The sequence below is a fragment of the Falco cherrug genome, chromosome 14 (assembly GCF_023634085.1).
Source record: "Falco cherrug isolate bFalChe1 chromosome 14, bFalChe1.pri, whole genome shotgun sequence".
In the NCBI taxonomy this organism is placed as follows: domain Eukaryota; kingdom Metazoa; phylum Chordata; class Aves; order Falconiformes; family Falconidae; genus Falco; species Falco cherrug.
In genome coordinates, this window is record NC_073710.1 from 17,465,496 (window position 1) to 17,576,371 (window position 110,876).

The window sequence follows — 110,876 nt, forward strand, 5'->3', positions numbered from 1 at the left end:
TATATGACACATATTATTTCAAAACATAAAACATCTTAGCAAAATAAATAAATATCCTTTTAAAATTTAGCTCCCGTGCTCCTAAAGAAAACCCTTGTAAACACATACATCTTTAAAAAAGGGTGCCATTAGTAACTCTAGCTAACTCAGCACAGAAGGAATTTCTGAATGCCCACCAGAAAAAATTCATGCTGCTTCTCCCTGAACTAAAACTGGCTTTTCCCATTATGTCAAGATCTAAAAGCTCTTTGTTTTAAACTTCTGGGCAAAAAGTAGCTAATCCTTTACTAGTTCATAATAATATTTTGAGCTGTGTTATGATACTGAAACACAATATACATGCATTTTTTTTGAGTGAAATCTAACATAATTTGCCAGGGACCAAGAATCTTGTAACTGCAAAAGGAAGTCTCTCCTTAAAGAAGGTAATCAGAAAAAATGCCACAGGTAATCCAATTAATCGCTGGAGCCAGGGCCTGAGAGTTGCAGTATGGATTTCATACCTAACTCTGCAATTTGTCATGACCTTTAGAATCATCAAGTCGTAATATAGTTCAGTTTTCAGATCACCATGTTCAAGATACTAATAAATTTCTAGAAAGTATTTTGAAAATCTCATAAAAAATAAACTGATCAAATTTAGCTTTATGAAATTAATTTAAATATCCATTTAAACATAAACAAAAGGGTTTTTGCTGTAAGGGTGGTTGACCACTGGAACAGGTTGGAGAGGTTGTGGAATCTCCATCTTTGGAGATATTCAAAACCCAACTGGAGATGGCCAGGAGCAAATGCGCTCTAGATGGCAATGCTTTGAGCTGCAGGGTTGGACTAGATGATCTGCAGAGGTCTTCTCCAGACACCACCCTTCTGAGCTTTTCTAATAATTGTATGTTTTTAAAACACTTTCAGTGTATTCCAGGGTTTTAGCTTGTAAGCCCAGAAAAATAGACTTGGAGGCACTTTCCGGCTTCAGGCTCCCCATCCTCGCAAGTATTGACATTGTGTAATCCCTTCCACAGATGGATCAGGCTCCATATCACCTCTTACTAGTAAGGAATAATTCTTTTCGTTTTCTGAAACATTATGTGTCCTTGTGTAGTTTTGCAGTCATTGTTATAATCATGCAGTGGTGTTCCATTTCATCATGCAAACCTCGTGAGCAGCCTAGCTTTACAGAAGTGGTTTGTGAGCAGCAAATAGAGACATACAAGCTGAGTCCTTCATTAAAAGCCACAAAACATTAACATATAAAATTATACACCTAGGTGTTAAGACCCTGCATATTTGTGTACTTGTAGATATTGCTAGTTCGGTGCATTTTTACAGAGCACAGTTTCAGGGAAAAAAATCCATTAGCTTACTAATGTGCTGCAATATACTGTGATCACTCTGAATATTACATACACTCTTATGCGTAAACTCTACTGAATTAATCAGATGTCTTCCCTTAAGGTAATCTTTCAGTCAGCTAAATCTAACAGTGTTTTCTATCGTCTTGCTATTTATGGATTCTTCATAATGACTCTAATACATCTTGTCCAGATAGTACTAATAAAACGTATCCTGACTTCCTTTAATTGGCACTTTCAAGTTGGCAAGTTTCAAATCCCATGTTGCATTACAACTTGTATCGTTCTTAGGTGTTCACACACCGTCATTTGCTGCTTAACAGAAGAAACCACTTGAGCTATCCACTTCACACTTCTATTTCTACCCACATAAAAATAAGGCCACAAACCAGTCTCTTAATACTGGACTCTTACCTGATGTTCAAGATATACAGGAATATAAGACAATAATGTGTGCAATTTGCTCCTGCCTGATGTACATCATGATTTCCTAAATCTGTTGAAAATTCAGCTGTTGAGCCATCAATTTTGAAAGCTCTGTATACACAAGAGTTCCCATATGAAATTGACTTCTACATGATCTACGTTTTCCCGTTGTTTTTTTTTTTTTTTGCCTTAGTCAGAAAGTTCGCAAATCTTTCAGCAGGAATGTTTTGGCACCTTCCTATTATCTATGACAACATGTCAGGTGGAAAAATGGCATTTGCAAACAAGAGGGAGCAGAATATGGAAAGATGTTATTTTTGGTGTCATTGGGAGGTACTGTCAAAAGAATAAATGTGCTCAGTCAAAGACAAAGCTATCTTAATTTTCAACATAAGAAAAGACATAACGAAGATTAGCTTCAATCCCTGTTGCCAGACACAGTTCTAGTTTCATAAAATAAGATGGTGAATGATACAACTGTATAGCAAGAGGCAAAAGGAACCAGAAAAAGGAGAGATGAACAGGTGTGGAAGGCACCTAAATTCACAGAAGTTAAAAGAATACTTCCAATCATTGCCATGTTTTTTGAGTGAGGCCCTACATATATCATTTATGTTCCAGAACAAGTATGTGTCCTGGTAAAGCATTTTCTATAATGGCTGCTATGTGGCTGTGGTAATAATCCACAGAAAACATACCTTTGCTGACTCACACCAGAAACCAATTCTGAGCCACTTCTGTCTGATGCAAAGTCTTAGTCACTACCAGGTTTTCTTCAGTGACTGCTCTTTGGGAACACTGCTTGTACAATTTTAGGGAAACATTTTTTTGACAGTGAAGCCTCCTCTTGCAGGTTAACTTCTGTACTGGCCTTTTCTGCTTGTGGTGGTGTACACAATCTCTGTTTCCTTCTGTGACACACCATTCTGTGCTTTAATTTTTAAGGCAGATTTTCCTCCATCTCTCTTTCTCATGTGATCTCAGTCTGTTAAAATGACTGCAGTAAGTTGATCTTCATACTTGCATGGAGACCTGTTAAAAACAATAGATCACATGAATCAACTCACAAAATCACACCACACATTACACTTAATATGAAATATTTCCCATGGAAAGTAACTGACCAGCGAATATGTGCTAAGCAATGGGACTTCCTTATTTTCTAAGTCTAGATGAATAATGACAAGTATATACAACTACATCATATGGATTCCCATATGAAGTATTAACATACTGATGTCTTCCTCCATATATCTTAGTTGTCATCCATTTCTTCATGCATCCTTGGTCAAAGTTTCATTTTCCCCCTTCCCGAAATAAGGCAAAACTATATTTGCCATACTTAATAGAACAGAACAGAATCATGAAGTTGTAAGAAGTACAGATGATTTTCAGAACAGCTGCCACTTTCAACCCTAGAAAAGTTCTGTTCCATGGCATACGCTGGACACCAACAAACAAACATTTCTTTGTTTTTTATATATTATTGTTTCATTATACTGTGGTATTTCAGTTTCTATTTCAAAAGCTTCCTCTTGATGATAAGTAATTGCATGTTTTAAGATCCAAAGAAGGGTTTGGAGGAAGACATTAATTTAGCATCAGAATCAAGCAATCACAACTACTTGTTTGCTTTCAAAGACAGCGTGGCACAGAGTAAAGCATATTGGGCTTTTCCCAAGTCTACTTCTTCTTGCCACAAAACAATGTAAATTAATTCTTTTTAAAAAATGGCACCTTCCTATTTTCCTTTCATGTTCATTTATTCTCTAATTTTTAGATACTATATGTATGCTAAGGACATCCTCATCTTGTTTTGCAACTCCTAGTTGACTTACATCTTGGATAATTTCTCCGACAAGTTTCCTGGGGTATTTCAGTGCTCTCTGAGACCTAACAGGTGAGTATACAGACATCACAGCACCAAGCCCTAGGAAATCCATTATCCTGCCTATCACCCCGCCAGAACAGTGGCGTCATTAGTGACTCTCCTCTTCCTGCTGCAGCTCCGCACCATTTCCTGTCAACTCTCTCTTTATGAACACACTAAACCACTTTCTTTCATTTTTACCCTCACTGACTTTTTCCACGTTCTGGTCATCCTCCCTTCTTTGGTAAGGGATAGACATCTTGTTATTTTGTTCCCTGCTTTCACTTCCAGTTGCTGCTGCTGCTAAAATACTCTCTTTTGCCACTCATTTCACAGAGCCAAGGCTTTGCACAGCTTTCCCCTTGCATTCACCTTTAGTTCCTTGTCCTTCTCTCCTTCCTCTTACTCGTGCCTCATTTTCACCCTTTTCGCATTTAATTTTCATACCTTAGTAAAGGAATTCTCTCAATTTCTCCATCTACCAATTTACTCTCACCCGTCATTTAGCTTCCTCTTCAAGAGACAATGCAGTCTTTTACAGTGACTTTTCATAGAGCTTGCTGCCAAAATGCACTACTCAACTGTACACTCCTTGGGGGAACTGTATTATTGACTGTACAGTACCTACAGTAGTTGCATAGCACTGGACAGACTGACTAAACAATCAATAACAAATCAATGGTACAGCTATGACAACAGTATTTTAGCTCTCCGAAATATAATCGTTTCAATTTTAAGTTTCTTCAGTCTGAGAGATAATTCCTGTAATTAAAGTAGTGGAAACCAGAGCATCCACCAGACCAAAAGAAGTGTTCAAATGTGACGTATCACACTTGGAATGCCTCCCTTGCTTGCATTGCTCTCTTGGGATGGGAAATAGGAGAAGGCGGCAAAACAATAAGAGTAATGAATAATCACATATTTAGCAAAAACATTCAGTTTAGAGTTTGTAATTTGTACAAAAACTGGATTTTGCAGCAATTTCATTTCAAAGTGAAGATATTTCCATTTTCAAGGCAATTGCAATTGGAAAAATATGTATTTCCAGAAAATCTGTTATTGGAAACTTAAAAAAAAATGGTAGTAAGTTTAAATATTTCTATTTTTTCCAAAAGATTGAAAGGTATATCGCATGAATTTGTGAGTTACAACAGAGACCTGCTGGGCAAATGAAGGTCACTTCGATTTTTTAAAACATAAAACCTTGTTTTCTGCTAAATGACAGTGAAACACACAGAAACCACAATCAACTTTTCCTCGGTTTGACAATCACAAAAGTCCTCTTTCTGCTCCTCACTATTGACTCACACACCACTGCATCCCAAGAGACTGTGTACTCTAAAACAAGGAATGAGTAATCAGGAAAAAGATGTTTCCCCTCTTCAAAGTATTCACTAAAGCATTCACCCTTTCAAAACCTCCAAACTAATATTTGTTTGGGTTGTGAATCTTACAGCAACAATATTGACCATGTTAACATGATTTAAACACTTTACAATGCAAATGAAAATTCCTAAAATATAGATCAGGTCATGGAGATGTCTTCCAATATGGTGGAGGGTGGGTTGTTCTAATTTAAGCTGCCTGAGAGCAGGATAACAGCAAAGCCCAGAAAGAACAGTCAGATTATCAGACCTGTCTCAAAAGAAAGGACATATATTCTTCTACAGCTTGGGAAGGGATGTTTTCTAATTCATTCAAGGCACCTTTGGGAAGAGTTGATACTATGAAGAAAGCCAAGGGTTTCAGAGGAGGAGTGTTTTAGAATGCATCTGAAAAATGACTCACTGGTTTTCACTGTCTTTTTTTCACTGTTGTGGAAAGCAGCAAATTAGTAGGTGTAATAAAGCGAACTTTGAAGATAAATGTATTAAAATGTCTACTTATCGATGGCATATTCTGCTCAATGAGAACTCCAAAGAGCTGATTTGCTACTGTAAACAATAAAAGTCACTTTACAATAAGACAAAATAATTGATTTATGAAGAAGAAACCATGGGGTGTGATTATTAAGTAACGTTATTTCTTGGGAATTAAGAAATTTTTGCTGCACTAATTACTAAAATTGCTAAAGGCTTGGGTAGTTTACAGTATTTCTTAATCCTTTCAACATTTTACTCTTCAAATATCAAATCCCAACAATCCAAATATCGCTGGCAAATTGAAAAGCAGAGAACAACCCTCCAGTTACTTAAGATAAAAAAATAAAAAACAACAGTTACATTTTATGTAAGCAGAACGGCTTGTCCTTAGGAATTCAACATTATCACACCACCCAGCAGCCCACACAAACCATAAACATCTTTGGGCTCCAAACTACCATAGGATAGTTTTTATTGAACTGTAAGTCAATACTAAGCTGGTTAGCTGGCAAGCTCATAATCACTAGAGGTAATATTTACAGTTCAGGAGATGGGGTCAATCAAGAGCTGGATGTGCATGTGTTATTTCCTACTTTCATGATAAAAAGGGACAGTGTTCAAAATACCCAATATCGATATTTCAAACAGGAAACCTCTGAGTCAGAAGACTCTTCGGCCTCACTCCGCTCGGCCCGCACCAGGATTTTTGCCATAAATGAAATTTCAGAAATAATTCAGCACTTGATACCAGCGATATTCATTAACCATGCCAAGACTCACTGTATCACACTCAATAACCGGCTCCAACTTGCCCCTCAGGTAACAGTCTGGGCAGCGCCAAGTTCCATGTTAACACGGAGTGTGGTGTTACACAAAGGATGGAAATCAAGAGATGAAAAATGCCAACATGATGAAGACAAACGAAAGCCACCACCACGGCAAAGCCAGACTGCGCAGCACCCAGCATTACTCCCAGACTCCAGGGGAATGACGACCACTTGCCAGCCATGAGGGGAGAACACGGCGTCTAAAGGCCAGTAACAACTATGGCAGGCTGGCTGCGAAGCCAAGGTGGGAAGGGCTGGTCAGAGCAAACCCTAACGGCGCATTTCGTATCAAGAAAGAGTATCAAGAGAATGCTCAATGCTTCACTGGGAGAAACAAATCCTTCACAAACACGACTTGATATTCCAGCAGCCTCCAGAGAGCACAGCCCTTTGCTTCATGGTGGCTGTGGCGGCACGCTGAGGGCCCTTTGCCTCAAGACTCCATCATGGCCGGCGGGGAGAGGGGCTTCCTGTCACGATGAGCTGGTTTGTTTTCACTCATGGCCAAGTTGGTGGGAGAAAACCTTCTCAACCTGGGACCTCCTGGGCAGGAGCCGTTCGACAGTAACGGTGGCTAAAGGCAGGTGGGAGGTCTAGACGCTGCCCAGCTTACTTGGTGCCATCTTCACATGGTGCTGCTTGCTCAGGTAAGCCGCCATGCTGGGCCGTGAGGATGCCAGCGGCCATGGGGCGGCCCTTCTCCTCAGAGAAAAGGCCCAGAAGGCTCTAACGGGGTAATGGCTGACGGCTCCGCACCGCCCCGCATCCCACAGCCACTTCAACACGCCGCCCGCCCGCTGCCTCCCCATGAAGGCCAGGTGGCGGGAGGCCGGTGGCTTCCATTTCCTGGAGAGGGCTGGCTAATTTGCAAAATGGCTGCAAAGGGAGCGGGAGAGACCTTCCCTCGCCAGGCGGAGGGTGGGCACTGGCGGGGGCCAGAGGTGGCCCCGAAACCCACCACCTGCCCCGGGCTGCGCCTCCTCGGGGGGCTGGCGGCAGGCTTCCCGCCACCTCCACTTCCTCGGCGATGGCCATGGGGTGGGTGGGGCGGCCATGCGGCGCCGGGGGGGCGGGAAGGTGGCCGGCAGGGCCGCCCGAGGCCGGCGGCGGGGAGCCAGCCCCGCGCCCGCCTCTCCCCGCGGTGACCTTGGGCGGGCGGCGCGGCCCTCCCCGCCGCGCGGCCGCTCCTTCCCCCCTCCCCCCCCCTTTTTTTTTATATTTTATTATTATTATTATTATTTTATTTTTATTTATTTATTTTGGCCGCGGAAAGAGTTTGAAGCGCTCCCGGCTTGGAGCAGGGAAGGAGGGGGGGGCGAGGAGGCCGCCCTCCGAACGGCCCCGGGACTTTCCCTGCCGGAGGGCGTGAGGGGACCCGTCCCGGTGCCCGTCTGCCCCCCGGGGCGGGGAGGGTGGCGGCGGGAGGGCGGGGGGGCGCCGGCCCCGCCGCCGCGGGGGAGACGCGGCTCTCGGCGCTGTGCGCCCGAGCTGCTGCTGGTTACGCCAGCCCCGCCGCCTGCCTCTCTGCCTCTCCTCGCCTCTGATTCTGCGCACAGCCAGCCCCAAAGCCTGTCATTCTGCAAAACACAGTTTACTCAACAGAGAGAGCGAGTGGGGGAGCGGGAGAGGTGGAGAGAGGGAGACGGCGCGGAGGAGCTCAGTCCCGCAACCCAGCATGGCTTCAGGGGACCTTTACGAGGTAGCGGGGGGCCGCGGGGCGCCGCGGGGCGGGAGGGCGGCGGTGGGGTGCCGGCCGGGGCGCCGCGGAGGGCAGCGGTGGCGCCCCGGGGAGCCGCTCCGCGGAGCCTTTTTAGTTGCCGAAGAGCGGAGGAAATCGCCGAGGGAAGGGCTGGGGTGGGGGGAAAAGGGCTGGCGTGTGTGCCGGCGGGGGAGGGAGGGATGGAGCGGCTCCCCTCCCTTCCCTCTGCCTCTCTCTTTCTTTCTCTCTCTACTTTCCATCGGGCTTGATCTTAGCAGGCCTTGCAAGAGAGAAGGAGGAAGGAGTGAAGGAGAGCGAGAGTTAGCGGTAGGATGGGGAGGCGATCGCAGTGTGATGAGCCCGGAGAGTGGAGAAAGTCCAGGTAAAGTCATAGGCGCTCTGGACGTGCTGAATGTGCAGATTAGTGCGAAAAAATGCGCCTTAGCGCTGCCGGGAGGCGCAGGGATGGAGGCGGCTCTGCGCCCGCTGTGCAAAGTGCAGGAGCCGGCGCCAGGTTGCTTCACCTCGCGCCCGGGGGGCGGCGGGGGCGGCGGCCGGGCCGGGCCGGGCCGGGCCGGGAGCGGGGGGGCCGCGCTGCGCCCCGCCACCATGGCGGACGGCAAAGTTTGGCGGGGGCCGCGCTCCGGCGGGGCCGGCGGCCCGGGGTGCGAGGTGAGGCGGGCGCCGGCCCCCCGCAGCCCGGCGTGCTGCCGTGCCCCGGCCGCAGCGGCGGGGAGAGCGGCGATGCGGCGGGCGACGGCAGCCCGGGTTCCAGGTCGGGGGGGAGGGAGGGAGAAAGGAGCTGGCAGGCGGGCGGCGAGACCCAGCCAAATTTTGACCTCAGGCACCCAGTTCTAATGCCCGAACTGCGAACAAGTCTAGCCACTCTTGCCGTGCCAGGGCAGGAGGTGGGAGGGAGCAGAAATGAACAGTAAGAAGGACTGGACCCAGCCAGCCCCGGTAAGCAGAACCAGGGTGGCTGTCTACCATCCGGGATAAAAAAATGCCAAACACAACTGGCCATCCTGCGCTTCTTGGTCTGGAACATCTCCTCGGGCTCCGCGTTGCCTGGTGAAATGGCCAGTTGCATTGTGCTTGCCCAGAGCACACAGTTGGAGGGCTAGGGCAGAACCGTCGCTTTCCAGTTGGAACTGGGTGCCGATGATTAGGCACGGCACAACCATCGGGGTGTGCCTGGGTGTGGAGCTGCTGCTGCTGTTGGTTGGACATGGTTGGACTTACTCTCGGTTTGATGATCTTGATGATCAGCTGTAGGGTCTTACGTGCAAGAAGTGGAGGATCTGGCAGGTTGCACGTCGACAGTTTTTACTTTGTCGTGGTCTTTCAAAGTCTTTAACAAAGGTCGTAGATAAGCGATGATGTTGCGCTGTTAGGACTGTATTTTGCTGTGTGGGACACAGACCTCCACTGAAGTGAACGGCAGTTGCGCCTTCCTACGTTGTGTACATGATGATTTGAATAGTATCATTGACCTTTTTGCGATATCTGTCATTCATATTACTTTGCAACTGTAAGGATACTGCATGTCAGCTGTATTGCTGTTGCGACTCTGGAGTAACCAGTGGGACTTCCGTGAAGAACAACTTTGACCCAAAAAAGTTAGCAATACGATTTTGTATTAGTCATTTCTGGGATGCATAGGGGTTCTTTGTCTGCTGTTGTCCAGGTTTTCTTTAGATGTTTGGATTAGTTCTAGAAAGAAGTAAAACTAGTACCTCTTGGGCTAATGGTAGCCATGCTGGTTTAGCTCCTACTCATCATTTACAAATTCTACTTTTTTGTGATCTTTGTGTTACTATAAGATGACAATGTTTGGCAGTTGGATGTGGGCTGTGCGTTGAGTACTACTGCGCAGCATACAAGAGATGTTCCTCAAGTAGTAACCTGGCATGTAGCTGTTCTGTGAGAGAGCAGACTTACAACCCAGTTTGCAGCCAGTTTTAGGCCCAGTCACTTGGCAGGCATTTGCATGGATGAATGTGAATTGTTAGCGCTGCAGTTCAAAGCCTCTGAATCACTTCCTTTCTTTCTTAATCCATTCAAACTACTTTTGCTTATCATTGTAAAATATGGAAGAATTGTATCCACCAGAACAGGTAGGGGGAAGAAGGGTGGCTCTTCATTGCTTGCTGTGTGAGGTGTTTCGAATATGGCCTTCTCATGAGGCCGGTCGTGGTGTAAAATTTTCATCTGCATGTTGGACATGTTGGCAAAGAGTATGTGCAGGGCTTTGGTTATCAATCGTCTGCATTTTGCATCTCTACTGCAAAGTTCTCCATGACAGAGGTCAGAAGAAATGTCTAGAAAGCTGAAGAGGTTGTATGTCTAGTAGGTAGCAAGTGTGTAGATGGTAGCAGCTTCATTTAGAACACGGCTCAGCTTTGCTTTCCGGCTCTTTCCCATCCCAGAAAACCAACCGTATCAAAGGGACCTTTAGAAGGAAGCTCTTACAGCTCTGATGTCCCACACCAGTGAGCACGTCAGATGAAGCGCTTTATACTTTCAGAGCCGACACCTTTGTTCTTACTTGGATACGTCATTCCTTTTTGTCCTCCTGAACAAGTAAAACTTTATGCAGATGGCAGGATGGCCATTAAAAAGTTTCAGGATTTTAGCTTGAAATAGTTTGGGGCTGTTTGTGTAAATAAATAATTTGGGGCTTATTGTGACATTCCAAAGGTATACTACGCTCCTGATTCCCCTTTGACTCCATTAGTAATAACTGAGTCCTTCAAGGATTCTTACTGAACTTCAGTAGATAAGACAATAATTACCTCTGCAATTTGGAGTGTTTAATATTGGCTGCAAAATTATTTTTGTTAGAGCAAATCATGATCTAGGAGCCATGATAAAGCACATTTAAAAGTACAGTGTGTATTACCTACACTAACTACTCATGTTTTGGTGGCATTCAAGAAACTTAAGTATAAAATTGTAAGTTTTGGAAACAGATGTGCATATTTACCCTGTCAGTTCCTTCACTGACAGTCAAGTTATTTTAAAAGGCTTTTCAACCTTTTAAAGTCAATTAATTTATCTTTATATTGAAGCAAAATAAGATCACAGACAAAATAACCACAGCATTTGGTTAACTAGGTACCTTTTTCTATTTAGAAATGGCTTCTAATAATCTGAAATACCTCCTTTCTTTTAGGACTGTGAAACAGGTACCGATTTATTCTAGAAGCAAAAGAATATCCACTGGGAATTCTGTGTTTACTGGTAGTCAGTTCTAGATTTGTGTATTAGAACCAAGAGACTTTACATCAAAAGAGTTACTTCCATTATATGATAGAAGGTTGGTGTTAGTTTTGAAGGTTTTTTTTTAAGTAAATTTTTTTCCCTTTAACAGTAAGGAACACTTTATATATTTTAGTGTAATTCTCAGCCTATATAAAATACTAGTTTGGCTTTGCTTGACTTCCATGTGCTTATGACTTCAAATTTTTCTGAGTGGGTGAAAGAGTCATGGAATATTCCTTTTTTTTTTTTTTTTCTCATAAGAGGGAACCTGTTAAATATTAAAGAACTATGGTGCATATTCCTTAGAGATAACAAACTGAAAATAAAGGACTGGCAAAGGAGTGTTCACAGTGGCCTTCAGTAATTTTGTTATATACTCAAATACTCTGTTGGATGTGTTGATAGGAAATCCTCATTAATTTTGGTAACAAATATAAAGGGTAATGTATTTACTCTTAAATGCCAAGTTTGTGGATTCACATTAAAGTTGTTGTCTGCCATTTGAAGTAATATTTTGTATTTTCCATGCACAACTTAGTTCTCAAGTTATCTGAACCCAAATAGTTCTCTCACAAAAGCTCTGGTATTAAAAGTGTATGAGATGGCTTTAGAGGGGAGAAAAATTCAATATGAACAGTGTACCTAACTTTATTTTTCCTAGCACAGGGCATCCCATTGACTGCAATAAAATCCTCCTTTATTGATGAATATATGAATCAGTTATCAGTATCACAGAGATGCTCATGAAGCTGACTGATGCTTTTTTTTTATTTAATATTTTGGGGGTTTATATACAATGAACACAATTAGACATTCAGGAACGATGATGTTGACATCTAAAGTCTTATTTTAACATTGTGTCAGATTATATTACAACACCTTAGGTAAGTGATCTAAAGATTATAGCTAAATCTCTGGAGGGGACTGTCACATGCATGTAGTTCTGGATCACAATAATAAAATCAGTCTTTAAAACTCAGCAGTTTTTGCATTGAAGTGTTGCTCTTTGTGGAAAAGTGACATTTTAAAAAATGGCATCTTCTCACTGAAATGATACAATGCCCATGGATAGGAGGCTTGCTCACCATAGTGACAGGTTTCAATTAAATCTTAGTCTGTTTATGCAGCTGTGTAAGAATGAGCTACAGTTTATTTTAGCTCACGTAACCTACCAGAAAGATAATGTATTTCCAGATGAGTTACAACATCTCCCATTTATACCTGCACTCAGGTACCAGCAAAGTCAAAACTTGAAGATAATAATGGCGCTGTTTGGCCTGCCGAATCCTTATTACATGTGGAGACATGCAAATGGGAGAGAACATGACTGAACTTTTGGATGCTAGTTTTGGTTTGCAGATGCAGTTAAGAGAATCTTTGTTTTACAAAGTGAGGAAATGCATTTTTGAGCATTGTGGCTTTCCATCTTGCATCTCTTTCAATGAAGTCACTTTTTAGAAAAGACTTACTTAAACCTGCTTATTGAACTGGAAAGCAGAAATTATTTTTAAAGTATTTCACACATGTATCTTCTAAGACAGAGGTCACTTGCAAGAAGATGGTATGTCTAAGTAAACGTTTCCTATTTCTTAACTTAAATCAACCTCTATTGATATAACAGTTCCATGGTGAAGGAACAAAACTGATTTCACAAGCAGAAAATAGTGACTGGAAGGAGGATCTGGGGAATATAGAACAGAATTAAGCACCTACTCCTGTAGCATGGCAAGGCATGGATGCAATGCTGATTTCAGTAGTACCGGGCTTGTGCCCACCAGCTAAGCAGCTGGTCATCTGTAAGTAACATCTTCTTTATTTGGATTTTTTAGTGGAAAAGCTTTACTAACAGCTGTTTTGAAGAATCAACTATTTATCTATAAATGGTCGTTGATCTATTATCAAGATCAGTATTTAGAAGACACCTTATTTTGAGGACAGTTGACCTGTAAGCATATTACCCTTAGTCAGTAGAATCAAGAAGTCTGGTTGCTTGATGAAAGTTTTCAGGACTCTATTCTAAATGAGGTGTGATTTGCCACACAGACAATATTCTTCAATCCTAAACTGGGCAATCATCTGGACAATAGATTAAACTGAGATATAGACCGATATCAAAGAGTTAACCCCAGGACCCTTCTGCCCAGGTCTTTCTAGATTAGAGATACTGAGTGAGTTTCAAAAGTGTAACTGGATAACTCTGGCAATATTCATTATCTTGCTAAGAAATTCCAGTGTCCAGCCGCATATGGAACATTACAGTGCACATAATGACTGTCTTGTTTACCTACAACGTCACTCTGTTACCACGATTCCAACTTCCTCATTACATTGTAAACTCTTTGGCATTTGGGGGGATACTGAAAACCCATTGATTCTTATGGATGTAACAGTTTTGTTACAATCTTGATTGTTTTATCTGGATCAAGTGTAGTTTTACCTCAAGGTACATGTCATAAGCATAGTCCTGCTTGGAAGGGCTACTAAAAATATACTCTGTATCACACTTGAAGGCCTAAGCATTTGCGGTGAAGACTTTTCCACCACCAAAGACACTGAACTGAACATGCTTCCCTTTATTGTTCCAGGTTTAGTGTTCATGCCTATCCAAAGATTAAAATGACCTAAGTTTTTGTAACGCTTTCTGAATGACAAATACAGTGCTCTACTTTGGGCTGGTCTTTGATTCAAAATGAAAACCCAGCAATAAAGTCATTGTTTAGTAATTGTTTCTGAAAGCTAAAATATTTGGAGAGAGACAGTTCAAATAATGGCAAAATTTAAATGTGGTCTAATATTGAAAGAAATTGGCTAATTATTTTTTTAAAATCAATGGAGTAATTGTGATGGCCAGCTATGTTGTAAATAGCATTTCTTTGTCCATTCATTTGACTTTTAGCAGTATTACAGTTTCTTGGCTCTGTACATTTACATCAGTGCAATTCCTTTTTGTTGTTCCTCCTTTCCCATATATTTTTCAGACAATTTCTGCAGAACATTTTATGACACTGGCAAAAAAAATATTAATTAAATAGTTAACTGTTCCTTGAGATTAAACTATTAGAATATAATACATTAAACAATTTAAAGTGACATATTTGCAATGTAGGGGCAATTAGTAGTGAGGTATGTGAATGCTGGCTTGCTTTACAGTCATGCGAGTAAGAATATTCCATTTTTGACAAAAGGCAAATCATCCTTTTGGCGTGTTGAATAACAATGTCACACTCATTGTTATTATCAAAACTTTAGGCTGGTAATATTGCAAAGCTGAAGGGAAATACACTTCAATTGGTTTTCTTCTATTACATAGAGAAAATGTAGACTCCAATACTATTTCAATACTATCTCATTATGAGTCATAATATAAAATATTGTTGCAAATCTATTGGGTCTCTCAAAACTTTCACAATGTTTTGGATTTCACAATGTGTAGGAAAAAATTATTCTTGTTGCAGCTTACTAAAGAAGGTGAAATAGGTTGACTCCTGCAAAATTATACCAGTAGCATCATGATCAGTAATCTACAACAAAACACTAAACCAAAAACAGCGTGAACACATCTGTCAGAAAGACACTTTTCTTTGAAAATACCAGTTGCCCCACTTGGGCTGTGCTAGATTTCTCACAGACCAGCCAAAAAACTCACAGCCCATTCCTTCAGAGGGGCAAAACAGGAACAATGAGGATACTTTCTTCCATAAGGCACTTCATTTATTTAGATTTTGTGGGGTTTATGTGATATCATCTTACAATAATGTAATCATTAACATGTGCTCTGCACCCAGCGGATTAAGAAGGGATACAAGGGACTACACACCATGAAGTCTGAGTTCCATTGGATGCAAATCAGTAGCACCTATAAAAAGACACAGAATTAGAAGATATCTGTGAAAATGTCTTGGTTTTGAGAAGGGTTAACATGAATTTTCAGTGGAAAGGCACATCTCACAGAACTGTTAGTCACTATCTGGATAAGAATGGCTCTGCCTGGTGTAAATGGATTTTCAAAAAACCTTCTTATATGATCCCACAGGAGCAGCTGCTAATGAAACAAAGCAGTGGTCCAGAAGGTCGGGTCATCTCTTAGACTGCCTGGTTCACAGCAAGGAAGCAATGAAGGGTGGCTATGATAGAATTTCCAAACATCAGTACTGGGACCTGTGTTGTCATCAATTATTGGAAAATAATCACATTTATTGCTGCTAAGTTATAGATGATTATTAGCATTGTCAAGAGAAAGGTTGACAGTGAAGACCTGGATGACAGCAGCTGAAATTCAGTGTTTATAAATGCAAGCTAATGATCAAAGGAAAAAGAATCCTGATTATGCATGCATAACAATGAGCCCTGAAGAAGCCATTACTATTCAGGAGAGATCTTGGAATCTTTATGGAAAGTTTTTGGGTGTGTCCACATTAGTATTTTATTTTGGATCAGTTGTGTGCTTTTGAAGTGAATCTCCCTGTGATCCCCGTTTACCGCAGCTCTGTTGGCATCACAGAACTGTCTTGGAGACCAGTGACCACACTCCCTTCAGATGAAACTAGACAAGAAGATGTGTTGCAGCTCCTAAAGGGTGTCCGGTCCATGGGACCAGATTAGTGCTTATCAGAGGTAAACCTCAGGCAAACAGAATTTTGTGTGTTATTAAAAAAGCAATTGAGAATGAAACAGAAGATGATGATCATCATCATGTTGCTGGGGAATACTGTTGTGCTTCCACATCTGCAGTACTGCACCCATTTCAAGAAGAACACCGAGGTAGAAGTAATGCAGAGAAAGGCCAACAGGGTGTTGCACGGTATGGAATGGCTGTCAGTGAAGAGACACCTCATAATAACTTTCTGGCTGGCAGAAGAACTGATCAAGGAAGATATGAATGGTATGGAAAAGACAAATGGGGGATGATTAGTTAATTCTGCGCTGAATGCTATTTCTCATTGCGCAAGAAAAGGCATGCTGCAAATGAAATGATTAGGCAAATGAAGTACTTCTTCACAGTATTTAAATCTTGGAACTCGCCGCCATGGGATGTTGTGGAAGTCAGAACTGTAAATGGTTTCAAAGAATGGTAAAACAGCTTCTTGAAGGACAGATCTCTTTATACCTTTCTGCACAAAAAAAAATCTTTAAACTGTTAATCACCAGAACCTAGGGGTATAGAGCAAGGGCAGCCCTTACTCTACAGATGCTGTTTACTAAGCACCCAGTACTAATTTCTACTAGATTATACAACATAGTGAGCTAAATGGACCTTTAGTCTGACCTCGTATGGCAGTTCTTAGTTTTGTACTTACTACAGTCATTAAACAAACATAGGTATTGACTAAGATGTTGATACGGTCTGCAGGGATCACAAACATACTTGCCTTACAAGTTGTATTCTGGTATTCTAATTCCTAATCACTGTCAATTAGTATCCTTGCAAAGTAAAGGACAAATCAGAATAGTGGGTTCAGATTCCAACACACAAAAAGTCAGTTTCTGTTTCAGAGACCTCACAATCTAGACTTCTAACAAGATGCAACAGGTGGTAGAAGCAAACAAAAAAAGCAGAAGAAGGAAGAAGGTGATGAAGTAACATTGGATCAAACATGCATAATAAAAATGAAGTTTTGGCTCATTGCTGTAGCCCTGGCTAGTAACTGGGGTAAAAGGGATGAAGGTAAACTAGAAAACATTTGAGTAAATATATGGAATGAGGCAAATGATTAAGTCAGTAATATTAGAAAGTTATATTAATGTAATAAAATGTTTCTAATGAACAAACCCAGCTTTCTCCTACTTCTATGAGAAAAGCATTTCAGCATCTAAAAGGGTTTATCCACAGCCTTTCTATATTTACATTTTTTTATGGTCTTCATAGGCTTCCTTAACGCTGTACAGGGTTGTTAATACACATTTATCAATCTTGAAAGGCCTTTCCTGAATATACGTTAAAAAGCCACTAACTTTTAACAAACGCATCAAGTTGCCATCATGTTGGGGTTTTTTCCAGAAATCATATTTACTAAACAGTCTAATTTCTAACTAACCAGCTCAACTTGTCAATTTCTTTCACACATACAAAATTTACTTTTTTTTACATCACCTTGCAGTCACTGCAATGAGTAGCGCTATTGTAAACTGTTCTCAGATGTCAGGCGAACTACAAAGGAGAGGGCTTTGCTAACGTATCTTATTAGTCGTAGTAATAGAAGAGATACTACAGAATAGTTTTTTTAAAAAAATACTTTTTTTAAAGGTTTTTTGAAAGACAAAAACTTGTTTGTCTATGCTAATGGATATTCCTTTAAATGTTACGCAGTTGAAATTTGCTCTAATAGTATTTTTGAAACCACTAAATCATTTCCCTTTTTGGAGAAGGGACTGTTTTGCAAAATATAAAAGCACATTATCACATTAATACACCTGATGAGTTTGTCTTTCATAAATCTTTTTGTGATAGGTTTCAGGTGTTTTAGCACAGGAAATCTGACAGGAAAGGTGCAGGGGAATTGCTGCTAAATATGGTTCACGTGGAAAGAAAATGCACGGTAGTGCTTGCTAGGCTCCTAAATGGAGCCTGAGACTTAGACTGCAGAGATGTTGATCACAAAGTTTTCTGGTGATTAATGTAAGGGAGGAATAGTGGACTCCAGTGCAAATGCGAGCGCATGAATTTAGGATGACAGAGCATGAGAAGACCTTCGTGGATGAGAATTGATTGAACTTACCTCTACCTAAGCAGAGGAAGTTGCAACCTTTTAGGTTTAGCAATGGTACAATGTAACAGTATAGCTTCAAATTAAATCAGAGTGTGATTAAGTATCAAAATCCATACAAGGAGGATGATGGAAACTTTCTGGATCTCAAATTATGCACTAGGAATTATAGGGAAAACTGCATTTATGTACTAAAATGCCTTCACGTGACTCAAGGGGAAATAGCCCAGAAGTTCTTGAAGGGGTAAAGAGTGGCTGATGATGAGCAATTAAAACTTGGTGATTCGACTGCAGTAACTGGAAGCAAGACTGTAATAGGGTCCGGGTGCACAAACTCAAGCTTGTCACAATCCAAAAATATGAAAAGTTGAAAAGCAGCTTCCACTCCTGTGTAATTAAACATTGCCACTGGTTCATCATTTTCATCTGTGCTGAAAAGTCAGAACTGATGTACTGTAACAGTCAAAAAAGGAGATGGTAGGAGGTGATGAGGCATCAGACAACAGATTAAAGGGGGAGTGCCAAGGTGGCCTTGTCATCTCTCCCTGCTGACTGAGGCCTATGCAAGGAGTATGTTGTACAGCATTTATTAAGTGGATCAAGATAACAAAAATTCCAAGCTCCAAGGAAGACATGCTCCTCTTTTTTTTTTTTTTTTTTTTTTCATTGTACTTGTCACAAGCTTTGGATTATTATTTTCATCCATCTCTCATTATACTGATAGAACACTGAAGAACAGCATGGCTCAGCACATGGACTGCCTGATGTAGCTTATAATCTCGTATGAACTGTTCTTGCTGCCTCAGAAAGTTTCAAGGACTGGCTAAAAGAATTGGTGGAAGACTGCTGCTTCTTCCAATTGAATAGCGCGGCCCCTAGCTTGGTCATGAGCGCCACAAAAGATGCCGCATCTTTTTCCTGGATTGTTTGACCATCCTACACATTGGCTTTCTGACATGACATTACTTACGGTATTTCTAGTGAGTGCCGGTGATACCACATTTCTCGCCCTTAGAAGTAGTATCAAGTATTGCAGTGTGTGCATGGTTACCGCTTATTGACAAGCTACAGTGGGCAGTGATTTGAATTGTTCTGCAGCTGTGCTGCTGTTATTTTTTGTGCTTCATCCGCTCATATCAAATACCACTGACAACCTGCCCTGTTCAGAAGAGAAAGGCAAGTCTCCTTTTAATGTGAACTGGACCTTCTATTTGTACCATGACAGATGCAGTTTTCCTCTGCAGCTATTAACTGCTGCTCTTGTAGCCTATTTAGTATAAAGGGAAAAAAAGTCTTGCTTACTGGTCAATTAAGATGTGTAAACTACTCTTTTATTTAGGAGATGTAATCTGCATTACTGTTACATCTTAGAGTATCTGCCCTTTGATTTTCTATGGTCTGTTTCAAGATATGTGTCCAAAGTACTGTTGACAAACCAAGGACAGCATTCTATAATGCTGCTTAACCTGCAAGCCACAAGGCAGAATTCCTTGGGTAACTGAAATAATTTCTGTCTTAACATAATGCTTTCTGTAAAATTTTTAGATTCCTTTATTAATTCTAGGGTTTTGTGCAGCTCAGAACAGCTCTAGCAGAACTGTCCCTAAACATCTTTCTTTCTTTGTGTCCAGCTGCTATTGCTCCTATTTCCACCAAAAGGCAGCCATTCTAAGATCACAAGCATCTCCAGTAATCAAAAGTTGCAGTCCAGTGGCAGTTGGTCTTTCAAAGTGCAGGGTTACATGCCGAGGATGTTGTTTAAAACTGAGAATCACAAAGGTATGTTTTGGATGTGTATTTTAATGCATACACTTTTACAGGCATCGAAGGGATATCTGGGGATTGCCTACAGATATTTAGTATTTGATATATCACTTATTCAAGATTTGGAAAGTACTTGAGTAGTAAGCCTCAGGGTTAGCAGAGGAACTGCGTGATAAGCCTTAGATCTCACAGAAGAACTGATAGAAAGACCTACCTTTTCATTCCCCCTCTGATTATACAGCAGTGTAATAGGGCTTTGCAGCGACAAACGCAGTGTAACTGGGGGAGACAGAGGCTAAACCAAGGATGGTTTACAGTCACTTCTCTGGGTGTGGGTTTTTTTTCTTTCTAAGTGACTAGTCTTCAGCTCCATTTCTGAGAAGGTTACTTGAACCTCTGACTCAAACAGAGACATCTCTGAATGGGGTAAACCAGTAGCACTTCTGGGACAGAAACTGCAGACTGTTAGGAGCATGTTCCCCTTTGCAAACATGGTGGCAGCTGCTTTCGATCTGTGGTTTCTTGCTGCTATTGTGTGAGGGAATCACACTCTCTGAGTTTCAAGAGCCACAACAGAGAGTAAGTAAAGCTGTGGCTCATTTAGGACTGGGTGTTATTTTAATGAGCTTAATAAATCCTATATAGGACTGAGAGTTTCTTTAGAGTTGCCAGTCCTGCAAAGCGGCGCTCTCAGGCTGACCTTTAAGTCATATACACTATAGAGCTCTGAAAAGCTGCACCAGTTCTATGCTGCACCCATTTCAGTAACATCAGCATCCCTAGTGCAAGTAGCTCACCTGCTTTAGCAGCCTTTTTTGGCATCAAGTTGATCTGACTTCTCTGAACAGAGGTTAAATGACATGGTGCCGCAAATGGCTCCCACTGCCCTGGGTCACCATGTTTGCAGCTGTGCACAGAAGTCTGGGAGGTCCATACTCATACAGAAAAAAACGGATTTGCTTGGTGAAATAAGAACTCACGGAAGCTAAGGAGTTGGCATTTTTGTCAACCAGACTCATCACATGATTAAAGCTGAAACATTCATGAATGTTAATATTGTTCTTGTAAACCACGAATGGCAAAGATTCGTTTCATGTGCAGAAGGGACACTGACCTTCAAAGGGCAAAATTCAGTGCAGCACCATTTATCTCATTTCTAGCAAAGCAGGGTGGAAGGAGATCTCCCAAGTTATTAATTCTACAGTCGTGGCTATCAACTCCTCATCAGCCACGTCATATAATCACTGTCATCAAAAGAAATGGATGTCTGTAACGGATTCAGTCTGACAATAAGCAGTGTTCTCACCCTGTCCTCCTAAAGTTAAAGGTTGCTTCTGGAAACTATTTCTAACACCTATGTCCCATAGTGGTTAGGACTGAAAATGCACTGGAGGAAAGACTCAGTCAGCCAGCAAACTCTCAGGCCTTCTCTGCAGAAAAAACATTCACCATAGAAACCTAAAAATTACTCAGAGCGATGAACTGGCATAATTTTAAAAATACTATCACACCTATTATCTGGCTACAGTGCAGTTTTATTAATGGGCATATATCGTAAATTATATATTCTTGGACAGTCTATTTTGGAATCCTTAAACTGTAAAAGTACTTCTATAAAATTATTCCAGTGCGCTTAAGTTCCGAAAGCTGATAAATATGGTAGATATACCAAGAAAATTAAAAGCCCTAGGGCTAAATATTTTTATAAAAGTCATTTTAAAAACAGAACTTCAACTAACCAAGTTGACCTTGCTCGTTACAGTCCTGGAGGTTTGGTTGTGCATAGCTATGATATAGCACTGCTTAAATAATGTATCAGAATCTACCAGTGGTGTAATGCTTTGTGACTTCTGTTAAGACAAAATCTATAGCTTTTGACTCAGATGGTTAGGGTAATGTCTGATGTGCTAGGTTCTGCTTTCACTTGCAGGAACATAGTTTAGGTATATTAAAAATATTAATGCTATCCTACTATTCGGTAAAACTATCTTTCCCTTCCTTTTTTATGAAGCCTTTTGAAAAGGTTTTCAGATATTTAAAACCAAAGGATACCTGAGGGTCTGGCCCTTAAGTGAAAATATTCACAACTTGCTGGAATGCTCATAGTGCAGAAGGCTGTGGCTCTTTCAGGAAAATGAAGGCATCCTAGAACATGACAGGGTTGCTGTACCTTTCCTTATGATAGATCTATGCTGCTCATTTTTGTGTGTGTGTAGCTCAAGAAAGTAGTAAATCTCCCATGCGACATACAGATAAGGCAGTCACGCTACCAGCAGGGACACAGAATGTAAGCAATATGTACAGTGATTTCAAGATCATTCCTAATCCCAAACTGCTTGTTCCACTCGAAGGCGCTAAGGCACTTCTGTGTGCTCAGCCCTGCTCCATGCTCTTCCCATCCCACCCCCTCGTGCTGCTAGTGGAATTTGCAGGATGTTGCTGGCTTTGTCTTTGGAAAGTCCTTTGGCAGCCCTGCAGCCCCACCGCCCATCTCCGGCTCTCTGGTACCCGGCTGCCTGGAGAGTAAGACAGGTTGTCCACAGCTGAGTCCACGGAAAGCTTTGCTTCAAAATTAACCACAATATGTACAACTTTCATGTAGGCTACAAAAGTATTACAAGGACAGGGAAGTGTAGCTTATGTACTTAAATCAGTGAATGAAAATCTCACTCCTACTCAGCTGCCCTGGACCACTGAGCTCATGTACCACTAATGCAAACTGCTGACTGAATTTACCCCACGGAGTTCCCTGATCTCTGAAATGCAGAACTGCGTTATTTTAGTAGGAATTGATTCACTAGTCATGAATTTCATTTGAGAAAATCATGTAATTTTGGGTTCACTGTCTGCTCTAAAGTGACAGCAGTTCTTTTACATACCCCAACAGTCTCAACAAATTATTTAGTAAGTTTGAGGTTGAGAAGAAAATACAGTTACTTCTTCATTTCCCACAAGGCAGTTTATGCTGAATCACTTGTGCCTAGTGAATGGTTTCTCAGGTCAGCAAAGTTAACTCCTTTCTTGGTTTTGGGCACATGCATCCAAAAGATACCGATCCTTTGGAGAGAAAGACTTGAATGTACTTTATTATGGTAAAAACATATACAAACCAGTAAACTCAAAGTATTTAAACTCTTCCTTTACATTTGGTTAGCACTTTATATGTCTGCTTTCAGAACATTCCTGAATGTTCTGTTTTAATTTGCTTTATTAGTATTTTTGAATTCATAGCATGTGGTTTAAAAAAACGCAAATGCTGAAAAATTTATTTTTTTAAAGGTAGAATATTATTTTTTTACAGCATGTGTAACTTCCATATATGACTTCTTTTTAAAGTTTTGTACTTGTACAGTATTATTACTCTAAATAAATTCAAATAAATACTTAGCACTTGAATTTTTCACAAACAATAGAGGATGTTGTTGTCCTGTTTCAGAAAGGGCACAGATTTATGCGGATGTAAAGCAGTTTGGAGACAGATGTGGGTAATTATATAGTTGTATGCAGTGATCCAGTATAGCACAAGGAAAGACTGTTCTTTTTGTCCATATGACTGAACACAGGGGTACAGATTTAAGACAATAAGTAGTAAACTTTTTGCATAGCAGGAATAAAACTGAGGCACAGAACTGAACACTGCACAACTTCCTTACATCTAGTTTTTCGTTCTGCTCTAGTCAAAATTGTGCCACCTTTAAAAGATGCATTATTTTTCTAAGCAATAAACCAAAGAAAATAAGTGACTTACATTCGTCTGGTGAATGCGGTTGTTATAGTTCTGCACTTCATAAAAACGTTCTCCCTGAAAATGATATGAAAAAACGTGAATTCAAACTTTCAAACACAAGTGATGAACCCTAACACTTAGGATGAAGTTTTAGAATATGGCTTCTGTAGCAGCTACAAATTTTAGACACAGCCATCACATTAGCACCCAAATTTTACAAAACTTAAATATGGAGACCATCTGTTCAGTAAGCTGCAATCTACTTAGCTAATTTCATTTTCCAAACCTTAAATCCTGCAAACAGATATAAAAGGCACCAGTGGCTGGAAGTTTACCCTTCATAAAGTAGAAACGAGATGCACTTTTTAACATTAAGGTTATAGCACAGTGCTATTTATAGCACTGAGAAAGACTCACTAACAGCAATGGTGCACTTTCTGTGAATCACTTCAAATTAAGATGCAATGATCTTCTAATAGGTGTGGTTTAACTAAATCGGAATTTGGGGCCTGGTGTGGAACTGCTGAATGAGAAACATGCCTGTGTAACCCAAGACATGCTAGATGGATATAATTGTCCATTCTGGCCTTCCAATCTGCGAATCTGAGCCTGTAAGTAATGTCAAGAAAGACAAACAAGCCTGGGCCACGATACTGGAAAGGAACATACGTTCCTCATAAATGGAAGTGGCGCTGGTACTTCTTCGGGTGCCATAGTAATAAAACTTACTCTAGATCTGTATTCTAGTTTTATTCTAATTTTTTTTCAAAATGTTATCAAGACACTAAAAAGTTTTAGAGCCACAGAACAATTATTTGTCAAATGGGTGACACTGAAAGAAATTTTGTCGTATCCTATGTCATTCACCCTAGAAGGTCACTTTTAGTTTACTAGTTTTGTATTTTTCATTTTTAGACTATACTATGCAATAAACACCTAAAATGCTAGAAAGCTCAAGCTCAAACATGCAGTCTCTTTCACCATTATTATTAGAACATCTGATGAACAGGATCTTACTAGCTTTTTATTTTAAACAGTGGTTAAAAATCTATAGTTTTGAGAAAGGCATGGGGATGAACTGTTCGAGAATGAGTTCTAGTGTGTGAGTGCGTATCACTCATGTAGTAGTACTTTTCAGTACTTTTTACTGTTACAAATAAATTATTTCAGACTCTAATTCTTTAGAATTATAAATTTTCTCACTGTACAGGCAGTGTATTTAGATTATCATTGGATGCCATTCATTGAACAAAGCCCACAGTTACTTACCTAACTAGATCTCATGTTCCTGACTTATGGGTCCTGTAACTAGACAGGCATTAGACAGGGGAAAGAACCTAGATCCTAAAATACTAACTCTAGGGTAGAAGAAAGCCTAAAAAATGTCTTTGCTCTCTAAATGTCTACCATAAAAAACCTGAAGCCAAATAGCTTTTTATGTTGAAGAAAAAATGCAATTATGTTCCTTACGCAATGCTGAAGTAGCTTATTTATTAACTTGGACAGGGCTCTCCATTGCTAATACGTATAGTATTATGAAGTGTTTAAAAAATAAGAAAGTACATCATCAAACAACTGAAAGTGGAAAATTTCAGACGTTTTCATTATCTTGAATAAAACATACTTGATATTATATGGCCATCAGAGGAATTTACTAAACACCTCAGAGTGCTCATCTGAGTAAGGAGAATTTCCAACAAGTAGGAGATGTACAGGTGGTTCATGTACTTTGTTCTCCCTTACCGTCATCTTCAGAAGACTTGCCATTTAGAGAGAAACTGAAGAACGATCCATTCATTTTCCCCCAGTGGCTGTCATCTAACTAGCATATATCCTTGCATGTGTTGTAAAATACTTGATTTCCTTTAGAAGTAATTCACAGGTGTGAACTTGCCTCTTAAAATCTGCACTGTTTGAAATTGTGTGCATTAAAGGAATCAACAAGGCACAAATTGTAAAGATACTGTAGCATACAGTACTGCATGTGTTGTATTTGCCCTGTACTGCACGGTGCCTATTCTGAATACCGCATGTGGCGTTCAGCAGCGAAGGGCAAGGTCTTTCCCAGAATGACGTTGAATTTCTCTACTGCAAAACTAACATATTTGTCTTTCGGGTGCACTAAGCAGTCATTAGCCCTTACCTGACACACACTCTATACTAGATTTTGGTATTAACATATTCTGACCATTTAATTGTAAGAACAAGTAAAACATTATGGCACACTACATATTAAAGGAAAGTGCTCGCTGCTCCAAACTCTACCTGTTACACTGTTAAATAATAGTAATGATCATTAGTATCCATTTAGTAGGATAGATTTGCATGGTGCTTTGTAACTATGAAAATAACATTTCAGAGTAGTAATTGGAGAAGTACATACTCTCTAGGGAAATTCTCTGATTATTTAAAGGCAAATTGTCAGGTTTTTTAAATCCTTCTTTCATGACCGCCTGAAGTTTCTTGGTTTTTTAGAATTAAAGTAAAACCTTTAACCACGTGAATATCTTCTTGAAACCTTCAAAGCATCAAGACATAAAATAGTTCCTTATTATTATTATCTAGAAGGCAAGTTCAGTTGCATTCTAGATACCCTATTAATCCCTAAAAAGTTAATATCCCTAAAAATAGTCCAAAAGGATGAGGTTTATGTTCCTTCATTAGGCTACAGCTGGCAAGCACAATAAAAGTAATATTTATGAGTATTTCTGTTGAAGTAGTAAGACTATAACACTCCTCCATCATGTGTATTACTATTTATTTCTATGTTATTTTTTTCTATGTATGCCTTTGTACACAGCTGCTCTTTGGGGAAAAAGAAAGGTGGAAGTGTGATCAGAAAATGATTATGTAATTCCAGAGCCACCTAATCCAGGTGGATACTTTTTCCCAGCACAAGGAAATGTGTATTCAGCTTAGGAGTCTCTTACCCCTCCCTAGCATGCTAGGAACCTCTCTGTCTTGTCGGGACATTATACTGCAGAATCTGCTACAGAACTGCTAAATACAAGCAGCAGCTAGCGCAAATACTAAATGCAGATATACAGCACAAGTTAGTCTTGCAGTTTTTTCCTATTTTTATATTGCTCACTTGGCTTCAAAACACATTTGCTTCATCAAAATTTTCATTTTGGAGACTGCTGTACATAAAAATTATTTCAATGCACCTTTCCCATCTTCAACACCAGGTCTGAAATCACTTTACAGACAGGGTGTTCTTTTCAGATAAGGCACATAAAAATGAAGAGAACAGCTGAGGTGGTGAGAACTAGAAACAGAAACTCAGACTTTGAAGCCCCATCTAAGCATCCTGTCCTGTGGACCATTCTGTTACTCTTTTAGCACAAACCTCCAGGATAGGTACAAGAACTACAAGTACATTTTTATTAGCATGTTTCCTCTTATCTTTGTGGTAAATGTATGCTGAGTTAGCCATCTTATCCCTGTCTTTAATTCCTTCATATTGGATGAAGAACAACTCCATAGCTGCTATCATGGAGCATACACCAGCTGGTTCGTACCAGTTCATATAATGGTTCATACCCCAACTTGTCACATGCCTTGCTCTGCTTATACCATAAATACTGAATGTTCATAGAAGCACTGAAAATACGCTGAATAATCACTTCACAATGTATCTCATATCAAAAAACGTCCATTTGATGACTAAGACAATCTTTTTAACCTTGTGATTGGCTGACCTTGGTCATCCAACCCCTCTCTCCCTTGTACATCTCAGAGAGTAGATTGCTCTTGCCCTATGACCTGAAAGTCAAGAAACCCTGACGGTATCGGGACAAGGAAAGAAGGAAATTCAGTACTGCTTGTGGGAAGCTCCCTTCCAGCTGCCTGGCAAATCTAAGCTCAGCTTAATTCAGTCAGTTCATACACCCACTTCCACAGATTGCATAGAGCTCGGTTTTCCAAATGGAGCTGCTTTTGCAAGTGGGAAAGAATTAATAAAGATTTTTTAGTAAATATTTTAGGCACAAGTTACGCATCGTAGAATCATAGAATAATGGTGATTGGAAGGGACTTTTGGAGATCACCTGATCCAACCCCTGGCTTAAAGCAGCACCAACTTAATTAGGTTAGTCAGGGTTTTGTTAAGTAAGGTTCTGAGTGTCTCCAAGGGTAGATATTCCACAGCCTCTCTGGACACTTGTTCCAGCATTTGACTACATGTATAGTTTGTGCTAGGGATGATAGTGAGGACATCAGAAGATTATTATGGATTCCTTAGAACCAGAAGAGTAATTAGGTGAGAGATTGATAAAGGTCTCTATCAACTTATTAGCTATTTGTTAAAACTCCTGTTTGTAATTTCATAAACCATTTGCCAGTGGGATCTTAGTATTAAATGTGACTCAGAGGTTTCTTATCGTAAAGTGTGAATTTAAGGTTCCATTCGTAAAGTATCTGGAAAGCAGCATGGGTGCTGGAGCACCAATGTGTGTTGGTCTCTGCACTAACCCTCAATTAATAACAAGCAGACAGCTGCAGCCTTCCACAGCTTCAGTTTGTGACTGGCATAGTGCCATGCAGGGAAGGTACACTACCCTAGTCCCAGTAAGACAAATGTGGGGAATAAATCTCAGAAATCCTACATTTATTAAAATATAGTGCCTCATCCTACAGAGGCACATGGATCAAAGCCCTCTGCCACATCATTGCTGTAAATGCATCCAGGAGCAGCTGAGGTATTAACACAACCGCCAAGTTAGGAATCTGACTAACAAATACATGGAAAATTTCCTCAGTAATATATTCACTACTTACATATTCAATACTGCTTCGAGTACAGACATTTCTAAATGGTTCCTCAGCTTCATCAGAGTTCCAGTCTCGGTCTGATGCTTGATGCATCTGCATCACCTATCCAACAGAAAAAGAAGATAGCCATCAGCATGGAGATGCGGCACATGCTTCCACGGTAACCCTTGGAGTGATCTGGCAGGCATTTTTAGCAGGATGGCAAGATCTGTACCTGTCCACCAGAGAAACCCCAGTGTGTTCCTTGGGACCCCCCTGAAAGGAGTAATGGATTCCAGTCGATAGCAACCCCTACAACTGGAAGTACCGCCAACACTTGGCTGAAAGCCTATCATCAGGAATAAGAGCGATCTAAAAGAACTATGGATTCAACATTTAACACTTCCTTAGCTTGTGTGCATTACCAAGCTGAAACAGGACTTACTGAGGTCAAGGAATGGTGACCATCTGTTGCCAAAGTCAGCTTTCAAGAGGACTTAGAGCCTAAGGACAGCAGAAGGGCAACCTGTGGTTGTCCCCTCCGCAGCATGCTGTTCTGCTAGCAGCTCCCAGGGGACTCTGCCATTGCCAGAGGAGTTTCATGGTAGCGTGCGCCTGGAGCCTGCCGGCAGTGTGGTGTAGTCAGTCTGACTCACTGCAGCCATTTATACAAGCACAAATGTGTTAGTGCCTTTCATCCACACTGTAAGCAAACATCCTCCTCACACACAGTCCATCTAATTGCTGCAAAACACAGTCTTATGTTAAATCAATGAATATGCTCTTATGCCTTTGCATCTACGGTTTAGAGCACTGTCCCCACTTTTTAAATGCAGATTTCTAACTGGCTGCAGCTCTCAGATACCTGATTTGAAATGCATCCGCCTAATGAAGGCTTACAGCTTGCTTAACTGCCTTTACTACTGTCTTTAAGAGAGTTTGTTCCTTCCAGGCACCAGTAGTAAATTGGTTTCATACTGGACAGAATTTGGATCTCAAACACAAATCTGCAGTGGAAACCAATGCAGTAACTGAGGCCAGAATCTGGGCTACTGACCCTGCTCATCTGAATGCTATTTTTGAGGGGATATTGATGTATTATTCTTCCTTTTGGACAATTATTCCTTCACAGATAATTTTTGAAATTTCATGTGCCATTTTTCTGTGATGTTGCACTGGTATCCTGGATACTTCCTTATAAAATTCTGTGCTCCTATCATGCCATTATAGTTGCCTAAAGCATGTTTCTTTATTCTTTTTTTCTGCTCTACCTTTCTTTTTGGCTCGTTCCCATATTCTGCCATCACATTAGCTTCATTTGTGTAACCAAGAAAATGAAGAATTCTACTGAATTCTGAAAGAAACCTTTGTGTTTCATGACTTCTCTTATTATCCCACTACTTTACAAACTGCTACTTCAGCTTTTCACTTAAAGGATCACCCCTCAACCTTCTATATTGTAAAAAGTTACCTATTTTTAGCCCTTTCCTTCTAAAACCTATCCCTGCGTGGTATTATTCACAAATTTGACTGTTACTACCTTTGCTATATGGATGCTCCAAACCAATTGCTTCCTATTCTAGTTTGGATAGAAAGCATGAAATGGATATAGGATTTATCCTTCTGACATTTCCTTATCCCTGTCCAGGCATTAATGTAACACAGCGAGTTCATTTTCTTCTCCCTCCTCTCAGTGGTGCGGGAGAGATTACCATCCTTCTTCACGTTCGGAGCGTGTAAGCTGGGAATTCTTTCTGACTTGCTGCTCTGTCAAATGTGTATTGATCATTTCAAAAATACTTGCATCTCCCTGTGTTACAGTAGCTAGAAAACACATAACTTTCACCGGAGATTCTTCACATACCATACCCAAAAATTGCTATTCCACATCCCTTATCTTGGAGTAACTACCTAATACATGCTGTAATTGTCCATTTGTCCTGTTTTCTAATACAGAGCCTTACTTTTATCAAGCTATCGTTTCAATCCAGGGCAGGCTCCTTGAAAATACCTGCAAAGCCATTACATTGTCCTCTTGCAAAGACCCCTGTAAAACTGAGTGCAAAGACTTTGTTAAGGAGAGCTGTTGTACAATGGCCACTTAGGCTGACCATTAGCGCCTTGTTAGCCCTCTGAGTGGGCTGTATCCGCCTGGATCTCCCTGGCCTGTAAGCTTTGCAAAGCCAGCGAGCTGCCCTCGGACAGTTCTCAGTTGTCACGCTAAGTTGGTAAAGCCTCTCTGAACAGCTGAAAGCTCGTGCTTACATAGCAATCCTAAGTCCTCAGCACCCAGGGAAACCACCAAGTGACGAACAGCTCCCCAAAACCTAGGCTTGCACTCTTTCTGTTCAAGTTTACCACTTTGCTGTAAAAGGGTTAAGCAAATATTTTTCTACCTACCACACAAGAACATGTGGTTTATTTTATGACAGTTGTACCAGTAGCATTTGTAAAGCAATGAGTCACTGAGTGGTAGTTCAGCAGAGTAATTCAAATATTTATTTATACTGTATTATAGCTGAACCTTTGTATTTTTTTAATGTGGAATCTTCACTTCTGGCTAAGCTTTGGGATGGATGTAAAAGTGTTGCACTGAAGTCCTGGCCTTAAGTTGAATCTGAATGAGGCCCATATGGTGGAGAAAAAGACTGAGGGCAGTGTACAACAGAACACAAAATAAGCTAGAACTGAACAAGGTAAACAGGAACAAACTGTAAATGAACGTAAAAGAAAACAGCAGGTTTTTTCCTAATGATTTCAGGTGCAGCTTTTATGTAAATTAGTAATTGCTTCCCACATTTCTGGACTTGCTTTAATGTTGGTGAAAATCACCTTTAGTGATAGTCATATTTTTATTTATTCACTACTGCTTACACATTTCACATCTGTTTGGAAACATGAGTATTTTTAACAAATTCCAGGGCAGTTTTACTAAAAGAACTGTGATATGTTCCCATAAACACTGGTTTGCTTAGAAGCCTCTTCAAGTCCTGCTCCCATTCCTATAAACTGCTTTTAAAATAAAAGTAAAAAACCTCACGGTTTAAGTCCCGGGGACTCCCACTTTGATTTTACTTGCATCTAAGTAAAGGGGGAATAACTGCTGAATTGCAGTACTGTGAAGGAAGCATAGGCAGAATCAGGTCCTTAACAGGTTGTGCTGAACTTTGCTTTTCTGATAAACATACATGTTTCCCCTACACATTCTTTCAGACAGTATAAAATTCAGACAGTATAAAATTCAGATTCAAACTGGAGAATCCCATTGAACTGAGCCGAGAAACACGTGAGGAAGAAGTCCATGGTATTAGAAAGCTGAGAGCCATACATGTGTCCAAAACAGCCAGCTCTTTGTAGAGCTCAGCAAAATATTTTGTCTCCTTGAATTTAGATTTCTCGTTCATCTTTTAGTCTTCTGTGCTTGTCACAGAGACAGACTGTACAAGTACAGTTCTGCTTACAGCAAACTTCATGCATGTGTCAATTCTCTTAGATTAGCAGCATACACTAACTGTGTTTTTAAATTTCGCTTATGATAGTAAATAGGAATAGCATTTATTTTTTACTTTCTTGGTCGACAAACCAAGAAAATTTCTGTTGTTTCTAAATTTAAACTGTGCATTATAATGTGCAAAACAAATCTAGCAGTATAGTAAAATCTACCAGCTGTACTTTAGTACTGAAATAAAAGTAAGCATTCATCATCAAATTCGAATGTTTGAGAGAGCATTCTAACAGATTCATTCTGAAATAAGTGGCACTAGCAAGTTTGTAGAGGGTGTGTGGAGACCTGACCACTTTTTAACATAAAGGACACCAAGAATTTGGTATGCCCTGCTTCTTGCTTTCCTTTCCTTACGGAATATCAGCATGGAAATATAATAACGAACTGGTTTATTTTACAAAAGAAACCACAGATTTGATAAATGAAATGCATCATTATGCTTTAAAATCAATAGACCCCACCCCGTGTTCTTTGGATTTCCACATAAGTTGTACGTGTTGATTAATGTTTGTAAGTGAAAGGGTTAAACCATGTACGGAGGAACAGCCCTAAAGAGATGGCTCCCACATTGCATTCCCAGCTCTTTTGATGACAGGGGTGCACACGTGGACTGCAAAGGGAAAAATCCTGTGCTTCCTCTGTATAAAGAACATTGTCAAGATTACTTTAACCCACTGCTAAAGAATGCCTTTTTTAGTGCGGATTTCTTGCACCTTTGAAAACTGCCTTGCTTTCCAAATGAAAACCTAAAATATTTTTTACAAAATGGTTACATTGAAGAATGAACAGCTGTTTGCTATGCAACCTATCAGCAATGAGCCTGGGGAAGAAATATGTTCTGTATTATGAACATAGCCAATATGAAAGTGTTTATATGATGTAATTGCCTACAATGACGGGGACTATACATGTTGACCAAGAAGTCCCTTCCCCCTATGTCATCTTGTCAATTTTCCTTTTCCAGCCCTTTCCCAAGGGACAGTATCAGTCTATACAAAAATGCCCTTCTTCCAGTGCAAGATTCTTGTGTCTACTAGTATTATTATTCCAGTTTGCTCCAAAACCCACAATGATTGAGGCGCTTCCACCACAGGTATTATTTACATACATACACTTAAATATCCTAATAAAAGTTAGTTATTTAGATTACATCTTTAAATCTATAGCAAGAGAGGGAAATGGCTTTAACAGAGTCCTGACCAGGTGAAAGCTGCTGTAAACAAAATGGGAGAAGGGCACAAAACCAGGTTCTGTTAGTAGAATCAGCAACAGGGACAGATGACATCAAGGGGAAAACACAGCCCTCGTGTGGAACCAGGCAGTTGATGTGGCATCAGGGCAGTTTTCAGCTAGTAAGGAACAACAGAGACCAGACCAGAATTCCAGGTTCAATGAGACTGAATTTCAGAGAAAGGCGGGACTTCCAAGAAAAATGATGTGAGGTCATTAGAGATGAGTCTACACGGAAGCTGCGGCTGGCTCTTTTTCTGCAAGCTTTCAGCTAGGGCTTCATTTGATCTGGACTGCTAATAAAGGCAAGCTCCTTCTTCCAGAAGACTCCTTACACAAAGAGGAAATCACGTTGCTTGCCTAAGCGCCTCAACTGAATCTTTCAGTTTCTTTAAAACACCTGAATGCCAGAGAAGGTAACTAGCAGTGTGTACTCATGCAGGCAAAATGCTGCGTCCGGAGAAGTCTCAGGAATGTGAAAACACCACTTTTAGCAGTAGTTTCTAATTGCCACGTCACTACTGTAACATACAACTAACTTGCAGTGGTTTCTGGGTTTCTACATAAACCTGGACCATGGAGTCATGTAGCTGGAAGCCTCTACAGCGTTGCTGCCTATCAGGAGCGGAAGATCAAAGATCCAGCCTTACGTACAGTGAGCAGCAGGAGCTTTTACAGCACGCAGTTGTTCTGTTGTAAGTCTTCGCAGTTGTTCTGTTGTAAGTCTTCGTATGTATGTGTTGGAGGACGTACACCTAATGCGGTGGTTTGCAACCATGCGTAATATAAGGCTTGATGAGCTTTTTCCAGTGAAAATGCGGAACTTTGGGGATTTCCCTAGCAAGTTTAAGACCTCTTTTGATTCTAAGAAGGTTGTAGAAAATTAAAAATCTATATGCTTAAGAAGAGAAAAAAGGAACTGAATAAAAAGCAGTGTCTTCTTGACATTAATGGGGTGTTCACTGAAATTCCTGCGAAGATGTCATTTGATGTTTTCCCTGTGAATAGTTCAGATGAGGAATGTCTTCTCTTTCATTTTTATTACTATCTAGCCCTTTCACTTTCATTTTGACCTTCCAGGTAACTACACAAATTTGCTGCTGGGAGGGGGTGGGTGTCACTAGCTGGCACATTGATTGGCCCTACGTTTTAAACTGTGGGTCAGATTCTGAAGAGAGACCCAGCATCCATTCCAGTATTATTTTTCTAATGTGAATACTGACTGCTTCACAAGATACAGTGCCATATTTTTTGTACATCTGGAACAAATGCTCCAATTACCAGATTTTGAGAATTTAAATACAAATAGAAGAGGAACACAAATAACTTACAAATGCAAGCAAGCAAGAGTGTTGCAACTAATGAGACACATTATTTCTAAGCAGAGGTAACAAAAAGGAGGAAGTTAGGGCAGTCATGAATTTTTAGAAGACAGACATGTTGAATCAGATGGCCTTTATCTCTCTCAGAAATCTTACTGCCTTTCTTTCCTTGGCACTTCCTTCAAATACCCTTCCAACACCCTGAGGCACAACATGGGACAAAGGCCTCCAATGAAAAAAACACATAAACCAGTGCAAGTCCTGTAATTTATAGTAATGAAAAGCAGTTTTTCTAGTGTATGTCATGAAATCAGTCTGCTGCCCTGTACAGTACACTAACAGAGACCATCTGAGCATCACAGATTACAGTTTAAATTGTTTACATAGGTGCACATGGCAAGAAGAGGAGATGACATGTACTTATTTTGGAAATCACTAAGTAGACAGGCAGTCCTCCAAACCTTTCTGGAGGTTAACTGATCTCCTGGAAGCTGTCTTCTAGGAACGTAAGGATTTTTATTTATGCTCTTTAGAACTGTGAACTGTAAGATACGCTGTTCTGACTTTACAGTTATACCTGTAGAAAAAATTCAATAGGAATTACCCTCTTTTAACTTAGCCTAGGTGGACGGTTGTTTGGTGTTTTGGTGGGTTTTGTAGGGTTTTTTTATAAGTGGACGGTAACACTGCACTGTTAAATGAGTGATTTTGACCCTGAATCTTCTGTGAAGGAAGATGTGTATTGTACCTGCATATATAAGCACAACACTAAGTTTATTAAGCTCTACATATTTGTACTGTAATTGATTATTATTTTTTTTTATTTCACATTGTTCAGAATACAATTATTTTTCTTTTTTAAAAAATAGGCTTTTATTATGATTTTCATCCTAGTTTGTGCAGCTGTGTATAGAGCTAGGTTTAAGGCTAGTTGGAAGATAAAAACTGTGTTTGTTGCAAGTGCATTTGCACAGATGCCATGGTCTCATTCTATCGGTTCTCTTTAAACACATTTATATGGTGATATATCAGCACCTCAACTCATCCGAAATTAGACAAGAGGGGCATATAGAAAGAATGTAGAAAAAAGGCAAGTAATGGTGTATGTCAATCCTAACACTCTCTTAACTGTTGATACACCTGCAAACTTTGTTTGCAGTCATTTCACTTTTAATAAATTTAATTACTTAGTTTTCCAAACCAAATATAGTGAATTCAAGGATGTGGCAAACTGCATCTACTAAGGTCACTTTTGGAAGATGTCATTCGGTTCTTGTTAAAGGCAGAACTGAGGGGACAAATGGAAAATCAGACATTGAAACCATAGATATTTTTCTGCATATTCTCAGGACTGTGTTTTGCTTATTCTAGGGAAGGAATGAAAGTATTATTTCTATTAATCACTAGCTGTCACAGAAATATTTCTCATTAAGAAAGCTCATATGAATCTGTGTAACCTTAAGTAAATGCGAAATATTATTACTTTATATACTACCCGTTAAAACAAATATTCATCATTAAAAAAACAAAGTAGTGATGTTTGTTATTACTGTGGACTGTGAATAGAAGGAGACTGGGACAGAAAGTACCAGGTGTGGGTAAAACCCTGATATTTATGCCTACACTGAAGCACTTCACTGTATGTGGTGAAGGAGCACAGTGGCACTTTGCGGGGAATAAGTATCAGTGAAGAACTTAAAGCCCCGAGAAAGAAAAGGGACCATGTTGAGAGGTCAAGTACATTCGATGCTACCCTCAAATGCATTCAGTAATGAACAATGAGGCAGTAATGAGGATGAGGCAAATATCTACTCAGACTTTTTATGCATCATTAGTCAAGACAGTGGGTATGATGGCTGAACCAAAATACTCAAGGAAAACAACTAATTTTGGATCAAGCCACATTTTTTTCATTTTCTCCCCAGCAAAACAATAAATTGAAAAGAGGGTTGACCAGAAACAAAACATTGTCTTCAGCTTATTTAGTCCCTCTTCATTTTAGTTTTGCTACATAAATTAGAAGTGAAACATTGACAGTTTTGTTCTGAAAATCTTGTAATGAAAAGCTTAGTCTCTCCTAAATATATTTCCTTTCTGAACGTTTTTTCTAAAACCATTTATGAAATTTGACCCAATTTCATAAATACTTTTATTCTCCCTTCATGATGTGTTGAACTGGTTAATCACATTCTCCATTGCCAGTATTTTGTTTCCCGGGAATAAAGACCACTCATGTTTTTATCCTCTTAATTGAAATGCGTAATGCCTCATCACCAAAATATTTGAATGTTTTCCATATTAAAAAAACGCTCTCCACAAAACCTCTTCCCTTCACTTTTCCTGCATGTAGTAGAACAACAATGCGAAAATGAGAAATCAGTATAGTTAAATTTAAAGATATGTGCATGAGTGACAAAAGCTGAGGTTGAAGAGATGGTTTTTGTACATGGTTCTGAGAATGGCAAAGTATTTGTCCTTCCTCAGGTTCTTCCTTCACTGAGCAGGTGGAGGAATGCAACTGGTGTAATCCCTCAAAAGGAAGACAAATTACTCCAAGGTAGCATCAGCCTGACACAGTCTGTGTTCCAAGTCCAAATTCCTGAATGAAAACGGGAGGGGAAGGCATGTATTGTTTAGCTACTACAGACGGAATAGCACTAAACCAAATTCTCTACAGTAATGATAGCTGTGGTCTACTGAATTTAGCAGCAATTTCTTTTTTTCCTCAGGACACATACATATATATGTGTGTGTGTGTATATATATACGTATGTTTTGCTCCTTGGTAGAGTAAGCTGCAGTAATTAAAGCAACAAATCCACCAACAATCCACACACCTCTACAGAGTTCCATGGTTCAAATGTACAGTCTTTCTGGCTAGCCCCAGACGGGAGGATGAGAAGTATTTTAAAGCCAGAGATAATTTGGATAGCTGCTCTCTATAAAGTCAACAAAATCATAAGTCTATTAGTTTGACATTTGAAAGCCACACACCCCAAATGAAGACCAAAAAAAAAAAAAAAAAAAAAAAAAAAAAAGCTGGTCGGTTGTTTGTTTTTGGTTTTTTTTGTGAGGACTTTTCCCTCTTTTTAGACAAACGATTTCAGACTTGCCTGGACTGAGCTGCAGCTAATTGTTTTGCCATGCTGAGCAATCCTGAAGGGGACTGTGCTAAATTCAGAGTAAAGAGGATGCCTTGTTTTGCTTCTCTGGTGGTTCTATGCAGATATTTGATAAGACAAAGCACAGGAACGAGCTGTTTGGGATGCTGCAGTCGAGTGCCCTGGAGATGGAGTAAAGCTGTCCACTATGACTTAGACACAGATATCTTAGCACAGTTCCCACATAAATGAATTGAGATAGAAGTATAATGTTTAGTTGCTAATTACATTTAGACTCCTTTGGGGAACCCACCAAGATTTCTATGAATGTACAGTTCCAGCCAGTGAGCAGACAGAATTAATCCATTGGTTTGCTCTAACAGGGGACCTAAAAAGAACAATTACTTACACTGCTGTGATTGCCCTTCTTCAAGGTTAAATTCTCCATACAGATTCCACTGTTGTTCACATCAGATGATTTTTATTTGAAGAGCCCTGAAAGCTATTACATTAGCTATCCACTTATTTATTTTTGCTAAATTAACAATAGTGCTTTTGGTTAATGATAACGATTTTTATTTTTTTCATTGGTGGCATCTTTATCCTTTATAAGCCACATTTTAAAAATATAAAAACATTAAAAAAATCGGAAAATAAAACTTGGGAGAGACTTCAAAAGGTTTTCTCATCATAACCCGATTTTCCAGCAATGACTTTTGATGACAGATGTTTGTCTAACAAAACCTGTTTGTTCTAAAAACCCTCCATACCTGCCACACATTACCTATTCCAATGCTTAATTCTTACTGCCTTTACAACATTTTTCTTAATGACTTGATCTGAATTTCACTTGATGCAATTTAAACTCATGATGTGCGTCCCCTGATTGTGCTTGGGTTTTCATACGCCGTCTCCTTCTAGTTGAGACGCTGCCAGTGCTGAGACAGCACAAAGATTTCTTCAGTTGTACCGTCCATTTTCCACAACAGCATGATACTGTTAATTCTCATTCAGTTTGTAGTCCCAATACAGTCCCTTATCCCTTGGTGCGGAAATGTGCCTTAAACTGACATTCTCTGGCATAGGTTCATCAAATTCATTACTTCTGCGTAAGAATCCTGCCTTTATGCCTTTCGTTTCCTTTTTTTTAATTAGTGCACTCGCAATTTTTGTGTATTTACTCAAATACTGCATTCATATACATATACATGTACAAATATACATATTTGTAAGTTGGAAGTAGCAAAGTGGATGCACACTAATGCAAGTAAGATCTCTGGTGTGAAATACTGTCATTTGTTATAGTGAGTTCTCTGTTCAAGAGAGTTTCCAAGACATGAAGAAATATGGGGATGTTCATAGGGAAACCATGTGTGGATTGAGGAGAATGATCAGGAACTGACGATGTAGCAAAAGATGCAATATTTAGCTCTTTCAGACAAGAGGTAGCTGAGGAATGTAACAGTAATAATCTCGTTTTGCAACCTGATTCTCAAAAAAATCATACATTCATTAACACTATGGCTATTGCAGGTTCCCCGATTAGACTTGACCAGGTGTTTATGTCTCTTCCTAATGTTTTCAGAAGGGGAAATGGCCTTGCTGTCAAAATACCGCGTTCCTCTCCTGCACCGCCAGGTCTGTTCATGGGAATTTTTTGTCGAACAGACACATGTAACACTGATTCCTAAACGTTACGTCAAGCAGTTTGTACACACATCAAGTAGGTTCTCCTCAGCAGTCAGCATGGTCTATATACATCCAATGGGACTGCATCCTATGAAAATAAGGTAAATTTAAATCTGTAAAATAGATTGCCACATTTTGGCTAGCTTGGTTAGGCTTTCCATGTCAGTGCATATTTTAGGCATTGTATTTCAGGAGAATCTTACTAATACTAAGGTGCCTTTACAGTGTCAGGGAGGCCTTCCTAGCTGTAAATGAAGAACATAATTTTCATGACCAAACTATTTTTCTTTCTAATACAGTATTTTTGTTTTTTTCTTTTAGGTAGAGAGGATTGTAGACAAAAGGAAGAACAAGAAGGGCAAATGGGAATATCTCATCAGGTGGAAAGGGTACGGAAGCAATGAAGACACCTGGGAACCTGAACATCATCTATTACATTGTGAGGAATTTATTGATGAGTTCAATGGACTACATGTTACTAGAGAAAAGCGATCGAGACATGGGAAACAGGCCAGCGCTCCAAAATTTTTGCGGGAAAGCCGAGGGACATCTGTTGAGAAAATGTCACATAGACCTTCTGAATCTGGGAAGTCTAAAGGGTCAACACACAAAAGAAAGAGAATTAATCCATCTCTTCAAAAACAGAAAAGAGGATACGCAGCAAAGCCAGCATCTGCTAATGACAGGGCTGCTAAAACTGTGACTTACCGAACTACTCCCAGCGGTTTACAGATCATGCCACTGAAAAAGCCACATAATGGTCTGCAGAATGGAGATGGCAGTCATGAAAAAGATTCTAGGCATTTTGGGAATGGCTCACAACAGCAAAACGTGGATTTAAATGATCACGAAGGAGAACAAAATTTGCCCAGTGTGTTGGAAGTTAGTAATGATTCACCTGTTGTGAATGGAATTGGTATGTGATTTAAACAGCTACGGTCTTTCGGGGGGCGGGGGGGGGGTTGTGTTTAATTGCGGCAACTGCAAATAGAGAGGCCACTCATGGAAAAATCATTGTCACGCTCCACAAGTGATATGGAGAGAGCGTGAGGTTTCACACTCTTTCCAAATGTGTTATACCATTTTTTTATCAGTTGGCTGCCCTCCTTCTATTTCCCAAGGAGTGACATGAAGCAGTGGGGTTTGTTACCTGCCTTTGCAGTATAAAGTCCTTGTGAGGAAATGATGACAAGGCACCGAGTAGGAATGACAGCTGAGATATGTATAATACTGCAGCTTTGATTTTGCGTATGACCAAGTCACAAATCACTTCTCAGTTACTTGTGGGCTCAGACCCAGTGGTCTAGAAAGATCAGGATGATTTTAAAAGCAAAATCCATACTGCTGTTGCTAAAGTATCCTAGTGGAATGGCTGAATACCATTCCAGTTCCTCAGTATTAATGCTCGTCATATTCAGGAGTACTCAGAACTGCCAGGTCCTTGTCTCTGACTGTGACTGGATACATCAGTAGTTGCAAGACATACTTGATGGGAAGTTACAAACAGCCTCAAAATAAACAAGAAGAAAGAGGAGACATTTCTTTCTGATCCTCATAGTTACCCAATAGCTTAGTTGTCAAAGAATAAAGGTTTATGTTCTTTATAGATGCTGTTCAGCTTAATGCAACTAAGTAGCTCCTCATTATCTATGTGTGTCCAATTCTTTGAGGTTTGGGGTTTTTTTTCCAATTTTTTCCAATTCAAAATTCCAATGCAAAATTTAAAGCCTCAGTGGTGCTTTGTGGCAGTAATTTCAGGAGTTAACAATGAGGTGTACATTTTATTTGATCAGGTTTTGGGGTTTGTGGGTTTGTTTGGGCTTTTTTTTTTTTTTTTTGACCTTTACTTTCATTGAAGAAGTTCTTGTCCCTATACGAAGAGATAAAGTGGAAGGTATCCTGTCAATCATTAGGCAGCCCTAGCTTTTTTAGCCTTCCTACCATGTGGAAGTCTTTCCAGATTCCTAGTAGTTTTCCGTATCCTCTTGTGCCTTTGGTGTGTGGGGGTTTTTTAATACCTTTTAAAAACAGCAGGAGCTGTTCCAAATGGTTTCCTACTGCTTACTGATATAGTGGCGATACAACCTTTTGAGTATTATTTTTTTCTGCTGTTACACACTGCATAAAGGTTTGCATTGAGGATACACAGTTGCTCTTAGGGTTTTTTTCTTTGCTGGTTACAGTTAATTTAGAACACAGCTATATGTATGATTCTTTTCATTATGCATTTAATCTGCTTTACTGTTGCCAATTCACCTTTTTCTTATGACTCAGTGAAGCTCTTCAAAATTTTGTTCTGGTTTTTACTCTACTTATTTTGTATTCCCTTCAAATTTTCCTCTCATACTTCTCTTCCCAGTTCATTAATACGTACATTAAATAAACTAATCCTTCTGCAGGTCCTTGGGGCAGCCAACTACTAATCATTTGACATGATGAAAAGTAACCATTTGTTCCAATTATTTATTTTTATTAGCCACTTTCTATAGCCCATGATAGCACTCATTTCCTTAACAGCTTCTTGTGAATTGCTCTGCCAAAAACTTTTCAAAAGTCAATATAAATCGTATCTCTTTGCTTTCCATTTTCCACCCTACTGGCAACCTAGCAAATGCTACTTGATTTGGGAAGTAGGACTGACCTTGCCCAGTCTAGTTGATTACATTCTATAACTACCGGGATCTTTCAAGCCAGGCATCAAATATCTTCTTACAGACTCCCAAACCAGCAAAATGCGTGGTCAGCTTTAAATGCCTACGTAGCCCTGCTGATGTCAATGACACCTCAAACTGAGAGCGCAGGCTTCTGTATTTTGATGACTTTGAGCTCATACAGGAGTGCTGACAAAGTTACCTGCTTCTTTAAAAAGACTTGCGTATCTAGGTACAGATGTGTATAAAGTTATTTTTCTTTGCTTTCTTACTGTTTCTAATGAAGTTTTTTTATCATTTGTTTTATGTTATTCGTTGGGGAAGTTCTTAGACAAAATGTGTCTTTAAAATGCATTAATTCCCATATTTTAGAATCTCTTTTTTTAAAACAAAAAACAAAGGGCCACAAAGAACTATGAAGTCAAATAAGTCTTTCATTTCTCCCCACGAGAGCTAATGAATGGCATCCATCAGCCCCTGTTTGAATAATCCCTGTAAGAGAGCTCTATTTCAGTAGAAAGCTGCTTTGCGTAAGCACCCAGGTGTTCTGCCATGCACAGAGGGCTCCTGGTCTAACAGCTGATGTCTGCAGCTCCTTGAAAAAGTTCCTTTATGACTGTTTTTGCATTCTCCAAATCCACCGCTTCTGTATTTTGCTGTCCTTTCTCCCTTGCATTCTGACCTCCCTGTAAGCAAAAGCAAGCAATCTTTAAATCTCTACCTGGTTCTCATCTGAAAAACCCATAGTCAGCAGCACTCCCAAGGTCAGAAATCCCTCCGGTCTTGCTTTGTGATACCCAGCGCATTCACAGTGGAGAAAACCACAAAGAGGAGAGATGAGGCTACCAAAGTAAGAGCAGGCAGAAACTGATGAAGAAGGGTCAAAATAAAAATACTAGCTTTTTTTCCTAATATTGCCCTATAAGTTTGAGAGAAGTCACATTTTCTGATACAGGATTTTACATCATTTGAAATGTCAGATTGAAGAAACTTACACTACTCTTCAGCAAGTCCAGCAATTTACTGAACTCCATCAGTATTCACACTCACAGGGAAGCAGCCCAGAAGATGCCAATGTGATTCTGCCATGTGTCCTGTTATATCCCAAACTCATTTTAATTGGGATAGATGTCACATGAAAACTGGTCTGAAATTTTACAAATTCCAAATAAAGAAAGTTTCAGGGGAAAAAAAATGCCAATTTGTTGTATAACAGAAGTTTTGTTCCAAACATCTTGCGTTTCAAAACTTTCTCCAAATCTGAGCCAGGGTCCCAAGGCTTTGTCCCTTGAGACCGGGAGCAATGTGGCAGTCTGCTTGGCAGCGCTCCCACGTTTAGCTTCGAGGCGGCCAGCTATGCCAGAGGTTTCAGGCAGTCTGCCACAGAGTCTGCGAGTCGAAAGCGCGGCATGCCCCATCAGCGCCCGCAGGGCTCCCGGGCACTATATGCAGAACACAGAGGGAACACGGAGGACCTGGGTTTGGCTCCCAGAAGCTGTGGCTCCTGGGCAGCCCCATGCAGAATCCAGTGAAGCTGGCATTTGTGTCAGCTTTGAGATTGCCTGTATGGAGCCCAAATGAATGTCAGACTCATTTCACAGTGAAGCGTAAGGGTGCACCAGTCGTGTGTGTAGAAAGTTTAAGCTGGGCTTGAGATGAAGCCTAGGTTCAGAAAACTCAAAAATTCCTCACAACTTGAAAACTCATTTATAGGCCCAGCTCTGCTGCCAGTGTTGGCCTGTAGTTGAAGGCCTTCAAAACCCATCAACTTGAACCAGTATTCTTTCATATCATAATAATGTTTAGCTACCAGCATACTGAACCAAGCAATATAATTAGTAACTTATAAACTATAACTAATCAAAAAGTATCTTCATTTGTTTGTCTGTGGCATGCCATTTCTATTGAAACAAATAATAGCTATTTGAAAATTAGGTTTTGATGACTCCTTGAATGGAGTTCCACCAGCCTGTGTTTCGTTTTGTGTAGACATTCACTCGGGTACCAGCGTTTCCTGATCAACCTATAGGTAAAACTCTCCCCAGTAAGCTATTTACCCCAGAAGGATGGCTGTATACCTACAGATGTATGCACAAAATCATATATGCACCCCTGTGGAGGCCTGGAGCCTTGCTGAAGTTGGGAAAGACCTTTCCCACCAAAACCTCTCCTCTACCTTCCACACATCCTGTCATAAGGAGAGTAGAGTCATCTTCACTGACAGTTATTTAAGGGTCTGCAAATTGGAAAATGTTGAAAAAGTCTGTGGGACAACATCCAGTGATGCTCTCAGGAGTTAACAGTACCATTCTTTCTGATTACATATATCGTCTTCTATTACCACATTTCTCTTTCTCTCCAGATATTGTAATTGAGAGTGATTGTTTTGTCAAGTTTCTTGACAGCATCAAAAAACATTCCCTTTTAATTTTGTCTCTCCTTTTTCTACATCACTCTGTTTCTGTACCATCTGCTGAAGAATTTTTGCTTGTCACGTATCACTAACCACTGTTTTTCTCCATTAGGAAAATCTTTGTAGTCTCATGGTGCCCTTAATTTAAATACTCTCTGTGAACTTAGTCACTGCTTCCTCTTGTTTTTTTAGCTTGTTCTGTTTTATTTATTCTGGAGCAATACTGGCAGTAAAAGACAACCAAATATGCTTGCTTTCTCGGTTTGGATAAAAACTCATTGCTTTTAGATATCTTACAGATGCTCCTTTAGTGAAGAAGTCTGAAATTATTAGTAAATTATCAACAGATCACTGCTTTTAAGTATGCACAGTATTAACCATTACCCACAAGAAAGACAGAAAGGAGACAGAAAAAGGCTATGGGGAAGACTGAGGAATGCCAAGCTGTTTTACCAGGAAGAGTAAGGCAGCATGGTTTATTTCACCTAGAAAAATTAAAGCCCTAACTCCATGATCTTTTTCATTCAGCTTAAATGCTTGCTGCTCACAAAAGGAACAGTCCCACTCTCCTTCCCAGGATATCCTGATCGTTATTCCCATCCCTTCCCCTGCACCTGTTTTAGTACTCTTGAGGCTACAAGGCAAACCTGATCTGTTTGAAAATTAACAGTTTGGCTGGGTGAGTTTCCAGCCAGAAGAGTTCATCTGGTCAGTTGACTACCTGCATGCTAGTACCAGCACAAGGATCACTAGGTAGAGTGGTGGCACAGAGCCACTGAAACTGTGATGAAACACTAAGACAAGATATATCTGAAAATAACAGTAGCTTGAGGTGTCCTCTTGTATTGGATAGCAGCAGTGGAAGGAGATGGGGACATCTGAATCCTCCAAAGCGCTGAGTGATCTGAGGCTCATTGCGATCTTTTCTCTCTTCCCTTTCCTACTCTCTGACTGCCTCATCTTTTTAGACTATAAATTTCTAATGTTTTCTGCAGTGCCTAGTATAATGGAGCCCCAGTCTCAGACTCAATCTGGAGTCTTTAAGCACTTTCTGGTACCAACAGCAGCAGCAGTAACATCATTGCAAGTTGTCCCCTTTGACAGTAGTGGAGTGCTAGAGAAGACCCAGGGACAGGCAACTAAACCGCAGAGGATTACAAGAATAAAAGAAGGCTTCAGTATGGAGAAGGGGAGGCTGAGGGGGAGTGTGATCAAAGTTTACAAAATCATCAAGGCCTCAGATAAAGTGAATGCAGAACTGTCGTTCACTAAACCCCTCAACAACAGAACTAGGGACCACTCACTGAAACTGGTAGAACATCAGATAAAAGCACAGATGAAAGAAAATTCTTCTCTGTGTAGTGGCTACACAACTTCTCCAACTCATACCATAGGAAGCTGTGGAGACAGGCAGCATCAACAGGCTCAAAAGGGGATTAGAGAAAGCCTTGAAAAGGTCCACAAGCAAATACCGAAGGAAACAGGAAGGTTGAAGCCTCTCATATTCCTATACAACACTTAGGGATGATACTAGGGCAGACTGCAGAAAGTGGCCCAGTTTGCATTTTCTCCTTAAGTAGCATCCTTTACTGCCATTCCTGGAGGATGATTAATAGATGCACCAGTGGTCTGGGAATATCTCAAGTTCCCTTAAAAAATATTGAAAGTGCTGATTAAAAACAAGGTGATAATTAAACTCCCACTAAGGAAGAAGTATTTTCTCCCCTTCTGCTTTCTTTTTGTACTTAGACTGAGCATCAAATACTCACTACTAAGCCAGTAAACCACATTTAGAGGTACTGTAAGCTTACGTAATTTGTGACATCCTTCATTTGTTTTACATGCAGCAAGATTGCTTTGAGAATGTCTCTTTTTTCCTACGTCACAGTCATTTTTCATCTTGATATATTAAGGCAGTGTTACCCTTGTGTGCATTAAGCAGGTGCTAACTATTAACCCTCATGCAGAGAAAATCTGGGTGCTTTGGTGGCTCCAGAGCAAAGCTTCAGTAGCTCCATTACATCCATGCAGCGGGCATGCAAAATTGGCCTGGTTTCACATGAGTGTTGTCTTTAGATTTTGCTGATCATTTTTTCCAGTTTATCAGATTAAACAAGATTACAGGGCTGTGCTGTATATACTACTGAAACAACAATTTACCCGCTATATGTTGCTCTGTTAATCATCTATTCTTGGAAATTACACTTTTCCGTTTCTGTTTCTCTTATATGTAATTTAGATCTTTCCTCTGGTTAAATTTATGTCTGCTGGCGTGCAGATAGTTAAAATATAGTGGTAAGATCTTTAGTTTCTTACATCATGTATTTAATTTACATCCTGGATACATTATTCAAACAAAGGAATACAACAAAAACATAAACAAAATTATTACTATGAGGCTTTTTGTTGAGCTTGATAATTTGTGTGAATTAATCTTCTGCTATTCTCTTAGCATCTGTATTTAAAATAGATGAGGCATAATCTTCAACACTAGGTTGATAATCAGTACAGGTAGTCTGACACTTCTTCCATTCAATGTTCATTTGTGCCTCTGATTTTGTAAGCTTTTTGCACTTTTTTGTGAGACTGAACTCTTCACATCTTAGTAGTTTATTGCTGGGTCAAGCAACATAGTAAGGACTGAATAGATAAAAATGTAATATTTAAAAGTCTGTCTCAGTCAAATAAGTAATTTGTTGCAGTGTATTATTCCCAATGACACTAGTTTTCCATTAGTAATTTCTTAAGTTGATTTTTGTTTGTAAGAATACATGTCAAAATATATGCAGTTGCAAAACCTTATTCATAATTTTTAAGATACAAGCACATGGTAATTTCTGCACTTGTAGATAAATCTTGTCAAGAAAACAAATTTCAAATTCTGCTGGCTTCAAATTACTTCTTTTCAAATTGATGATCTAATGTAATTTGTCAGTGTTTGCATTGCACCAGTTGAATCCTCCATTCAATATAATAAGGTGATGCTTTAGGTATCTCTTAATTTAACATAAAAAGAGGTTTATGATTGACTGAAATAGCTGACTTTTTAACAAACATGCATTTCTGTGTGTTTGTACACATAGATATATGTGTACACGCATGCACACATTACATGACAAGGCCCAATGACGCACCAGTTAAATACTATTAAGCACTCTATATATCTTAACATTATGTATCGTAACTGCAGGGTATATATACAGGCATTTCACACACTATGAACAATCCTACAGGTCACTTCCAGCTGTGGGGTATCAGGCAATTCAGTTACCAGCATAAACGTTAAGTAGAAACATAGCTAATCCAGAGTGAAGGTAAGTGGTTTTGGTTTGGAGAATAATCTGTTACGAATTCACCATTCAATTCTGTTCCAACAGAGCACTTTTAATTGGATAGTGGTCATTTAAACGATACAATTTAAATCTATGTTCTAATAGTCATGTCATCTGCCCTTTAAAAATTCCTGGCTATTTGATACCAGAAGCTGGAACAGGTCAGCTTTGGCAGGAGTAAAGAACAGAACAAACAAAGGTGTTTTCATTCAGCTCTTTCTTGGCCTTTCTTAAATACACCGTATTGTGGGCTCATGTCTATTTAAACAAAAAACAGATTTGGAAACTATTCCAATGAACAGAGTGACTTTAATCTCTGTTCCTCAGGAGCCTGTCTCTGCTTTACTTTCAATGGCAATAGTGTGAAACATCTGCAATTAGAAAAGGAGTATTGCATAAAAATCTTGTACAGATATTTCCACCATTCTGGCTCAGCATTGTTACCAATCATAATATATTGCCTATTACAGAAGAACTGTAAATATAAACAAAGTAATAGTTTACAGTTCATACACAGTGTAAGTCAGAATAAACCGTCTTTTAAAACTGACATACTTTTAGCCTCATTTGTTTTTAAGGAGGAACTGTATCATGTCAGTTCCCTTTCTTTCCTAAGCTGGATAGCCTCCAAAATGGCATCAGCATTACTATTTCCTATGTACAAAGTCCAATATTAATATCGTACCTGTTTGTCAAAAGGCAGTAATTACTGTTCCTGTAAAAGGTAATGCGCAGACGCTCGGGATCAGAGCAGGGGACAGCTAACTGCTACTTCTAACACCAGCCACAAGGATACGTGGAAGAAAATGCCAGTTGTGGCAGCTTAGTAAGAACTCCCCTGACTTACTGTCACATAGAGGTGTGCACCAGGTGTGTAGTCACGTTGTCCTTGGAATCTGGTCATGACTTTCTGGTCACCATAAAAGGAAGAAAATGTAACTTCAAAAGATGGGATTTGGAATAAACCTGTCATGTCAAGTTTTTCCAAAGCTGAATCAGAACCTTCCTATGAATTCATGGATCACCCCAAATGCATGTGAAAGACTGCGGTGCAGTTGTTTTCATCTTCAAAGCAAAACTGATCCCATTAGGAGTACCAGTCCTACGTGCTACAGTTCATTAGATCTAGAGGTTGTCTGATCAAAGAAGAAAAAGTACTGCGTGTTGGAATATAGAATAGGAAGGATGGCTTGAGGCCAAATTTGGCTAGCCAGGCATATTTCTGATTTACCAAATTTATCACATAGAGGCTGTTGTAAATACTGAGCTAGAAAGTATCACTCTATTTCTTTGAAGGCATAGACATAATTGTGCTTTGATTCTTTCCATCTGAAAGGTTCTTCTCTGGCCAATGGAAGCTTGAATCTACACAGCACTGTGAAAAGGAAACTGGATGGAGAGAAAGATTATGTCTTTGATAAGAGACTGAGATACAGTGTGCGTCAAAACGAAAGTAACTGCCGGTTCAGGGACATTGTAGTCCGGAAAGAAGATGGTTTCACACATATTTTGCTGTCGAGTCAGACTTCAGATAACAATGCACTGACCCCAGAGGTAAGCATGTAGCCATAAAAGCCAAAGAAAGCCATCCTAATGTGTGGGTTATCTTGGAAACACTACACTTGAACTGGATTTTATGTATTTTTTTTCCTAACTGATTTTCTTAGAAAAGAAATATAGAGTTCAGATATATCTAGCTTTTTCACACTTGGGATTCCTGTCAAAAAGAATGCAATAGAAATTAATTTTTAATTTACATGTCTGAAACTGAAAATTAGAAGTAAAGAAAGGAATGGCAGAATCGGTATTTCCAGCATGGATTGTGTGAGTCAGTTTTTCACATGTTGAAGTTACTGATATTACTATCCTTAGGAGAAATCTGGTCCCTTTCATTTTATTAATTTAAACAGTGCTCCAGTTGTTGCATATGGAGAATTTCAGGCTATATCCCGAGACAGTAATTCTAAAAGTACATCTTGATCCCTAATTGCTTTTTCTCTGAATCACTTTATGAGTCCTTATTTATGAAACCTTAACCAATTAGGGGCTCTGTTCTCAGCTGAATTGCTTAGTTGTGCAACATATAGATTATATTGATGAATTCCCTTGTTCCAAACATCATACACTTAAGGTCAGACTTGGACTCGTAGCTTGTACTACTCCAGTACATACATGAGTCGCTGGAAGGGCTGAGAAGCTTTTCCTTCCATTCTCTGTGATCCCAGCATAGTGGACGGCAATACCCTGGTATACCTTTCCCATGTCAGAACAAAAGGGGTGTCAATAAATGCCTGCATCAGGATGCATGTCCTGGAGAGCAGAGAACATGCCTGAGCCCTGTTCCACATGGGCACTACTGGCCTGATGGAAAGGGGCTACCATAGACCAGAGAGGAAGCACCAGGAGCTGCCTCCCGGCCCCAGTTTTGCCTGTCGGAGCATCCTGCAGGCAGAGTTCCGCCACGAGCTGCCCACAGTGTGGCAGATCTCTGCCTTTTTCTGCCCTGCAGACACGCCAGTGCAGCTCTGTCTTACACAGTAACTTCAACATAAGAACGTATGAAATATCAGTTTGAGCACCATCTGAGGGAAAAGTAGATTGTAGCTTTGAGGAACTATTTCATTCAGTAAGAAACTGAGTAACTTTGAAATTAATTACATGTAATGAGCGTCAGATAAAACCACGGTCAGGTATGATGGGCCCTAAATTTGACTCCCCTTCCCAAATGCACACCTACACATGGACATTAATACACAGAATGATACTAAATAGTTAAAACTGATGGTACATACATTTATCACTCCTAGTTTTAAAACTATATAATATTTAAAAGGACTGTCTTGTAAATTAACACAGAACACCAAACACCTGCTTTTAATACCAATTCCTTAAAACACATTCAATTACCTGAAATCCATCATTCCATCCATGTATTAATTACCACTAATTGACCCTGCAGGTAATTTAACTGAAGAGCTCAAGGGCCTGAAAAAGTATAAAATCAAGGCCTTACTATGCTCAGGGTGAACAGACATACCTTTACGTTGCTGGCTGTGCTGTTCCGCATCAGCAGTGTTCAAATGCTCTAACCAGTGAATTAATTCAGGTTCTTCAGGTCAGCCAAGCCAATCCGTTTCATTCTTTGAAAACTTCCAATATGCTGGGAACCCACCTCTGTGGAAGAATAAATGATAAGCATATAACAGTTCTTTTCTTGCATCACCAGTATAGACTATTTCTAGAACCTTTACTGAAGCTTACTCAAAAATACATTTTAGAAAACCACATTACTGACCAGGATCTGGATGGTCAGGAATTAATCAAGGTAATGAGTTCTCCACACTGAGATTGTCTGTTTAAAACTCATCCAGGCTGAAAGCAATTGAAAGCTCTTGCCCTCCAAAGGCTGCTTGCTGGCAAACATGAAACAACTTCTTTGGCCTCGCTCCAGGCTGCTGCCCATGATCATTCACACCACAAAACCCAGCACCTCCAATATTGGCAATTCCACATCCTTGCTGGCAATTACAGCTAAAAATCCAAGGAACTGAAAGGACTATGTTGAATGCCTTGTTCCTGCAGTTTGTCACCCATAGCCATAGGTGAGACAAACTGACAGAGTATTTTAGGGACATTTACAACTTTGTCAGTTTTGATGCCTTTTATCACCAGTGAATAGAAAGTACAAATATGAAATTCCTACAGAATGAAGAAAGTGTGTTTCACTTTGTCAAAAGAAATGCTGACTTTGAGCTTTATTAAACATTCAGTAAATTATGTTTGCCAAATAGTAAATGATTAATTTATTCAGAACAGGTCTACTTGGTGTGGTTAAAATAGTGGTCTGGTTATTCTCAGCCATCTATGTTAGGAAAAAACCAAAAGGTGTGCGCTGCCTGCCATCATTACAAAATTAAGTTTATACAAAATCACTCTCACCCCTAAACAGCCCTTTGTGCTTTATCTTAATCTTCAGATAAAATTTAATAGTTTCGTTCAACCATTGGCCTCTGCTATTTATGCCAATTTAATTAACATAACAAAGAACTTATTTATACCAAAAAGAAACACTTGAGAAGTCTACCTGAATCTTCATCCTATGTTTTTTGGTAGCCACATCACACCTGTGGGTTTATGCAGGCGATTTTGGCATGAAATGTGCTGATGCGCCTTCCAGCACCATTTGCACTGATTGAACTTGGCTGAGTGCCACTGTACTAATGGAGGTTTTTCTACAAAAATGTTCAGGGCACTATAGAAATTCTTTCTTATGTTTTACAAGACCTTATAAAACTTCCAAGCCAGTGTCACTAAACAGCACAGCTTGTTTTTATTCCAGTGGCTTAGGCTTGCTACTTTTAAAATTCATTTTAAAAATAGATAGGTAAAATATTTCATCATTGTAAATTCCATTAGGGCGTTTTCTCTCATGGGTCCTTTGCTGCTTCTGAAATTTGTTCTCCAATGCTGCTGCTGCTGTTTTAACTCAGAACATTTCAAGGATCCAAATTCTGTTTTAAATTTAAGATTAAATGGATCCATCCACTGGTTTTACTTTATACTATTAATGGAGCTAGGAATTAATATTACTCTGAAATAAAAGCAAAACATTCCCTAAACAGCTAATGTTTCCATTGAGGACCTATACAACTACTTCAAGTACACTTCTTATACAAAAGAACCAGGTTTCAAATTTCCAGCCGTGAGAATTACAGGGTTTGAAGTTCTGCCAGGCGCATTTTGGAGCACTGGGTTGCTTTCAGTTTTTCCACTTACAACTTTTCCTAACTTAAAGAGAAAAAAAAAAAAAAAAAAAGGCAGGTACAAGTTTACTGCTATCTGTACTTTTGCTCTCATACAAAGATAAACTGTGGGTCTTGGCCAGTTCTGCCTGAAGCCAGCCTTATAGGTTCCCAAGTCCGTCCTTTATCAAACAGAATCTGCTTGCACAAAGTCAGTAAGTAACAAAAAGCACATTTATGTAAAAATGGGCAAGTGTGGAAGACATTCTAAGAACAACTGAATGGCTTTAAAATTCTGTTTTACTGTAATTAATATTTACAGATTATTTACCTTTAAGAATATCAACAGAGATTCAGAGAAGTTACCTTTTTAAACTACTATTTCTATTTATATGAACAAGTGACTTCTGTTCAAGACACTTTGTGTAATTACTGTGATCAATTCCCAGCTCTCTGACTTCCCCAGAATGTAAGCAATATTAAAAGCAAAGGGCACCAAATGCCTTTTAAAATTTCCTACATCCAGTGAAAGGCATTAAAATAAGCTCTTAGAAGTTTAATGAAGTTTTAAAACATTTTATGTGTATTTTGCAATATAAGGTGTCCTGTTAAAGAACGAACCAGCTTATTTTCTTGACAGGATTAGAAAAATAAGCAACTTTGGAGCAAGTGATAATTTTATTATATATTTGGGTTTCAATAAAACAGTAAGTGAAGCATTAGGCCTGTTCTAAATTTGTAATTTGATTATCATGAGCTAAATAACTGGCCCATTCTGTTTTGTAAATGCTTCCTCAGAAATTTTAGTCAAACGCACTGGAATAGAAATACTGTCCCCACAACTGAAAATTAACTAAAAGACCATGAAAAAGCTAATTTAAAAAAGCATGGAACTGGAGAATACTGCAGTGGAGCCCTGCAAATAGTAATATTAGATCTGGTCCACTAGAGAAAGTAAAATTTAATTGGACAAATGCCACAGTTGTACCAAAATGAGGGAAGGTTTAAGGGTTGTGGAAGAGAGAAAAAGAGTATGGAATCTGACAAAGAACTGTAACTAAGGACACATAGTATCTCTGTATTTGCAAACGGAATTCACTACTGCATTAAATGGAAATTTGTGCTCTGAACCAAAATTATATTTACTTTACAGTACTGCAGTTTAATACAGTTCTGCAGCCCTACAGACAAAGCATCTTTTTAATTTTTATTTTATTGTTAGTAGCTTTTCTATAAGCGTATAAACACCTGTAGAGAAATACCCATACCCAGATAATCAATGAGGAAAGGCGTGACACCAAGACATTTGGAAGCAACAGTGGACAGCGGGTTGGCTACAACTGTGCTGAGTGACAAGGTGACCAAGTGAATTTTGGTCTGCACCAGCAAAAGAATCATTGCATAGAACAAGGGAGTGAGAATTGACTTGGCTGGCACTGGTGTATTCCAATGAGCCTCTGAGTACCTTTGGATGACAAAGTTAGTTCACAAATATTAAAAAAAAAAAATAGCTCTTTGGAGCCTGACAACACCGATACATTATCGTTTCATGGTTTCTGATACTGTTTTATTTTGCTAGAAACCAGTGGAGCAGTGGAACTAAATTTCCACTCCTGCTCAAAAATAATATCTGAAATACTGTCAAAGCCTTCCCATTTTCAACCATAGCTGAGAAATCGATTCCTAATAACGGACTTTTAATGTCACCCTCTTCAAAACATTGGAAAAACAGTGATAGCAGAATCTTGTTTTTTCCTACAAGTAGTATAACCTCTGCTTAAAAGTTTGGTGTGCTTTTCGATGGCTTTAGCCATCCAAATCAGTGAGGGATAAGATAAAAAAGAGACAGGTTTGTCATGGTAATGATGCGTTTGAAGGGTAGCAGTGGTAACATGAAAGAGTAGGTACATATGCAGATATCACTGGAGAAAGGGGAATGGTAAAGAAACTTGCAGAATGGAGTATTACACCATGGCATCATATTTAAAGCAACACTCCTCATATTGTATAAAAAAGTTTGACTGGTATTCCCTGATATTATTTATACATCCTCCCTAAGAAAAAGCAGATTTTGAGAACATTTAAAATAAACTAAGAGGACAATCTTGTATCCCCATGGAACTAAGAAAATCAAAATACTGTATCTTTTTCTTATTCTAACATCCACCACCTTCAGAAGTTTCTTTTTTAACTTTGAACAGAGGCTTTAGGGGTTTATTTCCATTGTTTCCCGTTTACAAAATGTGCAGGTTTGCTATGTTTTTACCGAGGACAGAGACAGCCTCTGAGACTCTGAGAATGAACAGTACTCCTAAAATCACTGATGACATTTTTGTACCTGCAGAAGAATTTCAAATATACTTCCAAATTCTGCTGCTTTTAATTACTTCACTTCCACCCGCTGTCACATACTCTGTATTACAGGCATTCTGAAGTGCACTTGTAAAAGTGAAGCATCGAAAAGTTCACCACCTGCTTTCTCATGTCTTGGTCTCAGCAGCCAGTAACAACCATTTTTTATGCAAACACATATGGAAAACACACAGGTAGTGTTGCACTGCATGGTTTGAATATGCAAGCTCAAGCCTGGTCTCACAAACCACAGGATTTCAAATAAAAGGCTACCTAGAATGGTATAAACAAAACTTCTGTTCTGTATTTAGGGACACTTCTTAAATAGGGCACTTCAGAGATCTGAAGAATTTTTGGAAACAGAAAGTAGTGAACGAAAACAATCACAAGCTAAAAATCTTGGGTTTCTCTCATGTCAAAACCATATTTAATCCCCCAGCCACATTTTGCTTTTACCTAAATTTACACTAACAGCAAATCTTTCAGTACAAAAGAGAAAAATGTGACTCAACAGAACCCTGTCTATAGGAAATACTTTGACACATGAGTATGTTTAAGCATGGGAGGTGTCACACCAGATGAAATCACAGCCCTTGAAGTGAGGAACAAATCACTAAAGAGAAGAGGGGAAGCTGAAACGGCTGAAATGAATTACAGCTTACAATCTACACTGAATTGTGACCAAACAAGAAGTTACCCATCAGGAATTAATAATATTTCCTTTTAAAAATTATTAGGGAAACGATTCTCTGCTCGGGTGAAGGGCCATTTTCTTATAATACCAGCAGCTCAATTCTATACAGATTTTGATTAGGTTTGATTTATGGTGCAATTAATAGTTTGATCCAGTTGTAAATCAGAGGCAAAATGTCTCTTTCAAGTGGCTTTTTTGCTTTAACATTTGTAGACTTTAACGATATCACTGAGCATAGAAAAATGAATAATATGTTTGTCATGTTGATGTATATGATGTCCTCTTGTCCTGCTTTGCTGTGGTTGAAGTCATATAAACCAAAGTAGTTGAAGAACTGAAAACTGGGGTTTGTAGATTTTGCTTACAATCTGTTGAGGTTAATAGGCTGTTGTTGTGATAACTGTGTTACTGAGGATGCAGTGATGTACACTGAATATACACGATGAAAATAAAAAAGTGATATTTGAAATTATTAAATTGAAACCAAAAATCATATGCTGGCTAGAATTGCCCATAGAACAGCCGACTCCTAAAAACCTTTTGAATTAGTAAGCATCCACAAAGCACTTCCAAATATAAAATATTTTGTAAACTCTCAGTGTTACCATTCTAAGTATATTAAAATTATATAAATACATATAATTGATGTAAGTATTAATAGTGCCCAAAATTTAAGTCTCTCAAAATCAATAAGGTTTGTAAAACTAGGGAAATGATATTGCAACGGCATGCATGTCGAATTGTTTACTTTTCTTTATCCACAGATCATGAAGGAAGTTCGGAGAGCATTGTGCAATGCATCAGCTGATGACAGTAAACTCTTACTTCTCAGCGCAGTGGGAAGTGTATTCTGTAGTGGCCTAGATTACTCATATTTAATTGGCAGGTTATCCAATGACAGAAGAAAGGAAAGCACTAGGATTGCAGAAGCTATAAGGTGACCCAAGCTTACCTATGATCTCTAAATTATGAAATGCAGTGTGTGATTATAAAGATATTTATCAGGTCCAAAAATGTTGTATATTTAAGTGTTGATTGCATTCTAATTACAGTCCTACAAATTTATTTAGTAAGAAGAACCTTGGACCTTTCCTTACTAGAAAAGAAAGCACATTTATTCCAATGCTAATATCCATAGGGATTTATTTTATTCCAGTTCTCTGTATTTAATATTTCAAATCATTCCTCCAAATTCAAATACAACTTTGTTGTTCTTTTTCCAAATTAGCTATTGTCATGTTCTACAGTGGTTCCTGAAAAGCAGATATTTTACTTGTTTTAATGTTCATCATTTTAATGAATTTCAGTACAAATGGGAATCCATGGCTTACTCATATTCTGTTGAAATAGCAGTCTGCCACTGTATTTCAGAACTTTATTAGAAGGGTCTCCACTCTTTTTCTTAAATTTAAATTACTTAATATATATGTAAATGTAGTTTTATTTTCATAACTAAAATGTGACTTTCCTTGTATATATCACATTATCTTAATAGAAATCCAGGGTTTATGACATGCAGTCTACAAATCAATCTGCACAATACATCACCAAATATTTCCATTATCCACAAGGTATACTTTATACATATTTGGCAGATTTTCCAGTATAAATCAACATTACCCCATTAAAGCCAATGGTATTTCACCGGTGTACCAGGAGAGGGTTTGGTCCCTTCCCCCCCCAATTCCTAAAAATAAGTATTCTTCTTCTGAGAGCTTTAAAATTTTATGTAACAATTCTATGAACAAATATTACAGAATTTGTTTTACAACAGATCAATATTTTTTCTATATTAATATAACATAAGATCAGCTCTACTTATTACATTATTTGTATTAATCACCAATTATCTTTGTTACAACTACTGCAGATCAGTTTGGATTCTCAGTTTAATACTTCTGAAATTCTCAAAGTAGCAATTATTTTGAAAGAATTTAAAATGCACCTCTTAAACATAAATTATGACATGTTTTTAAGACCCTAGCTATGCTTGAGTATCATGTAGTGATATTTAAAAAAAAGAAAAACCCTTTGAAGGACACATCCTGATTTATTATATTTTTTTAACGTAAGGGATTTTTAATAACGTGGAACAAAAAAAAAATGTGACAGAAGAAAATCAGTATTCTTGTTTGAAAACATGTGCACACTCACACTCCATTAGAAGATACAATTTTAATATTATTCATGTAAATAATGTGTAGATAGGTATTGTTATATATGTATACGTTTATCTACACACATTTAATACACAGGTGTACTTACCAATTCAACATTTACATGAGTATAAGCCAGACTATGACACTCAGTTTTTCCATCCTTGGGCTCACAGAGCACTCTTGAAATACTGGTACAGTGTACTGCTCCTTGTCAAGAATGTCGGCTTCAGGCCCACTGGAAATAAGATTTTTATTGTACTTCTGGAAACAATACTCTACGTTTTCCATTTAGCACTCTCTGTGCTTTCTGTGAACAAAGGACTCAACTCATGGAAAATATACCGTAATAAGAGTAGAAAAAAATGTACACTTCGCTTTTTCAGTGGTTAGGATGTCCTAAAACACATGAACAGATCTCTGCTTCCACTGCTTTACATCATTAGACTTGTATCAAAATGAAATTAAAACTTTGATTACCGTGTCTTTCCACTTTCTGAAGTGTGGATCTCGTATACTGGTCACAAGTTAAAACTGAAGTTTAAATATCCGTCAAGTCTCATCTCATGCGAATGATTTATTCTTTCGGCCTCCGTCCTTATCCGCTGCCTTTGGGGCTTGCAGCTAACGGATGTGTGACGCTGTAGCTTCTCTCCAGGTACTGGACATAGATCCATCGGCCTGAGCTGCCATCATCCAGGCGTGTGTCCGGCATTGCACTCCGGGAGCAGGGAAAGGGCGGACGGACAGACTGCACTGCAGCTGTGCACGTGGCCTACGGAGCCCTGCAATCAAGAAACTCGGTGGAAGGCACTCCCGGCATCTGTCTCACATCATCGGATACATAAAATTCTGGATGTGCTCAGAAGAAAACAAAGAAGGACGACCTGACTTGCTCAACTTCTTTATAGCCTTTGATGTACTTAAAAGCCCCGACCTGCAGCAAGACCTCTGCAACAACGCAGAGGTATCTGAGCATCCCGAAGTGTATCTGCTGGTCAGCTTCCCAGATACCCTCTAGCAAAACAAGAAGCCTTCTGCATGGGACACTTTTTCCTGTCTTTGAGCTTCTGGCTGTACTTTGCAAATAGTTACAATTTTAAGTCCTTTCCAAAGAACTGCCTTGAAGTGGAACAAGGAGCTTCTAGGCCAGGAACTGCTGTGAGAAATTTAGAGAAACAGAAACGTGCCAGGTTCCAGGTACAAAGACAACTCACTGAAACAAATAACGTACCAAACAGGGAACACAGCTAAGTGCTGGACACTGCAGGTTCTGTAGACCAAATGCAGACATTTGTTCCCCTCGTAAGCTCCCAAATTTGTAGCCTTCCACTCCATCCTGCAGGTGGCATGTCCCATACCCATCCATTGTACCGTCCTCTGTGCTCCTCATCCTTCCCTCATGACAGAGACTCATTGTGTCTTCTCAGTGTTCTGTTCCACTCTCCCCCCATCTCCAGGTCCTCCCTTCCCTCCTCACTCATGAAGACTTCACATTTCTTTGAACACCTCCCCTCCATTAATGTGTTCTGCTTTGTTCTTCCTCTCCATCATCTAACCGTTTCCTCTCCACATCCCTAATTGCTTTTCCATATTCACTTCCAGTCCCATTTATCACCACGTGCTTCCTGCTTTTCCCCATAATGCTGTTTTCTTCTGCCTCCGCATGGTCCTCAGATCTGCTGCCACCATTTATGCATAGTTTGTTCTTTTACCTATCATTCATCACATCCCTGTTCCCATCTGTAGTTCTACTTGGAAGGCTTAATTGCTCAACCATGAACATTCTCAGAATTCTGGAATTAATCAGGTGTAGTGATCCACAGTCATTAATCAACCATAAACAACCGAAGAAATAATGAGATAAGGGAACAGCATTGCTTCTGCAAACTAAAATGAACCACAATTCTCTTTAACCCCGCTATCCTCTAGAAAGAAATGGTCTTGAAGAGACAAATACAATGTTACTTACTTCGCTCTCTTTGTCTGACTGCTGATATTCTGGTTTATTACTCACTGTGTGAACAGAATGGCATCAATTCCCACGAGCCTCTTATTTTCCCATGGTCAAAACTCAACTCATTACTAGACAGCCTGAAAAACAGAACTCATTCATTGAACATTTAATGCTGGGTCACCTCAGACTCTTCATTTTCATTTAAAATATAGCCAATGCCCTTGCACTTCAGTCCAATAAAATACTTCTCTTCAGGATGTTCTCCATTTTTTGCCAAGTCGGCACTCTGACCTGCACGGCACACCTCCTGTTCTCAGGTACAGAAGTCTGGCTCTTTTTAACCTCAGTGGGAGACCTGCAGCTCATCAAAGGGCACATTTGACAACATGTTCTTTACTAAACTCTGTCAGCAAAGATGCACTCTGGATCTAACAAATACCTAGTGCAGGAACAGAACCTCTTATTTTGTTTTGAATTTGATTTATACATGTCTCTTTTCTAAAGTAATTGAGCATTTCGTTTGCCTCCATATACTGCTGCACACTGAGCTGCTGGAGCCCATAATTTGCCCCCAATTACACTCATGCTTTTTCCTAATTGGTGTATAGGCTGTTCTGTTCAACAGATGTCTTTCCACAGTTGCTGGTAGGTAACTTATTTAAAATAGCTTCTCATTGCACCGAATTTATCATGTTCTAATTCATTCATCCAGATGAATCCAATCACGTTTGCTTCCCTGTTATTTCCCCTGGCTTCACGTTTACTGTTACGGGCACCCAAGGGCATTTACTTTGTTACATCTTTGCCGAAGACGTTGCAACGAAGGCCCAACAGATCACTCACGTTAAGTCTTGCCCTGTTCAAACATTTCTCTCTCCCTCTGACTCCCCTTTGTAGGTCTTGTTCTTTCCGCTGGTGTGCCATAAATGTTTACGATCTCCCAATCCATTGATGGGACTTGCAGTAACCTTTGACCCAGGATCTTAAGAGAACTTTTTGGAACAAAATAAATATCCAGTAATCCACCTGTGAGCTTCCTGTCTGTCATGCCACAGTATGTTCATCGAGTTAGCCAAACCAGATCATCAGAATCCACAGTAGCCATTGTGGAGCAAACTGAGAAGCGCTATGTGTACAATGAGTTACTGGTCCAGAACTAAAACCAAACCTAAACAAACCATTCTGCAAAAAGTACAAGAATCAGTGCATTCCAATTAATCAGTTCATATACAACATATACAAAACTATTTAATAACCCAGCTACTTGGAGAGATTAAATGACTAAATACGAGCAAAATTTTCCATGTGCAAACTAGAAAGCATCTTGCAATTCTAACCTCATAAAACTGGGCCGTGGTATTTATTGTGTTCATCTGTGGTTCTAATTTGTTTTCAGATTAAGTACTTTAAGCTTGGGTATCTATCTAAGTGTTTCTTCTGTATTCAAGATCTTTCTTCTATTTTTTATTTTAGGGATTTTGTAAAAGCTTTTATTCAGTTTAAGAAGCCAATTGTGGTTGCTATCAACGGCCCTGCTCTTGGGTTAGGAGCTTCTATTTTACCACTATGTGATATCGTTTGGGCAAGTGAGAAGGCATGGTTTCAGACACCATACGCAACAATCCGACTCACTCCAGCTGGCTGCTCATCATACACATTCCCACAAATTCTGGGTGTTGCACTGGTAAGGTTTTCCACCTCAAATTGCTGAAGAACTTTTCTTAAACTCATGCTCTTCTTTCTCTCTTTAAAAAGTAAGACAGAAAACAACTGTTTCTCTTAATTGCCATGGATGGAAATGAACCCTGTGGAACGTTCATCTAATCCCATCCAATTTTTTAATCACAAAATGACCTCAGAATTCAATATATTACACCTGCTATACACCAAAAAGATTGAACACAGGTTGAAAAAAGCAAACATTGTCAAGGTCATGCTAGAAAAGGGAAGAAATGCATTAGTGGAATAATGTTGCAGAGTGCTTGTCTGTATTGTGTTAGGATTGTGCAGTAACTGACCAAGATACTGCTCTCTGCTTTCTAAAGGCAATCCATAATAATTCCAGTAAGGTTGCTTAGTTTTGGCCAGTATAACAAAGCAGAATTTGCCCCACAAAATATTTCATACTAGGTTCCATGACTCTTGGCACAGTATCACTGACAGTTACTCTTGTAAAATCAGCAATACAGATTCATCATGCATGCCAGCACATTTCTCTTAAATGAAATCCATGCTGTGCTCTGGCCACCTGCACAATCCTTAAATAGCTACTGAAACTCCTTTTAAAGTGTTTTGCAGCATGGAAAGATACAAGAGACCATTTGTAAATTTAATTTTGAAAATAGCAGACAACTATGGAAATTTTTTAAGGTAATTATAACCCAAGATCACAAGTAATCTTTTGGTTTCACAGGCAAATGAAATGTTGTTCTGTGGGAGAAAGCTGACAGCACAGGAAGCCTGCAGCAGAGGACTAGTGTCACAAGTATTTTGGCCAACAACATTTAGCCAAGAAGTGATGCTACGAGTGAAAGAAATGGCATCCTGCAGTGCAGTGGTAAGAAATCAAACTCCTTTGTAATTAAATTACATTTCACAGAGGTAAAGTGTGTTCCCAAGGCTTATCACATGGTGGGTCCTCAGTTTCCACAACCATACCTGTGAGAGAAGGCTAACACAGAAAATCTCGGTAGGGATCAGTGAGGTCGTGGAGTTTCTTGTTTTTCAGGGGCAGGGAGGATTACTTCCTTTCCCCATCTTTACAAGTATTCAACATGAGTGGAACCTCCTTGCCCCAGATTTTGAAAGATGGTTTAAGCACAGGTTTCCCTCATGAAGGTGGAAGAATCTGAAGCTATGTAACTGTGCTGGGAAATCTCTGCAGGGCCAGTAAGAAAATGTATTTGCCTTTCCATTGTCCTGGCCTACTGTGTTGCAGCTGAGTCTCACTTCTCTTTTTTGCACCTGCATAGTTCCTGATTCTGCAACATGTTCTGCACAGTGCACCAGAAGGGTAGGATAGTGCCAGCTAACCTCTACTGTGAAGGAGAGGTGAGATGCAGACACAGAGGGATTTGAACACAGTCTGGTCACAGTGTATTAGAACTTTCCTTTTGTGTACATAAGAGTTGAAAGAAAATCCTTTCCTATTTTAACTTCCTAAGATTTTTTCCCTTCAGGCAGATATACTGCCATTCTGGGCACATCCTCATTTAACAAAAAATGCAGTGAAGAAAGTGATCGTGGCTGCAGTAAAACTGCACTAACTAAAGTGAAAATTGTTGCAGTTTCTTGCTGTACTTCCTATACCTGAAACTGTCTTAGCATCCCTCAGTTTCATTTAAAAGATCCTTTGTAAAAGAGAAGGTAGAGACACAGGCGATTTTTAATTAAATGAAGCGTAGATTAGATCTCACAGAAGACATTCAGAATGAAACTCTGGAAATGCAGCATAAGCTTATTTGATCATGCTGATATAAAGTGTATTATATGAGTTAGGAAAACCTCTGGGCCTTACTGTGAATTCTTCCTTCCTTCCCCGTTGTTGGCTGTCAATGAAATTTTCTCTTGAGAACTGTTAGAAAAAGTGGTGATGACTTGTGGACAAAGATGAGAGTTAAAACTGTCGAAGACTAGATTTACTCTCTGAGATCCTAAATGGAAATCGGGCTGAAGTCACAACAGCAATGAATATGATGAGCTCATCCAAGTTCACTGGAGATACCTGTTCACAAACGGACCACAAAGCCACACAGGCCCCACAATTTGCAATTAACACCATTTACTTGAGTTAAAGAGAAATACTGCTTTGGAATAGCAAAATAGTAAAAGTTACAACAGGTGTAAAACCTGTAACCCAGACAGGAACGGGGCTTAACGTGTTGACAAAGCTAAGTAGTGAGTATGTGTCTCCCTTACCATAAGCACTGTATTAGTTTACATTAAACGTTCTGCCCTCAGAAAATCAGTAATGTATGAATTATTAATGGGTTTGTTTGACTAGTTGGGTCCTTGTGAGATACATAGTGGTGTTACATATTTCAAAAAGAATTTTAAAGGATGCAATCTCAACGTGTTTAAAAATGTGTCTAGGAAAAACGAACCGAACTATGGGAGCAACCATGGACCTTCTGTTCATGCCTTTAAGAACCTGCAGCACTTACTAAGGGCTTGAGATTGGGCTTTCCATTGCAAAAACCTTAGGCGATTTGTTATGACTACTTGTACAGGCTAAGCAGATCTAATTCCAGAGCACAGTCAGAGGGTGCTTGTTTTGCTTAACACATTTTATAAAATATTTAACTTTTATAAAAATGTACATAAATAAACTTTAAAAGATATTTGCAGTAAAGGCTCCTTCCTATTAATTTCTGTTTTGATAAAGAAATGATGCATGAGGGGAAAATTGTTAAAGATGATGGACATCCACATTTGGGTTTCTAGCCTCTGTAATCTTCAAGACTATCTTCCAGAAAACAGGTAGCCACTATATCACGCCTCACACGTTTTCATTTCAAGAGATCACATTTTCAACAGGGGCAAGTTCAGCTCCTTCTAGTGCTTCATGGCAGACCGTCAATAAAGTAAGGTACTTCAGAATCCCTCATTTCTTTTAAAAATGTTGGCACTAACACATAAACTTCAGAAGTCCCTAATTCTGAAAGATGCTGACTATCAGCAAGTGGAGTTATGGCTGTAATTCGATTCTAATTTCTGTGCTCAGAGTGTTAGATGGCAAAACAGAGTTAGTAGTGTAAAAATGCTGTTCATGCCATTATCTACAGTAATTCTTTCAGATTCAAAATAAAATACTGAGTGATATTTTGGCTTTAGGTATTGGAAGAGTCCAAATGTCTTGTGCGGAGCTTCCTGAAATCCGGACTTGAAGATGTGAATGAGAAAGAGTGTCAGATGTTAAAACAGCTGTGGAGTTCTTCCAAAGGACTGGATTCATTGTTCAGCTACTTGCAAGACAAAATTTATGAAGTCTGATGTCTTGGCCTAACTTAAAGAGAAAATGCTCCACTTGTGAACCGAGTCAAACATTACCTGTGTTTGAAAAGCAGAGGCAATGCATCAGTGAGGAGTTTGTGACGGTGTATCCTAATACATATGGTTGTGTCAATTTCCTTGTGAGCTACACAGCTGCTTGTAGCTGGTTTGATTTTGTGTAACCGAGAAGTAGGCAGGCTTGTTCAGTGCACGTAATCTCTGCAGAGGGCTGCATCTTTCACATTGCTCATCCAGATAAAAGTATACATTCCATGTGCTGAGAAGCACCACTGAGGCCCAATAAGGCATACCATCTGTAATGATTTATTTTGTCTGTCCTTCTTAACTTATTCTTGCTGTTGCAACACATCTGGGCTGACACAGAGGGCTCAATCTAAAAACTGGGTCGGCACGATATTTTGTAGACCCAAACACCATGCTTTAGAAATATTTTAATTATTTTTTTCTAAGTTCTAACAGTGTAATGGAAAAATTTGATAATTTATATGTATAATATGTAAAGTTAGCTTTACAAAAACTACTAGGATTTTTTTCTTTGTTGAATTTATTTAACTTATTTATTTTGTGTTCATATTCAGCTGTTTATTGATCACAGATCTTATTTTCATACTTCCCTTGACTGAATTAATGGCATCACATGAGAATGCAAACACATTTTTAGCAAAATGTGTAGAAAAATAAAGAATATATAGAAAACATACAGAATGCTGTGGAGAGTAAAAGAAGCAGCCATGTGCATGCTCCTCTATGTATAAAATTGTATGAAATAGATTCATTTGCCAGGGTTAAGGGAAAAAAAGTGGATTCTGAAACAGTGAGTCCCCCTTAAGTCTCTCTTCTCTTTCTGCCTTCTTGAGGAGCACTGAAGGGCTTGCCAACAAGATGCTTTATTTACGTTTACTATATTCCTGTTAGCCAGATATCAGTAACAGGGTGAGTGGTGCCGTTATGTGGCATCGTACTGTTTTTCAGGTTTAAACATCCCCTTTTGGTCTGAAGTCTAAAAGCAAATCCTTATGAGCCTTAGTCTAGTTGCCCGATTCCTCAGGTGTGAGATAATTTCTGCTCTGGAGGCCTTTGGGTGTGGGCCAACAGTTTATACAAGGTGCTAGGCATTGAACCAAGTGGAGGGAGAGGTTTTGTTTCGCTTTTCCCAGCTCTCCACATCTGGCCACCCCACCATCTGTTACAAGAACTTACGGCTATCCATAAAAGCAGTCCACAATAAACGACAAAAATCCAATCTGCTATTTTAGAATGTGATCCCAGTACTTTTCAGTGACACTGATTTCAGAACACTGGATCTTTTCTCAGTTCTTTCTTGCTAGTAAGGCAATTAATATGGAAATAACACAAGCATGCTCTGTGACTTCACCTGCCATTTAGTACGCCCAAATTAAAACCTCTTGAAGCAGAAGCTTTGCACATTTGTTTGCTTTGTAATTTGTGTACTTGCTCTCCATCCTTGAGCTCAGTGACTTGCTTCTTGGTTTAAACCTCTGCAAATGAGGCTGCTAGGTTTTCTCCCTCCTGGTCTTTCCATGAAGAGTTTTAACAAAGCCTTTGTGAAGTTAACAAACAGGTGATTATAGTAAACAGTAGCCTTCAACACATTAATGTAACATTTCTTTTTCCACAAATAATTAGAACAGCTGTTCTATGGCCTAATTGTACCACTGAATTTTAAGGAAATCATTACCCTAGAGGCAGAGGTTCTCATGGAAATTCTTCATTAAAAAGACAAAATCTGGCTTCTAATTAGCCTGTTTTAAATGTTTTCAAGAAAACCTTACCAAAACAAGTAACTTATTTTTAAAGAACTCTTTCGATAACTATTTGAAGTGATAGATGCACCACTTGTTTTATACGAAGACTTGCTTATTTCCACAACCTGCCAGCCGTGCCACAGAGCGCGTGCGCAAAGACTTGGTTGGCTCAAGGCCACAGGACCCCCTGCTATGCCAGTATGTGCACGTGAGTCACTTGTATGGCAGTCCCATTGAAAGGAGAGGGATTACTCAAGTGAAAACCACTCACATGCATACGTGTTTGCACAATCAGGCCTCCAGCATATGACTTCAGAAAAAAAAAGAAAAAAAAAAGCAATGGAAAGTACCGTGATTCCTCAGTTTCCTTTATTTCCTTTATTCCCGTCCAGAGAGCCATAACTCCTAGTCATGTGTTAATAAGATATTAGGAAGTTTATTTCAATACTGTGCTTGGGTTTTGTAGATTAATATAGAAAATTGCTCAGCAATGTGAAGGTATGCTTTCCATATGAGATTTTCAAACAGAGAAGAATCGTAAGTTGTTAGACCTCTAAACTGCATCATTTCATCTGAATTTTCAGATATCTGTATCTTAGCATTTTTTATGACAAAGGAATGGTTGAAATACATTTTCTATAATTATTTTTCCATTAAAGCAAGCGCTAACCATAGTTAACATTTTTAATTATTCATATCTATACAGTTACAGTCTAGTTTTCATGGAATCTATTTTCCCTTCAAAAAAGAGTAATAACAATGTCAAAAGCTTCTTTTCCAGTATTTAAAGATCAGAATCAATTTTCTCTTGTGTTTCTGTCCTTGCTAGGTATTCAGATATCTAGATGTACTGTACATATTAGTCTGGGTACCTTTACTAATATTCACAGTATTTAAGAGTATAAATGCAATTTGTTGTTAAGTATGTTATTTTATCCGTGTAAATTGTTTTGTACAATCTTTAAAAATCTACAGTTTTGCATTTGTAGATATTAAAGGTAAGCAATTTATTTTGTGTTGTCCTGCATGTATATTTTTGCTGTAGATAAGTGTTGCTTAGTTTACTATTTCAGTACATTTCTGTTTAAATGAATAAGCTTACAAACTTTAATACAGTATATATTTTCAGAATATAAACTTTTATATTTCTGTCGTAGGTTAGGGTATGCGTTTTAGGCAATCTTTTTCACTACTATTAACTGTTCTTTTAACCTATAATATAATGGTTTTGTGCCAATAGTTTTTCATTAGAATAAAATGCTCTTTTAATGTTAGGGATGAAGAGACAATTTTGGTTGGGGTTTGTTTTATTTTGGTGGGGTTTTTTTATTATTTTGCCAGCCTGTACAGTTTTAAATGTAATTTATAAATGTATTGCATTTGTGAATAAGCCTTACCATTAGGTACAAGAAATCTTTAAAGCTACATAATTGCTTATGTAGTGCTAAGGACTTCCCCAAATAATTGCTGTAAGAAAGTTAGCAAATCAGAGTACAGGGCCTTAAGTTTTTCTTGTGAAAAGGATAATACGGGTTGTTTGTTTTGAACAACATAGGTAGACTTGTCAGCATGGGCTTTGTTATATATAAACTGTGCATTTGTGCTCCCAACCACAGTAGTTTAATCTCAGGCTTTGTGTGGCTGGGTCTATAAAAGTCAAATCTGGCTAAAGCCAGCACTCTTTAGGAGACACTAAAGAAGTTTACATAAGAGACTTATAGACAATCTTATCATAGTACATTTGGGTACTCGGTATCCTAGATGTGTTCTCTGTGTCTGCCCAATTAACCGTATGTTTTAAGCCATATTAAATCTCTTTACTGCTATTTTAAATACTACAATGAAAGTCATTCACTAGCTTGCTTACTCACAGACAGAATTTCAATTTTTAGTGAATAAAAATATTATGCCTTCCATAAAAACAAAGGACCAAAGAATTGCATTATTCTAACAAAGCATTAGTTCCTTCGCCAGTGAACTAGTTTGACATTTGTACTGGAGATCAAATAGTCTCTTTCTGCTACAAACACTGCATTCTCATCCATGTCAAGTGTAAGGGGAAAAGAGGTATCCACTGACCTATTGGGAAAGGAGTGATGTTCAGCTAGGATGGCATGTCTATTGGTAAGGCTTATTACCAAACCTCTGAGATGAAGCAAAGAACCAAAAATTCACAAATTATGTCAATGTAAATTTATTTTCAGAACTTGCACAAATAATTAATTGTAGAACTTTGCAAATTAGGCCCTTAAGTTATTTTGTCAGAATGCCATGGAACAGACTAAAACAGTTTCTAATATTTGTAATGAGTACATATTATAATATTATAAGGGTACAGGCACCCCTATATCACAGTGTTGTAAATATTTTCTGAAACTGGTACAGTACTGAGGGACTTGTATCTTCTGATATATCAAATATTGACTGTCTAGATCAAATTGTACACAATTTATTTGTTGATGGTCCTGTAACTAGTGTATGGACACATTTCTGGGTGCCTTAGAAGTTGTATTTTTCATGTGTGTTAATATGCAGTATTTATACATTGTGAGAAGCTGCTTTGAATAAAAACATCGAAACTTCATTTCAATGCAGTGATTTTCAATTTTACATAATCAGAATGACAGACCCTTGTATGATATATGGTAAAGCTAATTCATGGACTCACGCCTTTTAAAAGAAAGCAGGCATACAGCAGGCTTTTTAAAAGAAATTAAACTTAAAACTGGTTTTGTTTTCAAATGGCAAAGAACAGGGCACTAAAAGACAGTGCAGTAAGAACTCTCTGAAATTATTCATCATGATACATCTCATTTATCATCTCATTATCAAATCCAAGAAAACTACCGAGAACTGTCTTATAAATACACTTCTAGGACATCTTCTCCACCGTTATTACTTCCACTATTTGATATGTGCATGTCACCTACAGCATATCTGCCCAGAACCAACTACTGCATACAGCATTTTGGCTCCACGTGAGGGAATTTGATTTTGAAGCGCTATTTGGCAGGGAGGCCAAGATTCAGCCCAGAACCCCCTTGGTGCAGTGTGAAGCTGGATCACCCCGAGGTCCTGCATGGTTATAGGTGGCAATCCTTCCATCGGGTCTCTTGTATACAAGGTGATCGTTTCGCTGTAGCGTCCATGAATGCTGTTTCCAGTCATGTATCCATGATTAAAAAAGTAACTGTAAATTAATTCTGTAATTACTGTAAGGATATTTTTCCAGGGATCCAGTGTAACCCAAGCCACCTATACAACAAGGTCTGAAAAAACAACCTACGCTTCATTCGAAGGACAACAGTTATGTTCTAGCAGTTATATTGGTTAGTTTTAAACTTGCAGACACTGTTAGTAAAAACTGTGGTTAGCTATTTAGAGCAGAGGATTGAGCACTTTAGTCTTGCTTCACCATCAACAAATCCAATTATTTATTACAGTGACTCTTGTCAGGAAACAACTTACCGTAGCCTGCACTGGACAGTAAGCAATGTGCATATGATAAACAGAGTATGATACCTTTCTTGTCTAACAGTTCTATTGATAAGTTTTGGTCTTAACATAAATCGCCAACATGTGAATTTTACTTCAAATAACTCATTTTTAAAGGAAAGCAAAAATTCTTTAAAATTTAAAGATTCACCCAAATATTTTGTCAAGTGAAGGTTTTTTAAAGCAAGATAAATGTTAGTCCTTGTTGCTGTAAATTAATATATGAACAAACTACATGGAAGAGGCATCCATTAAGTAGATATAAAGAAAATCTACAAATTTAAGCAGACAAAAGACTAGTCTATGAATTGCATGTATAAAAGAATGGGCAAGTATTAATACCACTTAGAATATAAAAAGTATTCAAACAGATCAAAGCCCTACATAAACTAACACATGCCCTTCCTCATTTTGAGTTTTGAATAACAGAAACATTATTGCATATGGAAAGAACAAGGAAAGGTTCTGAAACATGAACAGCAAATGAAAGCACGTGAGAAAACCAGGACACCATTTTAAAGACTCTGGGACTTTTAAGCAAATCAGGTCTCAGAAGTCAGACTGGGGACAGTTTGGTTGAGGAGGAAGAAGTCAGAGGGTGAAATTCTGGGCCCATTAACTTCAGGAATTCACCTCTCCCTGGTGCCTTATTTTTCATGAAACCACCTCAGAAGATTATAAAATTTAATAAAACATAATGCATCTGTTCACGACTCTGATGTCTAACTTATCCTCAATACCAATCTACAATCATAGCACGGAGTTTCAAATTGCTAAGAAAGCCAGACTAACAGCCCATTCTAGAATTCAAACCATTTGAATTGTGCTAGCACCACTTTGCTTTAATTTATACTTTTTCCTTGGTTTAACAAAATTTGCTTATTACAGCTGTAAAATAATAATAGAACCATGAAAAACCTTGTTGAATTCCAATTATTGAGTCCATCTGGCTTGACACAGTAATTTTCACCTGGAACTGTCAAAAGTACTATGGGAGAAGGAGATTTTCATTTTGGAAAGAGGAAAAAGTTTATTGTTTAATAACTTTAAAAATCCTAAGCTAAACTGTATCACCTTTCCTTATCCCTTCCTGGCACTAGTGTCACTTGAACAAACTCTGTGGATCTAAGTCAAAAGCCACTCAGATCAATGAAGATCCTCCTACTGACTCTGTTGTTTCTAGGTCAGCCTCAGTGGTTGACAGATGCCACAGCAAACTCCTTCACCATAATAGTACAGGGAATATCATGTAGCCACCTTCTTCGAAAAATAGTATGGCACTGATCAGAAAGACATAATTAGCACAGGAGACAGGGTTCTCTATCCTTAGTTGAAAATTTAACCACAGCGTCTAAGAAATTTTCAATAAAATTCAACATTTTCAATTTTATCCCTGACTGTTGTTACTAGAAAGACATGCTCTGCTGTGTTTTAACCTTCCCCAGCTCTTCAGACACATTTGTCGGCTTGGATTCTGGATGACTATGTAACATCTGTGAAACTTATTTTGTACATTGGTTATAGAAATGTGTTGGTGAACAACTATAAAGAGAAAAGTGAAAATGCTCTTTGCAACCAAGAGTCATGTTTGAAATGGGCTCAGATGTTAGATAAAAAGCTGCATCTAACATTAGGGTTTCTATACTGAAAAATGATTTAAACACTAAGTGGCAATCTTGACTTGTTAGAATTAAGTTAATTACTGTCATCTAGACGTAAGTTATTCACAGTCATCCCAAAATGTGTTTGTGATGTGTCTGTAAATAAGTGCTACATACACCACTGTCCTTCCAGCCCTCTGGTTAGCAATTACATATGCTGCCTACCAGGTTCTAGGGTATTCCCTTTGTACAAGGGGTTCATTAAATGGATAAAGGCATTCACAGAAAATTCTGCCCGTGCCTAATTATTCAAGATCTGCATTATCTTAGCCTCTCACTTGTTTATTTTGTATGCAGCTGCAGCGAGTTGTTTGTCAGGGACTCGGACTCCAAGTCCACTTCTTGCCCATTAGGCTCATAATGAGCAACAACTCAAAACTCCTGCCAGCTGAGCTGCCGAGGGATTCCCTACTGTTTCAAGGGTAAAGGTCAGATGAGCACGGCTTTGCTGATCAGCAGCAGCATGCCCACTGGTTGGAGTGCAGGATCTGGAGTCAACAATTGCTCGACCCTGATCCTCTATTTCTGAAAGCAAGCCTTAATAATATCAGTGGTCCAGCCCTCTGTGGGTTTTCCTGCCATAATGACCTTTCATCACGCCTTTGCATAGGGCTGCTCCCTGGAATGACACCTGAAAAAATGTAAGGTATTAACTATAAAGCAACCTGCATGTTCCTTACGCCAGTGACCAGACCATCTGAAAAAAGCAATGGACAAGGTGATTGTAATTCCCATACCAGCCTGAGCACTACGCTGTGCCTAGCTTAATCAGACCAGACAAACAAGACATTCTGTTTTTCATGTATTTACATGTAACAGGATAAAACAGACTTATTTTCCCCAATGCTAATGTGATGCCAGTTGGAAAGAAATATCCCAAAACATATCAGACCTGATAGGATTGCTCTTCCATACATGGCTGTAACTGGTTTGAACACGAAGATACTCTCCCTCTCTAAATGACGTTTCTTAAATAAACCCACTTTCTCAAAAAACCTGTTGAAAGGTTAAACTGAGCTTTAAAGAAGTAGGCTGCGATATAGCTAATTTGAAAGGCTAAAACTTTTCCCAACCGTTTCAAGTATGAGAAAATCCAACAGCACTCTATTTGCGATTCAAGCACTTGGTAAACATACTGCACAACTGTACCATGGCTGTGTGCCAACAAAATGGTGAGTCAGCAGGCAGGGTACGGAATCAAGTGTCAAGAATGCATTTAACCCTCACTCCAGAGAATGCTTTTCTTACAAACAGAATGAAAAATTCCATAAAAAAAAAAAAAGGTGGAATTTTTTTCTCCATTAGTACAGGCAATTATCTCAATTTTCTTCCAACTTACAGAAGCTCTCAAATTTTACATTAGGACAAATGCTTAAGAAAATAGCAATCGGCAAACTGATAAGAAAGAGGTTCATAAACACGTTATCAGTCTGGTCCTATGATCCTTACTCTGACAAAGTAAGGCTGAGTGCAGAAGGGTTTCATGGGAGCATTAGATCTATAATACTAAAACCTGCACACGTATAAAAAGGAGTAGATTTCCTGAAGAAAATACAGCTCAAATGACCTGTCATACTCCCAAAGGAGTATCTGTGCATGCTACTTTGCTTCACAGTGTTATTGTGGAGTGTTTGATGAAATCATGAGATTTCCTAAATCATTTTAAAATTAATCCCTCTTAAGAAATTCCCCACTGAAGCATCACTTTGCATGATGACCCTAGATATTCTATTCAGAATAACAAAAAAGGATGAAAAGATCAAGGATTTAAAAAAAAAAAAAATATTTGAACAATATTTGAAAAAGGTCCCAGTCTTCCACCTGAAAATTTGAACACTCATTTACAATGTTGTTAAACACTGTCAAACCAGAATGGCAGCATTTTATACCTACTTTCTTAGGTACTCCTCACAGGTGTAAATAACCACATTGGACACCTGTGGAGGAGGGGAAAGGGAAAAAAAAAAAAAAAGACTCTAGTTATTACTTCACAGTGTTAGTTAAGGGTAATTATAGACCAGCTGTGAATTTACAGCTTACCCCCATTAAGGAACAGCTACAGCTTCCAGTTAAAGGCTGAGAACAGCTAGCTCTGCCATACCTCTTGCTGCTCAGTCCTACAAACGCCTACACAAATGAATAATTCTTTTTATACATCTTGCCCCACTGAACTCCACAGCCTGAGCCGTCTTCTACAGGAACTCAACTCACAGCCAGTAACGTCCCTTTAATGTTATTATTTGTCCTGCCCTGGATTAAGCCTGGGCTGTGAAACTATGGAGATAAGAATTAGTTTGTACAGACATCTAAAGTACAACCAGGGTAGAAATTCTAACAGTTTCCCTGCCCAAATCTATGAAAGAATTTTTCTCCCATCTAACAGCCCTCATAAAGCCTAAGCCCAAAGTTTAGACAAAACCAGTCACCTATGGCATTAAGACACAAGCCCTGCCAAACCCTGCTGCAGTGACTGAAAAGACTTTTACCCCAGCCTTCACCCCTGTCTTTCTGCCAGATGTCAGCAACCATAGCAGGGACTGCAGATTAGACAGCTGTCTCTGCAACAAAGAAGATAAATTTGAGCTACGAGCTCAAACGGTTGATCTAGGATACTTGAAAGATGGCAACCTCCCACAGAGGAACACAGCAGCAAGGAGGAGGTTATCTCTTCAAACACTGCATCCCCATTCACCATGATCTTACGGCCTGGAAATACAGAAGTATGACTGAAGAATAACTTTGATGCGAAACCAGTGTTGCTCACTGTGAGTGATTCTGTCATGGTTTACACTTGACTTACACAAGCATAAGAACAGAATAAAGTCCTACAGAACTTCAGTTCTGAACGCAAATTCCCCATGTATGCTGCTAAATTCCTCCATCTGACATTCATGAAGAAAGAGGAATGTAGAAGATTGTCAGCTTGCAGTATATGGAAGGAAATCATGACACATCTTTCCTGTATGCAGAAAGTTCTAAGTAATCTTCCATCATTATCCCAGCACTAATTCCCAGAAATCCTGCAGAGCTCCAGAACTCTCTAGAGCACTATTTCACTTTTTTAAAAAAAATAAAAATCCAGTTACAAATAGAAAATTATTTGCCCATTCTTGCACACCCATACCCAAACACCCTTTTGGTCTTCTGTGTGTACATTCCTGGGAAATGCTAACATCTGCAGGTTATACCAGTTTACGCTGCTTGCAAACATATTGAACAAATCAGAAGAGTAACAGACCAAATGAAAGGGGCACATGCAGTGGCACCACAAGACTAATACAGTTGTTGATTTAGCAGCAGAAAAATCTGAACACTTTACAACTTGGTGGTTCGTTGTATAAAGGCTCTTCACCCATATAAGAATGTGAATTATTGTTGAGAATTTTATTTATATAGACTGCATTTTTTATACAGAAAGCATAAGCAGATACTGTTTTAAATAATTTCAGATACTCAGCACTAAATAAGTGGCTCACTTTCAGGAAACAACCAAGAAAAAACATTCCACAGAATGTCATATATTCCTTCAAATGTGGAGTTACATTTCATCAGGAGGGATGCTTAAGTGGAGTAAGTCTCAGTATGGGGACTGTTTTCAGCGATAGTTGTTAATTAAGTAGTAAAATACTAATAAAATGTTTAGTCAGCTTGCATTTAAGTAGCACTATAATGATACATAACTACTAAAAAAGAGTGCAAAAACTGTTCTGCAATCGGCTGCATTCAGTTTTCATGCACTGTGCAAATCCATTTAAAAACAGAAAGGATTCCAATGTCCACTATACAGTGGCCAGCATACAGGCAAGCTGTGAAACTTATGCTCTGAGTCACAGAGGAGGGGCTTTTATTTAAAAACATACTTTTAAGTTTCTTTAACAGGAGCTACAGAAGTTAAAATAAAAACATAAATTTAAAAAAATTGAAATATCCAAAGTGCTGAAAAAAAATGCAACAAGTACAAAGGCATGCCACCATAAATGGACTGGAATTACACCATAAATGAAAAAAAAAATGAATCATATTCTCAACACATACAGGAACAAATAAACACACAGCAGCAGTGAGGCCAGCAGCTCTTCTGCACAGTCATAATTAAAAACCACCAGGAAAACAAGGAAGAGCCTGTCAGGAAGCACACACAATACAGGCTGGCCACGCCACGGGTGACACAGCAGAAACGTGTCCCCAGCACCACACAGCAAAGGGTTAGACATTCGATTCAGAAGTGAACCTGGTGGAAGAGGCACCAAAACGTTTTGCTGCAGCTAGGTATGGTGAGAGAGGTATAATGCTGTGTGTGTAAGCAAAAAGTGCAGTCAGCAAAAGAAACCCGGCACAGCCAGGATTAATTTCAACCGAAAGAAAATGCAAATATTTAAAACTGAAAAATGTGTCAATGAAGATAAAGGCTCAGGGGAAAAAAGCATAAGGATAAAGTTGAAATACAGTCCCACAAAACTGCCATCATAGCAGAAATTAAATGAAATGTACTGGAGAGAAAAATATTTCCAACTTAGATATAATTTATATTATTATCTTTAGAAGATAACAACCAATAACACCAAGTACAGAGACATTTTGATTTTCTAACAGCTCCTCTTACTGATGACAGTAGTTCTTTACTTGTGGTATAAATGCAGTAAGTAGCTGACAGTCCAGCATGTCCCAAAGTTGCTCACAGAATCTTTATACTCTTTATAGATCTTTATATTCCTCAGCAATAGCCATTGGTGTCTTTTAGACTAATTAACGATAGGCTGCTGCGAACATGGGCCCTTGTTCCAGAAAAGGTACTCTTTGTTCTTATATCAAATTTAAGTAACACTCATATAATTATCACAATGACAAATAGTTTATAAATATACCTAATAATTTTGAAAACTTATTTTTATTTTAATCTGTTAAACTAAAGCTTGGCAGGCCCTTCCAATCTAAATTATTTTATGATTTGCAAACTAACGTGGTACATCTCAGCACCATTAAAACCCTCAGATTTCCTGAGGCCATAGTTCCACTTGTTTTTAAGACAACCTGTGGAACGACCTGTTGCAACAGGGCTCCTTCCAAGTCAAAGAAAACAGGGTATCTCCTCATGCAATTCTTTCAAAATTTGCATCAATGGAAATCAAGTACCAAATTTACATAGCTGCCTTTGAGAACCTGTCTTTTGTGTCTTCACTGCCAAGTTTTCAGTGTTTAGGCAAAGTCTTTGCTCAGAATTGTGCCAATAATCCCTTTAAAAACACAAAAATGCCTGCTTTTATGAGCACTGGATAACTCCAGAATGTCCACCAAGGTAGCATTTTGAGCATGTGCTCAGTAATGCAGCTTTCAGGCAGTCATATTCTTAACATCTGTAACTGCCATATGTTTAAAAACATTCCTTCTTGAAAATAAGCCTTCATATCACTTTACAAAACAGAGGTAGGCTGAGATACGGGATTTGCAGAGGCTTGGATTACTTTTGCCTGTGTATTACTTGCATATGATCTACAAAAACACTAAATCACAGTTTTGGTTTTTTAATTAAAGCAGCTGACCACAGGTTATACACAAGAAAATAATTATGTTTTTAAAACAGGAGGAAGGCCTTGTTCATTTGACAAGAACAGTAGATTTTTCAGAGATTCAAATCTTACCACTAGAAAAATAGGTCATCTTCAACTGACATGAAAAGAATTACAACCAGCCAAGAACAAAAAGCCAAACCCACATGCTTGGGGTGAGGTTCTCACCCTGTAAGTCAATTAATGCTCTAAAATGTTCTCATTTCTATTCTGCAAGACCTCCCAATTTTCACTGTGTAAAACCTGTGCTTTGAACATTAAGGAAGATGACATTTATATTATGGGAGTATGATATGCAGCGGGTTAATGTTCTACTTTGTGAACAGATTACCAAGAAAGAACCTTCCCTTTTCATAAAAGCCACTTTTTTAATTTGGATTCAGAAAGCTGATTTCACCATGTAACTGAGTCATCAAGGAGACCGCTGAGCAGCAGCAGCAGCCAAGAAATTGATTAATTACATCTGCCGCTGCTCAGTCCTGCACCTTACTTTTGCTCAAACCCATTTGTACTTAGTCGCCATATTGTTCGGGACTTCCCTGGGACAACATGCACCACCGTTTGTTTTCCAGATGTTGTGCCGATCCACAAAGCGACACTGCTGAAGCAGGACAGGAACCTCATTCCCACCCTCCCAGACAAGTGCCCTGACATGTGCCCTCTCTCACTGGCTTTCTGAACATTTACCTGCTCTTTGCAAAGCAGAACAGTTTCAATGGGAGGCACTGAGAAAGCCTTCCTTCACTTCTAAGTATCCTGTTCATCATTTGGGATATACTTTGGGATGATGCAGGAGGTAGATTCAAATCCATCGAGTAGATGAGGGCATTACAGCTACACCGCCCACACTCCATATTCTGGAAAAAGGCTGTGACATTTGAAAGAAGCAGACAGCATCTCTTCATTGGCCATATATTTTTGTTGAGCTTTCCTGCTTCGTTACTGATCCTTCACTCTAACCTGGTTAGATACCTCAGCACCTAACTTGCTGTGTATCACGTAAACCCTCAGATTCAGGGATTGCAATGCTGGCCAATACAAGATCTACATTAAGTGTGTAGATTTAGTCCACAGACTCAGTTCTTCAAGTTTTACAGAAGGAAGCTTTGATTTGAGAGATTGTTGCAAGACAGGCCCCTAGAACCCAGAAGTTCATTTTCTGCAGAATTCTATGTTATATTTTTAGAAGAATTATGTCCTTCTTTATTTCATGTGGTATTATATATCCACTGCTTAGCTACAAAGCAGGATGTTACATGCTGTTAACAGCAGTGTAAGTTAAATTCAAGGAACCTTCCCAGACTGATTAGTAAATAACACTAAATCATGTAATAAAAATAAAACCAAAACCAAGTAGAAGCCTTATGGTACTGCATTGTCACTACAAACTGACAAATGGATCGTGATAATATGTATACAGTCAGAGATCAGACATAGTGCTCATATGTATATAATATAGCCAAGCAAAAAGGAAAAATTCTCTCACTTAAGAATTCCTAAAACTGAGTGCAGAGTGGGCAAATTCACTGGGTCCAATGTGGCAGCAAGGTGACCAGTAACACCCAAATCTTTTTGCCTTCTTTTTCTTTTTCTAGACTTTGGCATTGGTAGATGTGGTGCTAAGGGACATGGTTTAGTGGTTGACACGGCAGTGTTAGGTTTACAGGTGGACTTGATGATCTTAAAGGTCTTTTCCATTCTAAATGATCCTGTGATTCTATTACAATAGAGATGAGATCCCAAACACAGGTTTGGCTCAGTTGCCAAGATGCTGTGCTAAGACAAACAAAGACGTAACTCCTGTCCCAGAAGAAGGAAAATTCACCATCAGGAATGCAGAGTTATAAATACAGATACATGGAAATTTAATATTGACCTTGCTGTACTAAAATCAATGTGAGATTTTTCACCAACTTGAATGAAAATAAGATCAAGCCCACAGATGGGACATATGCCAGTTTTGCTCATTAGACTCTACCTAGCCTTTGCACAGTGCCATTTATTACAATGATCACACTAGAGGGAGGTCTTCAGGATCAATACAAAGCAGAAAGAGGCACAGTAAATTTGTATAAGATTTAAAAATGGGGTTTGAGGCTGGGGACCAAGAGACAAGGAGACAGAAGACAAGTAGCAGCTGATACAAATCATTACGACTCCAAGAGAACTGTGAAACAATGTCACAAACACAGGGCTTAGAAACTAACAGGGTAAAGCACAAAAAAAGAAGACATTGAAGATGAGGCTTTACTACAAGAAAAGAGGATGGCTGAGTGCATTTTCTTATTAAGGTAATAAGGGGAAATCAAATGTTTCTCAAAATCGAGACTTGGAATTACTCAATGCATCTATGGTTTTGTTGTCAGCCCGCAGAGTGAAAAGTATTAGATATGAGAGCTTTTAGTGATTTGAAGGGAAGTAGAAACTAGCCTAAACATGAGGCATGGAGTAATGCACTGATTAATTTACTTAGTATTTCAAAGTCCATAAACAACAATTGTTAAAATAACCACAGAAATTTAAGGATACTGAGAATTGAATGTTCTCAGAGTACACAATGACATTAACAAGCAAACAAGCAGTTAGTGGGTATCACATGATTGACTTTTTTAGTTCATAGTTATGAACAACATTTGATTCAAAAAATATAAAGATACTTCCACTGTGACCGACAGCAAGACAAATGAATTAGGGGCTGCAAGCCAAAGAGTCTACTTTATCTCAAGAGAAGGGTTGCTTACTCATCTCTAGTCAACAGCCCCTTTTAAAAATACTGGAAGTATTGGGTGGAATTTAAATTATTTGTGAGGGTGGAAGACTGAGAGGTTTTCGTACACGACCAGTCATTTACCAGAAAAATATCAGATGCTCTATTGCATTGTTTCATTATATTTACAAGAAAATTATTTTTTCCCCAAATTAAACTCCAGCCGATACAGCTAAACTCAGACACATCACAGCAGATGGAATTTGCTCTCCCCTCTTTGCAATGTAAGTTTGTTGCAATTTACTATTTACTTTTCCTCTGGTCATATGTGCATTTCTGAATGAATCGGTACATTCCAATCATTCAAATGAATCAGTTCATACTTGAAAGTTCAAATGAATTCAAGTGAATCAGCCAGCTTATAGAAAGAAAACAAGTAAGTAGGTTACGGTGGTAAGATTAGTTACACAAATTCTCTGCTCCAGCAAAACATACAGTGTGACCTATTAACTCCTTTTGGTCTCAATCTGCAAAGATATTTAAGTCCTCTTCACTGAAATCCCCTAAACCAGATTGTATCAATGAAGCACCTTACTGCACCATCAGTTTCCCCTTCCATCCAAATTATCACACTAACCTCCAAAACTGTGCTCAACTGATCAAGTCAAGAAAGAGACAATAAAAACATAAGGCTTTTTAAAAGCTCACATACCAGGGGGAAATGGAGACAAATTTTTGTTCTATACATGTGCACCACTCTACGCTTAAGTGTCTTTCAGAGATGCTAAGGTTCCTCTGAAAAATAAACAACATCACACAGGCTAACCATTCATCCACACATGAGACATACTCAGATTTCCAGCTCCACAGTTAAGTAAATGCCAAATAAAGTGGCTAAGAAATTAGTCATGGAGCAAGTATATTTGTAAATAAATAATACATATTGCATGAATGGTGTCAACAAATCTCTCTTTGGAAAGGGCATAACTCTATATGGACTGAGAGCAGTGATAAAACATAGGCTAATTTCCACAGGTCAGGATTAGACCCTTGGACCTTCTAATGAAAACCTAGATATTTTAACTTGCACTGGACCAGACCCTCAGCAGATACCAGTCAAGCAATCTCTACAGGAAATTTACCAAGGATATACAGAAAGAAAAATTAAAAAGAAAAGAGAAGTCCCAAAAGTCCTTTACTGTAAAGTCAGATGCTATTTGTGGATGGTGGGCAAACCTCAGCATTTAGCTCCAATATAAGGCAGATAGGGAGTACATATTTTCATCTGGGCACAACTCCCATTTTACATTAATAAACTGGCTCTTTTTTTGTAAACAGAATCAATATCCTGTTTAAAAGTGATTCTCAGAAGAGCAGGAAATTAGAAAACATTAGTGTTAAATTCATCAGCGTTCTGTTCATGAAATATTGTTAATGTTAGCGGGATAAATTTTGGTTTGTTTTTTCAATGTATATACACATGTACACTGAAAACATTACCCTAAACACATGAACTATGTGCTCACTTGAGACATACAAAAGCTACTTATTTCCTTCTTATTAGTGGTGATTCCATGAACACTAAACAAGTGCAATTTCTCCTTTCAGGAATTATGAATTTAAAATATGATGTTGAATCATACAGAATAAGTTTCTTTTTGCTCTTTAGTATTTCTTAACAAATTGGATGTGCCTCTAAAAGTAAGGGTGGGGGGAAAAAACATATGGGGAAGCAGAGATTTCCTAAAACATTTTATTATTGGCATGCCAAATCCCCATTTCCCTGTCCTTGTCAAGAAACTTCAGAGATTCAAATGACTTCAATTACATCACTGAAGGCATTCTAGACCTTGGCTTGCATTTTTACATAGCTAAGGAATTTCTAAGCTCTCTACAGTTTTCCTTTTGCAGAAGGGTAAAAACTGTTCCCAGTTTAGAAGAAGATGTATCCAAGACCAAGAGAGGCCTCCCTGGGGAAAGAGCAATGAAAGCAGGGACAAGGAGGGAGGCCACAAAAGTAAAAGGGGGTGAAGTTTTGAGGAACAAAATGTCCAAAAAGATCAGCAATGTGGTTTGGCTTGTCACCCTGATTAATATTAAAACACTCGGAAATTATTATATGGTCTAAACATAGATAAGAAGTGTGGACAGAAGAGAGGAAAAGAAAGATTTTTCAGTCTTTCTCAAAATTTAAAATCCTACAAAATCATCTTCTAAGATGAGAAAAAAAAATTGCTGAAAAGAAATTGCTTTATAAAACAGGCTTACTGTGCAAGCCTAAATTTAACTATAGCATTCATTACCAAACACATTTTAAAATACATCACACCCAGGGAAGGTTACTTCTAGAAGATATTACTTCTTCCATCTAGACTGTCATTCTCAACCTCAAAACTTTGCTTCCTTACTGCATCAAGCTATTTTAACTTTTGAACTGAAGAGCTTCAGGTTTTTTGGTATGATCTATGAGGGAAGATACACTTGAGAAGAATACGTCGGAAAATATCAACTGCATAAACCAAACACTGAATAACTCCAGAATTACTTGCAAGACTGAAGTGCCATTTTATTTACTGAGCTTTTTCCCTTCTGTGTTTGTACATTCACGAACAGTAACTTTTTACAAGGTCTACTGGAATGCCAGTGTGAGAGTTCAGAGTGATACCTTTGAAGCAATAAGCACATATTTTTAACTGTGAGTGTGCGAGATTAGCTGTGAACTTCACATCTACTGCCCTGCAGCTGAGACTGCTGCCAACAGTCCCTAACTGTGGATTCCACAAGCTGGTGAGTGGGAGAGAGATATGACAGTTCATTCAATTACTCATTCATCCCAACATACACTTGGTCTTTTATTACAACATACATAATTCACATGGGGGAAAGAAAGTAAAGCTGTTAACAGCCTTCAACATTTTTACCCTTCCAATAACATATATCAACAACTTCAAATCACCCTTCTTCTCTCTGTTACCTTTAAAAGGTTCAGGTATTCATACCATCAAAACCACATATATGTCTTCAAAACTGGTCATACGAATCTCTGAGCTCCCAGCTTATACACACGTGCAGAAATGTCCACAAATTAAAACATAAGGACTACAGATGCTCAACTGTACTTGCACACTTTACAAGTGCACAAGTAAAGGCCATTTGTTCCAGAAAGGGGAAACACAAACTATCTGTTGAATGTACTGCAAACAAAACCACAGATCATGGACAAGGTTCTCTTCTATTGTGCTCTACCTTTCAAAAGTATCTTAAAATAAACACTAAATAGTTCCTGCTTAATGCATCTTAAATATGCCTTTAGGATGCTCTGTGGACAACTGCAGAAAGTCACTACTGCCACAATGGACTTAATACATTTGAAACATTAACTTCCATTAAAGTATCATTATTTTCTATTGTTACATCTGTCAGCAATAATTTGAAAAAGATATTTGTATAGACAAATTCTCTCTGTCACCAAGTAAGGCTTCAATATAGCTCTTCCATCAATGCCATACAGCGGCCACAGATACACTGTATTTTTTCCACAGTGACAACCTACAGTAAAACCTCCGAATGGGTAGAGAACTTGCTGTTAAATAATAAAATGATAGGATGCCTGGTTATTCTTATTCATTGAAGAAAGTAGAGGGTTATAAGTATAGTTGAAGCTTAAATTAAACTTACTTTATACACATATGCACATAGTGGCGTGTTTCTATGAAAATATGTACAACAACATATAACCACATAGACTTGGCCCTGAAGACTGGATTTTTCACATCCTGAAACAAAAATCAAACTTGTCTTCTGTACTCAAAGCTAAGAGCACCTTTGTTTAAGCAGTTAAATGTTCTTGACCAGGGCCAGCTGCTAGAACAAGATATGATCTCACAGAGCAAGCCTGTCTTATTACAGAAGTTTTATCACAAAAAAGTAGGAAGAGGTTATACAAGGTTACTTTGATTCCATTTAGGAATGGTACTCAGCCTGATTATTTGCTTTACACTTTAAATAAACAAATCATTACACATGAAGCCTAACAAAGCCCCTCTCACAAAAACATGCTTGGGTATTGCGTGGCAGCAACTCGGTAAGCTATGGCTATGGTACAGAAATCCTCCTGGCCTTGCAGCCCCACCAAGGTAAAGCCTAGCCCAGCAACTCTGCTTTCAGCTGATAACATCCTTGCCAGGCTTTAAACATCCATGCCTGTAGTCTGTCTAGGTGGAAGAGAACAGCAGGTAATTAGGGAAGAGAACTAAAACACATTTGGCAGGCTAAGACTTTGCAGGGGGGTGGGAGGGGGAAGGAGAGAACTTGAGAGGTGCCATGCAAGGTGTCAGCAGAACTAGTATTTGGGTAAACATCTATACATTGTGTAGCATCATATGGCCCTAGATTATGTAATGCCACAATAATCTTATCCACACTCCCTACTGCTCAGGATGGATACATGCTGGGCTTGGTTTGCTTAAGGAAAAAGGTTCCCATGTTATTGCTCAAGCTCACAAGCACATTTGAAGCAAAGTTGTATGCAGCAGGAAGAGAATGGCAAGCAAAAAGACGACAGTCTCATATTAGGCCATCTGAATATTGCGTGGTGGAATGGGATTTCATCCCCATCTCTGCTTTACTTTCTCAAAGCTGGTAAATCTTTTGAATCAAACCTGTTCCACAATTTCAGAGCTTCTGACTGGAGATCCTTGGGTACAACGTTTCTGAATACTGACCAGCTGCAATGGAAGCTGTTCCCTGATCATAGAGTGTGTGGTACCACATGGTGGTTGGAAAAAGGTAGCTTAGGTTCTAGGTGTCTCAATTTAGGCAACCAGCATTAGTATAAACTGTCATCCATTTTCCTTTGCTACAGTTTATTACCTGTAAAATAGGGATAGCACTCATCTCTCAGACTGTTTGGGAAAAAACCTGATGATTACAGAACAAACACATTCTACATGAAAGCCTCTGAAGGAATTAATCTCCTTGTCTACATCGTTAAGTGTGAACATAAGTCATGCATAAGTCACCTGAAAAATCAGAACAAAACATGAAGTTGCTGGCGATTTTAATGTACAGGAAGTTCATTCATAAATTTCACTGTTGAAATTGCTACCTTTCCAGCAAATCTGACAGCGTGCTTTCAGCAATTTGTACAAAACATTTATAGAAGGGATACCTCAACATTAAACTCATCTGACAATATAAACCTACAATAAACTGGAAACCAGCAATCAGAGTTTCAGCTTTTTGATGGAGGCATGCACATACTGAAGTTCACTCGTTATTTGAACATCACAAACAGGCTGCAGAGTATTTTACACAGCAGATCTTCCTCAGTGACATGACTTTTCTTAATGGAGCTTATTTTACCATTCCTCTCACTCACACTACATGTGGAGCAAGAAGTACAGATGAATTCTTGCTGTTACAGAGAAGAAATTAATGATGAAGCAATACTAAAAACTCCAAAAATAAATTGCTCTTTTTGAACTCTGAAGTACACTACTGGATAAGCATGTGTTTATTACTGAAAGCCTTCTTACTACAGTCTTCATACATGGGTATTACCACCATCTGCAAGAACAGTTTTCAGTACTGCTGAAAGGAGGAGGAACAAGCACAATGTAGAACAGAAAAAGTATGTGCACTACTTATTACGTTAAAAAACTGCTGTGAATGCATGCATTTATATGCAAGGATTACTGTAGCAAAGCCTGTAACCACAGACAAAATTAAATTGTTTTGGGGTTTTTTTAACCTCCATAGTCCTCATGTAAGATTTTACTTTCTCTTTCTGACATGCCCTAAAGCTTCCTGTATTCCAATCTCATGGTCTTTTCAGCAGTACTTAGAACGAACCCAAAGCCTCTTGTTACAGTCAGTTGCACTTCATCAGATCTACTAGGAGGCACCAATATTCAAACAGTTATCTGAGCTGTCTGTAGCATTTACAGCTCAGTTTACATATTTCACTTATTTCGTTCCTTACTTTTTAATCCAGAATTTGAGAGATGGGGTAGATGAGAATGACATTACAGAAGGTAGTGTATTTGAGAGTAACTACAGTACTTTGTCATAACATTTTTATACAATGAAAGCCAAAGCACACTGTATTAAAAAAATGTTAACCCAACTTCTTGTTTCTTACTGATATGTAAGAAACAATACTAGATTTTTACCAGTCTGTACCATCTGCCAAAACCAACGCTAATCTATCCAAGCACATTGACACTCAATATCCTCTCACAGGTGTGAGTGAACACAGCAGGAAGCTGAGATCACATCAATTTCTCAAACTTCTCAGTTTTAAAACCAATACATGATCCCAGCTAAGACTTTGTCATATTCACTGCATGAACAAAGCATGAAGCTCAAATACGGTACCTGGATTGGCTATTTCACCTCTCACAAACCGCTCAAATAACATTTTTCTGGTTGGATGGGTTTTTTTAATGCAGACATTTGTAAGTTTAGTTTATCATGGATGCAAGATAGACATAAATATTGGTGGCATCAAATATTGTAAGGAATATCATTAAGAAGAAGATCCGCAAGTTGTATTTATATACCATGATCTACTAAAAGCAATGGAACTGTGATAATTTACATCCGTGGAGAATCTTGCTCATTATATACTTGTACTGAAATATTTTTTCCCTTGGTCATGATACAAATACCAAATCTAGGATGCTTTCATTTTGAAGGTCCTCTAGTGTGCACTACACTGCTGTAGGTACTGAACCCTATAAAAAACAAAGCAGTCAGATGAAATAGGGATGCTAATTTCAGAACATGCATCTGATTTTTATCACATTTCAGTAACGCTTCTAATCTCCCATCATAAAATACAAACCAGCTCTCTGAAAGGCTAAATAACCAACTTCAGCTGCTATGATCTGCATAAAAGATTCTGCTTTGGTAAAAGATACTTGCTTCCATAAATTTTAATACCTCACTTTCTGCTGTACTAGATAATCAGTTATCTAAGTTTTCAGTTCCAGGCTCTGTGCTGTTGACATTTTACAGTATTTTCTGAGAAAGAAAACCAAGAACAAAACAGTGAAAACAAAGAGGATGAGGAAGATGAAGACCTATGAAAATCCTTCTGTCAATTTTTTTACCTCCCTTAACCATGTTTTATGTTGTGTGTACTGAACTCTCTCAATGACAGTTTTCATAATAACAATTTTCATAACAGATTGGCTACTGGTTTGCCTTCTAACAGGATCAAGAATTCAAAGTTTAAGTAGTACATGCTATACACCCACAGGCCATGCCACATAAAGGTATATGCTTCATTTATGGCTGTTTAAGGACACTGCTCCCAATCTTTAAAAATGGAACAGGTTTTTTATGCATGGAAGTGTCACAGAGCTGACTGGGATACCCAGACAGCTGTCCAACAACTGCCACTCCAGAGCAGAGGCAAATGGTAGCTTCAGTTAGCTTCTGGCTGAACAGCTCAGCACTGTGGAGAGACCTAGCATTCATTCATACCTCGGTTTCCTCCAAAACTTTCGGTGGTAGGGCTGGAGAAAAGAAGAGTTCGTGCTTTGCTATAATTTGAATTAATCTTTTCTGTTAAAATAATGCCATGGGTTGTTAAACAATACCTGATTAAGAATTAAGGACACCAGATCAGCAGAACCACAAAACACAGCTTCTGCCACCAGCTTTTCTCTGCTTTATCTTACTGCAGATCCTCAGCGGCCTAGAACAAGAGATGGGAAGAGAAGGAAGGTGGGGCTATTAATTCCTGAAGTAATCAGTCATTCAGCTAGTGGGGAAAAAAGAAAATAAAGAGCAATATATTCTCAAAATTTTCTTGACACTGTGAAGTAAGATCTCTGTCAGTCCTTTAACTGGCGGTATGTTCAAATATATTTTCCTGAGATGTGTCATAGTGAAACTTCCTTGTGCTCTTAATTCCGATAAACTAAAATACCGGCCAAACAGGAAAGGATAAGAGGTAACAAGAAATTAACAGGCAGAGCTTTCAGCACCAAATGGTATGGAAGGGTTTTGCGCGCAGCCATTTATTTTACTGGCTTCTTGGTTCAGCTCTGCAGAAAGAAGAAATTAAGGGTGTGGACAAACACCCAATTTGCAAATAGCTGTGTTAGCAGAAAAGGTTTATCCCCAGATGTTCATCACCAATTCAGCTGCAGAGGTTACCACCCCTTTCAGAGCAGCTCTCAGCTGTTCGCTTTAACTGGCACCAAACGCACTTCAGCCAAAACAAACCAGATTAGCACAGGCCTGCCTCTTCAATCTGTTAGAAAAAATTTAGACCGATGAAAGCTGGCAATGCATCCCCTGCCTTTCCCGCTCCAATCCACTCATCCTCTCCCTCATGCAAGCAACAGCACTTAACTGTCCCCTTTAGGCATCACAGGATGCTAAACAGACAAATAATGATTTTTTTATTGAACAGGGGAAAAACTGGGAGAAGCAGGAAAGTAGGAAGGCCCTCTTCAGCTGCAACCTTGGTGTACCCTGAAGTAACAAGAAAGCTATGGCTTTATCTTCAGTATGTAAATGGAAGAGAGAAGGAAGGTTAATTTATTTCACATGAGAAACATTTTGTTTCCTCTTTGACAGATAAAACACAGAAGAGAAGGTCCCAAAAAAGGATAAACTAAGGCTACTGCAAGACAGTTTTAAACTATCCCAGGTCTTCCTCTCCTTTAGAATAAAGATCTCCTATCCTCATGGCAAGAAAATCTTTTATTACTGTGCAACCGTTTAGAAAGACTATCCAGATTGTTTTACTTTACATTTTCCAAACCAGAAACTCCAGAATGAATAATTACGAGAGCGTTCATCCTTGCTATTAGTTTTAGAGCCCTCTAGGGCAAGCTGTTTAATTCTTGTCTTCAAGGCTAAAAACTATTTCTCCTTCTCAAGAAGCAGTTCATAGAATGGCACGGGTTTGATCAAGAAAGATTTGAAATACAGAATAAAAAGAATCCTTCATTATGGGCAGATGCTTGGAATCTCTTCCCCCCACCTCTTTCTTATGTCTTTGACGAAGACAAATCGTGAAAAGTTTAGACATATAAAAAATAACAGCAGCATCAATTTTGAGGCAATGTATATTTCAGCAGACAGCACATCAGTCAGTTTGGTTTATAGGACTGAGAAATGATGTTTTAACTTTTACTATTGCTTCTGTCAGTGTAGAAAAGATGTAGTTTCTCTGCTTTGGAGCACAACAGATAATACTGCCACATTCAAAATTATGCTTATTGCTTATACGTATAATAACTACAACATTTGTCCTGCATTTAGGTTTATGTCTGTGTTCCAGTGTTTCTTTGGTTAAAAGAAAAAAACAAAAAAAAAAACCCAAAAAAATAATGTGAGAGTGCATGTGTGTTTCTACATGTTAGAGCATTGTTTAATGTGTAGTCTCTAATTTGTGGAAACAAAACCACCAAAAAAAAGGGAGAATTGCTGCGTATTTTAGAGAAGGTAATTCAAGAGCACTATAAAATTAACCTAAAAGCTAATTACACCTTAGATAGGGCAACTGCATTTCTGCATCACAATGGCAACTGGCTCAGACCAAAACTCTCAGAGCTCTTCAATTTCCTCCTGCCCACTGCGTGGATAACTATCTCGCCATGCAGCATTCGTCTTTTTTCACAAACCTAACATGCTTTAATGCATTCTGGGTAAATTTTGCAATGACGAATTTAACCCATTCACTAAAACTGCTCCGTGCAGAACACTGCAAGATTATCTTTTTTTTTTACAGAAGATAAAGTCTGAGCAATCATCTCTGTAACAGTCCCTGATGGCAGAAACATCAGGTCCGACACAAGTAGTAACTGATGAGACCCAAGAAGGCATGGCTGATCACTTCCACACTGAGATGGCACATGGAGGTGAATCCTCCATACAGCCCATCCCTGTCAGACCCTCCTATAGCTGTGGTGATTTAACTAGCAAATAAAGCACTGTATGTGGTCTGTCAGGCCGTGTGGTCAATGTACAGTGCAAGACAGTCCCTTCCCTGGCTCCGTACCTGGATTCCAAGTGCTTCTCATTCCAGCATGAACATGAATCTTTTCCTTTGGGACCACATACCCAGAATAGCTTAACTACGTGTCCTAACTCCTAGTGTAACATTCCAGAAATGTTATTTCATTCCCATTCTTTGAAAGCTGGCTAGCTAATAAAATGTTTTAAGCGCCAAAATATTACTATTAAGCCAGAAATACATTACTCAGAGAGCCTAACAACACCTTGAAAGAACATGCACAAGTAGCAGTACAAGCAGGATCAATAACATCCAGAGGACAGGAGGAGAACAGATCCCTTAGGGTTAGTCTGCTTGAGCCAACTGACAATCAACAAAGACTAGATCCGTGTACCCCTGGCAGTCTAGGCACTTGACAAATACAGTGCCCTGGAACAACATACTCTCTGACCTTGATGGAAGTAACCCCTTCAAACAACACTCACTCCCCAAAAAATACCTGCTGTGGACAGTCTCACAAATTACTGATCTTATTCCATCTGTTTGAAAAATTATAATACTCATCATTTCACATGCTTCCTTATTCTTCTGCCTTGTCTACTGTAAGCTCTTCAGGGCAGATGCTAGGTTTTTTAATGATGCAATGAAAAGTACTAAACCAAATATGGCTTTGAGCACTATTTTATTTTCAGAACAATAAAGGTCTGCTTCATCCAAACACTGCTTGGTTGGTCAAGAAAAAAATACGCTGTCTAGAATTTCCTCCTTTTCTGCTTCTTTGCTGTAAGATTACTAAACCTTTCACTGGGTTGATCACTAAAACATGTATGCGATGAATAGGGGACCTCTAATAAGATTTCCTCAAGATGATACTCCTTCCTACACTTCTATCACTTTCTGTTGCTGACTCCTCCTTGCTTTGCTGACTCCTGATTTCCTTCTGTGTGTGTGTGCATGCTTACGTGACCCTGTGTGCATTTCCTCCTCTAGAGTTCTTCAAAGCTGCTGGTGCTTACACCAGAGCAAGTACAGTGCTCATGATCAACACACAAAAGCAATAAGGGAAAAAAGAAAGACAACCTGACTTGGACTGGCTGTGAAATATCAGTTCAGTGATTCAAATCAGGATCGGCCACTCTCAGTCACTGGCCCCTGCCAGCAGCAAGAGCCATGTTGTAGTTCTACAGAACCAACCAGTCCCTTCCCCCACTGCAAGAAATCCTTCCCTGGCCTCCAGCTGCCAGATGGAAGTGACAGCCAAGGGTCAGGTCTTCCTTTGTTACCAACACGCACTTATTGATCTGTGTGTCCCCCAAAGCACAGAACTCCAGCTCAACCTCAGCTCTCAGACCACAAGCTGTTTTAGGTCCTGGGGCAAACAAATCATTGAAGCCTTATAACTGAGACCATAGCGTACAATATTCCCTTTCTCTTTACTCCCCCCAGCTGGTTTCCTACACTTACCAATGGATAACTCTGCATAGGAGCCTTTATACCATGGCTGTGAGAGTCAGAGCAAGCTGAGAGGAGGGAAGATGTGAAAAGATAATGTGGCAAGGCATTTCTTCATTTCTTCAGTTCTCCCAGGCCCCTTATTATTGCTGGGACATAACAACATTATCTCTCTTCATATGCTGGCTAGTCCTGACCTTATATTTTAACACCAAAACTCTCAAATTCTGCATTATTGTCCCAAAGAACAGGCAACTAGAGAGAACAGCAAAGAAGAAAGCCTGGACTAAATGGCACAAAGGAGAAAAAACACTGACAGCACCTGTATCCTCATTCTGATCTGCTTTTCCTGCTTCTCCATGTTTACAAGCTACATTTTTTGTTGGTGTGAACTAATACAGGCTACCGCTGCTTACACAGGGGAGCATCTCAAACCTTGTAAACACCCACAACCCTAGAAGGAATTTTTATGCTCCAACACAATGCCATTGCCACCATCTCCTCAGACACACTGTGTGAGCACTGCCTCAAATGTTTCAGCCAAATCTGACAGGCTACAGGAAATACTGCAGAGGAGTTCTTGAATTTCACAGAAATAGGTTGCAGAGTAGCTCTACCGGTAGGGCTAGAAGACAGTCACCTGTCCACAAACTACTGGAAACCACAGATAGACATCTTTGCCAGATTCAGCTGAAGTCTTCACTCATCTCTACCTTCTCATCATTATCCACTAGGTCAGTACCCTCCAGCAAAGGCAGATTAACACCAGTAGGTAGAATTGCTTAGGGAGCATTCACACAGCTTCTGTTGCAATACAGAAACCTCTGGTAAAGATACATTTCTGGGAGCAGCAGATCTTCCACTAGCTCAGTGAAACGAGCTTCAGTTCATAGCCCAAGAACCTCTGCAGTATTGTGAGATAATATAAAAGCAGAAACAGCTGTAGTCTGGATGGATGAATTGCACAGCCGCTCTTGCTTATGTGACCCAGGATGTGGGTCAGCATACCAGGCAATGCAGAGTAGGGAGAGAGGCAAGAAGCAACCCTCTTGGCCCTTCATCCCATCTCAATAAATCCGTCCCTGTGAAAGCAACCTTTTTGATTTAGTGATGTCCTACCTGTACTATGCACAGGTACAAACTGCTGGACAAATTAATGAAAACCCTTAGCTGCAGCCTGAGCCAGCGTTGCTGGTGCCATGACACAGTGCCATTCCCTGCCATTTCTTGAAACTACCTAGTCACAATGCAGTCCATGTGTCCCAAAACCTGCCTGAATCAGCAGTTATTCTTCTGACTGGACAAGTTATAATGAGAAAGGGTATTTTTAGTGCAGTTTTAGGTATGGATATGTGCTAACCACTGCCAGTAAGAAAAATTATAGAAACGTTGAAAACTGGTACAGACTTTCCAGGCATATAATATCCAGTTGTCTCTAAGAGGCAACAACAGCTACAGCAGTACATGCTGAAAAGCCTCTGCTGACATTTCAAATATTGTCTTATTTTAACACAATCCTGCTTTTATTTTCGCACAGAATCCAGCCTCCTTCCTGCACCGGTAATTTTCTGCCTTCTAGAATGCAGTACTGTAAGAAACACTCAACATAGTGATGAGCACAAGCCCTGTTCCAGAGAACTGGTGATGACATGATATTGTCAGCACCAGCTTTAATATCCATTCAGCTTGGATGCTAAACAGAGCAGGGGACCTTCCCCACAGACGTACAGAAATAAAAGGCCCCTGTTCACTCCAGTAACAATACCAACACATGTATTAAAGGAGATTCAAAGGAAAAGTAAACTGTATTTCAGAAAGGTCCATGCAAATGGAAAATCAGGTACATTATTATAAGTATCAGGCAGCCTTTTATATGATATGACAGAAGACGCTCTTGAGTCCAAGTCCCTCTGACTCCCATCTTTGTGTATGTTCCATACAGGCAAGCCGCTGCCTTCCAGTCCCACTGTCTTCCACATGAATTCACAGGAATCTGATGACACAGAGAAGTCTGCAGCTGTTTTGGTGGTAAACTCCCTCCCTGAACATCCACATACCATGCTCCATGCATATGCTCCTCTATGCTGTGCACACTGACCCTCCCCCCAGTAGCATTCAATCTAAAAACTGCATGGCAGAACAGTAGTGTAGCATGAGATGAGGTGTAAACGTGATTCCTGCCAGCATTCAGTAACAAGTAGAATCATTTGCTTCAGCAGCTTACAGACTCACCCTAGTTAAACTCTTAATATTTAAGTGCACAAGCCTCTCCCCTTTTTCCTTTCTAAGGCTAGAAATAGAGGCTATTGTGGACAGCTCAGGTATCTTGTGTCTGTAGATGTAGATGCTTCTGTGAGGTTTGCACTACCAATTAACTTTCCCAAGTAATGAGGTATAATCCCCGCCCCTGAGAAACCCTGCTTCATCTGTGATATACTCCTTGCAGAAATCCAGCAGCCTAAGTTCAGATTCATGAGATTTTATTTATATATATATATATATTCTTTGAGAAGCTACAGCAATAAAAATTTGACATGGGAACCCTTCTACTCTTTTCCTCTCTGGGACAAATACTATGTAATCAGTGAAGAGTGTTTTAACACTAAGAAAGGGAAAATTTTATAATCGGTGCCCATATAAAGTTATGTGTATTAAAAATGTTCAGCCAATCTCTGTAGAAAACAATGAAGATAAATGACTGCTGTGAATTAGTTTAGGGCTGCTACTATAAGATGTTTCAGTTTCTCACATATTATAGGTAGTGAAATTTATGATTTATTCTGGCTTTTATTCACTGCCACTGTAATAAAAAACCCCAACAATTTGGCAGCAATATAAATGGTTTCCCATCAATGTGAATAGTGTCAGTCTGTGGACCTCTATGTTTTCACTTGAGGTCCAGTAAATCAGAAGTTAACCACTTAAACATGAATTCTACTGATACAAGTTTAAAAATGGAGGAATCAGACCCAAACATTGATTCTGCAAGCCCTTTGCTAATGAAACCAGCTCTGCTATTGTTTATATCCTAACTGAACCCTATCACAATCATTTGGATACAATAAACAGCCCTTGCAGATGGCTGGCTGCTAAAGAAAAGGGGGGGGGGGGGGGGGGGGGAAGAGGTGTATAATGGCCACACTAAAAAGCTTTGATAACAACACATCAACTTCATAAACTTGTGTCCTGCAGTAATACAAGTGGGCATTCAGCAGACCACAAACAACAAAGGAAAATGTAGATGACTTCATCAGCCATTAAGTCTGCTGTGCCCTGATCTAAGAGCATGATTCAAAATTAAAATCAAGGAAATTTGTCAACAAGCATTTACTCAGCTCAGAAGAATCCTCAATTGTTGTGGCTTTTACACTGCACCCATTTGGGAGTGTCAAACAGACCATGAACAGGGAGGATACTGAGCAGACTGTTGCTGTATTTTACCAATTGCAAATCAATAAAAACAGTCCTTTGAGGCAGAGGCTTAGTCTGTATCATTTCTACTTTATGCTAGAGACTGGAACAGATACATGCCATTACATTCTAGGGTGGAAAGAAAAACAAACAGTTTCATCTCTTCCTCCTGCACCCAGACCTTGCAGGCTTGTTCAAAACAGAGCAGAGCAAGCCCTTGCCAATCTAAGTCATAGTAGTCCTGAGGAGTGAAAGTCAGAGTGCCTTTCCATGGCTGTGGAAAGCTGTTCTTCAGCAATGGAAGTTACACGGAGAACCAAGAAGAGATTAGATGATTATTCATTATTCAAAAGTAGGATTAAGAAGTAAATGACGGTTTGAGGATGTACTTTAGGAGACAGAATGACACAATCCCATACCATTTAGAGAGTGCCTTCTGAAACTGCCCCCATACTTCAACACCCACACTTTTTCCCTTTAAATGTTAAAAAGCTGGGGAAGAGGCCTAGTGCACAGAAACTGCATATGGATACATACCCATTTCTTCATATATTTGTGAAAAAGAGTTGAGCTCTCGAATATGCAGAAAAAATTGCACACAGGAAAAACTATTTCAAGGCACATTTTACTCCTTTAGCCAATAAGTATTTCTAAGTCATACATGGGGCAACATTTAATTTTTCTGATCTGGAATCTTCTAATTCTAATAAATACATAGCCAGTTTTCAATACCAGTAAGGGTACTTCCTACACATCTTCACTGGCTTCATATTTTGCTTTACCAACTAATTCAATCATTTGTCAGTAATTAATATGGTGAAATGTTATTTTTAAAACCTTCTGATTTTAGTCTTATGAACTGCAACATACCCCAAGATCTTTATTCTAGTTCCATCCTTAAAAATCTACTTTTTGGCAAGTGTTCAAGGCAGCAAGTGTTTCTATAAATGCAAGTGCAAATATGTCTCATAGAATGCATGGCAGAGAACTGAAGAGACATTTAAGAAAACACAACTGAACAAAGCAGTGACATTGATTACAGGGGAGTTTTGGTTTATGTATCAGTATTTAAAAATAGTTTCTTTCTGGCCAAAACACTGTTTTTTCAGAGCACTATTCTGAGTAGTGTAACAGGGAAGTCTCTTTGTACCCTCAGTTTTTTGGTTTTGAAGGATCTCAGATTAACAGAAAATTTAAGGATTGAAAAAGAAATAAATCAACAAACAGAGAAGCAATGAAAGAAAACAAATTATGTGAAGTAACTCCAAGCATTCTGCCCATGGCTAGTAATCCACACTTTACGAATATGAGAAAAGATGCAAAGAGATGGAGTTAGCCTGCCTAAACTCACATCCGTAGTCAATAGGATAGTCAGGAACAAAATTCGACTTCTACGTTCTAGCCTAAGCACCAAGCTACAGTTCTTAGAAATAGAAAAAAATAGTCACAAAAAGCATAGTCCTATAAAAAAGAGAGTATGAGAAAACAGTCTCATCGAGGTAAATACTTGTTTGTGGAGATTACTGCCTGTCTCACCAATACCCTAGTGACCACCCTGTCTGCACCCATAATTAGGGCAAGCCCCTCTGTAACTGCATGAGGTCATGTTTTCCTTTCAAGCAGCAGTAAATTACCATGCTTGTTATCACTCCTGTACACAGATTCCCTCAAAAACTAGATTATCTCCAGGGCATCCTTTGCTATTTTGTCATTTTCAGTATCACTCTCACTATAGCAGGAAAAAAAGACACAAAAAAAATCAGCATTTAGGGTTTGAGAAACAAAGATATTCGGGGCGGGGCGGGGGGGGGGGGGGGGGGGGGGCGGGCGGGGAAGAGTGAAAGAAGCAGATCATCCTGGAACTGCCAATTTTCTGTATCCTTTGAGGATTAGATCCAAGCTTATAATTTCAGTGAGCAATTATCTAAATAGAAATGCTCTAATTGCACTAGGATTGTGTTTTCTCTGGAGTGTTATTTCTTTCAAGTATCCTGCTGTTTATTTATATTCAGCTAAATACAAGGTATGCTGAGCTACCCAGCGATTTACACTGCAGTAGGGATGTTACCATTGGTACACAGGAGATTGCTGGTTTAGCACAGAAAACCCTCTAGGCTGTTCTAACTTACTAGAACTAAGCCCATTCCAGTCTCTGTCTTATAAACTCACAGTTTAATAAAGAAAACAAAGCAATTCTTCCTGGATGATTGTCAATGAACTGCTTTGTTGCCTCTGGAATCACTGCCAGCTCGGGGAAAAGTAGGGGGAAAACAGGCATGATACACAGCTACCCAAGGAAAACAGCTTACCTGGCTTGGTACCCCAGACGTCTGGAAGCAGCACACATGTTAGGGGAGGGACTGTCACGGAGGCAAACCACAGCCACACACAGTTTCTTCAGCAGTGACAGTAGTTTACATTGATCATTTCAACATGCCTCAACAGCTGCTGTAACCAATATTACAGATACACTGGGAAAGAGAACAGCACCAAGACAGACAGCCAAGGCACAACAGACCTAACACTTGCTTATTAAAGTTTCGTACCTAGTAAGAGCAGAAAGGTTGTAAGGGTTGGCCTCAACTGTTATGCACCTTATGCACCATTGCACAAGAAAAGTTGTGTCTGTCTTAAAGGTTAATCAGCCTGTAAAATGTGCACATTTGAGGGAAAAGGAGAAACTCTCCTTCAGCGGGAGTTGTGGGGATTTGTCTAAAAAGGGCTCCTATTCCTCCTTCTCCAGAACTACAGCAAAATGTCAGAAGAAAAAGTAGCAAGAGGAAACTCAAAGATCATTGCATTCTGCTTGAAAACCAAAATGGATCACATTAGTCTAGAAAGTCTTAGTGGCAACATCACAATGTTTATGCAATTCTTCAAGGGTCAGGCAAGAGAGAAAGTTTCCTACTGCACATACCTGCATCAAAAGCTTCTTAATAGCTTAATTTGTGTTTATTTATGTTTATGCACTGTAATGGAGATACAGAAAAAGGGGAAAGGGCCAAAACTAAGAGAGTTTAGAAGAGGATAACATTCAGGAGAATGCATGAAAATTATAGTTTCAGAGGCGCTAAGTATATCAAGACAGGTAGAATTCCCTAAACACCACTGTTTGTTTCAAATTCCAATCAAGAGTAACTGCTTTACGTTAACACTAAAGAAACAATGAATAGCATGTTTCTCCTCTTCTTAACGTGCCATCATTAATCAAGAACTTGACAGAGCAGTAAGTGAAGAGGGTCTTTATCTGCTTTATTTCTGCATAGAATGGATTGTATGATTCACTTTAACCATCTTCAAACAGCACAACTTTTAGAATCATGGCTGAGTTCTGATTTCATACCAAAAAAGCATGACAAATAGGAGGTTGTGTACAAGCCTAATTTTTGTACCAAATTTTACCATGCAAAACATGCACAGAGCACCTGTTGATGAGCCACAGGCATCTGTGACAAAGGTCCCAAGGATAAAACACAAAAATATCTTAACTGGCAACTAAAATCACAACAGCCAATAAATTCCAATCCGTGACATGGACTAAAAAATATATGTTTCAGAAATGCACCTACTTAAAGCTAATTTTCTATGCTGCCATGAACACTACCAGCAGAGAAACAGTATCTACTCGCCTTTCCTTTAACAGCGAAGACGACGATGGAGAGGAAGATAAATACAATCATTTTTTTATCCAAAGCCATCACTCAAATTGACGGCGCAACTGGATTTTTCCACAGCTGAATAGACATATACCTGTTAATTTTATTGCTTTTCTCTACTTATTCAACTGAAGGTAGAACCTTTAAAGCCTGGGACATCCAACACTAGAACAGACAAGTCCTACTTACAGATATGTGAAAGTGAATTAGTGGCAAGAAAGGGTTTGCAGAAACAGACCAAGTTCATAACTACTCTTGAGGGAAACATCCTACTTAACCAACTGGAAGCTTTCCTGGTGCAGTGGCTTTTTACCATGCCTCACTTCAATCACTTCAGAAATATTACAGCCTCACAATATGACAAAATTTTCACATGTAAAATTCTCTAAGGCTGGTGCATTTTAATGACTAAGCATTTGGGACAAGAGGGACAAGTAAGTCTTTGCTGCCTTCTCATTCCAAGTTTACTGCATTGGAGCCACGAGCGCAAGGATGCAAAATCTCCATGCAGAAACAGCAATCCACAATATGAATCAGATTTATTTTTTTTTCTCCCCAAAAGGGTCTAAAGATAGGAAAAAGGGCAAGGGAATGTCATGCAGATTAGAAAGTGTCCTGGACAGCAGAGCACTCAAGAATCCCAGGCCAGTCTTCAGGAGTTCCACACCGTTTCAGCTGAAAGGGCAAGAATGTACCAGCAAAGAACTTGATGTTTAAAGCATCACACACAGATTTTGGGGTCTACCTTCTACAAGTCCTGCCTGTTCATCATTGTTTTTCTTCTTGCTCCAGAGGAGTTCCAGAACGGCACTCAAAACCAAAGCTTTCATGGCATTTTCATGAGGTTGGGATCCCCAGTCCTTTGAAGAAAACCAGGTTCTCTATATGTGCTCAGATGTTCATGCATGTCTTCCTTCACGTAGTACTGCTGTTTTATTATTTTTATACAGGTATCATGATATTGAATGGTGGAAAGAAAGCTTTTCTAAAACATAAATTCATACCTTGTTCTGTCTTCCAGAAAATGAATTTTTTACCACCTAGTTTGCAAAATGCAATTACACAACTGCACTTGCAAATTACAGCAATCATTCAGGTTTCCAGAAGCCAAATCTATTCAGGAAAAACAGATTTAGAATTGAAAACCTGGAGGATACACAATAAAGTAGTACCTTAAATTCTAAACATAGCTGGTAGCAAACCATAAAATTCAAGCAATATTTTTAATCATTTATTCTCAGCATATAGCAAAGACAAAGGACAACTTGTATTTGATCATAAAGGCCTCAGTATTTATTATTTATTCCTTATTAAATTCAATTATCACTGACAGTAAGTCTTTCTCTGGTAGACTTATTCAGTTAGTCGCACTGTGTTTCAGCAGAGCAAGGATTTTAGGACTGCATTACCTGTCAACTGAATCTGTGAATTCAGTGTGTTCTGGGTTTATCTTAACAGTTGGCTACTATGCTGTTTGTTAATTTACTATTGAAATTGTTGGATTACTAGTAAGCTATCATAGACATAACACTGTCAAGTTACCTAATTTCAAGATAAGTTCATGCTTCTTGACCAACTAGTTTCACTGAATAAAAGTTAAACATTTTTGGCTGGGATGGGAAATAATTTTTGAGATTCCTAATTTTAAGACAAAATATGGAGAACAGATTTCTCTGCAATTAATTTGGTATTTTAATTTTACAAAACCATTCAAGGAACAGGCAGTAAGTCGAAGGCTCTCAGTTTCCAAGGTACTTCATGAACAAACTCTGGATTCTGAAGCCACAGTTTGTATCTCAAGCTTAAATTAATCTCTGCTTCATTATCTCCATCTCATTTGAAGACAATTACATACTGTTTTCTGTGTTATCACTGGTTGCAGTAGCATTGTATTTCTATTTATTATTAGCATCGTATTCTCTTAGCACACATTCTTCTCTAGCTGCTTCAATGCTGCTGACTTTCTTAAATCTATTCTTTGAACTGTGCTCCCAATTTCCTGTGAATAAGACTCTCTTATTTGCAGCTGTCTCCTAAGATAGCCTTCTCTTTCTCATACATATTCAAATACCAAATGGAATTTTTATTGCTCCTGTATCTTATTAATTTTTTGGATACTAATAAAAAAATCAAGACTTTTAAAGCAAAAACCGAAGCAGTGTTTCAGTCACATTCCTCACATCTACCAGAAAGCAGTGGATCATCTACCTTCTTGGTTGAACTTCAGTTATGGTTTAATTTGATAATTCTGGTTAACACAACCCAACAGATAGGCTCTGGCCCCTTTTCACAAGGAACAAAACCAATCTATTTTGTTAGTGTCAAAGAAACAGACAAGCCCGAACTGAACAGTTATACCACCATAAGAAATTACTCACCATCTGTGTTTATAAATACCCCCTCTGCTTATGGGCAAATATTTTCAATCCCATTCAGTGTACTAGCTACCTTAAAGAGGTATGCAAACTGTTTCTACACACTTTTTTCACTATCTGTCATGACTTTTCATCCAGAGCAGGCAGAACGCATGTGTGCAAAAGCAAGCAGTGTAGTCCCATTTTACTGTCACATTCTACGCTCTAGAGCGATCATAGTTTTTTTTATTTAATTCAAAGAAAATATTTGAAACTATCACTCCTTCTGTGAACTGTTCTTCTCTAACATAAATGACGGGAAATATCTTGCTGTCCCTGAATTCCACGTTTTCCAAATTACTTTTCTCCTATCTTACCCCAGTCTCCAAATAAAGATGTTTCATTGCAGATGCCTATGTAGCTACATTAAATTGGCACTTAAGGCTCTAGAAAATAGTAAAGCAACAGGTTTGAAACTTTTCCAGTTTGGAACTGTTTGCAAGGTTTATGAAAATTGGCCAAAAAGAGATACTGAATTTAAATACACAAAACTAATTGAAAGGCTATACTAAATGTATGCACAGTGTACCACAAAGCCAAGATGACAGTATCAGATCGGTTTGCATTAAACAGGTCAGGGGTAGGGGGGGACTTCAGGAAAAACAAAATAACAATGGCGTAACTTAGCATATTTGTACTTGGGTCAGATCCAGCTGAACACTTTGGAAAGGATGCTGCTCAAAGTGAAAGGTGAATGGAGGAACAGAGATCAGGAAGGAGGTGGGTGTTTGTCGTTAAGAAAAATAATTTGTGAAAATGCATTAACTAGCGAATGTATTATGTTGCAGTAAACACTCCAAATATTTGAAGAAATACTATAGCAGTATCTTGATTCCCTTGATTGTTATTAAGTAGAAGGCAAACAAATGCTTCTTTGCAGAAACAGAGTTTGGAGCTCTGCCAGGAATGGTCACATCTAACACACATTATTTATGACTGTATAAAGTGCAAGAATATTAGTCATTTAATGAATAGCTGGAGGATGTCTGTTACAAGACATGAAACGATCATAACTTGTTAAAGGTAAAGAAGGTTAAAAATGGGAATTTCATCACTCAGGAAGCTGTTGCGAGTGCAGAACAGTCTCCACCTCAGGTCTACAGAAATGCATTTCCTAGCTTCTCTTAAAACCGCTGTCACAGGCATCACTGGTGGCCTTTTAAACTTCACGACCTAGCATTGTCTTCTCTTCATCATCATGTCTTACAAACCCCCACTGATATCTCTAACACCACAGATTTCCCATCTCTCACTCTGATTTCACTTTGGTACACAGTTATATACCCAGTGGGCTTCCTCCCTGTCTTTCTTCTCAGAGCTACATTCAGTAGTCTCCTCTTCCTCCTCCTCCCTTCATACATCGTGGACATTTTCCAAGGGGCTCTTCTCACCCCACCACATTTTCACATTTTCTATTTTTACCCTTCTGTTGACCTCATTCACTCACGTGGTCTCTCCTCAAGCAGGGACTGACAACCCTCAAATATTCCTCTTCTGCCTGTCTCTACCCTGCCACCTTTCTCTGCTCTCACAGATACTGCAATACTAAATATAACAATAGAATTACACATTTATCCCACCTAACCTCATTCCAACCCTTGCCTTTTTTGCTGCAAAAGGAATCTTTTACCCAACTACAGATGAAGGTTTTGAGACAGAGCAGCCATAAGATATAGACTTTTCCCTTTATTTACACCTTGTTTATTTTTCTTTTCTTATCCTTTATTCTGATATTAAAGCATGCATATTAAAGAAGGGAAAAAAGAGCTTTCTAAGAAGAAGAAATTCTCTTTCGATCTGTATTCAAATAAGGAGATGAAACAGGACATGATGAAACAATAGCCTTTTGTTGTTGTTCAGAAAATACCTGAAATTTCATGAAATACGGAGCTGTTTGTATATGTAATCTGGTTACATAAAGTGTTCTGTACCTCTGCCACTGAATTTTGTGAAGCAGCATGGGTTACAGGGTTTGTTGCTTGCTTTTTTTTTTTTTTTTTTTGATTATGGCTTTACATTATTTTTGCCTCTTTTAAAGCAGCTCCCCATTTTCCTAAAAATGGCTGTTTCCAGCCATCAGACTTTGCAACTTCTGTTAGAACAAACTGACCATGCCTGGCTAACTACTTGCTCAATCCGTTTATTCAGTTTCCAATACAGCCCAGCCCAGCACAGTATATCTGGCATTATGTATCATACACATCATGCAAAAATTTCTCTCAAGCATAATCGTGGCTCTTAAAACTCAAACTTTGCCACACAATGACAAGGTCTCCACATTACCAGAATCACATTCCCTCCTCCTCCACCCCCATCCAACTCCTCATCAGTCTCTAGCATGACTCAACCCAGTTGAAAAGCAGTAGGTTTACAAGTCATTTCATTTATTTCAAGAGATACATCACATGGAGGAAATAAATAACACTGTTTTACAAAAGTTATTTTCAGTGCCTGGTTCCTGGTAGGTAATAGGGTCCCTCTGGTTCCATAAGGTGCTTCCAGCTGGGAATTCTACATTAGTTTTGGCTTAACCAGAATGATACTAACATTTTGAAGCCCACTCTTACAATGGCAGCAGAACCATGCCCCATAGCCTGTCAACACTTCCTTCTAATTCTTTAAGCTGAAAAATCTATTTCAGAACTACTCCTGTTGTTACAATTACTGCCTTATCTCCAAGACCACGGACAGGGTAAAAACTGCTTTTGCACAAATACATTCTTCCTAAGGTCCTGTGCTGAGGGCCATCTTTCACTTGCCAAAACCCTGAAATTCAGCTAGATCCTGAGGTTTTCAACACATTTTTAACAATTTCACTTCCAGATAGTAGGCAGCTTATTGGCTAGCCATGAGATGTTTCTGTATATGCTCTTTTTTGTCTCCCTCTTGCTGGCCTATTGTCAGTGTGGTGAGCCATGTTAAAATTTATACAACACAAAAGAGGAAAAAAACCAAAATGACTGTCATGTATCATCCTGAGAAAAATGAAGTTAAAGTATTTTATTTTCAGTAGTCACGAGGCATTGAAACCAGTAGCAAACATTTATCTGGATGTTGCAGAAACTGCAAAATAATCAAATGGGGCAGGTGTGAAAAAAGCAATGAGGACTAACAGAGGAGAGATGGTTAATTGAACTGAAAGGGGCCAGGTAGTAGCTGAAATTTCAGTATTATAAATAGGACATTATGTAGCTGAACTAAAAATAGGAGATTTATTTTTACTTAATGTTCCTCACCGCTGGCTGCTGACCTAGAGAAAGAGGACTCAGAAAGGAGAATTAAACAATTCCCCACCACCATGCAAAACCAACACCACTAGCCTGGCTCCAGGGTCTATTTGTAAACTAAGAAGAATCCTGTTTTTTAAACCAATTTCAAAAGATGTCTAATTGAAAGAACTCCCTAATGTTGCTGGGAAAAGAACGTTATAGATTACACCAATTTCTACAGAAGACCAGCTGCAATTACAAATTCCCTGTCTACATACTTGCTTGTAACAAAAAATCACCAGTGTATCTAATCCAATTCCTTCACACACTTTATATGTATGCAACTGTTGTCCTACGCTATAAGCAGTCTCTGCTCAACAGTACTTGGTTTCGAGGCAAGACTGAGGGGCCCAGCACAGGTTTGGAGGAAAATGCTGTGTCAACCTGCCACCTGCTAACTGTCTCAGGGCAGCACCTTGTGTTCTTCCCTTTCCTAAGGACCAATTTTACACTTAAACTGAGAAACCTAATTTAGCTATGGTGAAACGGCAGCTTATACGGCCAGCTGCTGAGGTGGTGTTCATACTTTGTTTCATTTTAAAAAAAAAAAAAAGGAAAAAAATAAAAAGATTAAACTAGCACAAGCCTAGACCACCAAATCTGGATTTAGCTTCAAGGCCATACATCTAATCCTCAGGACAAGAGAGACTTGAAACCATGGTTTTGGTTCTGCTTAAAAAGATAAGAGGAAGCTGTAAAATAAAAACAGAACTGAATCTCAACTTAAGTTCACAGATGTGAAGTCCATGGCTTTTTTGTTGTTGTTGGTTTTTTTTGGTGGGGGGGCATCACTAACTAAAATCTAAGTGTCTCAATACACTTGAGACTGGCTGTTTCTGTATCTGCTAAATACTGGATCTCTGTAATGTACCATAGACCCCAAGGGTCTACGCTGAAGCATTTATTCATCACCACTTGTGTAGGAAGCTGAAATGAAGATGAGAATATGGTGATTGAACTTTGGAGAGTAAGCCATAATTACTTAAAAAAGTTTATGACAACAACAAAAATAACTTGCATCATTTGTCATTGCCGGTCAAATTGAAACAAAGGTATTTGTTACAAGAAATTATCATATTTAAGGAGAAATACTTAGCATCTGTGTAGTCTGTATGCAAATCTACTAGCCAGCTTTCTCTTGGGCGGAAAAATGGCAGTCTACTTACTTGCTGTATTTGTTCACCATTTGCATCCTTCATTAGTATTGGCAATTTGATTTGTTTGGGAATGGCAAGACTCGGAAGATAATTCTACACTTAGCTTAAATAATTCTAAAACGCAGGTTAGCAGAGAGGCAGATGATAATTCAAAACTTCTTGCTGCTGCTAAGCTATTTCAGCTTCTCTCACTGTCAAAGCCAAGTCAAACACACCTAAATTAAAATGCCTATTTGCAGTGTCTCAAAAGACAACAGAAAGATCATTTTTTTTTCTCTCTTGATTTTCATATGCTGAATCAGAACCTCAAAATAAAAGTCAACGCCATCACTAAGGCTGCACTGTTGTATTACTGCTAGGTTTCAACATAGCAGGCAGCTTCAGAGGAAAACAAGAACCATACACCTTCCATATTTGCAATGTTGGCTGTATTTGCCATTTCCTTTCTTTCACTGTTGTACTAATTTTTATGCATTTATACATACAGATTATATACATACACACACACAACACCACTTCAAACATACTTTAGATACTACTAATAATTTCAACTAAAGTACATTGCTTTTTCCTCTTCCCCTTCCAACTCATTCACATTAACCAGACACGAATCACCGTGCAACCTCTGGAATCCTCTTGGCTGCAAATGGAAGGCAATGCAACAGCTAAGGAAAGGACGCACCAGAGACCTAGGTTCACGCGACCTGTGCTTGCCAGGCATGACCTACATCTCTTAAGCACCATTTCTGTGGTATAAGGACATGAGGGAACTTCAACCTAGCAGCACCACAATACACTAAAACGGGCCTGTTGTTCCATAACCACAAACGATGCAAGTCCCATCGAGCCACAAATAAAAGCTCCTACGAATGATGTCCCAAGTTCTCGCCCAGATATTCAACCCAGTAACAGAGATATTTTCATATGGAAAAGGTGTCTTTCATGCCATTCTGCTCAAAGGGAGAATTCTCACTTCACTTGCAGGTATGGCCTTTCTGCTTCCCCAGTATAACATACGGTACACAACTTCTGTATCCAGTATCTTCTAACACGTGGTAAGATCTAATAAACAATTCCAGATAACATTACGACATCGCCAGTAAGTACTGGACACTAGAATTGGCTTCCACTTGACACACCACTCCCTGCAAGTAATATGCAACTTCCCAACTAGGAGATTTAGCTCAACTACAGCATTTTCCCCCTCACCTTGAACACAGCCCCAGGCACAGAAACAGAAGCCCTTGAACACAAGCCCAGTGCAGAAAAAATTCCAAGGGAGAACGTTTTGCTCCTGTTGTAACTAGAAGATGATTTAAGAGTTTCCATTTTGAATACCAAGAAGCTCCAGAGGAAAGTTTAAGGTTTCCTTGTTACTACCCTTCTTTGGCCTTCATACTATCTATTCTTGGCCATCCTGAAAAACAGAACCAACAGCAACGCAGCTGCACCAAAGTAAGGACAAACTGGCTTTCTGAAGAAACTTCTAGTATTTAAATCTTTTCTTCAAATATCATTAACTCCAGCCAGCCTCTTCTGTCTTCCTAGTTAAAATAAACAAATTATCCTATAACAAAAAAAGTTATCTCAAACCCCATTCTCCATAGCTGCCGTCTGCTAGCTGTATGACAGTGCACAGTGACCAGGTTTTGATTGTCATGCTGTCACGTACCACACACTTGTACAGCCACCTAAATGAAGCCACTGTGGACCAGTTACGGAAGATCTGTTATTCCATTTGGAATTACTCATTTGGGGATTTGCTTTTTGATTTGTTTTCCCCTGAGGTTTTTTGGAAGCACTAGTGGGTTGAAGTTTAAATTAAATTGGGACCATCAGCATCCTAAAGTCAACTATTCAGTAGCACACATTTAATATTGATTTAATATGATTATGTGGGCTGCCTGCAACCACAGCTAACTAACGCTACTTATACACAGAGTATTTTATATATTCATCACCAGTAATGTTAGAATACCAAGCAAACCAAAATACAGCAAAACTATCCACACAATTATTTAGCTCTGAAAGCTATACAGAAGGGGAAGAATTAAAAGTTGGAATCTTCAATTCACAAAGACAGCTCTGGTCAATTTCGTAAACTGCACAGTCTAAGGTGCCACTGGTTAATTACAATATTGTAGAATATACAAAACAAGTGACAAACCAACCACTACGCTAACTAAAATGAATCGCTAATATAATAAACTGCACCAATGCCAATTTTTTTGGAGGACAACCTTAAGTTCCTGGCCACTTCCAGAGCCAGGGCATCAGCCAGTTCAAATATCCTACTGACCTTTGGAAAACAGAAATGCTGTATTAGGTCACATCATGGCTGTTTCTAAAATACCTACTATAGCTATAACTACAAAGCCGGGGGGGGGTGGTGGAAAGGAGTGAGGTGTAGCCTCATAACCTTACCAAACACCACAGAGAAGGTTATTGACAAGTATCAGCGCGGCCCCTGCTGTGATCTGTGATGGCATGTGAAGCCCCATGCTAGGGCCCTGCTCACAGCTGGGCACAGCAAAGTCCAGCCCAGTCTGCTTAGTTCCATAGTGCTGTTGTGAGCACAACATCAAGTTAATTTAAATAAGGAAAGCGGGTTACAAATGAAGTAGGATTGTGCAAGAGCACCTGGCATCAGCAAGTGATCGATAGCATCCCTGCAGTATTTGAGGGCACGGGGGCCGCCCGTAGGAACATGTAGCCCAAAGGGCTGGCTGAGGGAAGAGCCTGGGTGTCACTTTTACCTGAGGAACAGACCGCACGGCCTCCGGGGGACGGCCGCCACGCCAGCACCCGGCCCCGCCGAGCCCCGCGGCCGGCCCTCAGCACCGCGCCGGGCAGGCCGCCTCCAAGATGGCGGCCCGGCCACACGGCGCCCCTCCCGCGCGCGGCGGGCCGCTCGCTGCCGTCCCCCGGCGGGCCGGGCCGGGCGGCGAGGCGGGGCGGCGGCGGAGACCGGCCCTGTGCAGCACCGGTAGTGGCCGCGGGGAGACGCGGCCGGTGGCTGTTGGCGTGGGGAAGCCCCGCAGGGTGCCCAGCGCGGTCCCCGGCCGGCTGCGGAGGCTCGCCCGGTGCCGGGCCGCCGTGCTGGCTGGGGCTGGCGGTGCGGAACGCCGCGGCGGCAGCACCGCTTCAGAGGGCACCGGGATCCGTCCAAGCCTGGGGAACAGCCGTTTCAGCCGGAGGAGGCGCGCACTTGCTGTTGGACGTGTTTACAGACTGTCAAAATGGCCTAGGCCGAGGTATCAAAGGTCAGAACAGGTTTTAATCAAAGGTTTTGTAAAAATACAGTATTGCTACCAGCCCTCCGCATCCACGCCAACAAAACACTGCCAACCTGCTCATTCAGCCCCTGCCCGGGGAGGCTGTGCCCGGGTTACTGGTTACACAGCTCCGCATCCTTCCAGGCGTTCGAGGTTTTCCACCAGGCTGTGGACGTCCTGTGTCTGTTTCGGGGGTGAAGCCGTCAGCAAGCTCTTCCCCAGGTAATGAATGCCCCCGCAGATCTTTCCGCACCGTTACCTTCTTGACATGTAGCTTGTTTTATCTAAGGGTCTACATAAAACACAATAAAAGTCTCACTGGTTAAAGCGGTAGCTCTGTATCAAAGCTCCCAGCCTTTAAAATGTCACCCAAGAGTTCAAGAGAGTTATTTTAAAGCATGACAGTTCACAAGAACCATTTTTAGGCAAAATATCGATTTTGTTCTCATCGATATTTTTAGTACTCAGCAATTTAAATAGGTTTGGGGAACCTGATGCGCATTTAGCATTCACTTGGAAGTTTTTATTAGCAGACCCCCAGTTACCGTGAAGCAGGCTGTTGATCAGCAGCATGGCTACCACTGAGCCTCCCTTACATCAAACGACTGTCTTCCTTGAGTGATGCAAACACCTCTACAAAACAGGACAAGACTATCAACTTCATCAGGTTCCTCCTGTTATGCCAAGCAGAATTAGAATTAGCAAATTACAAGCTCAAGGCTCTGCAAAATAAACGCAGAATCTAATAGGCCCGGTAAGATTTACTATGATACCCCATTTTAGTCAATGTCAATAAAATTGAATGTGTAACTTAAGCCTACAGCCCTAAAATCCATTCTGTTGTCCAGGTAGAAAACCCCTTTTGATAAGCACAAGTGTTAATAATGAAATTGTTAAACTCCCCAATTTTGATATCATAGTTTTCCTGTTGTTCGTGTAATTTTAGGTATTCCACAGAAATATGCTTTCATTTTTATCAGAAACATTTTATATTAGATCCCATGCATTCTTTTAAAGCATGGGCAGTGCCAAAATTAAGAAATACCTGACAGTGGAAGACACTTTATTCATGTGGTGTAGGGTTTTAGCAAAGTGTGTAACGCATCGGAAATCTTCATTATAATGATACACAATTACAGTAGGCATAACGTACCTTTTCAGCTACATATTTCAGTAATAGTTATTTATATCAATCACTCCTGTGGAGTGTGTACCAGGAGTACATTTTCTCACAGGGTTTTTCTGCGTACGCCCCGGTATTCAAGAAGTTACACATGCCTATAAAATTCCCCATCAGCTCATCCCTGTGTCTGAGAGCAATTACCCCAACTGTTTGAATAACAGCGTGTTGTTTGCTGGAAATCAGACGGGAAAAAGCAAGTGGCTAGAACACTCACAGGACAACAGTCCTTGCCCAAATTGTACAAACGGTCAGCTCAACTGCATCGAGGTTTGACTGCAAGGTCTAGAAACTACACGTAGTCTTTATCTGCAACAAATGCTTCTGCGGCAGTTCCTGGAGGGTGTTACCAACTAGAGTGAAACAGGGAAAGACAAACAGTATATTCATAATATACATGAACACTTGGCACTGCAGCTTAACAGTAATACTGGAAAGAACCATGCAGATGTGGCATGTTTTTGCCCCTTCGTGGCAAAAAGTCCAAAAATGAGATGAAAGATGCAGGCTCATCACATGAGATGAGACAAAACAGTATTAAAAAAAACCCAGTACATGAAAGCTAGTATTATAGCTCTTCATCAACTTAATTATTAAATTAACTGCAAGAAAACACAAATGAAGGTTAAATTGCATAAAGACTAGATGGTAATGTACTGAATTCTTATCTCCTTGTTAGCGGGGAGCCCACAAACGCATACGCAATAGATGCTGCTTATGCTCTGGGATTGTGCTTGTGAGGCAAAGCTATGCTGTGCCAGGGCACTCGCTGCAGATTAAGGGTGTCCTAAGTTAATTTATGGCAAGCTAGCCACTGAGCACTCACTGGAATGTATCTCACATCAATTTCCCCTGACAGACAACTGATGTTTCAAACTATTCCTAGTAGAACTGAGCACCAGTACAGTGATCTTTACAGGCAGCGCTTATCACCAGAGCAAGAACTAGCCCTCCTGTACATTATGCTGCTGCTATTCACAATATCCTACCTTTTAGTAAAAAAAAAAAAAACAAACAACAACAACAAAAAAAACCAAAACACCACACACAAACAAAAAAAACCCACACAAAAAAGCAGGAAAACAAGATGTCAGCCTTTCATTTTCCAGCAAGATAAAGTACACTATAATAGTGTTCCTCAGTGTTTCTGGCAGAGCTGGAGAGATTTTGCTGGGCAGTTACCACTCCCTTGCTCTGTACTCCTCTTGTCCACATAGTCTGACTTCTGTTGTCCTTGACTATGGAAAAACCTCACTGCCATGGCTGTATTACAGCTGCCATTTGCCCTTTCTATTTCCCACTTCTTCACTTTCCCACGAGATGTGCCCAAGAGCTTCTCACTCAACAACACAAAATTCCATCAAATTTTTTTTTCTTCTCTCTCAAGTTTGCTCTTTCAGAAGGAACAATGGGGAAAATGCTTCTATACACAAACGACATTACAATAACATGTCTTTGAAATCCTTATAGGTAAGGTTTATTT

General features: G+C 39.3%; 1 protein-coding gene and 1 long non-coding RNA gene across 5 annotated transcripts; one reads left to right on the forward strand and one right to left on the reverse strand.

Annotated features, from left to right (window-relative positions):
* Nucleotides 1-6,716: 6,716 nt before the first annotated feature.
* On the forward strand, nucleotides 6,717-68,754 carry CDYL2 (chromodomain Y like 2). 3 transcript variants are annotated; one of them, XM_055726622.1, is made up of 7 exons: nucleotides 6,717-6,984; nucleotides 39,416-40,010; nucleotides 48,827-49,044; nucleotides 56,043-56,215; nucleotides 60,865-61,075; nucleotides 61,805-61,948; nucleotides 64,225-68,754. In XM_055726622.1, the coding sequence occupies exons 1-7, from the start codon at nucleotides 6,967-6,969 to the stop codon at nucleotides 64,381-64,383; spliced, it is 1,518 nt and encodes a 505-aa protein (XP_055582597.1). In that variant the 5' UTR covers nucleotides 6,717-6,966; the 3' UTR covers nucleotides 64,384-68,754. The 3 variants fall into 3 exon arrangements, with proteins under 3 accessions (XP_055582597.1, XP_055582596.1, XP_027658752.1); XM_055726621.1 differs by lacking the exon at nucleotides 6,717-6,984 and adding an exon at nucleotides 7,588-8,036; XM_027802951.2 differs by lacking the exon at nucleotides 6,717-6,984 and adding an exon at nucleotides 8,289-8,418.
* Nucleotides 11,776-107,764, reverse strand: LOC114015436 (uncharacterized). 2 transcript variants are annotated; one of them, XR_003559353.2, is made up of 5 exons: nucleotides 107,695-107,764; nucleotides 87,208-87,305; nucleotides 50,528-50,664; nucleotides 28,275-28,370; nucleotides 11,776-15,156 (listed from the first exon to the last, which is right to left on the reverse strand). It is a non-coding gene; the product is annotated as an uncharacterized LOC114015436 (long non-coding RNA). The 2 variants fall into 2 exon arrangements; XR_003559354.2 differs by lacking the exons at nucleotides 87,208-87,305; nucleotides 107,695-107,764 and adding an exon at nucleotides 57,915-60,858.
* Between the last annotated feature and the right edge of the window lie 3,112 nt (nucleotides 107,765-110,876).

Coding starts and splice junctions, on each gene's coding strand:
- CDYL2 (XM_055726621.1), top strand. CDS start 8,013: ATGGCTTCAGGGGACCTTTACGAG. Junction 61,076..61,804: donor AAATTCTGGGTGTTGCACTG/GTAAGGTTTTCC, acceptor TTGGTTTCACAG/GCAAATGAAATGTTGTTCTG. Junction 61,949..64,224: donor TGGCATCCTGCAGTGCAGTG/GTAAGAAATCAA, acceptor TTTTGGCTTTAG/GTATTGGAAGAGTCCAAATG.